Consider the following 110,710-nt stretch of genomic DNA (forward strand, 5'->3'; position numbering starts at 1 on the left):
ATTTGAGGCCCAGCAAACCATTGACAGCCTCAGAAAAGAGCTAGACTCCGTCAAAAGTAGCAAAACCCCTAAGGCTCGTGCCCGGAACGTGGTTCCTAAAATTCTTGATCTCGACGATTCCGAAGCCAGTGAAGACGAGGACGGGGCAGCCAGGACTGACGATGATGCAGAAGAAGCTGACCCCGCTGCTAGGAAAATGGCGCTCCTGGAGTCTCAAAACAGGAAGATACTTCGCATGCTGGCGAAGTTACCTGGAGCACCAACTCCTGTGGCCGAAGAATCTCCTGATGGCTACGCTCAATCCCCCTTTGTGGAAGAAATCGCAAGAGCCAGGATTCCCAAAAAGATCAAGTGACCCAGCCTCACAAGCTTATGATGGAGCTGCGGATCCCTATGACCATGTGCTCAATATAAACAGAAGATGTGGACTCTGTCCATTCCTGAGCACTGCTGAAGCCACCATGTGCAAGTCCTTCGGGCCACCCTATCTGGCCGCTTTACAATGGCTGATAAGTCTTAAGCCAGGTAGCATTCAAAATTTTGCTGCTTTAATTAACAAGTTTTATATGCAGTTTGCAAGCAGCAGAGTCCTAGAGAAGCACACCGGCGACTTGTACCGCATCACCCAGAAAGCCAATGAAGCTGTGAGGCAGTACCTAGATCGATTCAACAAGGAAATGATCTCTGTCAAGAACCTGGATGTTCCCACAGCTATCGAAGCATTCAGGAGAGGACTAACCTATAAATCTAGATTGTATTATGAATTGACCAGGTACCCATGTGGCACATTCGAAGAGGTCAGGGCCAGAGCTATGGCTGAGATACGTGTCGAGGAGGACGAGGCGTCCAGGTACGTGAGCGAGCCTAGCTAGATCGGAAATCCCAGAACCAGAAGAAGATGATTGGCGCCATCAGCCATATCAGAAGCGCGAAAGTAATAACGTAGCCAGCAAGGCCACAGGTAAATCATCTAACAACATTACCCTTCCATTGCTTCCTACTGTTTTAACGTGGATGCAGGAGGCGTAGTAAACGCACTAGAAAAGCTGGGAACCACAGTTAGGTGGCCTCGCAAAAGCGACAGACCAGACAGCGAGAAGGACACCACCAAGTGGTGAGCTACCATGGCGACCATGGCCATCGAACAGAAGAATGCAATGCTCTCAAAAAGGAGGTGGCTGGCTGCTCAAGAAGGGCTATCTCGAGCACTTGATGGGGAAAGAAGGGGCAGCAAGAAGATAAAGCTGGCCCCAGCCAGCAACAGCCTCTCCGCCACCTGAGCCCCTACAGATAAGGTAATCAATTCTATCTCTGGAGGTTCAGAAATATGTGGACTAACATACTCTGCAGCCAAGAGATTTGCTCGAGAAGGTTCCAAAACTGCACCTAGCCCGCTGAGGAGTGCTGAAGAGAAAAAGCTCAGAAGCATGACCATCAGCTTCGACGAAGAAGATGGAGATGAAGAAGCTGATAATCATGACGGCCTCGTCGATCTCTCACCGTCAGCAATTGCCTCATGAAGCGAGTCTTGATAGACAATGGCAGCTCAGCTAATATCATTTTCAAAATGCTCTAGAAAGCATGGGGCTGCAGGAAGCTGATATCCTCAGGAAAGCAACCGTTCTGTTCGGGTTCAATGGCGAGCCAGCTACAACGCTCGGGAAATCGTATTGCCCACTATGCAAAAGGAGTCAACCTCCAAACCAGGTTCAATGTGGTAGATTGTCCCTCAGCATACAACATCATAATGGGGACACCATGGATCCACAAAATGCGAGCTGTACCTTCACCTATCACCAGACTATTAATTCCCTACCAAGTGGGGAGTACAAGAAATCAGGGGCGATCGCAAGCTGGCTAGGGAATGCTATAGCATATCTCTAAAAGCAAAAAAGGAATCTATCTAGCAATTACAGCAAGGTCCAGCGCCAGCCAAGCCAACAGATCAAGATGTAGATGAAGTGGCGTTGGACCCAGCAAAGCCAGAGCAGACCGTGCAGATTGGGGCATCCCTGCCAGCTGAGGAAAGCAGCGGATTATTGAATTCTTAAAGAAAAATGTAAGCTGTTTTGCGTGGAGCCATGAAGAATGGTAGGCATTGAGCCTGACATCATCACCCATAAGCTAAACGTCGATCCAACTCAAAGCCCTGAAGCAGAAAAGAAGGAAGTTTGCTCCAGAAAGAAATATGATAGTCAACGAGGAGGTGGACAAGCTACTCAAAGCTGGCAAAATCCGAGAAGTCAAATATCCCGACTGGCTAGCTAACGTGGTGGTTGTTGGAAAGAAAAATGGCAAATGGCGGTGTGCATCGATTTTACAGATCTCAATAAGGCATGCCCCAAAGATCCATTCCCGCTGCCACATATTGATGCATTGGTGGACGCTACAGCTGGCCATGAAAGGCTAACGTTCCTAGATGCATACTCAGGTTACAATCAGATACTAATGGATCCTGCAGACCAAGAAAAGACCGCCTTCATGACTGAAAGAGGCATCTATTGCTACAAGGTAATGCCCTTTGGGCTAAAAAATGCGGGTGCCACCTACCAGCGGCTAGTCAACAAGATGTTCGAGAAGCAGCTGGGGGACACGATGGAAGTCTATATAGATGACATGCTGGTCAAAACAAAGAAAGCAGAGGATCATGTGGACCACCTGCAGGAAACCTTTGAAGTCTTAAAGAAGTATGGGATGAAACTCAATCCTAGCAAGTGTTCCTTCGGTCCCAGCAGGCAAGTTTTTGGGCTACATAGTCACCCAGCGAGGAATAGAAGCCAATCCCAGCCAAGTGCAAGCACTAATCAATATCAGTCACCACGAACCTGAAAGAGGTCCAGAAGCTGACAGGAAGGGTAGCTGCGAACAGATTCATATCCAGATCATCCGACAAGTGCCACTTTTTACAACGTGCTAAAAAAGAATAAAGGATTCAACTGGACAGATGAGCATGAAGCTGCATTGCAGGATCTGAAGGCCTACCTGGCTCAACCTCCCCTATTCAAAGCCATCACAGGAGAGACTCTCCAGCTGTATCTAGCTGTTAGCAGCAAAGCGGTAAGTGCGGTACTAGCCAGGGAAGCTGAAAATCAACAACTCCCAGTTTATTACGTTAGCAAATCCTTGCTGATGCTGAAACCAGGTACACATCACTTGAAAAGTTAGTGTTAGCTTTATATATGGCATCTCGTAAGTTGAGGCACTATTTTGAGTCTCACCCCATTCATGTTATGACTAATTACCCCATCAAAGCAGTATTACGAAAACCTGAGCATTCAGGGAGAATGGCCAAATGGGCCATATCCCTGAGTGCACATGACATTAGGTATCTACCCAGGACAGCTATAAAATCGCAAGCCCTAGCTGACTTTGTGGCAGACTTTAGCCCTGACTTAGCAGCTACCGCTGAGGAAGAAGTGCGCCACATTAACAAAGTAGGTAAATCAGGCTCCTGGCAGCTGTATGTGATGGATCTTCAAACTTCAGAGGGCTGGTCTAGGTATAGTGCTAAAGTCGCCACAAGGGGACATGATAGTACGCGCTATCTGCTGCGATTTTAAAGCTACCAACAATGAAGCTGAATATGAGGCCTTAATAGCAGGTATGACACTAGCACATGATTTAAAAGCTAACAGTTTGCGTGTCTTCAGTGATTCGTTGCTAATAGTAAGCCAGGTAAATGGAGAGTACGCAGCTAAAGATTCTAAAATGGCCTCTTACCTAGAGCTAGCCAAAGACAAAGCCAAGTTATTCGAAGAGTTCAGCATAAAACAGATCCCAAGGGACCAGAATACCAAGGCAGACGCCCTAGCTAACCTCGGATCAGCACTCAGAAAATGCGATTTCAAATCAATACCTATAGCCCACCTAGCTGAGCCAGCTATCAGCAAAGAGGTAAACATGGTGCAATCAGATGACAACCAGGCAGGAAGCACAGCTGGACCCAGCCAATCATCGATTTTCTGGAGAGGGGCATCTTGCCAGAAGATAAGCTGGAAGCTAGGAAGCTGCGAATGAAAGCCACAAGATATCATGTTATTTCTGGCACTCTATTCAAAAGAGCTTGCGCCAGCTACGATCTATTACAAAGGTGCTTAGACAAAGACCAATGGGAGCCCACCCTAAGGAGTTCCATGAAGGTGAATGCGGCTCATGCAGCTGGAAGAAGCTTATCAAACAAAATCCTAGCATACGGGTATTATTGGCCAACCATGCGTGCTGATGCTAAGAAGTATGTGCAAAAATGCGAAAGCTGCCAAAAACACGCAGGCATGACACATCAGCCAGCTGAGATATTGCACCCCACCTTAACACCCTGGCCTTTCATGAGGTGGGGCATGGACATTGTGGGGAAATTCCTGTAGCTCCAGGGCAAAAAGTTTTCATGCTAGCACTCACGGACTACTTCTCAAATGGATCGAAGCTGGGGCATTCCAGCAGGTGAGAGATAAAGAAGTAATATCCTTTTTGCATACTAACATTATCTGCAGATTCGGGTACCAGCGAAATCATTTGTGATAACGGATCACAATTCATAAGTGACAAGACAAGGCAATTCTGTCACGAATGGAACATCAGCTTGATAACTTCCACACCTAGATATCCGCAAGCTAACGGACAAGCTGAGTCCAGCAATAAAGTAATTATCAATGGCATTAAGAGGCGCCTAAAAGCTAAGAAGGGAAGATGGGTAGAAGAGCTACCTAAGGTGCTGTGGGCAAACAGAACAACACCAAGAGGCGCCACAGGAAGAACTCCTTTTTCACTTGTGTATGGATGCGAGGCGGTGCTACCTGCGGAAGTAGCTGTCCCTACAGCTAGATATGGATTGATGACTCCTGAAGCCAACGACAAAGAGCTTAGCTACGACCTAGATTCCATCGAAGAATTGAGAGATAATGCATTAGTACGAATGGCTGCACAACAGCAAATAGTGGCTCGTAGCTTCAACAAGAATGTCAAAGCTAAAGTATTCAAGGTAGGAGATTGGGTTCTAAGGAAAGTTTTCCAGAATACCCAAGAGGTCAATGCAGGTAAGTTAGGGATCAGCTGGGAAGGCCCCTATCTAATCGATCAAGTAGTTGGAAAAGGAGCTTATCGTCTAACTACTAAGGATGGAAAAGCAGTACCTAGAAGCTGGAACGCTTCTCACCTTAAGCTATATCATTTCTAACCTGGGGCACCTACCAGGTTACTATCGGGCCAAAGACGCCAGAATCTTTAAAGGCAACCACTGCTTTGCACAAAGCATTGGTCCACCAGGTAAACAACCACTTAATTTGTCTAACACTTAAGTATTTTATGCTCGTAGCAGCAAGCCATCTAAAGTCCACTTCATACGCAGGTAAACGCAAGGGGTTGCACACCCAGGTGGGTAGCTGGAATTTCGAGATCCAGCTACAAGGTCGTAGCACCAGCATCAAGCAGCTAAGGGTTAGTCACCCAAACTTAGCTGAGCGGTCGTAGCACCAAGGAAACGGGCCCAACCTAAGTTGAACAACGCTTACCCCAGGTAAATATGTTGTTCTAATATCTAAGAACAAAGAGCATGCATGTAACTTAAGTACTCATCAAAGTATCAATAGCTAAGATCAAAAGGCAAAGACATAAGTTCAAACGACTAAATTGCTGAAAGAAAATATGTTCTTACAAAACACATTGCCCCCATAGGCAATGGTAAAAGTATCCAAGATAATCAAAACTAAATTGTTCCAAGAGAAAAGCTGATAAAAGTACTGAAGAAATTAAGAAATCACGCTGGCGTCATCGCCAGCAACCTTGTCCTTGTCACCAGGAGCAACGCCTTCTGGCTGGTTGAGAGAAGGAGGGGATTCAGCTGTAGATTTCTCCGAGTCATTTGCTTTGCCACCAGTAGCTAAAGCTTCCAAAGCAGTCATAGAATCCAGCTTGAGGAATCTGTCAATATAGAAATTGACACCCTTGTCATCTAGCTTCTTGAACTTAATCAGGAAAGCTAGCTTCGCAGTTTCGATAATTTTTGCTTCAGCTTGGATGTCTAAAGCCCTCTCCTCAGCTTCTCTTACAGCTGCAGCCAGGCGCGCATTTTCTCTCTCGGCCTCAGCTATCTTCTCATCTTTTTCAGCCTCTCTTTCTCCATCAATTTTTGCTCAGCAGCTAACTTGCTCTCAGCATCCAGCCGGGACTGTTTCTCCCTCTCCAGCTTAGCTTGGTGGCTCAAATTGTCCTTTTGCAGACGAGCCACCTTATCCTGAAGGGTAGCAACAGTCCGCAAGCTGTCCCTGGCAGCTATGCAACTCTGGGAAAGCTGGCGAAGCAATAAAAATCATAAGTATAAGCGATTAATCATTTTCTTGATTTAAAGTAGGTCAAAAGATGTTACTAACCTGTAGGGATAGCTGGACAGCATGGTTCAGGATGACCTCAGGGTCCTGTCCCTTTAACCTCTTTTGTGCAGCTGGGAATACGAGCTTGTCAGCTGCAGGCCAGATCCCACCTTCTAGACCTTCTTCAGCTAGAAAGTCAGCAGGAAAGCTCACAAGGACCTCATCCCTAGGAGAATCAGTCGTGATGTCAATGGTAGCTGGGATGGAGGATGAGCGAGGTTCTTGCGAGGAACTCTTTCAATCTGAGACTGCCCAGAAGAAGCAGCTGATCTCTTCCTATTCTTGAGCCTGTCCATTGCATCCTCGTCGGACAAGTTACTGGATCTTGCTGGGGCTGTATGAATGAGAAAAATTAGTTGGCCTAATATCGAAGAGTTGTGAGCAAAGTAAAATCCGCACCAAAAATCAAAATTACCTGTTGACATCGAGTTAGTGCGAGAAGATGCTCTGGAATCTAAGGGTAGAACCTCGGTAGGAGCTGTGAAGGTGCGTTCCTCAACAGGAAACTTGAGAAGTTCAGGTAATCTCTCAGCTTGTTCAGGGATCTGGGAGATAACGGGGCCAAGACCTACGAGAAAAACAAGGTAAGAACCTAGTTAATTCATTTTTAGAAGCAAAACGCAAATTGAACAGATAAGTACCTTTATTAGACCAACCCCCAACTAGATAATTCCCAGCTTCGCCCAACGAATCCTTCACTACGAAAAAGTACCTAGTCTTCCATACAGAGTCAGAAGCGATTGTACCTTCTATCAATGGGGGAAGGGGAGCCTTAGCCCTAAAAGTTATGAAACCCTTGTATGATTTTCTAACACTATAGGCGGTCAAAAGCTCGTTTAAAGAGAAGGGATTGTGCCATGTTTTAGTTAGGGTCTCTAGGGTCGAGCAAGTTTTCCAAAAAGCCGGCATCAGCTGGCCAGGGGATAGGTGTAAAACCTCCATAAAAGACCTAGTGAGGGGAGAAAACTCGTAATTATACCCTAGGTAGAAAGGATGTTCATAATAGCAAATGTAGTCTTCCGGGCAGGTTTCAGGTCTGCATGTAGAAGTGGGGAGTATGATTTGAGTATTTTCAGGGAAACCCCCTAAAACTTTGAGCACCTCTATATCTCGCTCAGTGACAGATGAAGCAACATCGTCTATAGCTCTGCCCATCAGAAAAAAGTGAAAGATCTAAAAGAAAATTCTCGAGGAAACAAACGAAAGAGAAAAGGTTTACCTGAGGGGAAAAGGAGTTCGCAGAGAAGTAAAGTGAAGGTTCAAGAAGGGCTGAGAGGTCTTTAAATACTGGTAGCTCAACGGTAGCCTAAGCTAACGGATAAGTATTTAATGTTGCTTAAAATTTATCTTTCTACTGTTGATAAGTAATCAATTATCTGGTAGTTTTATCTTCTCCCAAGAAAATTATCTTTTCAAATGGCTAGATGAGTTTATCTTTTAAGTAGAAAATTTTTATCCACAAACGTTTTTCCTCGAAGAAAAAGATAAAAATCTTCTAAGATAGCATAAATTTATTTTTGAACTTTTTTGCTAACTAGTATTTTGTTTTGATTGGTAACTCGTGATTTTAACTCAGTTGCGCCTAGGTTGGCATCACAAGTTAGGGGCAATTGTTATGTCCTAAAAATTTTGCTAAGCTGAATCTGCAGGATATACATCCGTCCCAGCTAGAAGTTATCAGGTAGCAGCTACAGCAAGCAGATACTAAGGGAGTTGAATAAAGTTGATTCAAAGAGCATTGGATACTGATCAAGATCAAGTCAAATAATGTCGTTGCACCTACAAAATAGGGTTGACGAAGTCATCAAGCAGAAGTGGAGATACTCCTTGATATTAGGAGATCATGGCATCATATTAGGAGATTAGTTATGCAACGTAAACATGTAGAGCAACGTTACAATAAATGTATGGCTATAAATAGAAGTAGAAATATTGGGGGAAAGGCAGTTCATTAACATCACTTACATAAGAGCACTCCCCTTTACTTTTGCAAATATTTACAAGTGTATTTACTCCAAGCTACAAGCTGCTAGCTGCTAGCTATAAGTTGTAATCTTCCTACATAGTGGATTGGTGGACTCAATTCCACCCGCGGTTTTTACCCTCTTCCTGGGGTTTTCCGCGTCACCATTTCTTGGTGTCTTTGTTTCTTCTTTGCATCTTCTTTTAATTCTGTAGCTAGCATTTCTTGTTATTGCATCTCCATTAGCTGTAGATCCTCAGCTAAGTTCTGCCTGATCAGAATTTGGCATAAACAATTTACCAACTTAAGTTCTTCAACATGAGGAAAAAGAGGCATTGTTCTCAACTTGGCACAATTTTGTAAGTGTAGCTTAGAGAGTCGAGGAAAACATGGCAGCGCTTCATTGTGTTGAATTGATGCTGCTGTGACATCATCATGATGTCCTTGAGTTTGCCTCCACCACCCCCTTAAATTACCCATTCGATCAAGTGTTAACTCTTCAAGGGATGGGAAAAAGGGCCTGGATGATACAGATGAAGACACCCCCATCTCTTCCATGTACTCTACGCTGTGGGCATAGGTAATATGTAAACGTTTGAGACAGAGGAGTTGGCTGAAAAATGGAAGACATTGGCATCTATTGCAATTGCTTATGTAAATTTCTACTAGACTAGGTAGGCAGGAGTTTAGCTTATCCAACCCAGCCCAACTAGGAAAACTCTGACCTGCATAATATGTGACAGCTAGGATTTGTACGTTTTGATTCGGTTGGAGGCCTTCAAGCAATGATTCATGGTACATGTGGTGTGCCTCAAAAAAATCTATGACTAACTTCACAATATGCAACTTGTTACACAAATTTGCTTCCTTTGCTTCTGAAAGAGCGGCTTTCCATTTTCCCTGAAGTAAAATCTGCAAATCCCCTGAAAGATTGTTTAGTGAACTCAAATCCTTAAGCTGAGCACATTGTTTCAGATAAAAAGTATTAGTGCGACTTCCTACTATAAACTGATTAAGCTTACGGAGAGCAGTCAATCTACCCATTCCAGCTGGCATGTGAGTCAATGCATCACAATCCTCAAGCTCAAGGCACCTAAGATTGATTAACCTTTTGAAATCTGAGGGCAACTTCCTCAGCCTATAGCACTTGGAAAGTCTTAACACCTGTAAATTTTGCAATCTACTAATAGAGTTTGGAAGTGTCTTAATGTGTGAATTGAATGAGAGATCTAAGTACCTTAAATGAATTAGATCTCCTATAGAGTTTGACAGAATTTCAACCCCTAGTCCGTGTAGATCTAACACCCGCAAACGTCTAAAGTTTGTAACTAATTGGTCAGAGACCGACTTCCTAATCCTCGTTCCAAGTTTTGCTTGTTCTGGCAAAAGAAAGGTACGAAGCCGGTTCAATTCTAGCAAACAATTTGGGATTTCCCATGACGATGTCAAATTGAACCCAGAAGATATATGATGAGTATATTTATTTAAATTCCTCATATCACAGGTGAGAATAATGCTCTCCCCTCCAGCCTCTTTAAGGGCTAAATCATGCATCAAATCATGAATTCTGCAACTCTTGATAGTTCCTAGTGCATCTTTTGTTAAATTTTGAAAGAAGCATCTTTGTACCAAATCCATGAAATGCTCCTCGCCAGCGTCTTCAAGACTCTGTCTTTCACACGATGGCACGACAAAACCTTCAGCAATCCAAAGACTAATCAGTCTCTCCTTTTCTAGTTCATAGTCCTTGGGGAACAAAGCACAATAAGCAAAGCAGTGCTTAAGTGAGGACGAAAGATGGTTGTAACTGAGCTTTAAAATAGGCATTATGCTATTTCCAGTCTCTGGTAGCTTTGCTAGTTCATTATCCTTAAAAGCTAACCACCTTTTCCGATCTCTGGCGTATAAAAGGCCCCCAACAGTTCTTATAGCAAGTGGAACGTTGGCACACTTCTTCAGTATCTCCTTCCCTACTTCGACCAACTCTAAATCTTTACTCTCCTGACCAGGTTCAAAGGCCATTTTACCAAATAGAGACCATGATTCAGCTTCTGTAAGGTGCCTCAAATCATAACACAAACCCGTTGTCATGATGCTAGCTACCTGTCTAAGTCGAGTGGTTACCAAAATCTTACTTCCTGGTCCACCACTAAACAGCAAAGCTTTCAACTTAAGCCATTCTTCGCGATCCTCATTCCATACATCATCCAAAACAAGCAAATACCTCTTCCCACCAATGGCATCCCTAAGTTGCCTTTGTAGTTGCTCCATTTCTAAGTCACTAGGCTTCACACATGTAGCACAAGTCAAAATCTTCTCTACAATGACTTTAATGTCAAACATATCAGACACACAAACCCACAATCGAAGCTCGAAATGATCATCTACTTTCTCATCATTATACACCAATTGAGCTAAAGTGGTCTTCCCAAGTCCTCCAATTCCAACTATAGGAATAACAGAAACAGTCTCTTCAATATCAGAACCAAACAACATTCCCAAAATAGCAACTTTATCACTACCTCTACCTACAATATCCTCCTCACGTACAAAAGAATAACTTTGATCTCGAATTCTACCAATTACTGGCTCCTCATTAACTTGCAATCTAAACCCAAAATTCCCACCATCTTTTGCAATATCATCTAAGTTTTCCCTTATCTCATTAATTTTCCTAGACATTGTACTACCAACATGAAGCTGATTGATTTTTGAGAAGAAAAAACGTACCTCCTTGGTACATTTTCCACCATATATGACCTCATTTTGGTCAGTTAAGCTGGTAATTTCGTCGAACAGGTCATCTGCATCATACACCGCGACACGAAGCCTTTCGAGCCAACCTCGAATAGCATGGCTGTTGGGTTGTCTTTCTTCTGCATCTAAGAGCACATCTTTAATGGTGTTGATTGAATTTTTGAGTTTTGCAAGGTGGGTTTTGTAGCCCCAAGCTGATGCAACCTCTTCAATGGCTGCTGAACTCATGTTGATTATAAGCTCTTGAGCAATGTTGTATAAAACAGCTTCTGCCATGATTATGATTAGAAAGATTGATGAATAGATTAAAATTCTGGGTTTGACAATTGAGATTAAAACATGGAGATATGAAGATTGAAGAGGGTAGGGGAGGAAATAAAGAAAAGGGATAATTTTGCAGTGTGAAATGGAAGAAAGTTGTAGCAGATATTATGAGATGATACTTTATCTCTTCAAGTGTGACCACATGAAATGAAACTGGAAGTTTGACTTTGATGAGAAAGGTCAAATCTCAAATCGATATTCATCAATATCACCATATCAGTGGCAATATTGTACTTCCTCCGTTTCAAAATAGATGATACATTGTCTATTTATGGGTGTTTCAAAATAGATGATACATTGTTTTTTTTTCCTTATTGAGTAACTTTTGCCTTACACTTTTACCATTTTACTTAATTAATACATGTGGTCCCCAACTTTTTCTTTCTCCCCTCTTCACATGGGACCACTAGAATTAATCTACCTCCCTTTATACTACTTAAACATACTTATGAAATTTTGCCTAGGAGTCCGTTTTAATCACAATGTACAATCTATTTTGAAACGGAGGAAGTAGATAAATTGAAAATATATTTACAATCAACAAGGTTTTATTTATACATAAATATTTTATAGATTATAACGATTAAATATTAATAAAGATATGTAAATATTTATCTTACTTTTTTTATAAATAAGGTAATTTGTAGTTATTTGTAAATAAAGGGAAATTTGGGAATTTTTATTGCAAGCAATGAGACTCGATCTCAAAACCTCTCGAATTGAAAGTAGACGAAGACGATAACCTATTGCACGATTACCTACATATTCATCTCATCGTGATTCAAATTTACTTTCGTTGGTAAGTTGGAAACTTGGAATCCCTGGCAAAGAGGGGGTAAATTGGGAATTCTTATTATAAAGGATGAGACTCGATCGTAGGACGGGACCTCTTGAGTCGAAGATGATGTTGACGCTACTAGATTATCACTTGTCGCTCGACTTTCACAAATAATGCATATTGTATATTAACTTACAAATGTTATATTTGTTTTATAAAGGTTGTATTTAGATTTTAGATGTATAATGTACCAAAATGCGCTAATATTCATGGGACTAATGCATATACATTTGGGATTGGATAAAACTCTTGATGAGAAATGGGTTGCTAGAATTAGTTAATTTACAATAAATTTAACGGTCAAACAAGGGATATATAAGAATTCAACCTACATGGCAAATTAAATCACACGCTTGCACCAATAAGATCCTGCACACATATTAAGATGCTAAAAAATAAAAATATAATTTGTATGTCAATAAGGTGGGGCAAAATAAAATAGTAGTATAAAATTTATTAAAATGTACATTTGGTCTTAATTTTTTCATATTGTGTCTTAGGTGGAAACATACTTTACCGTGTTGATTATCATAGTATTAAATTGTGAATATACGTTTGATAATAATTTTGAATATTGCATATTTGTGTCTTACACAAATGAACATATTAATTACTTAAAAAAACAACAATTTATCAAAAACAACCTTTTATAACCTAGCATTTATCAAAAACAACCTTTTTATTCTATTTTTTTGTCAAAACAAACCTGAAACCAAATTCTTTTTGTCATAGTAAACACTTCGGCATTCACTTGGTTAATGTCTTAATGATACCAACCAACAATTTTTTTTTTCACAACTTCTATAGTTCTATCCCTAATTTGGAACTTTTCTGTCCATGTTTTCTGTATGTTGAAGTATAGGTTGTTAGTTGTTAGTTGTTAGTTGTTAGTTGTTAGTTGCTCCCTTAATTCAAGTTTAGTTTGTTATTAGTTTGTTAGATTATACTAATATGATAATTAGTATAAATAGGAGTTACTTGTAATACTTACTTACTTTTATCAAGATAATACAATGTAGTCTTTAGTTTTTCTCTCCTATTATCCTTCTCTCACCTCTTCTCCTCTCTCTACTGTTTCTTCCATTTCTTTGTCTAAACTCCATTAATGGAGTTCAACCACAAAAGTTAACATGGTATCAGAGCAGGAATAAAGATCCTTGTTCATCATTTACGCCATTTTGTTCTGTAAATTCATTTGTTCATCATTATTTCCGCAATTTTCTCCAATTCAACTAATCTTCTTGAAATTGCTGAAATCAAACCTATTGTTCAACGGTCTTCATTTTTTTGGTGAAGTTTTCTTCTATATTCTCATTTGAATTGCTCGAATAAAGAAACTCTCTGAAATTCTCACTTCAATTTTGAAGTTCTTGCTCGACTTTCATCCAAATATTACCAAGAAGTTTCTGAAAATTCTTTGTCACAGATTCTCGAATCCTGATCTGATTTTCTTGCGCAATCATCACTTGGTTTTTTTTTTTGGTACGATTATTCGGCAATCCAAGGAAAATTCGGTCCTGCTTTACTCATCTACATTCGTGGATTTCTCTGTTGATCTATGTTACTCAACTGGTTCGAAATTCGTACCCAGTTAGATCGAAAATTGTTTCCGATTCACAAATACCTTGTCAACTCGCCAAATTCTGTTCAATTGCTTGATTTTGTTTCTGTTTCTTAATTTCTTTGGCCTAATATTTCGGTTTCGCAACTTCCTTAACTTGAAATCTTCGAATTCCCTAATTCTTTGCCTAAATTTCTTCTCGTCTTGTTCATCAAGTGTCAATTAAACCTTGAACTGAACAATTCTTCGATTATTTGATTTTCCCCAATTACTAGGGCTCTCAAACGAATTGGAGTTGCAATTTGATTGATGTTTTCCGGTGGATTCATCGGTATTCTTGAAGTTTTTCCATTGCTAGTGCTTCCGCAACGTGATCGATGTTGCATCAATGGAGAATAATTCAATATTCTGGTTGCTGCGTTTACAATTGAAGTTTGGCTAGTGACTCTTGATTTTGCTACTGTACATGGTGAGTTGATGAATTTGTTAGATGATGGAGGTGAATATGTATGTTTTCTGGATTTTTCTTCTGATTTGCAGCAATAATTTGGCTGACAATGTTGTAGTGGGAGCTGAGAAGGCAGGCAACATGGCTTGAGCCAAGGCTATTTTTGTCTTAGCAGGAGTCTGGGATTTCAGTGTCAGCATGGACCGTAGGAGATTTCTCAATGTGATGAGATGGGTCTCACTAAAATTTCTGTAGGAGGATATGATCTGCTTTACATCAGCCGACTTATTGGCTTTCTGGATTTTTCTTTCTGATTCTTCAATTCTGATTTGTGAGTTAAATTCTCACACTCTTGATTCTTTCAACATTTTCTTTCCTTCTTCTAAAACACATTTCTATTCTATAATTCTTCTACTTGCTTCTCACCACAAATTTCCTACTGTTTTTCTTGAAATCAAGTTGGGATTTCATCTAGTATTCTTGATTTTTTTTTTTTTTTGTGCCCATAGAGGCATTTCTCATGATCCATTGTGATCATATTCTTCGACCCAAAGTGGTCCTTTGTTCAAGACCCATAGTTGGTCATTTGCCCATAAGAGGTTTTGAATTTTGAGACCCATAGTTGGTCATTTGCCCATAAGAGGCTTGTTATGCCCATTAGTGGCTTCTTTGTGCCCATTAGAGGCTTTGTTATGCCCATGAGTGGCTTCTTTGTGCCCATTAGAGGCTTTGTTATGCCCATGGAGGCTTTGTTGTGCCCTTTAGAGGCCTTTCTTTGTGATCCATAGAGATCAAATTTCATGACCCATAGAGGTCCTTTCTTGCCCATTGAGGCCTTTTCTCAAGATCCATAGTGATCATTTTCTTCTGTTTTTTTTTTTTAGCTTCTAAACAAACTCTTCTTTCCCTCTCATTTCCATCTGTTGATTTTCTGTAACATGTTACTCATAGAAGGTTGGATAACAGCTGAAGTTTGCATGGTTGGTTGTGATGGTGGTGGATGTTGCTGTGTTTAGGTTTGTTGTTGATACATTTTTTTGAGAATGTTGTTGTTGCAGTTGTACTACCTTAATGGACAGAAAGTTGTCATCTGCCGCATCATCTTTGAGTTGGATAAATTTCTCCCTGTCCCTGCAACTGCTGCTGTTGCTGAGGAGTTGTTGCGGCTGCTGCTGCTACATTGTTCATTATATGTTGTGTGTACAAATTGTTCAAACTGAACATGTTTTTCAAACATGTCCAGTTTGCGGGGGATGTTGAAGTATAGGTTGTTAGTTGTTAGTTGCTCCCTTAATTCAAGTTTAGTTTGTTATTAGTTTGTTAGATTATACTAATATGATAATTAGTATAAATAGGAGTTACTTGTAATACTTACTTACTTTTATCAAGATAATACAATGTAGTCTTTAGTTTTCTCTCCTATTATCCTTCTCTCACCTCTTCTCCTCTCTCTACTGTTTCTTCCATTTCTTTGTCTAAACTCCATTAATGGAGTTCAACCACAAAAGTTAACACTGTATGCGTACTTGCGTAGGTTGCTTTGGCTAGATATAACATAATGAGAGCCAATGCCTCAGATAGACTGATTTCAGGTATAGATGTATACTTGTATCAGTTGTATGTAGTTTGACCTTATCTTAGTGTTCCTCCTGTAGCTTCTTGTACTTGTGCCTTGTTTGTTGTATCTCCTTTCCCATATACCTACACCTGCTATCATTAATAGCAAGCTCTTATCTCAAAGATAGAGGTCATATATACAATGCTTATTATGTAAAGTGCTGTTGCAATGAGCCTTCTGAATTATACTGGTAACCTGTCAGTCCTGAATTTACTCATATGCTGCACAAAGTTTTTTTATCAGTTACTATGAGTTGTTAATCTTGATGAATGCAGACTACTCAAGGGATGGATATCGAACTTCTTGTTTGTGCGATGTTATGTGTTTGTTTCTGATTGATTCATTATGTGGGTATTCTGAAGACAATGTGAAAATTATCTTAGAAGTCAACTTTTGCTTTACTTTCTTGCAAACAATTTCATGAAATCCTTGTGTTAGCTGGAAACATTTGCAACTCCTTGAAATCTAATAAGACTCCCCATGTTTTCTTTATTCAGCTTGTCAATCATTTTTACATCTCTCCTGATGGACTATGGATAGGAAGTGCTTCATTTGATAAATCAGCTAAATTGTTGCTGTTTTTCGAGGTCACGTTGGGCCAGTTTAACAGAACAGGTTTGGGATATCTCATTGTTATATTTTCCTATGTTGTTAAAGTATTGGACACTGCTTGCACAATCCTAATATGTTAAAGCTGCTTGAGCTGATGATCTATGTTCTAGTGCAGTTGGTTAGCAGATAGTAGGCTTCTTTTGAGTGGTAGCAAGGACTCCACAGTCCACACGAAAGGTAGGCTAAATCATTATATCTTCAGAAATAAAAGATCCTAACAATAGTGAGAATTCGAGGAACCATGATATAACATTCATGCTTTCGTTTGGTCACGAAAGCTTAATGTCGCATTTACGTTTTCCTTGATTACCATGCGAACTACAAATGAATTCCAAATCCTTCATAACCCCCCCTGCAGAACTGCAGAAAACATAAGGATTAGAAGTTCTGAAGTGCTCTTTAGGTTATGTTATAGCACCTTTTGAACTTATCAAGAGGTTCCAACTTTCAATAAAACAAGAAGGGACCATTTATTTAAACTTGGGCTCTATTTGGGTTGACAGAAAACTTCCCTTCTTATGTCTGGGATATATTAGGCTGTTCCTGATGAGTGGGCTGCTGATAGATTTCCAGCCTGAGCTTAAATATGTGTTTGTGTACGTGTTTAGGGGCGTTTGGTTCAAATAGAGGAATGGAAAGGAAATGGAATCAAATAGAGGGGAGGAATGGTAACAATAATTGTTATTTTTATAGGGTGTTTGGTTCAACAATGGAAAGGAATCACTTGTAAGGAATGGAAAGGATTTTGTTACTCCTCTAATTTGGAGGGTGTAAGGATAATGGTTAACCCACTACCCAAACCAACCAAGGAGTAACGGATTCAAATTACTGATGATATTTTCAAACGAAGATGCAATGATGATTTCAAACGAAGCTGCAATGATGATTTTAAAAGGTAAATTCATTTACGAAATTTCTTGTTCAAGGGTTGCCCATTAAATTTAGGAGATGAACATTTCATAACACTTTCTGAAGTTGTATATTCGATCACAATTTTTGTAGATTGAACAACATTGTATATTAAAAAAAACCAAGTATTATTGTTATAATGGAGCTAATGGATGGTCCACAGATTTTCATATTCAATACACAACATTTATGATTATCAAATAAATAAATAATCAATCGGAAGATGTTGAGGAAAAAAACAGGTTCATATCGATTATGAATTGGTAGTTTCAGGGTTCAATACTGCTATATTAAATTAGGGAACTTAAACAAACAAAAAAAAACTTTGAACAGTAAACTTAACAATTAACACTGTATTACAGAAGGAAAAAACTTCGCTCTTGATGAAAAATCTTCAATTAACTTAACGTCGAAAGCTGATGCATCCAAAACACTGTAGTGGCTAAAGTAAGGCCTCGAAGATGATATATGCCTATATCGATTATGAAAAAATGCATCCTGCGCGAAACTTCCTTCCATTTTTCGTACTTGCATGATTGCCATCATTTCGTAATTTGGCAATGGGTTCTCTCTATCTCTCAGCTACACCAAGGGTTCTACTTTTTATCTATCTCCTCTTTATATACGCTCCTATAAACCATGTCCAAGCTACATGATGCAAGTGTAAAAAAAGGGAAGAAGTATTAACAGATCAATTATAACTTATAAGAGAAGGAAATACACCTCTATTGAAGATCATAACTTGCTGTATAGAGTATAGTCTTATGATGGGAACTGGGATAAAGATGTGATTCTCACCCATCAGAGTTTACGGATTGACTGCCTTCTGCCTTCTGATATTCACATCCACATGAATGGTAGGATCTTCTGAATGGACTACAACATTTTCACCCGCGTTTTTGGGATTCTGGAAAAAGCAGCGAGAAAAATTAAAGGTAACGGAAAGGTAGGGGGATCGTAGAGGAAAGACAACGGTGAATACCTGTCGTAATTCTGCTCCTGACATAAGTGCATAACGCCAGGACTTGTGACATAAAACTCGTGCGTGCTTAATCTTGTGCCAGTCTTCACCGCCTTCTCTACATCGTTCCATTAGTTTGGGACATTCTATAATGTCAACTTTTACTAATGAATGGAGACCTTTTAGCCCCTCAGGCAGCATCGTTAGTGCCAAACAACCCTCAAGTATGAGATATTGGAGTGAGGTGATTTGACTCATCGACTCAGGCAAGACACTCAAATTGTTACATGTTGATATGCATAACACTTTGAGTGTTGAGATGTAGCTCAGCCCAAGAGGAAGACTCACTAGCTTTGGCAGATCCCTTATAGTTAAACGATTAAGATTTGAAAGAAATTTCCATGATAAACTGCACTGATCGCATTCACCACAGCTACCCTGGCATTCGCCTGACAGATCAAGATTTTTACAGCTAGCAATCTCAAGCTCCTCAAGAGAGGTCAGATGTTTCAGATCTGCAGTCAAGGAACACAGCATCTCTAATCTTTCAAGCACCAGTTTTTTAAGTAGCTTTGAGTAATTTCCAAGTGCTAAGGTCTTTGAATTGGGACAGCCCTTAATGTGCAAAGTCTCAAGCTGCTTGAGGTTTTGAGTAAGTCCAAATGGCATATCTTGTCGAATCTCCGAGTTAGATGATGACGGTAGCATTGACATTTGGAGCTCTGACTCACTCGTACATATATTGGAAACTTCAAGTAACTTCTTGTTGATGTTTTGCAGATCCAGAACTTTAACATTTGGAAACAGAGGCATGGATGTCAACTTTGGGCAGCTCCATATATTCAGTTTCTGAAGACGACTAAATGACAGTGATGACACTCTTTCTTCATCCCTCCATCTTTCTAAGCTGTAGAAACTGTGAAGTGTGAGCTCTTGAAGGGATGGGAAAAATGGAGATGTTGATGGTGATTGATTGTCAGAGTTCTCAAAAAATTGTACGCTACCCATAAATCGCAGAGTGAGGTGTCTGAGGAACTTGAGCCGACTAAAAGAAGGGAGGGTTTTACACTGTCCACAACCATCAATGCTGACAATGATCAAATTCGGGAGTGCAGTGACCAGAGTATCAGCTCTTGCCCAGCTCGGGAAATCGTTCCCTATATACCCTTCTATCTGCAGCATTTTCAGACTAGGAGGGGGCTGGAGGTCATCTAACAGCAGCTGGTGCTGAAGCCGATCAGTTTTGCTGGTACATCTCGTAGGTCCCCATTTAATTTCCAGCTCTGTAAGCCTGGTTTTATTGCTCAAGTTTGATTTTGCAGCTTCATTTACTTCAGTAGTCCAATTTTTGGAAAGCTCAATCATCAATCTTCCCTGTAAGCAGTTGAGGTTGCCAAGCGACTTGAATCCACTAGCAGACTGAAAACGAGGTCTTCCAATCACATAACGAGAAACCAACCGAAGAGAAGTCAAGTTTTCAAAGCCAGGAGGCATAAAAGTCAATTTCTCACACCTGTCAATTTCAAGGCGCCTAAGGCAGACCAATGATCTGGTACTAGTGGGTAATTCTTTAAGATCGCAGCAGTCATTGAGTTTAAGCGTTTGTAAGTTGTACAGATTAGCGATTGAGTTTGGCAACTTCACTAGAAATTCATTGTCAGAGAGATCAAGATACCTCAAGTGAATAAGATTGCCAACAGAGTCTGGTAGAGTATGAATGCCAAAAGCATGCAAATCCAACACCCGGAGGCTCTTGAAGTGTGACATTAAAATGATGTCACTTAGTCCAATCATTGTACCAGCATCTTCTGGTGCACGTCGTCCAGAAAACGTTCTTAATTTATGGTCATGCACCTTCAAGATCTCTTGGAGTAGTTTCGTGTCGCTTACATGAATGAGTGACACATGCATTTTCTCCCATTCTTTAGCTAGAGGCAGTGCCATATCATATATAAGATCATGCATCTGAAAAGTTGCAGTGTGATAATTTAGCTCAATTAGTGAACGACTGGCCAAATAAAGACAATATTGCTCGCCCAAATTCTCCAGCTGGTGGTCTTCATTTAGTCTGGTGCTGCTGGCTGAAGGAAACCTTGAGCCTGCCAAAGACTAGCTACATCAAGAATATCGAATATAAAGCCTCTAGGAAATAGGGACAAGTAAGCAAAGCAAGGTTTCAATGGTGACGGGAGATGATTATAGCTAATCTTTAAGACGGCAAGTATATTAGTATTTTCATCAACAGCTGGCAGCAGGTGATCCTCCAATGATGTGCAGATGTCTTCCAACTCGTCTTCATTCTTCAAATGAAATAAAGATGCAACACTTCTGATGACTAAAGGTATACCTCTACAATACTCACAGATCTTTCTGGCTCTATAAACAAGGTGTTCTGGGAGTTCTCTCCAGCCAAATGCAATGCTTTTGAATAGGGACCAAGAATTACCTGAAGTTAGAGCAGGCAAATTTTCTGTGTAGATAGCTTGCATTATCTTGGCAACTTCAGCAGAGCGTGTTGTGACCAGAATTCTACTCCCCCTTGCCCCTACGGTCAATGATCTTTTGAGAGACAACCATATTTCAAGGTCTTCATTCCAAACATCATCAAGCACAAGCAAGAATAATTTCTTCCCAAGTCCGCTTTTAAGTAAACTCATTAATTGGTCCAATCCAAGACCATCTATTGTTTGTATTGTTGATGCTGAGCAACTTATGATTATACTGCTTATAATTTCCCTGACATCAAAAGCATCGCCAACATGAATCCACAATATTAGGTCAAAATGATACTGTACTCCGTCATCATTATACACCAACTTAGCTACTGTAGTTTTGCCTAATCCTTCCCGCCCAACGATGGCAACAACTGAGATATCATCTTTCAGATTACTCGTATCGAGTAAAGCATTTACTACCCTATGTCTATCACCCTCCCTCCCGAAAATGACATCTCCCCAATCAGAAATTTCCACATTCAGAAAAGGTTTCTGCTCAGGAAGTGGATTTGATTGGTTATTGAGATCAGAAATAATCGAGGATATTTCTGTTGGTAATTCTGGAAATTGATTTAATTTCTCGCAAATCATATTGATTTCAGATCGCATTCTCCAACCAACAGTAATTCCCTTCCCACATATAGAACCACAGCGTACCTTTGAAGCTGCTACATCAGTAGCTGCTTCATCCACCAAGTCATCCGCTTCAAAGATGGCATCAAACATTTTCATCATCAAATCCGTAAGCTCAACGTCCCCAGAATCTATCTTCTGCTCAACAGCTTCAAGCATCTGGTATATCCTGGCTACTGGGTTTTTGAGCTTTTGAACTTGATGTGAAGCAAGAGCTTCAGATTCCAACATTTCAAGGATTGACTTTGCTACAGTATAAATCTGAGCTTTCGCCATCTTAATTTTCAACAATAGCAAACAAGAAATGGTAGGAAAGATTCAACTTTCAAGGAAAAATTAAATGGTGGGAAAGGTTGTCCTCTTAAAATCAGCTAAAACTTCGGATTAACTTACAATAATCAAGCTTTATACTTAAACTTTAAATGAGTTTTACTGATAACGGTTGATTCCATCTTTTTCTTACCTTTGACTTCTTTTTTCCCCCCTTTTTCAACTACCCACCCATTTTTTTAATAATGACCCACCATTATTTTACTAGTTCTACCTTGTCAACATTGACCCACCACAATATTATTTTAATACCCCTTCCAAACTACACCACTCAAACTCTCATAAGCATTGGTCTCATAACAAACGAATTTTCTTGCTTGTTGAACACCAAGTTTGCTAGTGAAATTAGAGCTGCATTCGCTTCACACTTGTCTAATCAGGCTTACCTGTTCAAAGAAAATTATGATGCATGGGATATTATATACAATGTGAAGAGTTTATTATCAGCACCGGATGTAATATTTGGGGTAAAAGATGATAAATTTTTTCCCTTTATTTTAGTAAGGAAAATTAAAGTATTAGCCACCCACCTAATCTTATGGCATTTCATGTGTGGCTTTCTCTCTCACACACTCTTCCATTTTTCTTCCCTTCTGGTCTTCATCTTCAAGAATAGACATTTACTCCCATTTTCACCTTTCATCTTCAACATTAAGTTTCAATTCCCAAATCAACTTTTACCCATGTACACCAAATTTAAACTTCCTTAATTATCTCTCCTAAAATTCCCATAAAACCAAAAAGATGAAAAAAAACCTAATCTCCTTTTCTAAATTTTAACACTAATACTTCGTATACATATTTCAACTGTGTTTAATTTGCGAACAACATCAAAAAAATACATGCAACAGTAGATTTTGAAATCAACATCAAAGAACAACATCAAAAAATCAGGCATTTCAAATCTTGAGCAGCAGTAGATCTAATTGGGTCGATTTTCTAACAAAGAAAGGTAATTTCTTAAATCATATATTTCAGTATTTTCTCCATGATCCCAAAATTATAACCGGAAAATATAAACTAATTTCATTTTTTTTTTCTTGTCTAACTTCTAAATTCTGTTTTCTCACATTGACATTTAAAATTTTCATCATTTTAAATTTTGTCCTTTTCTAAATTTTACCACTTTGAGCTTCAATTATATTTGAAATGAAATTTTAATTTTTTCATACACAATTTGATATTGGAATTTTTTTTAGAAAAACAAAAATCGTTACTTTTCGCCAATGAATGTAGTTTTTTTTCTGAAAATGAATTTTTGCAAAAGTTGTTCGCAAAAAGTTTGATATTGTTTTGTTTTTCAAAATTTATTTCTAAACATGGATTTTTTTGCAAAAGTTTTGGACAAAAATTTTAATATTGGCATTTTTTTAGAAAAAACTAAATTTGTTTTATATGAAAATGAATTAAATTTAAGTCTAATGGTATAAAAGCCTTTTGAACTCGTTGCTATTATTTCCATTTTTTTAACTACATAACAGTCGACTAAGAGCCTGTTCTCCCCAACTTATTTTCAGTTCAGTTCAATTCAGTTCAGTTCAATTCAGTTCAGTTCAATTCAGTTCAGTTCAGATCAGTTCAATTCAGTTCAGTTCAGTTCAGTTCAGTTCAATTCAGTTAAGTTCAGTTCAGTTCAGCTCTTGACAATACTTTTACTCTCACATATCACTATTCATTTCAGTTCAATTCAGTTCAATTCAGTTCAGTTCAGTTCAGTTCAGATCAGTTCAGATCAGTTCAGTTCAGATCAGTTCAGTTCAGATCGGTTCAGTTCAGCTGTTTTATGCCAAAGAGAACAGGCCCTAAGTTGCTATTTGTTTATTTCAACGAATGTGAAATAATTTTTGAAGGTTAAAAGAATTATGTACCTTTTTTGGAAGTTCGCGAATTGCCGATGGATGAATGTGTGATATTGCCGTCAAAATCTTATGTTTTTCTCAGATTTGTGTTTATAGGTAACTTTTGTGAGTATGTAATTGTGAATGATTCTTGAGAATAGTGATTTTTAAGTAAATTGTAAATGTTTTTGTTTGTATTGATGTACTAGGTTATTAGTTTTAGTTTGTATGTTAATTTTAAGTTTTGATAAAGTTTCCTGATTATTTGAGTGATTTGCGTGATTTTTACAACGTGATTTTCTCAATTGTATGAGTGATTTGTAAAGTTTCTTCTTTTAAGTGATTTGTGATGAGTGATTCGTGAGTGAGTGTTGTAAATTAATTTTCGATAGTTTTCTTTGAGTGCCGATTTTGATTTTGACATTCCTTTTGTACTTTAGAAAGGAAATGGGTAAAATAGGCATTTCAAAAGATGACATCGTTGCTCCCCTTCCCTTATATAATAGAGATTAATCTAAAGTTTGCCTTATTTAAACAAAACAGTCCAAAAATTAACTAATTCTTGACAATTTTTCCTTAAAAAAATAAGAAGTTGGAAAATTGTGGATCTCCTATATTGCAGCGCTTGGAGAATTAGTGATATAATTTGACAATGAAGTGAATATATAGTTAGGATTAGGGGTGTGGACCGGAAGTTGGATATTTTTGAACCGGAACCAGACCATAATATTTCAGTTCGGTTTTGTACTGGTTGAACCGAAATTTGTATTTTTTAAAAAAATTCTTAGATTTAAACATATTTATCAATTCGATAAATTAAAATATAATAATTCTAAAAGCAATAATCTTAAAGACAATAAAGATGAGATTTTAACTTTCTAAATTTCAAACTCTTTTTTAACCCTTAAACCTATTTATACAAAAAAAATAGAAATTCCTAAAAATTTTGGATTTGAACCGGACCGAAAACCCAAAATCCCAAATTTTCATGGACTAAGGACAAGACCAAAAATTCCGATTCCGATCCGAATTTCGATCTAGTTCCAAAACTGCACACCTCTAGTTAAGATCATATGAACATTAATAAGTTCAAATATTTGGGATTTACAAGGTTTCAAATGAGTATTTGTGTTGTAATATATCATGGCAAGGGTAAGGGTAAGGGATATAGAGTAAGACACTCTTAATTTATACTTCCTCTGTTTTTTTTTATCTTTCTCACTTTCCTATACACATCTCCCAACGCACATTTTTGAACTTAAATATCTTTCATTATATATTAGTAAAAATTATAACGATTGAATATTAATAATGTACTAATTGAGACGAATCAAACAAGATTCCACATGACTATTTTTTCTTATAAATTGAAAAAAATTGAGAAAATTCTCTCTAAGTATAAATAGTGCCAAGATTCTAGGTGAGAACAATAAAAAAAACAAAGGGAGTAAATAATAAGGGTTTTTTGTCCCCGAAAAGTGGAGATAATATGAAAAAGTTCCCCCCCCCCCCCCCCCCCCCCCTCCTCTCTTACATGCGAGTTGCAAGGGAATGATTGATATGTTATGGGCATTTCTCATGAAGTACAGAGCAAGTCCTTCAAATCGATAATTCATTCACCAGCTATGCTTGTCCATACAAGGCTAGAAGCAGACATTTTCCAACAATGAACTTTTCTAATGAAGCATACGGTTACCCTTTTTCTGAAAAATTCCTCGTCCATAAGTAGCAAGCATTATCTCAAGAAGAAGTGGAAATTGTAAAAAGATGAACAATGTCACTGGCAAACTTGCTAGTGCGCCAACCAAAAGCAATCTCCATGGCTTGTTTTGACCTAAAACAAGGTAAAGCGCAGAACTAAAAGCAACCATAAGCGATGTTATTGAGATCAACAACATGCTAAGGCCAATGATTAACCTCTTCGGTAGAGCATACAGAAAATCAGCCTCCGCATAACGTGAAGTGAGGATTGACAAAAACATCAAGATGGAAGTCACTGATGAAAACAAAGAGATGGCATCGAAAACACCAAATACTGCAAAAGCTCTCTGCTGGTGTTGTTCTGGCATAACATATAAAGGGGTCCCACTGTTTTGGTCATTGCCACCCGGTACCGTTATAGCAGCAGCAAATACTACAGTGGCAATAAGGGCTGCCGCAACAGTGCATGAAGTTGCCGTGTCTTTCATCCACTTTTCTCCTTCTTTAACCAAATTTTGATGTGCCTCACTAAATACAAACGATGGAGTTTTCCCTTTCGCGTTCTTCCAAGCTTTGTATGCAGGTTGAACAAACTTTTCAACTTCCTGAAGAGACAGATAATATGATGTTATTAAATCTATGTAACAACTAGCTCAATCACATCACCAATGACTACTAGATTTGTTAGACAAACCAAACTGTTTAAGAAGATGCACCTTAAACCATTGTAGCTCACGTTGCATCTGTAAAGCTGCGCCAGATACAAGATTAAGGCGGTCTGGAGGCGGTAATCTACCAGCCAGATGCAATATATTGTTCCCATGTGGATCTATATACCTTGTTACTAAATGTCTATACTCGCTCATTTGATATATGAGGTTAAAAACATTTTCTCGACGATACGTAACTGCTAGCTGAAATACATTGTGATTTTCTTCATTAACAGACCAAATAGCAGGCGGAAATGCCCCAACAATCTCTTCTATAAACTCATCAATGCCTAACTTGGCTGCTAGATGGAGTGGCTCTTGAAGCATTGAAAATGCTTTGGCATCATCCAACTCCATGATTTCCAGGCACAAGCATTTGACAAGTAGGATAGCTTGATGATGCATCAATTTTGTGTCTCTAACATACTTCAAGTATGAAACTGCGATTGAAATGTCCTTTGTGATAAGAAACATACAGAACACACCTTTAAAAGGAATCAGTCATCAAAGATATTTGGAGCTGACTTTATTTTAGTCACAAGGTAACTGCAATCCTTCAAAACTACACTCATTTCAATGATCCCCATAAAGCATCATGTAAAGCTCAACTTCCACTTAAACCTTTAGACAAATTCTATGGGCTATCTGTATTAGTATACTCCTAATGCTTTCTAGCAAAGTATAACAGAAGAAGAAAGAAGCATACATAATTTGCGGATAGCAGCCCCTTTGTGTAAATTTTATGTAATTTGCGGTTGACAAACTGCCGTTTTGTTCTTTTTCTTTTAGTAAATTTTAAAAATATAGTACTAGTTACTTACCTCTCCTTTTTTTTCTTTCCTTTTTTTCCCGTTATTTTTTGGTGTCCCCCGCCCTTTGCCATATATAATAGAGATCGGTACTCGGTGTAGTATATTCAACAATAAGTACACGTCTAAAAGCTTATTTTCTCCTTAATGATCATTGCTAGAATATGGAAACGTTCCCCAGTCAAAACAAAAGGAGTGCACACGTTGAGACTGGAGCCAAATGTCAAGCATCAGCCTATCCCCCCATTCGTTTCACATATGCAAGGCGCACCAACGGGAAGGGCGGTATTGGAAGAATTCCACCTGAAGTCAGCTAGAGAAAGATTAAGGAGCAAATGTGACGTGGTAGATGGTGACATGGAGAATAACCTTGGGAAATTTGTTAGAGGTCAGAGGGCAGCAGGAATTTAGCTGGAATGTCAGAAGAGGTAGTGTGAGAAAATATCTAGGTAGTCCTATAAATAGAGGAGAGGAAATCAGTGTAGAATCTATCTTGAAAATTGAGTAATCATTTGTAATCAGTAGCTACTCGAAAAGCTGTAGACCTTTGTGCCTTTATTTTGCTGAAATACAAAGTTGCAACCTTTCCTCTCTTATTCTCTCTTAATCTCTCTGTTCTTCCTTATTCTCTGTTTACCCAGGAGACTAGCACCAGTCTATAACACCAAATTCCAAAAAGAATGCCTTCAATGAAGGCACATGTAGAACATGGACGTGCCAAGGACAACCTTTTCCCCAACACAATGTATGTCCGTCTCAACACGTTCAGAAAGTTGGTATTGAACTGGATTAGAGGACAGGAGCACAGCACTATTGTTATAATAGACAAAAATGGCTTTGCGGAGGAGATAATGAAGCTGAAGCAATAAGTTCCAAAGAAGCTGTCAAAAAACTGTATGTCCATCTCAAAATCTTTAGAAAGTTAAAATTGGAACTGGATTAGAGGAGAGGTGCAACGCACTAATGTGGTTGACTTTTTTATCAGGAATAGTCGACCTGTTTCAATGACAGTGAGATCCTCTGGACTTGTGTCATAGGTTCCAAGAGAGGGCGAGGACGTCCAATTGCTTACACTTTGGAGGAGTTTTGGTAGGTTAGTCAATGCGATCCATTATATTGTGAGCCCATGCAACAACTTGAGATAGCTAAACCCCTGCATCGTGTTGCACAAGTTGAAGATCTAGAATTCTAGAGTGAGGGGAGGCGGAGGGAGGAAAGACCAACTGTGGTGTATGGTTCTAGGGAGGCTGGTTGTTGAAGAGAAAAAAATCTTAGCCTCTCAGTTTAGGAGCTTAGTCTCTTGATACCATACTAGAATATAGAACTCTAAAAGTCCCCCCCCCCAATGTAATCGGAATTTATATTGATAGTGTTGCGCAAGAATATTGAATATAAGAACCCAAAACACAATTAAGGTGAATACCACATAAATAATAAAATCCTAGGTATACAAGGAAAGAATAATAAAGATACTTATATATACAAACTTCGGAAACTTCATCCAATAAATTAGGTACATAATATATCTATAATTAATAACAAATATGCACAAGCAAGCAATTTCAAAATCCCTCCAAGGTAACCACATGAGATATCAGGATGCACAGTGACAAAGAACTTACAAGGATTTAAAACTTGTGGCCAAAACTTCCAGTGGCATCCACTTGGAAAAGCATTAGGCTTCTCAGCTAGCACACTTAAAGGAGAGCCAAGACCGTTAAGTTCCATGGTTGCCAAGTCTGGGTACAAATTAACCAGTTTGAGAGCTATATCTGTGCAAAGATAGATTTTAGACCATAGAACAGAGTGACGAGCATAAAAGTCAGTAATCAGAAATAGTATATGCAAACTGGTTGTGATAATGTACTAGACTATGGTACATTGAGAACTTGCTGACCTGAACTACAATCTATTCTTGTACATGAGTGAAAACCTCTCGGAGGAGCGGGAGATGGAGAGAACCCAAGGGATAAAATCAACTCCACCTCTCCACCAGGGAGAAAACAAACCATCCTGCCATCTCCTGGTTCTCATCAGGTTATATTATTTACTATCATACTTAACAACAAAAACGAAGCTTGAACATGTAAAAGGCATTTTTTTGTTTTGGCTTGATGATTAAGGTACTAGAACAATGATAGTTTCCTTGACTATTGATCGATGTTTACATGCTGCATATACTTTAATAAATGCATATTAATAGGTTTGATACTGGTTGATCTTGAAAGGTAAGATATGATATAGAATTATAAATTTTGTGATAGAGGCATAAAGACATCTCACATGATCAGATACCGAGCTAAATACATGGTATCAGCCATAAGCAAGCAAGAATTGCGAATATATGATACAAACATAGTAAGGTCTAATGAGATATCAAGCTAACCAGATAAGGTCTTTTTTTGTCAAAGAGCAAGGGTCTAACACAACCTGCAATTATTGATCAATCATGCCAAAAAAAGCATCATCTATGAGATAATCTCTTGTTTCTATGAAAACACAAAGTTGTTTGATATCTCACCGTAGAATTCCGCAGTAATGATTGAAATGAGGAGCTTAACCCCAGATTCACCAGAGAATGGACTAGGATCCATGTCTTTTCTAGTAATATCCAATAAATATAGTAACATCGGCTTCTGGCCATATTGAGCCGCCCAATGGAGGGGAAAACCTGATTTACTCGCGATATTAGGCAAGTCGGGATTTTTGCTCACCAACAGCTCGGCAGCCTCAGTGTTTCCCACTATTGCAGCCATAGAAAGAGCAGTCTCACCATTTTGGTCAGTAAGTGCCAACTCTTCTGGTGACATTCTCCTTACTAGCTTTTCCACAAAGTCAAGGTTTTTTCCAGTGCTAACTGCAATGTGGAGTGCAGTCTCTGATGCTATAGTGATCTTAGCAATTAAGGATTTTGGATCATCAGCTATGAATTTTCTAGCTACCTTCCATTGCCCTCCAAGTGCAGCTTTGTACAATGGCAAGTACCCACCAAGTTCCTTAAACTTGTTATCCATCCTCCATCTTGTCCTTTGGGACACTGAAAGTACATAGATGCCATAGGCCCATAATCACCTTAGTAAAAACTATAATCAATTTTTTTGACTTTTTGAAGGTACATGGATAATACTAAAGGTTTCCCTTTCTCCATCTCAAGAAGAACAATAGTAAAACTAAAGTACAAGGGAAACAAATGAAAAGCTAGATCTAGCTTCCCAAAGAAGCCAATACAAACAAGCTTCTTTGAATGAAGAGGAAACCTTTGTTTTGTCAAAGGAGCAACTCGACCAAAAGCTTAAACGAATGGTTGGAGTCCCACGAATAAGGAGCGATGGATGAGATTTGAACTCGTGACCTTTATTTCACGCTGGCTCCGATACCATGTCAAAAGACCAACTGCGGAATAGATGCTACATATGAAACTCTAAAAGTCATCAATTATGTGAAAGCTCACAACCTATAGGGCCTGGAACGTCAATTATCCGGCCTTCTAGTAAGTAGTACTACACGGGTAGGTTCATATGGAAGATTTTCCAGCATAAATCCAGTAGTTTAGACCTTGATCTCATAATTCTTTTCACTATCCAATATGATTAAAACAAGGAAATAAATATAAAGCAGAAATTTGTCAGAGTAATAGAAAATGCCTTTAAAATTCTACAAAAATAATTTGCATATTAATTTCACAAAGAAATAAAATTTGCAAAGAAGAGCAGCTCGAACTTACCAGATTTACCCTTATTGTCGGTTTTGCCATTAGATTTAGATAGCGATGAAATCACTCCTCCCATTTTCTAAAGTCTTTTTGAATAACTTCTCGGTTGTTAATTGGTACTCCTGTGGTAGTAATAAGAATTCAGCAAGATTAACATCAACCAATCATTGGGATTGTGCGCTCTCTCTCTCCACTTGTTATGGAAGCTCGAAATTACCTGCTGTTTTCAGTGTCTCATGGTGTCTTCCCCCTATATCTCTCCTTATTGGAGGAAGTTTTTGTTTGGAAACTTCATTGACTACTAATTTTAATTTTAAAAATACAAATACAAATATAAATACTTCTTGCGTTTTTTTAGATGTTACACTTTCTATTTTAGAAAGTTTTAAATTAGATGTTACACTTTTATTTTGGATAATAACTTCTCTCTATCTCTCTCCCATCACATGTTCACATGGGACCCTTTTGTTTTTCATTCTCTCTATCTCTCTCCTCTCCAAAAATTACCTAGAAGTCTGTGATTTAAAAAGTGTAATATCTAATAAAAAACGGAGGAAGTATAAATAAAGCTACCTTTACTCCTTTAGAGTTTAGTGACTGTGACACCCCTCAACTCCAAGGTTGAAATGTCACAATAATCATCTATCACTCCAATCTTAATTTGAAACCAAAAATCACGGTCATGAACTCCTCCGTTCTTTTTCTACTAGCTTCTTTAGCGTGCGTGAATTATTTTGACGATCATTATTAAATTTTATCTTAATATAATTTTAAATAATATAATTTACAATCATCATTAGTTCTAATTAAACATTATGTGGTGTAAATACAAAATATAAAAATTACTTGATGAAAAAGTTGTTTTCTGAGTATTTTTATTACTTGTTAATGGATGTTGGTATTGTTATTGTATTTCAAAATTTAGGTAAAATTAAAATTTTATGTCTTTGGTTTTGTAATTGATTTGAAAACTGCTTTAGTTATGTTAATTTATTCTTTAATCATAAAATTTTTTTTCACTATACATATTTTTATGAAAGTTTATTTTAACTACTTTGAACTTCCTTTGATATGTATATATTTTAAATTAGGAAGGGTTATGATTAAGGAAAATTTTGAAATCTTAATAGGTAATTTTTTTATTGAATGAAGGGTTAAAAAGTCTTTTCAGAGGGGACATCATAGCTCCCTTGGCTTATATAATAGAAATTACAGCAATAGGGACACAATATGTAACACCCGATAATTTTCCATTTTTAAGTATTTTTTAATATATAACTTAGAGAATCATCAGAGCACTATCGCCCGTGTAATAACGTATCGCATTATTCAGAATTTTGCAGCGGAAAACATAATATATAAACTTTATAAATAAAACTTAATCAACCAAAAAGTCAATTCTAAAAGTCAAACCAACAAATTTAAAGTCAATGACAATAGTCAATGTCAATTATAAAAATATAAAATCAACTATTTTTTCACCAAATACTCCTGAAAAAAAATTCAGTAGATACCCCAACTTTTTTTCAAAATTCACCAAATACCCATGACCTTTGAGAAAAGTACCCAAAAAGCCCTTTTGGCTAACAAACGTTAGTGCTCTGTTAGTGTTCATTTACAAGTTTTCTCTAAGTCAACCTAATTAGTCCTACGTCAACCTAATTAACCCCAAGTCAACATAACTCTCTCCTTAACCCAACCCCAACAGCCCCACCACCACCCCCTAACAACCCCAGCCCCCCTCCCCTACAGCCGCGCCTCCCCCTCCACACCACCCCATCCGAATCCCCCCTCCTCCCCCACCCCTTCGAACTCGTTGTTCCCCTTCCCCCACTGCAAAATCGCGGCCAACTAAACAAGCCCTTAATAGTGAAATGTGGGATACCCATCACGGCCACTCGACCATCAGTCGATGTCAAACACATGTTCTCAAATAGGTTATGGGTATGCCCAGGGTGAACCAGGTCAAACCCGAACCGGTCAGGATTATGTCGGTCAATGTCCCAGGTCGTGATTGGTCAGGTTTTTGGTCAACTGGGTCGGTCACACTTGAATCATGGGATTGTCAGGTGCCGAACAGGTCTGACCGTTCCATTTACAAGTCGGCCCATTATCGTGTATGATCGCTTGTGAACAATTTTTAACCGGGTTTGCGCAAGTCGTATTTGGGTTTCATGGATGGTTGGGTATAGTCAAGTGTATCCGGGTTGAATCACTAATGACCTTAGTTCGATCATTATGAAGCATCGGGTCCATTCGCTATTGAACGTTAATTTAACTTCAGTCGACTCCTTGTCGGGTCATTTTGATTTTGTAAACGAATCATATTATTAAAAGCATTAATAGCGACATATATATACATATGTAAGTGTGCGATAAATATATGGATGATAACAAAAAACTAATTTCGACTAATCAATTGCGTAAAATCACTCTAATGAGTAAAGGAATAGAACAATTCTTCATATGTTTAATATTATATATTATAACCAACAACAATAATAACGAGTAGACGATCAATTATAAGGTTTATATAAATGATTTATTATTATAAGCATTGTGATTAATATATAAATTTGTAAATAGTCATGATGATAATAATAATAATAATAATAATAATAATAATAATAATAATAATAATAATAAAGTGATGATGATGATAATAATAATACAAATAATAACAGTAATAGTAACAATGCTAACAATAACAATAATAATACAAATAAGAATAGGAATACTAACAATAATAACAATATAGATACTAATAGTAATAGTAGCAACAATGCTAATAATAGAAATAACAATAACAAACATAACACGGTAAATGTATATTATGTTGTGACTATATATGATAAAGTATAAACAGGCTATTTTATCAATATGTTTAATCATTTTAGTAGTACATTGGTATTAATATAATTGTAAAACCATTGTAATATTATATTGATTATAAATTATATAGTACACGACTCTTGATATGTTTTGATATTATAACAAATGACAATCATATATTTACAACAATTATTCATATGAGGCCTAACCAACTAAGTGATTATAGCGAGAGTTAATATGTTGTACAATAATAACAATAAACATAACAATAGTTTATATAAATGATGGTAAACATAACAACCATAAGTCAATAAGTTAACAAGTACTTACTAGTTAGTAACGTGTTAACAACCATATGTTAACTTAACATTTTCGTCAAAAAAAAAAACTTACCATTTAGTCAGTTACTCTTACTCACTTAGAATTATACCAACTCAGTAACTCACTAACTTGTTCTACGATAATTGAAAAAAAGTTGTTACCAGATAAGATTAATGAATGTATCAATATAGATTATAAGCTAATTCAAGAACAATACAATATTTTATCTAATAATCTTCATGTGAAAATGCATTTCGAAACAAAAAACATGTAATTGGATTGAAACAAGTTGTTATTGGACGAGATCAATAAATGTATCATTGTAAGTCGATAATCTATGTCAATGTAACACTACATATAAGTTTACTTAAGTAACTATAATTATACTATTACTTAATTGAGTAATAGACTGATAGTTGTATAAGTAACGTCATAAAGAGTCTAATTTAAATTTAAAAACTCAATTCATAACTCTAATTAAGTAATACTTAAACACTAATCATAATAATTTCAATAAAAATAACCAAAATTTCAAATTAATAAAATAATTGACTAATTATTAAAGTTGAAGTTAGTAGACCCAGACAAGAATTAATAAGATTATAAAAAAAATATAAAATTATCAATCATGTGACAAGTCATCAATCCATGTGTTAGATCAATCTCTTTTCCTATTAGGCAAAAATTAATATCATGAATCATGAATTAGAACCCTTGATGATCAAAATCCAAACATCAATCTCTAAAAAACTCAAACCCGTCTCCTATTTATGATTTTCCTTCTCTGTTCCCTATATCCTCTCTAAAACCCTAATCCCCATTCCTCTCTCATCCACCCACATCCTTTTCCTTCTGTCATTCTCTCTCCTCTCAAAAATCTTGCATTCTTGCTTCAACATTTTGGAGAATATTTTAACCCAAATGGTTGCAGATATACAGTAAGATAATTTTTCAGTAAAAAATAATCATGCATATACTTATACGTGCCAAATTTCAACGAATTACTTTGTATTTAATTACCTGGTTTCTTGGTGTTAATTTATATTTAATTACAATTGCTAAATTTCAATGACTTACTTATACAATGAATTTGATGGATTATCTTCATAGAGTCCCAACTATTGCTACTTACGACTTACGAGGTCCCCACAAATTTTAAGTACAGTATGTTGTTTGATTAAATCTTTCTTTATTACAGGTTGTATCGCACCAATAAATTCGTGCTACTTACTGCAGATTTGTGATTGGGATGCATAATAAATAGATTTAATACAAGTGATATACAACAACAAAGAATTGCATTAATTTATACGGAGTTATTTATACTCACTCCGTCCCAAAATATAATTCTCATTTTATTTTAAGGATCAAACCCCTGACCTCAGGGGTTAAAGGGGGAACGCTCTATCCACTTGAGCTAACTCCTATCCTTGTACGGATACCTGTTTGAGTTGTTTTAGAAGCCATAGAAGAAAAGATGATATTTTAATATTATTTTCAACATGATATTTTACGTTTAACTCTTAATTAAATGTAATTTGTTTTTTATTTTATTTAATTATTAAATGTAAGAAAATTTATAAATTTGTATATTTAAATGATTTTATAGATATAAAAAAATAATTGAATTTTAATTATACATGATTGAGTACGGTCAGATTTGAATTTGAATGCAGGTCTGTTTGGTTAGGTCAACATATAATTTTGCAAGGTGCCGATTAAATCTGGGTAATCCCATGTAAGATTTCAATCAGATGTGTAACTTGACCCAATGATTAGATCTGTTTCTGACACCACATGGGGTCTAGGCAAGTCTCAATGTCTATGGTCTCATGACTCATGACTCATGACTCATGAGTCATGACTTCATGAGCAGCCAAACGAAATATTTAAACCATGTATTAATAATTGAATGGTTACAATTGCCTCCCCCGCCAAAATCATATCGCATATTTGTCTTCATCTTCTCCAACACTTCCCGCCACCATTAACGTCCAAATATGGTAGGCCCCCCTGCGCTGCCATTTTTTACCAACAAACCAATCACCAAGATATTTCATAGCTTACAAACTTCAACTCAATCAAACTCCATATTATATTTCTTCCCTTTTTTCAATCCGAAGAAGAAAACCAAAATAATCAAATGAATTTTGCACTGATTCCATCAGCTTCTAAATTCCCTAATTTTTCATCACCCATCATCAAAAAAACGCTTCATCCATCTAAAATTGTGAAACGTTTCGTCTTCCGGCGATCTCGAATCGTTTCTTTGAGCTCAACATCTCCAGATTCGATACCAACGATTTCTACCCCCGATTCCCAAAACCCTAATTTCAGTAATGATCCCCTCGCTAGCCCTAACGGAAAGCCTCTTTCTAAATTTGTTCAATCAGCTGAGTCTTCAATCGAAAGGGTAAATCTTTTCGCGTTATTTTTGGGTTTTCTAAAGTACTCCCTCCGTCCTTTATTAGTTTACCCGCTTTGACTTTTTACATTTATCAATGTAAAACTTTGATTAATAATACCTCTAATTGTGTATTTGTAAAAATTATAAAAAATTGATATTCCGAAACTACATATTGAGACGAATCAAACAATATCCCACATGATTATATTTTTCCTTACATATAAAGCACAAATGATGGTCAAAGTAACAATGGTGAATAGTGTTAGAAGTCAAAGTGGGTAAACTAATAAAGGAAGGGAGTACATAGTTTAGGTTAATTTCATTGTTCAGAATATAAATCTATTCCTGACCTCAACCACTCGCTTAAACTTTTGGTTGAGTTGGTCCTTGACATGTTATCAGGAGCCACAGTTGGTGTTAAATAACTATTAAGTTATACCTCCGTTTTTTATTAGATGACTCATTTTGACTTTGACATTATTCCTTATATACACAACTTTGATATCTTGTGATTTGTATTCGTACTTAGAAATAGAATTACGTGGGATCTTGTTAGATTCATCTCAATGTATACTTGCAAAATATCAACTTTTTGTAGTTTTTTTCTTATTAATAGTTAGAGATATTAAGGTTCAAATTAGAGCATTGGCGAGTGTACCTAAAGAAGAAATGAGTCTAAGTAATAAGTAACATGGGAAGTATTTGATTAGGACTTGCTCTATAATGAAACTACCTTATGTTTACAATTTTTTTTTTTTTTTGGTAAACATAGTATGTTTACAATTGAGTAGACCTGATTAGTCGTAAAGCCTTTTTTTGGTTTTAGGGAGAGTACACTCCCTTTATTTGGTTATGTTATGTATAATACCACTGGTTCATAAATTGAATCTACACTCAGTAGCATGATGCACAACATACTCCGGATCATATGTTCTTTTTATTGCACCTACATCTTCGTTCCATCATAAATCCATATTTATCTTATCAAAGCGCTTCTGCACTTGCATCTTTTTTTTGGATATGTGTTGGTTCATTTTATGATACTTAATACGTTTATTCTCTTAGAACATACTTTAGTGAATAGTGCATTGAAAGTAATATGAAAAAATTAATAATAAGAACATGTAATTTGGAGCATGATATTGTGGGATCTAAGCATTGTTCTCTCACATGACACCTAAATACAACGTACTACACCCTCACTTCCTGTCCCTAAGGAGCTTCAAACTTAAGACCTCGAGTTTGGGAAGCGAAGCTCTTTCAATTTGAACTTTCCCCACTTGCTAAATTGCTATACCAATCATGCTTAGATGGTGTAAGTTATGCCTGCACAAGCAAGTGAGCAACATACCTTGACATGTTCTTCATTTCCTGCTGATTTGTTGATAATATGAAGTATCTTTGCACCACCTTTCATCATTTTTTGGGATGATCATCTTTGTAATAAAAATCCTTGCTCTTGTCTGCGCAGATAATATTTGACTTCCGCTTCTTGGCACTTCTTGCTATTGGAGGGTCGCTGGCTGGCTCAGTGATATGTTTCATGAATGTAACTTTCTTTCCCCCCTTTCAATATTTTGCAGTTTTTTTTGACAAGAATGTAAAACAGTGCTATAACTTTAATATCTAGATGGAGTTCTTTTTACTTGCTGCCATGCTAAGATAAAAGCTCAGGAATTATGCAAAATATCATACTGTAACATACTTCTATCATTCTATGTGGCCATGTTTTCCAGGAGATTCGAAACTTTTGATGTTTGATCTCAGTGTTCATGTTAATCATGCTCATCTTCAGCTATGGCTTCCAGGGTTGTTTAGTACTGACTCTGTTTCTTAATAATTATGCACTTCACTTTATGCTTTAACCAAGGTAAAAGTAAAAGTGTAGAAGAATGAACTAGTGTTACCTAATTCCCCGCGAATTGCGAATTAAGAAAAACGAATTATGGTTGGTTTTGGTACATATTTGGCCCATTTTGGGCGAATTAGCAAATTCAAAAGGTGAATTAGATAGCAAATTAGGTAACACGGAATGAACTATGAAGAGCAAAAGGAGGAGATATTGTTGCCAAAAATAAGTAGGAGATACTCCACTTGGGACATTGATAGTTAAAAAGAGGAGGATTCCACACCCTAGAAAAGTAAAAAAAAAAAAAAAAAATCCTCAATGAGGAAAAAGTGTGGACTATAAACAGAAAAGGATCCACTCCATAGAGTGGCTTCTGCACTGCTCATATTTTAAGAGTTATGTAACAGTTTCCCTTTTTCTCTTCTTTTGATTTTGTGGTATATGTCAGGGAGTTTGTGTTTTTTCATGGATGTAGATGACCTCATACTATAAGATGAATTCTGAGATATAGGGTGCATTTGATTTCTGCAGGGTTGTGTTTATGTTTTTGATGCATATAAGATTTATTGGACATCCTGTCTCAAAGGAGTTCACAGTGGACAGATGGTTCTTCGATTAGTTGAAGCTATTGGTGAGATTTTATTCCCTGTTTATCCAATACCCCTTGTTTATTATGTAAATGCAAAATTTTGACTTCTCTAATCAAACTTCACAAAGTTGGACAGTAATTTTTTTACTAAAACAGTATTAGTTATTATTGGAAGATATCATCAGTGAAAGTTAAGAGTGTTGCATTTATTAAAATGAAGACAGTATATGTATCTTCCTTATTAGATAGAGTAGAAGACTTCATTTTGGACTCTATACTGTTTTCTTATCACTTGCTGTTTATTTATTTGAATCCAAAGGCATATTTTCAATGAGTTACCGTTCTATAAGAAGGGGCATGAATTTTCAACTGTCACTCTTTCATCTCATATCTCCATGCTGTTTTGCTTGATGTTTAAAGTTACACGAACAACTGAATTATATTGTTCTCTCTGTGGATTCCTCTTTTTCTTATGTTACTCGGAATCTTCTTTTAACCACAAGTACCCATGTTAAATCCTCACTCTAGCAGAGGTATGGTCTATGGACACTTCAACACCTAATCTCGGGTCAAAATCATGGAAATTTTCATTAAATAGATTCCATGTCGGAGAAGAGTATCAAAAGTAACATACGGTTTATATCTTCGTTTCTTTTGATCTCCTCTTTTCTCCCCCAAGTTTTGACTTCTGAGGGGCATAGCTAGATGACAGGCAGGTATAGCTAGCCTTTGGATCATATCTGTGATTTGATAAAGGAAATATTCTTGTATGCAGATATATATCTTGCTGGAACAGTTATGCTGGTATTTGCTATGGGTTTGTATGGTCTATTCATTACTAATACCTCTGCCAATGTGAATCCAAGTGATGATCGGGCCATAAAAGGTTCATCCTTATTTGGAATGTTTGCTCTGAAGGTAATTGCAAATCACATACTTGTAATTCTCTTATTTTTCCCTTCAAAAGATTTCAGAGTATTATTTCTCATTGCATTTGACATCACCCAGATGTACTGAAGCAGGTTGAGATGGACGAGGGAAGAAACATAGGGATAGAGTTCAACATTAGATATACCTTTTCGTCTTTAGTTGCAACACTTCCCATTTATAGAAGTTCAATATTAATTAACTACAAAATTTAGCAAATTTGGCTTAAAGCTCTTGTATCACCTGTGACATAGAGTCCTTATTATCTCTCTCCACTTCACATAAATTTCTTAAGAAGTGTGCCCAAGTTCAGTGTTGCAATGAAAACAATTCGGATGAAGTATATCAGAGCATATCTATCCCCAATAATAACTAAATATCTTACCAAAAGTCCTTTTTGCAGAATAATTAGGAAAAGCATGTGCCAATATATTAGGTTTTGTTCTTGTCTATAAAAGATAATTGCAGTTTGCAGGAAAATTTAGATCAAACAAGTTAAAGACTAGACTGTAGAAGCCAGTAAATTCTAAAAAAGTAGTAATAGTTTTGATTGAGAGCCAACAAGTTCATATAAGGGGTATTGGCATTCATTTAATAGCTTAAATTGGTTCAGATTTGGTTAATAAGTTTTGTTAAGGTGGATTTAAGTGTAAAGAACAAAGCCATACACATTGAATCCAGCTCCAGAGTTATCTACATACCAAGTGAGGAAAAGACAGGAATGCCCTTATAAAGAGAACAAACTACTTATTCACTAATGTAAGTTGAATAGTTTTTTGTTATTGATAATGGTTAGATAAATACTACTATTTATATTTGATTCCTCTAATTTTTCATGTGATAGGTTTACTTTTCCTGCATATCTCAGTGTTGGTATGTACATAAACACTCATGACATTACCATGTTTTTTTACAATTTTTTCAGGAAAGGCCTAGGTGGATGAAAATTAGCTCCCTTGATGAACTAAAAACGAAAGTGGGGCACGTTATTGTGATGATTCTCATAGTAAAGATGTTTGAGAGGAGCAAGATGGTGACAATAGCCACAGGGTTGGATTTGTTGAGCTATGCTGTCTGTATTTTCTTGTCGTCTGCTTCGTTATATATCCTTAATTTACTGCACAAATCAGATGAAAATGGTCATGATGTTACTGCTTAGCAGATGAACTTGTTCAAGGCACTGATTGTAAATGAATTTGTAAGAGCAGTCATTGTTTTTTGTGTATAAGAAATGCTAACTCAGTACTAATGCAGCGGATGAGATCTGGATATGCATTTGATCAGTGCGTTCCTACTTCATCATTGATGATTCTCCAGTGTAAGGAACTAAGGATATTGCTTTCAGAAAGTAGAACTTCAGTGTCCTGTTTAGAACTTTAGATTGTTGTTGCAAATTGCAAGCCGGGGGATAGATGAGGGAGTGCAAGGAACCGAACAACACAGGGTCCCAAACAAATTTACTTCATATTTGAGAAAATCACCTTTGTATTCTACCCTTAATAAATTTGCAATGATCAATCTTTAAATTTTCAACCTTCCATCTTTATTTTTTATAAATTTGAAGGCCTAATTTTCATGTTCGAATAGGGGATCGCAAATTTTGAAGACGGCTTGCAAGGCTTGAACTCGAGAACTCAAAATGCAAGATAAGTATATAAGATTCATGATGTCTCCTTTCGGCTTTCGTCACATACTTCTCTCAACTGGGGATTCATAATAATTAATGCCAAAAAAAAAAAAACTACTCTTTAGAGAAGAAAAAGATTTTGCGTCTGCCGGGAGTCGAACCCGGGTCTATTGCTTGGAAGGCAATTATCCTAACCGTTGGACTACAAACGCTTGTTGCAATACTTAGGCTCCGTTTGGTAGGGCGTAAAACATTTTCAGTGTAAAATGATTTTCATGGAAAACAATTTACAATGGAAAACACAATTTCAAAATTAGTTTTCCGTTGTTTGGTTCGATGTAAGAAAAATGATGAAATGAAAGGAAAATGAAAGGGAAAGTAAGGAGGTAGTGAGAGGAGTGTACAAGAGAGATAAGGAAAATAGTTTTCCCTTCATTTTGAAAGGAAAATGGTTTTCCATCATTGGGTGAGTAATTTTACCCCAAGGGAAAATGATTTTACACTCTTTTGCCAACCAAACAATGTAAAACTGAAAATAGAGGAAAATAGTTTTCCGAGAAAACATTTTACACCCTACCAAACGGAGCCCTAGCAGCTGAAATATTTAACAATCTATTGTCAGTTTTTGCTTTAATCGAGGTAATAAATGTATTTGTTCATTTTCAGCAAACTGAGCAAAGATAAAAAGAATCATCAATTCATCAGTCATGAAGAAACAGTTTACCAACTTCAAATTACACTTATTTACACTACTATTCTTAATGTTTTTTTTTCTTTTAAGGGGATATTCTTAATGTTTTCTGAAAGACATATATTTTACCAATAATAAGATAATCAGTACTTATAATAGTTTGACAAAATACTCCTACTAACTTGTTTGACTTTGCCACATAAATCCAATAATTAGCCGATGCGAAACTGAAATTGAAGTGGATGAGAGTGTCATGAAGCTAGACCATGACCAATGATAAATTAAACCCCAAGCGGTACGCCTAAAAGAGAAGTAGAGAACTTATGTTCATTGTTCAAGTATTCAGAATTTTGGCTTTCAAAAACATCAGAGCTCCAATTATTCACACTAACATTTGCTCTTATCCGTGCACAATTAGATGACATTAATAGTCCTTCAACAAAAAAAGGGGTCCAAAACGCGTCAATAAGCGCCACTTTAGTGTATTTGCACTCCATCTTAAAAAGCACTTCGTCTTATATTATAGATTGTCTTCAGAATTCGATTTTTTTAGGGTTTTTTTGTGGAGTATATTTTAGGGTTTCTTGTGTGAGGTTCCTTATGTTATAAAAGAACCTCATTGGTATTCATAATGTTGTGAGCTAAGAAAAGTAGAGTGATAAGATAAAGATAATAATAAATAATTGGTGGACCATTTCAAAAAAAAGAAGTGGGTGAACTAATAAGGGACAACCAAAAAGAAACTTCGGTAAACTAATAAAAGCCAAACGGAGTATAATGATTAAAAATTATCGAGCATCTTACGAGTTTATAGAGTCGAGTTTAAGCAAGCTCAACTCGACCCGTTAATGTATCAAGTTGAGTTCGAACTCTAGTAGAGTGTTAACCAAGTCGAGCTGGTATTGCTCTCGCTGCTCAGCCTTAGATAGCACCCCTATGGCATACCATAAGTATTAGTACACGACCATGGCCAATATAAAATGATCATGTAGCAATTGAGCCAATAGAATTGTGTTTTATGACCATGAAGATGATCCATGTGTATTTCAAACACTACCCCATTAGTTAATGTCTAAATTTATATAGTAGAGCTAACAACTGGAGAAACCTATCAAAAGATATCTAAGATGTACAATGACTGTATATTATGAGAAGTGGATCAAATAAGTCAAGGTTAGGTTGACTCGAGCTTGTGTCATTTTGGTTCGAGTGTTTCTCAATCAATTCACTTCAAGGTTCAGCATTTTGGTTACTTTTGTAGGCTACATAAAATAGATAAGGGAGAGAAGCCCAATTATATCAACACCTCTCGCAGATATGTCCAGACGACTTTGCAATTTAGACTCTTTGGAAGTGAGGGGAAATGATGAGGGACATCTTACCGCCCAAAGAACCCATAGTTCGATTTAATCCCATGACTTAAAGTCAAGGCCAAACATTTACCACTAGTGCAAGTCTTATTTGGTACAAAAGGCTTATAACTATGCTGAAGGTTCAAAACAGATGAACAAGTTTAGCATCCATGACTCCACGAGTATGCATTAAAAAAGTTTGTTGTGCCCTGAGAGATGTAAATTGATTGCAGTACTTTACAAGGAAATCAGCAGCAACCAAATGTTACAATTATTCTTTAGCTAACCTATGAAAGGCCAACATAGAACAGGGTCAAACTGGAAAACTGTCAAGAAAAGTAAAGGTATATGTCACTCAACTAGCTCAAGTTTGTCCCAAAATTGGCACCAAATTGAGGCTTGCATAAGTTGAAAGAGCCTTTTTAATTTTACCTCGAAAACACTTTCCTGATCTTTTGGGGTCCTTCCTGAGTTTTATCCATCATCTTCCCCTTCACCAGATAGCTGCATCACCGAGCCCTCGGTTATGAATCCCATAAATTCAATTACTCTTTTGCAGATGGTGTTACGAGTTTGAGCTTCAGGCCATCATCAACACCATTTTCAGTATTTGGCTATCTGCCATTACTTTGCATGAGCACTTGAGCTGCAAGCATCCATTGGCATCATATAGATATCCATATGGAAAAATGAATGGAACATGATTCCTCTTGAGACTAAATTTGACATCCAGTCTTAAGCATTGATGGCTGCAACACATGAGCATATGAGGAATTGCATATTCGAGCCATTTCATCCACCAAATTGGCTGTCTCTGTTGCACACCGCATCTTATCGCCTAATCTAAAATTGTGAACAATTTCTATCAAGTCTACAAGGCTACAACCATGTAATTTCCCAGCTACTCTTTCTTTCATCAGCTCCTTCACCTCAGCAGCATCCTCCCTCCTACCAGCAGCAGCATAAATATTTAAGAGTAGTGCATAGCACAACGAGTTATGTGGCTCTATTTCAATTAAGGCCTTTGCAACTTGTTCTGCAGTAGATAGATCACCTTGGAATCGGCATGAGCCAAGTAAACTAGCCCACAACAATGATTCTGATGGCGTATCGACAACAAACTCCTCCACTTTCCTGACAGTTTCTAGTGCTTCTTGCACAAGCCCCTTGCTGGCCAGTAGATTTGCCATGCACCAATAATGAGCAAAATTGGGCTTTACGTCGAACAAACTGGCCATCTGAGAAAAATAGGCTCTCCCTTCTTCCAACAGCCCTGAACGTGTACAGGCACATAGAACACCAATGTAAGTGATTTCATCTGGGAACATCTGTTGTGTTCCACCTACATTCACATAGCTTTGAGCTTTTGCTTCACTATCTAGTTTCATCCGAAGTATCATGTCTTCAAATAAATGAAGTCCATCTTCAGGATTGCCATGAAGACCATGCCCTAAGATCATTGAATTCCAACACACCAAATTCCTTTCATGAAGGCCATCAAAAATCCTACGAGCCACTCGCACTTTTAAGCATTTACTATACATATCAATGAGGGCCGTGTTCATTATCAAGCTCAAATTCCATAACCTTCTCACAAGAAAACCATGTACAGATGCTCCTTCTTTCCACCTAGCAGATCTCCCACAAGCAACAACCACACTAACTATAGTAGTACTGTTCCCTGATATTCCACTTCCCATCATCTGCCTAAAAAGTTTCAACACACACCCAGGGTTGTGCCCTTCTAGGTACCCCGTCATCATAATATTCCAAGACACCACATTTCTCTCCGGCATTGCATCGAACATGTTGTGCGCAGTTTTCAAATCACTCACTTTCACAAACCCATCAAGTACTGAATTCCAGGATACTAAATCCCTCACAAGCATAACCTCAAACACCTTCAATGCAACCTCAATCACCCCACAACAAGCATACATATGAATCAAAGAATTCTGAATTTGTATCACTCCATCAAACCCATTCTTAATTACTTGACCATGACACATCTCACCTACCCTAAAACTCCCCACTTTAGCACAACAACCAAACAATGGAGGAAAAGTATAAGAATTGGGGAAAATCCCAGATTTCAGCATCTCAAAATAAAAGCTGACACCTTTCAATGGCAACAAACTAGCAGAGTAAGCCTTAATCAAAGTGTTAAAACAAACTAAATCTGGAAAATCAATGCTATCAAAAACACTCAAATTATAACACAAATCATCAACTTGGGATGAAAGTCTAAGTAACTTACTTCCAAAAAATGGGATTTTTAGACGACCCGATATTAATAACTGGGCATGAATTTGTTTGACTTGCGTCTTCTCAAAACATCGAGAATTAAGATATGTTAAAATTTTATGAGAGAGAGAGAAATTATTTGAGGTGAAAGAAGAGTAGTAACGTTGAAATGGAGGAAGAGATAGATGAAAAACACATCGAATTAAAGCTTTTGCCATTCATCTGCAACTGGGTTTCGATGGGATTTTAAATTCAATCTGGTTTCCGCCATGAACGTTCATCTTTCTCTCTCTCTAGAACCATGGCTCCATGAGAGATGGAGGCGTTTGTAAGCTGCCAAAAACGACGCCGTTTATATCAGCAGAAGGTATTTTTTTTATTGCTACATTGTTCTGTCTACAACAATTTTTAAGCTTTTTGGATGATACTGTTGACACATTTAATACTAGAATTTTTTGCACGCGATGCGTGCTTGATTTTTTTTCAAAACAGAAACTCGATTTTCTTTGGCATAAGAGTCAAAATTTGAATATTAGACATACGAAGTATAATTGTTTTTAGTTGCAAATTTTGATTGGTTTAGTTTCTGTCACTTAAGTCTCTCACCATTCTTTTTGTTTTGTTTTTTTTTTACTTTTCAAAGTTAATTCTATGAACAAAATAGAAATTTTATTGAATTTATTTATGATTTCTAATATTATAAGTTTTTAGTTGATTTTTTACTTCATAAATTGTAAAGAAAGTAGACACTTTTTCATAGGTTGTAGTTTGTAAGTGAATTTTTAAGTTTTTGTAAAGTTTCCTCATTTTAGTGATTTGCATAACGTAAATTATGCAATTTTATGATTTTAGTTGACTTGTGAGTGATTTTTTTTTTGGTACATAAGTGAAGTTAGGACACCCTTCTCTTAAGGGAGTACCCTAACGAATCAAGTAGAACAATTTTTTGAAGATTATGATCCGTGGATGGATCGATGTCAACTGTGTTAGCAGAACTGATGTGACATTTTTTTGATAGGAGATCTGGACTTGTGAGTGATTGTTATAATTATATTTTTGATATTTTTGTTTGAAACCCCTTTGATTTTGTAAGTGAATTTGTAATTTAGAATGGGAAGAAGGTAATATAGTTTCTTCATTCGGGGACTCCATAGCTTTCCCATTCCCTTATATAATAGAGATATGTTGTACTTTAATTCTTGAATGATATTTTACATAAATCTTTTTACCTTGATAATTAATCGCTATTATATAATAGAAAAAAATAGGTCAAAATATATGTAAAAGTTTCATTATACTACCTCCGTTCTCTTTTAGTTGCAACTTTTGACAAATTGCACTATTAATGTTCTCTTATTTGACCACATTTATTGATTTATATGTTAAACAAAATATAGTCATGTGGGGTCTTGTTTGATTCGTTTCGATGTAAGCTTTCATAATATCAAATTTTTATAATTTTTACTTACATACAATTAGAGATAAAACGATTTGAAATTGTACATTGGCAAGCGTGAAAGTCAAAACGTTGCAACTAAATAAAAACAGAGGTAGTATATAAGAAACACTATAAAAAAGTAAATAATTTGTTTCCTTGTCTAACTTCTAAATTATGATTTCACTACAAATACACCTATATTTTTTTATTATGACCCACCATTAATTGTGAATGGTTCTTGAAAATAGTGATTAATGATTTTGTATGTATTGACGTTCTAGGTTATTAGCTAGTTTTAGTTTGTATGTTAATTTTAAGTTTAAATAAAATTTCTTGATTATTTAAGTGATTTGCGTGATTTTTATAACGTGATTTTGTCAATTGTATGGGTGATTTGTAAAGTTTCTTCTTTTAATTGATTTGTGAGTGAGTGTTGTAAATTTATTTTCGGTAGTTTTCTTTGAGTGGCGATTTTGATTTTGACACTCCTTTTGTAATTTAGAAAGGGAAGGGGGCAAAATAGGCGTTTCAAAAGAGGACACCGTTGCTCCCCCCTTCCCTTATATAATAGAGATATTTCCTCCGTTTCTTTTTACTCGCTACACTTCTTATTTCACGGACTCCTAGGCAATTTTTGGATAAGAGAGAGGTAGAGAGTAAAAAGAAAAGGGACATGCCATGTGGGAGGAGAGAGATAGAGAGTGTTTATTGCCCAAAAAAGAAGTGTAGCAAGTAATGTGAAACTTCCCATAATGGAAAGTGTAGCGAGTAAAAAGAAACGGATGAAGTAAAATAAATAGAAAAAGGTCAAAAAGTAATACTTTTGAGTAAAAAATAGAAAAATAAATATAATATTATTACTTCTTGATGTGCCAACTGCCAAGTATCCCAAATATCTAAAATTTAAACAATATAGCAATTTAAAAGAAAACACCATATAAGGAATATGTAACAATTAAAAAGACAGATGGAATAATTACTTTAAATAAAAATTGGGAATGTGTTAAAAAGAACGATTTTTTCACAATATGCCCCTAACAACAAAAAATTGCATCATATACCCCCTACGTTTCAAAAAAGTGAAAGTATTGGGTCAGACCGTCTGACCTAATATTCTCGTCAGACGGGCTGAGCCCAGTACTATAACATACAGCAAAGGAGAAAATAAACCTTCTTCTTCGTAACCTTCTCAAAATCCGCCAAGGAAAGAATGTTAGCCAAGAAATATTATGTCCACAAAGACTCTAAAATAATAAGCAAAACCAAAGAATATAACCTGTCGTAGTACTGAGTAAGATTAATATGGCTACGACAGCAGGACAAATGATAATTTACTAAGCCGCCATGAAGTAATGCTGTTGTTGGGTCTTGCTGCATTTGGATGCTCATTATTTCTGCTTCCGCAAAAATCGCCGTCTATTTCAAAACTGAAACCGGTATTATTACAACAATTAGATAGTAACATGGTTAAGCAAATTCACCAACAATAATAACGCGTCCTTCAAGTGGAGATGGTGATAATTCTGGTGAACCATGAAGAAGAAGGAGAAAGTGAGAGAAAGTAGAGGTTAGTGTTTTGTTTTCTTTTCAGTTGGACTTTGTTTTCTTTCAGTTGGACTTTCTTTTCTTTCAGTTAGACTTTATTTTCTTTCAGTTGGACTTTCTTTTCTTTCAGTTGGACTTTGTTTTCTTTCAGTTGGACTTTCTTTTCTTTCAGTTGGACTTTATAATGGACTAACTGAAACAAAATGAAGACTACCTGAAGAAAAATGTAGACTACTTGAAAAATATTAAAGACCAACTGAAACCCAAGTAAGTCTAACTGAAGCACAAAAACCCACTGAAAAAAAGAAGACTAACTGAAAACAAAATGAAGACTACCTGAAAAAAAATTGGAACCACCTGAAAAAAAATGAAGACTACCTGAAAAAAAATTGGAACCACCTGAAAGTCGTCCGACAAAGATTATGGTCGGACGAGTCCGACACAATACGTTCTCTTCAAAAAATATATTTACTTGCCTTTAATGACTAACGGCGTTAACATCCATTAGTCATTAACCCCTAATCCCCCTCTAACTCTAATTAACTATTTTAAATCCTAACTCCCTCTAGTGTTAACCATAACGGCTAACCCCTAATCTAATATATTAGTTTCGTTCTTGTCCAAAATAGATAATTGCAATTTATAGGAAAGTTTAGATCAAATTAAACAAGTTCAAGAATAGAAGCCAATAAATTCTAAAAAGTACTAATAAATTTAATTGAGAGCCAACCAGTTCATATAAGGAGTATTTGGATTCATTTAATAGCTTAAATTGGTTCAAATTTGGGTTTATAACTTCATATAAGGACTAATAAGCTTTGTTAAGGTGGATTTAAGTGTAAAAAACAAAGCCATACATATTGAACCAGCTAAATGCCTAAATCCACGGAGTTAATCTACTTATCAAGTGAGAAATAGACAGCAATGCCCTTATAAAGTGAACAAAATACCTATTCACTAAGAGCATTTATGTCCATTTCGCATATATGTAATGTTAGTTAAATAGTTTGTTTGTTATTGATAATGGTTAGCTAAATACTACTAGTTAATAATAAGACTTATTTATTTATATTTGATTCCTCTAATTTTTCATGTGATAGGTTTAGTTTTCCTGCATATCCCAGTGTTGATATGTACATAAACACTCATGACATTACCATGTATTTTACAATTTTTCAGGACAGGTCTAAGTGGATGAAAATTAGCTCTCTTGATGAACTAAAAACGAAAGTGGGACACGTTATTGTGATGATTCTCATAGTATAGATGTTTGAGAGGAGCAAGATGGTGACAATAGCCACAGCGTTGGATTTGTTGAGCTAATTTGTATGTATTTTTTATCGTCTGCTTCGTTATATATCCTTAATTTACTGCACGAATCAAATGAAAATGTGTTTTTTGTGTACAATAAAATGCAAACTCAGTACTAATGCAAAGGATGAGATCTGGATGTTCATTTGATCATTATATTCCTACTTCATCATTGATGATTTCTTCAGTGTAAGGATATTGCTTTCAAAAAGTAGAACGTCAGTGTCCTGTTTAGAACTTTAGATTGTTGTTGCAACTTGCGAGCACAACAATTGTAAAATATATTATTTTAAACAAATTTACTTCATATTTGAGAAAATTAGTTTTGTTTTCTACCTTAAATAAATTTTACAAAGATCTATTTTTGAAATTTTCAACTTTCTACATAATAGATAATGCAAACAAAAATGAAAAACTACAACTTCTAGAAAAAAGATATTATGCGTCTGCCGGGAGTCGAACCCGGGTCTATTGCTTGGAAGGCAATTATCCTAACCGTTGGACTACAGACGCTTGTTGTGATATTTAAAAGCCAATTTTTTCTCAATTTCACAACCATCAGTATCAATAGGCAGTTTATCAACTTCAATTACACTACTATTCTTAATGTTTTCTTAAAGTCATACGAGTCATATATTTTTCCAATAATAAGATAATTAGTATAATAGTTTGACAAAATACTCCTACTAACTTGTTTGACTTTGCCACATTAATCAAATAATTGATTGATGTATCATAAAGTACTACAGAGCAAGAAGCTCAATGAGGAACTGCAACTGAAGTGAACGAGAGAGTGTCGTGAAGCTAGGGCCTTCTGCCTTCACCAATGATAAATTAAACCCAAGATATACAAATTCGTACCTCTCAAGTCTCAACCAGTCAACCACCAATCTTATATACTATCACTTCATGTGAGATTTCGAGATACCACCACAACCATCCGCGTATCAACCATAATTATATAAGATACCACAATGATAATTTCCTTTTTCCACACTCTAGTAATAGAGAAACTCTCGATTGTTACGTATGATATGTAAATAGTGCGTATCACATTGCATTTGGCTAATTTGGGGAAATTAACTTCCAGAACACCACTATTGTATGACAATTCCTAAATTCCCATTAGTTTACGCAAAATAGTGCATAATACTATATCACTTTTACAAGGAAAGCCACCTAGAAATATGTCTCTTATTAGAGTCATTAGGAATAAGGTCAGCCATGGTTGTAGGCAAATACATATAGGTGGAGATTATACCGCAGTAGTATAAGCATAAGGTGAACTTGGTCAATCTCAAGTCTCATACCGATGATAAATATATATCATGAAAAACCATGAAAAAATCCACATTCTACCATGGTACCATTATTTACCAATTAGCTTTTATGATCTACTACATTCCCCCTACATAATTAAGCCACTTTTTTCTCATTTCTTAGCACCTTCATGTTAAGTGTTGTTTCTGAGGTCTACAAGCAACTTGATAACCACCTTGGAGGGTTGTATCAGCAATTCAGCATATTCAATCCTCAGAATAGTCGAAAAGCTCCTCGTCAGAATCTGTAATTGTTGCATTTTCTCTGTGCTTTCGATAATTTTCAGCTAGGTTCCGATTCTTTTCAGCATGAAGTTTCAAACGTGCAGCAATGTCAGCTACATGTTTCTTCCTCTTAAGCAGTAGCTCGACAACTCCTTGAAGGGCCATATCAGTATCTTCGCTTCTCATAAGCTCCTCGGCTACATCTGCAGGAGTTACATTTACAGTTTCCAAAAGAGTTTTGATCTCACCAAAGAGGTGATGGTTGGTAGAAACTTGGAAATACTTATAGGCTAAGATTTTGAACCCCTCCATAGTAAGGTAGGACATGTGGATGTGCATATCCATACGACCAGGGCGCAACAATGCTGGTTCGAGCATCTCCTTGTGATTGGTTGTAAAAATGAACAACCTTTCATCTCCACAAGAAGACCATAGTCCATCAACAAAGTTAAGAAATGCAGCTGGTGACACCTACAGTATGAAATGACAGTTTGATCATGTGATAAAATACATCCACTCTAGTAAAACTAAGCAGTATGAGCTAAATTTGCTAAGAAAAATGAGAAAAAATAATAATTGTTAGTAATACAATCCTTGAATCCTACAACCTGTTCAATGAAGAAGCAAAAACAAAAAAAAATACACGAACCTGAGACTGATTCGTGTGGTGACTCCGGGAATATTGTCCTGGAAGCCCACTGGTGCAATCAATATCCTCAACAACTATGATAGTCCGACTTGGAACCCAAAGCAACAAGGATCTCAAGGAAAATTCACACATATTCCGCAATTGCAAATCATATATGTCAAATTTGAGATAATTAGCAATAGCAGCAATCAAACTCGACTTCCCAGTACCTGGAGGACCATATAGTAAGTAACCTCGTTTCCAAGGCTTACCTACGCTCCTATAAAACTCCTTCCTCCTCAAAAAACGGTCCAAATCATCCTTTATCCCCTTCTTTGCCTCAGGATCCATAGCCAAATTCTCAAACGTAAAAGGATGAGTCAAATTAACTGAACGCGTGGAACTACTTGCGTACATGTTATCATTGTAACTTCTTGATGTACAATCATATAATTTCAAGTATTTCGCTTCACGTATAATATCCTTTGAGGTCTCCACAACATAAGGCAAGTAAGAAATGCAAACCTTCTTTTTATGCTCTTTGTCAAATACCAATGAGAGGTAGGATTTCTCCGTAGCTTCTTGTTGTTGTTGACGATGATAAACCTTCGAGGGAGGAGCTGTGGAAATAGAGTGAACATAATGGAAAGTCCATTCAAGATTTATCCCTTCAAAATTATCAGAGAAATTGACCCCTTCAGCAAGCTTAAAGCTCATGTTCTCCTCATTGGGTGCTCTAGTTACCTGGAGTAGGCAAATTTTAAGTTCAAGATATTTTAAGATAAAACAACATTAACAGATTAACTAACCTGCTTAAGGATTTGAGAAACACAAATAAGAAAATATGCAACTTAGGAGAAATCCAACATGTAAACATGTCAAGATTTGGTCAAGTACTATTTCTCTTTCATTAATATGAGAAGTAATATACAACATAAAGGATAGTCTTTCCAATTTAATCTCTATCAAATTTGATATATTAGAATAGCGGCTATAGTCACGATTCAATAGGTCAAGTCCACTTACTTTTTCATTTGTTGATTTCGAATCTTTCCATTACTAGGATGTAGTTATAGTTGCTGATTCGAGAAATGACTTATCTTATCATTATAATATAATGAATATTAGCCCAAATTTCAATCTAACAAGATAAATAATATACACCTATAATTCTATCTCCTAAAAAAAAGTCACAAAGTATAAACACTGAAATATAACTTTATTTGTCATCATACAATTGGAATGATAACTTAAGTATCTAAGGAATCACCTCAAAAACTTTAGTCACTAACCATATATTCACTTATAAAGGTGAAGCTCAACGAACACATGCACAAGGCCTAGTCCCCACCCCACACATTGTTCACTGACAAGTGCAACACCTTTCAAATTTTGGTAAACAAACTTACTAACTTTAAACACATATACATTCCCCTCAAAAAAACATATTTACATTCAAAAAATATATACACATTTATCACTCATATAATCCCTTTGTTTATTTTAATAAAGCTGAATTTTGATCATCAATTTCTCTTTTTCTATATTAATAAATAAAAAATTGTCCAAAATTACCTTTTTCCAAACTTTTTTTTTTGTCAAAAAGTACCTCTTACAAGTTTATTTTGCAAAACCTAATTACTTTTTTCCTAATTGTTGGTCATATTCATATATGGATATTTTTAATAGATAAGAATAAATTTTTCGGACTGATCTTGTATAGAGCCACACCAATAGGCTTATAAGTCACAACAACCAAACACCCTCAACACCCTCGGATCCTTGAGTACTCTCTCGGTAACAAAATAAATATTACACTTTTTTAACATGATTGTTATAAATAGATGTTACGCTTTTTTTTAGGTAACAATTTCTCTCCTATCACATGAGTCTTCTTTTTTCTTTCTCTCTATGTCTCTCCTCTCAAAAAAAAAAATTACCTACAAAAGTGTATTTTAAAAAGTGTAACATTTTTTGTTACAAAAGGAATATATGCTTCGGATAAACGCAAATTGAACTCTAGACTTTGCCTAAGAAAAATGGGAAAGGCACCAAACCCTAATTCCTCTCATATATAAATTATGGGATATGGAAAGAAATCAAGATAAAATGCACTTTTTGTACTATCTCTCGTAACTTCTGTTGTCCTAATAACTTAATACTAAATTTAAGTTCGTCCAACTCCAAATGGATACATGGTTTAAGAGTGGGTACTTTTTACCATTTGTATAATATTTTGCAAATGTAGCAACTAAATTGGGACACATTTAAATCGCAAAATGTAGCAATTAAATTGAGACAGAGGGAGTACATGAAACATGATTGAAGATATTAATAGTCAAAAATCAAAATGATGTACTTATAAAACAACAAGTAATGCACTTCTTTAAGAAGTGAAAAAAAGAATAGAAGAGCAAGTAGGTGTACCATTTGTATATTTAAACTCTAACAAAGTTGCATAGATCTACTTACTTACTTACCTTAAGTACATTGGAAGAATCACTAAGCTTGTTGCACAGGTAAATTTGACAAGCATCAAAGATTTGATTAGTACATAATCCACTTCCTTCTTCAATTATGAGCTTATATTTGTTTGGAGGTATAAAAGAAGAGGGTTTGTGAGTGAACCATTGTTTGAAAAGGTCATAAATGTAGTGTCGAACACTTGTTGGAACAAACTGGTAAATAGCTTGTTGAACCAAAGTGATGGAAGCACTCAAAGAAGCATAAGCTGAAAACAATGTTGCACTACTTGGAATTCTTCTTCCCTTTCCTACAAACTCCATATTTACTACTGTTCAAATTCTAGCTTCGAGTGTTCACTATTTATGCTGCTTGTAGAGTATAGAGTGTAGAGTGTAAAGTGTAGACTCTGTAGAGTGTAGAGTTGGACGTTGCGGAAAAATAATTACTCCTTGCAAGTTATATTTTCCTTTCGAGTTCTTTACTGCGGTAAAAGTAAAACTTGTGCAATTTTTTTGGATTGTCAGAAACGCGATGCATGACATACGGGAAGTCGGGAAGTACACGCAACAGTCTAAACATGTGTTTTTACTCTTACGTGTTCGAGTGATATATTTTATGGTTATTTCACCAAATATTTTTACTATTTTCAAAATTCACGAGGAATTATAATCACTTCAAAAGGGTACATAAAGGGTTCCAACCATTAGAGAGTCATTCCAAGGATTAGGGTTATGTTCAGTTCACCTTATTTTTGCATATTTCAGATCTAATCAGATCAGATCAGATTACATCATATCAGAAAAAATAAATTCAGATTAGATCAATTCAGATCATGCTTATAAACTAAATATTACTTTTATATTCAGATTCCACCATTTTTTCTTTCTCATCCATTTCCTTTCTTGCTCCTCTTTTTCTTGGTCCATCATGAAGAGTTGGGCATCAATTTTTTGGCCAATTTTTTTTTCTCTCTTAATAAACTAAATATTACTTTTATATGTCTTGTTTGGTTGTATATGAGAAGTCATACTTATTTTTTCCATGTATTTGAAATTCCTAGAAAGTGTAAAATTGTGTTTGGTTGATAGTGGGAAGTAGAACTTCCTATGGAAAGCTCTACTTACCTAGGTCCCCCTATGAGAGTAACTTCCTCCATTTTGGAGGAAGTAGATTTTCCTAAGAAGTGCAAATTCCAATGATTTTGCCAACCAAACAACTTCATATACTTCTACTTCCTAGGAATTTGCACTTCCAATGATTTGTTTTGTCAACCAAACAAAGCCATACTATCTCTCCTCGTAACCCACAAGGAGGGCAACCATTGGGAGCACTCTATTAGAGATCCCGTGATGGTCCTACGACTAAAATATTGTTGAGCTTGAAAAAATCTACAAATAATCCAAAATAGCTAAATTTGAATGTTCTAATCCCTCATTTTTTTCAAATTGCTACATGTTCATTTTAGGAAATCAAACTACCAATTTTGACCAATTGTTGTGATTTTTTTAAGCAAAGAATATAGTCATATGTGATTTTGTTAGATTCGTCTTCGTGTGTAGATTCGTGATAACAACATTTTATAAATTTTACTTAAAGAAAATAAGAGATATTAAGAGTTTAGAAACATCTTGAAAAACGTGCCTAAACGATGTAGCTATTAAAAAGATGGGGTAATATTGCACAATTTCGGACGTTCTTGAAGCCTGACAACAAACCTCATGGGATGCATTATAGCGTGTGAATCAATCTCCCCAACCAAATTTGGGTAAATTATTGTCCTTTTAGCAAGATTCGTTAGTTAAGACAATAACTAATTGTTGTAAATCATACTGCATACTAATAATCTATATATATTTAAAATCCGAGGAAAAAACATGTCTATTGTCACGTGTATTCCTTATTCCCTACACAATCAATTGAAACACATTGAACAAAAGTGTGAGTTTTAATATTCGAACTCATTACCTCTAATTTGAGATACAAATGCACCGACCAATTACAATCTCATATTGTTGATTGTGGGAAAATTTTTTAAAGACAATATAACATTTATATTTTTAAAACAATAAAAAACAATATATATATATAAGTTTCTTAAAATGAGCAAAATATATGTAAAATGAAAAATTTTTGAAAATATGAGCAGAAATGTATAATGAGCAAAAATTATAAAACGTTCAAAAATTTGTAAAATGAGCAAAAAATTGTAAAATGAGCAAAAAATTGTAAAATGAGCAAAAAATTGTGAAATGAGCGAGAATTTGAAATGAGCAAAAATTTGTAAAATGAGCAAAGATTTGTAAAATGAGCAAAAATTTGTAAAATGAGCAAGTTTTCAGTTTTCAACTTAACACTGGTTTTTAGCGGATCCTACCTATATATATATATATATACACACAAATACTTAGTAAGTTAATGCTAATTATAACGTGTAATACTTTTTATTACTCTTATATTGAAAAAAGGTCTTCGATTTTTTATAACCTCCGGAATTAATACTACTACACCATTTAATTACGTCGTTTACATTCTCACATTACCTAAATTTGAAAAACAATATTGTTTATATTCTTCGTAAGTAAATTATACATCTATATATATACATGTGTACTCTATTGAAGTTGAGAATTATATTGATGAATAATTCATATTATGAACTGGACAATACTTCCATAGGTACAATCCAATACATATAACTCTTTTTTCCCCCCACTTTTCTCAATTGTTTGATTAGGACTTCAAATTCACATTAATAGATGATAATGGTCATCGTCAGCCCCAAACAACTAGTTATAAATACTTACAAACATTTCTATTTTTCGGCTCATTAAATTGTAGAATCATAAACAATTTTATCAGGATCGGGAACCTCATTTGGATCGTAGGAGTTGGTAGGATCTATCGAATAGGTGGGATCGTATCGTAGACTCGTAAGATCCTATAATTTCGTAAAATAAAGATAATTATACTACAATGTGGTGGTGAACTCATGTTAAAAATTTACACAAGTTAATAATGACTTATTTCATTAACAAATGATGATAGTTTTTCAATACTATATATAAAATTGAAGTAATATAATATAATAGGAGAAATATAATATGTTAAACTATTTAAAATCCTACCATATAGTTTTTTATGATTGGATAGGATCGAAAGATCCTATAAAATTAAGATCTTATGTAGGATCGAGATCGATGAATTTCTTCCAAATCGTAAAATCATAAAATCCAGATCGAAATATTAACAACAATGATCATAATTCATAACCATAATCGAACGGTTTAGGCAATAAGCACTAGTGCACCACACCGGTAAACGGTCGTACGTACGCAATAACACAAGTGACTGAGTCAGTAGTGTTTCCTTTGACCATTTCATTTTGGCGCCAATTCCATAGTTCCCCTGCAAACTGGGGACTCTCTTTCTCGTTTCTCACACTTTACCCAAGAAAAACCCTAATTTTATATCCGATGTTGTTGAATTCTACTAATTAATTCCCTTTAGGGTTAATATTTCGAGTTCAAAGACTTCAAATTACCGTCTTCAATGGCTGAAAGGCGTGCTAAACGCCCTAAAACCAGCAGGTATGGACTCTTACTACTATCAATTTCAGCTTCCTTGCTTTAGATTTTTTGATTTCGCATAATTCTAGGGTTTCGTAACTTCTCAAGTACAAATTTCCCTTTTTTCTTCCTCCTTTTGTTATTTTAAGAATTTGTGTATTGATTGATCATCTGTACTCGTATTAAATTGTTGACTGGAGAGTGAGGCATTATTTTGATGGTTTTATTTTTATGCTTCAGAGGGGAAGATGATTATTTGCCTGGAAATATAATTGAGATCGAGCTGCATAATTTTATGACCTTTAATCATATAAAATGCAAGCCTGGCTCGCGTTTAAACCTTGTAATTGGTCCGAATGGGTCCGGAAAGAGTTCGATTGTATGCGCTATTGCACTTGGTCTTGGTGGTGATCCTCAGGTTTGTACATCGCAACCATATTTTAAGTCTATAAGCATATATGCGTAGCTCTCTTTACGACTCCGTCCCTATATAAAAGTAGTCTACATTTGTCTAGCAGTTTGATTGGAAAATTTCAAATTATCTTAACCAAACAAGCTATAGACTTTTGTTGTACCTTTTATAGTTTCGGTGGGGGTTTGATGATGATGATGATGATGATGATGATGATGATGATGTTTGGAGAGGATTTAAACCCTTTATGTCAACTTGGATGCTGTATATGGTTTTGTAGATACTTGGGAGAGCGGGAAGTATTGGAGCATATGTAAAGCGGGGAGAGGAGTCGGGGTACACCAAGATCACCTTGAGAGGTGACTCTGGGGAGGAGCAGATTTGCATTACTCGTAAAATTGACACAAGCAACAAGTCAGAGTGGCAGTTGAATGGTAAGGCAACATCATATTGCATGAGATGAGGAGAATTGGCTTAGTGTGTTAGCTTAAATTTTGGTTCAAGGGATTCCTTCGAATTCTAGTTTCTATTTTTGTACCAATGATTTTCTTGCGACCCCTTTGAAAATGATTTCTCTTGTGGCACATATGCCGCATACTGCTAAGGCGCTGGTATAACTAGACTTACTTAAGCCCTACCTTTGAGTTCTGACAAGATTTAGATTGGGCTGGAAAGACGCTATCATGGTTGGAAAATAACATGCTGTAAAGAGAATATAATTCACTAAAGACTGCATAACATATAGAACTATTTGTTTTATTTTGCCAAGAGAAAAGACAATATTTTGACAACAAAGAAATAGTAGAAACTAGGCAGGACAAACTATCATTTAACAATAACGACTAAATATTCACCCAGTTTCTTTGAATCTCTAGAATTGTGTTCCAATCACACACCGTATGAAGTATCTATCTAATGTTGCCCTCACACTTTTTTTTATATTTTATAATATGCTACTTATTTTTGATTTTTAGTAACAACTCGGTTTGATTAAGATATAAAAGAAGCACCATGTTTGAGTACCTTGCCATCAATGATCAACCATACCTCACTTGCAGGTTTCTAAAAAGTAGGCGTTGTCACTTCTTAAGTGCATCCATCTTCTCATAGGAGTGACATGGCAATGAGCTGTTGCATATGCAGAATGGTTGTACTCACCTACTGTAGTTTACCTGTAAGAAATGAGGAAAATTTACTTAACACTCATCATGTGATGAAAGAAGATATGATTGTTACTACTAAGGGGGTGTTTGGTATGGGGTCTTTAGGGAAGGGTAAGGAAATTAAGTAAGTTGATTCTTCTAGTTGTTGTTCGATAGGTGTATTAAATCATTCTCTTCACCCCATGGTTACCCCCTAACTCCTCTACATTGATTCCCCACCCCTACCCAAGGTATCACTTACCCTTTCTCTCCTCTACTCCATGGTCACCTTGATAACCATCACATTGCCACCACAACCACTACCCCTCCACCGAAATTACCATTGTCAACCCGAAACCCCCAGGCACCAAAATTCTCGGCCAGCACCCGAAACCACCGCTTCTCCACTGTAAACCCTAGCCTAGCCACCACAAACGCTGCCCCAGTCACCGTAAACCCTGTCCCAGCCACCCCAACCCTAGCCCAACAACCGCAAATCCTGTCGCAGCCAACCCAAATCAGACGCAGCAACCTGGCTGAAACAACCGCCACAACCCACCAAGACCACCGCACAACTTACGCAACCCCATCACAAAACCCGAAAATACCATCAGATCAACTGGAAACACCACTCATCACCCGAAAACACCACCCCTCCCACCGGATTCAAAAAGAACAAAGGACTTGAGGGGAAATTGGGGGTTAGTGGCGGCGGGGAAAGGGGATGCAGCAGCAGCAGAGGAGGGGGAAGGGACAATGACGGAGAAATGATAAATTCTAAGAGAAAGGGTGGCATTGGTGGTTGTGGAAGGAATAATGTGTGGTGATGGAACTTTAGGGTTTCCCTTTGATACTTCTAAACAAACAATTTATGAAATCTAAGGGTAAACCTTTCCATTCTCCTAGTAACCCTTTCTCTAACCCTTTCCCTTTCCTTTTAACAAATCCAAACAGCCCCTAATAATGTAAATCTTGTAGATTATAGATGTGCCTTAGTATGCTAGTATGGCCACAGAAAATCATATTTGTCTTCCCTCTCTTCTTCAGGAACACAAGTTTCTCTCTCCCTCTTAGTATTAGGGCCTTCATCTTAATGATAATCGATAGTCTTTTCTTCCTCCATATATATCGACATATATATAGGTGATGATTAAATGCACTCAATTCGCTTTAGGTAATCAGGCTTTTAGATAATTAGGTCCAATAATTATCTAATGATTCAACTTGCTTGGTGAATGGACTTATGGGTTCATTGAACATTACTAGCAAGACCAATTTTTAAAAGCTCACAAGTCATAATAGGTTTAGTCAAAACATCATAACCACCTAATACTAAATGAATGTCAAATATCCAACACTACATATGAGCTCACACTATCCGAGTATTGAATGATTATTATAGGACATAATTTTAACACTTCTTGCACTTTGTTAGATTTGACTTTTTAAAGGAAATGTAGCTGTTTCTGCAATTTACCTTTGCAAGACGAATGTCTCCATGGTGATGGGCTTGATGACATTGAATTTCGCTATCCTAAAGTTGGGTTCTGCTGATTTTGACATTAGAGATCTTTTAAAAGCTGCAAATTTTCAAGATCCCACACCCACCCCCCTTCTTTTTCTAGGTCTGTCTTCAGGTTTCCAAAGTTGTGTTATCTGTTTTAGCAAATTTAGTTTCTCCATGCATTTGAATGCATGTAAGAGATGTGAGTAGAAAGCCTTGGTAAGTTTCTGTTTGACAGAAATCTGTGTAGATGTTGATTGTCTGTGTATTGTGTTGTTGAGATGCATGACTTCTCTTTCATTGTTTTTTTAAAAAAGAAAAAAGATAATAGTCAAATTCATCTCATATCTTTTTCATTCTTTGAGAATGTTTGTAATCTAGGCTTCTGAAATTAGGAGATTCAATCAAAGAAGCTTTTTGTAGAAATATAATCCACTTGTTCCTTATTCCTTCTTCCCTACAACAACAATGTTAAAGCCTTAATCCCAAAAGAATGGGGTTAGCTACATGGACACCACATATTAAAAACATCATTGTTTGAAATACTATTCTTTTATGTCCACTTTATCTTCCTTTGCAGGGAACAAGTGGAATGAGTGATTTGTTCCCTACAACGTGATGTTTACTAATTTTGAATGCTGATGCAATTTGTTTTGGTTGTAGGCAAGATGGTTGCAAAGAAAGATGTTATTGAAGTAGTTCAAAAATTCAATATCCAAGTTAACAATTTGACTCAGGTTTGTCTATATTTCAAAGTAACTTAAATGCCTAGTGTTGATGCTTTTGGTGCATGGAATCTAGTAATGGTGGATAAGTTGTTCAATCTTCGAAGGACTGTTTAGGTGACATTGTCTAGCTCTAACTCTGGAAGCAACAAAAATAATTGAACTTGATGATGATTCATTTCTATGTTCATGAGAATGGATCCTTTCCCTTTCACCACTTGATAAGTGATTCCTTAAAATGTGTTACTACTAACTAACAAAGAAACAGAATCAAGGACTTATTTTTAGAGATTTGAAGTTTCTATTGAGTTCAGGACCCTTTTTCTAGTCCTGAAAAGACTATAGGCATTGAAGTTATATATGGCAAAAGGATTGAAATGTTCGTTGTGGATTCACCCTGAACTGAATATGGAGCAAATAGGAATCTTCTGTTGGCTTGAATTTGCTGGCTACTTGGGTCCGCCTTCATCACCTGCAGGTTGCATTAGCATCACCAAGTATGGATCTTGCTATGTGTGGGGATGGAAACGCGAGGATTTTTTTCTCAACTCTTTTGTCCAATAGTTGAAGGTTGGTAGGGATGCTTTCTAGTATTAAGTCCAATAGTGAACTAACCATTATTGGGGCTCAGACATAGTACTAGAATGTACTAACATAGTTAACATGATCATTAATCCTTTTCTCTCATCTATTTGTACTGAGTCCATGTGAGAATGCCTCGAGTAATTTATAAGTTGTTGGCTGATTGATGTGTTATTTCCAAAATTGTTTCTATGTAGATAGTGGAGTGGAGGAAGGAGAAAAGAAAGCAGTCCTTATGAACGAGAAAGTTGGGGGAAGAGGGGATACATTGATAGATGTAGGGGATGTTCATAGATAATATCGTGGTGTCAATTTAAGAAAGAAAGACAGAATGTTATCACCGTTCAGTCCCAACCAATCTTAAAGAGGTTTGAATGAGCTTTACCCTCTGAACAATATTGGCGACGTGGCGTACCGCGCACATGGTCTTTTTTCCTCCATTCAACATTATTAATGCTATTTTTCTAAACATTCAAGCAAACAAGTTCATCCATAGGCATTTTCCTTCAACTTTTGTAGCCTCTCTTCTCCCCTTCTCTCTCTAGCACTAGTGTGAGCTCAGGTCCACACGACGCTTCTTCAGGTGACTGCACTGGCCGCTCTTTGTTTCACATGGCTTACCAAATGTTTGGACCGAAGTCAAGGCTTTGGTGTACATCGAAGGAGAGGAGCTGGGTTATATTTGAGGAAAAAAGCCCTGTCTCTTCGCATTAATTTCTTTCTTTTGACGATCTTGGATAGAAGTCAAACTCTAGTTACTCTACAATAATCAGTTGCCATTCCCTTGATTTTGTAATTTGTAAAGACGTGGGTGTGACATGCATGATTCTGAAGATTCTGGGCTAGACTTTTTCTGGAGTTCCTTTTTTTTTGGGTTTGGGTGACTTGTAGTTGCAAGATTGACCCTAGCTCGTCATGTCTATATGGGTGACACCTCCTTGCTATTGATGGAAAAATTGACATTATGGTAGGAGTATCATCCTTTCTTGTTTCCAAAAATGTTTGATGTTTTTTAGTGGCCACATTGGTTAGGATTGGGGCCACATTTGTTGTAACTCCTCAAACCTCTCCAACAATGGGATTTATGTCTGGTGGTTGTTTTTTATTAACTGAAAAATGGCTGTATCAGAATTTCTTTCCTTTAGTTTAGGCCATTCTTAATGGATTCTTTGCTGAGTTAACCATTGAGTTTCTGTTGACCATTGTCTTTACTTGGGATCAATATGCGATTTATCTCTTCTTGCTTTCTTGCCTTATGCTGTGTATATTATATTGGAAAAATTGATAAGAATGGTCTCACTTATGACCCATCTTTAGAATGTCCCAATCATATGCAGTGTGTGGCTTCCCAAAACAGTCATCATAAAAAGTGACCTGCTAAAATGGCTTAAATACCCTCACAGCAGGTTTCCTTGAGCTTTATTCTAGATATTGCTTTGGCTTTTTACCTCCTTATGACCTCCCACTTTGGCTAGGCTGCTACTAGTATTACCACTCTCCCTCTATCACTCTGAAGAACCCAGTGACTCTCTTCTCTTCCCTCTCCTACATTGTCTCCGACAACAACCCCAAATGGCTAATGCGGAAAGATAGCTAGCCATTCAGCCACTTCCTCAAATTTTTTTGATTGATTTCAATCACCTTATATTATTTTATCTTTAGAAGCTTTCAATCGTGAGTGTGAGTTTTTTTTTTTTTTTTTTTTGAGAAATGTTTTTGTCAGAGTTGAGCAAATTAGAAACTCAATTAAACAGAATTTCAGTATTATTATCATCATAAGATACTAGGAGTGTTGGAGCATTGAAATTTTGGAACTGCAAAGGGAATTAGAGAATTTTTCTGGGAGGGCTGAGAAGAGAAAAGGCTGAGAGAGGGAGAGGGCTACTCCTAGTTAATCCATAGTTGGGACCTTTTAAAAATGACTAGTCATAGTTAGGGTTGCCGTTGTCAAGTTTCCCTATTATATTTTATTTTGTTTTCTACTTCTTTGTTTCTCTACTTGCCTGTTTGTATTTTCATTGTTACTGCTAAACCTTCTTTATCTTTTGTTGTTGGTGGTGATGGGTTCTCAACAGTTTCTACCGCAAGACAAAGTGTGTGAGTTCGCCAAGTTAAGTCCTGTCGACCTGTTACGTGCAACAGAAAACGCTATTGGTGATCCTCAACTTCCAATGCAACATGACACTCTTATAGAAAAAAGCAGCCAGCTCGGCAGACTCCAAAGAGTAAGTTATTTGTTTAATGTCTCCCACTAGAGATAAAACTTCCTTTCTTTGTACATGTTATATTGTTGTCGTTTTTTGATGTACTATGTATTGTATTTTAGGCTGTTGATGGGAATAAAGTGACATTAAACCAGCTGAAGGATCAACATGCTGAACAAGAACGAGATGTTGAACGAGTTCGTCAAAGAGAAGACCTTCTTGCTCAGGTTCACATTTTGTGATATTTAAGCAGGGATGGGAATACATAATTTACCTTTTTATAATATCATTGGTTTCTTCCTTTAATTATCTGTAGGTTGATCTAATGAAGAAAAAATTGCCTTGGTTGAAGTATGATATGAACAAGGCTGAATATTTGGAAGCCAAGAAGTTGCACGATGATGCAAAGAGGAAATTTGATGAAGTTGCAAAAATCTTGAATGATCTCAAACAACCTATTATGTAAGTTTTTTAGTCAGTGTAGTGTTATTCGTCATTTGCCGTTTCGATTGTCATTGTTATTTCATGTAGAACATATAAAAGTTGGTATTCTTTACTCTTATGTGCTCACTGGGTTCATTTCGTGCCAATCCAGGCCAGATTTTGACCTAGGCACATGGCCTAGTTCGTTTCCTAGTGGTCCATGCTCGTGTCAGTGCACATGCTATTCATGCCATTGGGTAGTCTCTTTCTAGTATTTGCAAAAGCAAAATAGTTCATTTGATCTTAGTGACTTTGACTACAATTTAATGGTTTAATAAAATTATCTTCTAATATACTCTCTCCGTGCGCAAGTTTTTCCAGTTAGGTTCGGGCACCACCTAGAGCTCAATAAGGGTAATGTAGGCTGTTTTGATAAATAATGTAAAAGTAAACTGATAGTATTGCTAAGAGATTGAATGAGGAGTGTTGACAAAGTTAGTGGGGTTTCCACATCACGTGGTAGGGTGGCTGGGTGGGTAAACTTCTTTCTTGAAGTAACATGAAAGTTTGATGTGGAAATATCAAATAGGAATATTAAATGGGTAGTTTAGAAGTAAATAAGACAAGATTGTTTGTATTGGTTTTAAATTATTATCGTCATTTTGTATTAATGACTAAATTCTAACATTACTATGTTAGTGAAAGTTGGTAGTTTGTAATAAAAGTATTGAAGGCTTTGGGTTACGAGTCAATTTTTTGCTGTAAACTGTATCTCGTTGTGTGCATTACCATCTATTCCTAAATCCTTTGTCCAGGGATAGTTTGCACCTTTGTACTTTGTTTTGAGCCATGCTACCTATAGCCTAAAAGTTACATATTTTCACTTTTCTATACTACCTCTACGGCTCTACCTCTAAAACTTACTCAAAAGTCAAACAACTACTTCATGGAACATTGTTCTTCACCTGGTAGAACTCTAAAGCTACTTGGAAAGCTAAGTGTATTCGATTAAATTGTCATTTGTTCTTCACTCATTTTTCTTACGGTTTCACCAATCGGTCTATTTTCAGAGGAACTCTGTGAGCTTTAGTTATACTCCCTTCCTCCCTCAAATCCCTCTGCATTTTTATGGGCACTAGCTTTAGGAGAGGATTTTGTGGTGGGCCTTTGTTGAGTGAAGTGTGAGAAAAAAAAGGTAGGCAACAAGTAATTTATTCTTTTCTATTGGTTAGAGGTATGGAAAATAAGATTATATTTGGTGGCAGAGTTCCAAAAAGGAAATGGTGATTGTAATTGGGAGAAACAAAAAGGGAAAGGGTTTGAGGGAAAGGGAGTATTAGTTGCTGGATAACATTTCAAATTAGATGTTACCCTCTTATATTAACTTCAAATATTCGCACCGTCAAAATTATATGAAACGTTTGGGAAAACCCACTGATTTAACCAAAGCATGAAACTCTGCCAAGTTTGCCTTGTTATGTGGTATTATGTAACACAATTTAAAGATCTACATTTTTACAACCACGGAAAGAAAGCTGTCAAGCAAGCTACCAAATTGTAAGTTTCGTATAGCCTAAAATTTTAGAGTGCCTTTGTCGACCCATTCAATCTGATTGTACCATTTCCAGAAAGCAGAAGGAAGAAAAAGCACTGCAGGAATCAAAGTGCAAAAAAGTGCAGAATACTCTGAATATGAATGGCCAAAGGTGCAAGCAACTTCAGGACAATGAAAATCGATGGGTTGTGCTTCCTACCTATCTTTCTTGCTGCTCAATACTTCAATTATGTGCTGTCGTTCTCAATTACAATGTTGGACAATTTTAGGTAGTCAATGTAGCTGGAAAGTACAAGGACATGGAAGAAATGAAGAGACAAGAAGAATCTCGTCGACAAAGAATTTTGAAAGCTCAGGAGGATCTTGCAGCTGCTGAATTGGAACTGGCAAACTTGCCGCCTTATGAACCTCCAAGGGATGAATTTGTATGATATGTAGTTCCTTTCGTCGGCTGTTTCTTACATGCAATAAGTCTTAAATTATATCATGCAGGCTTACACAAAGCCTTTTCTATGGAAGTTCTAATTTTACTGTCTTTTAACTATCATTATATGGTAGGTCACTTCTCTTGAGATGACATTCATGACTATTTTGTAGCTGTCATTGTATATTTGTACGGACAGATTTAACTTTAGTTTTGTGATTCATTGTTTATTCTTCTGTAAAGTCTTTTCCTAGGAACCTCTTTGAAGTTAGTTGACCATTTCTTTCAACTTGTATCTTTTGCTATTATCATCTGTACTTGGATGCTTTGTGATTGCTTAGTTCTTGCTAAATGTCTTTAATTCAGGAAAGGTTGGAGGCCAAAATTGTAGAATTTGAGGACAATGCGAGAGAGATTAGACAGCAAAAGTCGGATAACGGTAAAATTTTGTCTGAAAACAGAATGAAACTGACACAGTTATCCCACAGGTATATTTAGCTGCACATGTGGTTTTGGGATTTGTTTATGGTGCATTCATTCTCAAATACAGAATCCTTGCAGATTAAAAGACATGGAAAATAGAAATTACAAGCTCCTGCATGAGCTGCAAAAAACTGGGGCGGACAAGATAAATGAAGCTTATCATTGGTTGCAAGAACACCGTGATCAACTGAAGAGAGAGGTTTTCGGACCTGTTCTGCTTGAGGTACATATGCATTACTGGGCCTATTGCAAGATTACGAATATTCCTTTGAGCAGTGAAGATCTCGAGAATTGTTTTGCAATCTACATAATGAACTTGTGGGATTTATTTTATACTTTTAGCCCTATTTGGTCGCCGGAACTTATCGCCTTGTGGGAAATGTGAAAGTTTACTTTCAGAGCCTTAGACTGTTAGACCTCTCATTGTGATCCAGGACAGCTTTGTTTCCCTGTGTTGTAACTTGTAAGTATTAGACCTTTATTTATGAAACAACACAGTTCATGAGTTATAGTTGTGACAAGTATGGTACTGCCCAGTAGTTTGGCCTGCATCTTAATTATTAAGTTGAATATGTCATGCAGTTACACGTAAAAGACAAAGTTGATCATGTGACATGCATTTGAGGATAAATCAGTTGAGGATACATGTCCGTTTTGCTCTATCCTTAACATTTGGTCTTATTCATATTTTTGGATTTTGTGGTGATTTCAAGAGAGAGCTGGTGTTAAAGCATTATGTTTATAAGAAGTTGAGCTTCTGATTATGCATTATGCATTCTCAACATGAATTTGAGTGAGCTTTAACATTGGTGTGATTTTTCTTTGTTTATCAATCTAGATTTCTTTTCCTTTCAGTATATGAGTCTGAGGACATTCCACATTGACTGTATTGGAGAACTTGGCTCTCAAGTCTCACCCATTGATACCTGTGTTATTGTTATAGTTTTTTCGTGTGTATATTGTTGTATTCATGGCAAATATCTGAAATAATGCAATGAAAAGATGCTTAAGTCATATGAAAAGCTTAGAGACTCTGATGGTGCCTTTGTATTCGGATGACACATTTTATAAGCTAACAATTTATGCTGTGCGAATGTAGGTTACTGTCAAGGACCAATCTCATGCTGACTACTTGGGGGGCCAAGTTCCATTTTACATATGGAGGGTATGTCAAGTTTCATCAGTCTTCTCTCACAGCTTGCATGGTACAATGTTTTTAGGATTGTCGGAATAGCTCTTATTGTTGATTTGATTTGTAGTATAGATGTCCACACTGTAGCATAGCCTTTTGGTTTCTTTTTCTTTTGTGAAGCTTTTTGTTTGGGATGTATGAGTTTGTACTATGGAGAGAGGAGGGGTTGGGGTAAGGAAGCTTTAATTATGTTGGTGTTGCAGCGATTTGTGTATGTTTGAGTGTTGTCATTGTGATTTTGAAACCAAAAATTGGGGTCAAGAAGAGATGTCGTATGCGTTTATCTTCGAGGTAAATGAGCACTGCTAAGAGAAGGCTCCAGCAATGAGATGGATATCGATTGTTTACTGATTAATAGATGCTGAAACATTTAAAGTGGTTTTTATGCCGACTTCCTCTTAGGGATTGTGATAATAAGCCCATTTTATTTTGGTCTTGATGTAAGACAGAAAGATTAGCGTGATCATTTCTGTCTATTCCTCTGGTTGGAAGATGCACTGCCCTCCTGTCAGCATTTCTGTCCATATTTTATCGTATCACTTTCTTTTTCATTAGATAGGCTTCTAGGTCTTCTATTGGCATGTACGAAATAATTCAGTGATCTTTCATCATTCTGCTGTAATTTGTATTTTCTTGATATGTATTGTCCTCCTTTCTGTAATCTTTCCTCACTTAAGCACAAGCTATGATACTAGGACGATACACTTCATTTTGGAGCCAAAATCACAGAATCTTTCATACAATAGCTGAGTTGGACTCTTGGACACACACCTCGTGTCCGACATGAGTACTTGAGTTCAAGTAACATAGAGCACAAGTGTATATGTGGTGAGCTTGTATTTTTTTCTGTCAGTTGAATTTCTCGCACTTCCAACAGTGGGATCCATACTGAGTTTGTTGCTGTTATTGTTTATTCGTGCAAGCTCCCATATATATTTTCTTATCTAGATCTAGGCAGTGCTGATTTTGGTGGATAGGTAAGATGTGAAGTTCATTTATATTTGTCTGCTTCAGCAAATTTGTAAGCTTGCCTGTCACCTTCTCCCCCAGAAAAAAATCAAAACTATCTTATCCTTTTGTTTTCTTGCTTTGACATTGTAGTCCTTCATCACTCAAGATCCTGGCGATCGGGACTTTTTGGTGAAAAACATGAAATCATTTGACGTCCCGATTCTCAATTATGTGCAAAATGAAGAACGGAGTAGAGATTCACCTCGAATATCTGAAGAGGTATGTGCTTTCAAGGCTTTTCTTTATTCTGCATTGAGATGGCTAGAGTTTCTGCCCGGGGTCATGGTTGCTATATTATCTGGCAGATGCGCAAGCTTGGAATACATGCTAGGCTTGATCAAGTATTTGATGCTCCAGCTGCTGTCAAGGAGGTTCTGATTAGTCAGTCCGGTCTGGACCATTCTGTATGCTCCCCTCCCTGCTCCTTGTGCTTGAGTGTTCTACATTTTATGGCCTTAAAATACTTTGTTAAAAAATTTAAATTTATGTTCTCTTTCAATTTTTTTTGCCATTTTATTGCTACTTCCAAATTTATTTCATTAACATCCTTTCTAATGTGTACAGTACATTGGTACTGAGGAAACTGATCGGAGGGCAGATGAGGTTGAAAATTTGGGAATACTTGATTTTTGGACTCCAGCTAACCACTATAATTGGTCTAGATCTAGATATGGTCATCATGTGTCCGCTAGTGTGGTGCCAGTTTCTAGGTTTAAACTTCTTTCATGTGGTATGTTTACGCTTTTGTATGCCCACTTCATATTTCTTTACAGATGTGCATGTTCAGATGGTATCTTAAAGTATGTTGAATCATGCTTGCAGGTTCAGATAATTCAGAGATTGAGAGTCTCAGGTCCAGGAAAATTGAGCTTGAACAGACAATTGATGAACTTGACAGAATTCTGAAAACTCTGCAGTTTGAGCTAACCCAGATTGAAAATGAAGCTGCTAAATATCGCAAACAGCGTGTATGCTAGAATTGAGGAAAAGTCATCTAGTTCGTTTGCTGGTTTTTAGATATTGAAGTTATATTGATTAGCTGATCTTTACAGGAGGAAGTATTCACCAAGTCGCAGAATGAGAGGAATAAGCGGAAGGAAATGGCAAACCGCTTGAGTAAGCCTCTTTAAATATGTTTCCTTATATGATCTTGTCTGAAATTCAACATGTATGATAGCTTTGGCATGATCACTTGTGGTCTAGACCAGAAGAGATCAAGATTGAAATCCATTGAAGAGGAGGGGGATGTTGATGGTCAGATTGCGAGCCTTGCTGATCAAGCTGTAAATTTGAATGTCCAGCGGCTTAATAATGCAATCGAGATTAAGGTGAAGCTCTCTTTTGTTGTTTATGTGTGGTTGATTTTGATTGAAGATGTTTAATTTCGTAATCCTCAAAGATTTTATGAATCCATATGAAGTTCTAAAATGTTTTATCTACTCCTTCCCCTTGCCACTTTTCAGAATTTACTTGTGGAGGCTCTTTCACATAAATGGAGTTTTGCTGAAAAACGCCTGTCTGCTATAGAAATCGATGCAAAGGTAGTTATTCCTGTCATCATATGGAATTCAGCATGTCGTATTTGCTGTCTAAATAGCCTAGGAGAGTAAAAAACCTAATAGTTTTTGTTTGCAGAGAATGTCGGAGAAAATAAGTCTTAAATTGTGGATTTCTGGATCAAAGATATCTTCGAAACATGAGTACTTGAGTAGGCGATCTGTTCAGCTTTCCGCTGATTCTCATGTTGCCTTAAAGTGATTTGACAAGTTTTACTTCCAATGCTGAGTTACAGCCTAAATAAACGATTTCCATACCTTTTGAATTTAATGAATTAATATTTTATTTGTTTTTCATCCTGGGTGTCTCTTTTAGGACTTAATTTTTTGTTGGTCATCTGCTGTTCTGGTTTTTGTGTATTATCTCTCATATATCATCTCCTCTGTGTTTGTATTTCTGAAAATCTACTTATTAAATCTACTATGTGAGAAATGGACATGTCTGATACATATGTACTCATGCATATGATGCCTCTGATATGAGAGTGTGCCCCTTTCTATCAAAGCTTAAAAGTTAGTGCATTGAGGGCTAGATCTAGTAATCTGATAAGAGAGTTCAGTCTGGTCAATATTTGTAATAAGCTTGATCAACAGGTATTATTTTTACTGAAAAAGAGGTATAGGCAAAAAGTTTGTGGCCTCGCAGAAAAACCAAAACAATCACTTTTCCTATTGATCTTTTGATAAATTTCATTGCCACTAACATAACTGTAATGTTTTAACTTTTGACAAATAGTTTCATAAAATTTCGATTATCTTCAGTGCTTATTTAGTTGTGCAGTAGTCTAAAAAAACTGCTAAGAAAGAAAAATGTATCCGTTCGGATAGATTGTTGAATCAGTGAAGCTTTTATTCTGGAAGGCTGGCTTCTGAAATCTGTTGGTCAGAACTGATTTAAGGAAAACAATTCCATAAGGAGCATGAGTGTAACCCCTTTGTTTATTGTTCTGTGCAACTTTTTATCTTTAGGTGGCATTAAGATTTTGCTGTTCTAGTGGATCTTTTCAACACTATTCAACAATAGATTGTCTTTCTTTCTTTTTTACCTAATCTTGTAAGTAAGGAGTGGTTTATAATAGGATTATGTGGTATGCAGTTTGTTAAAAGCTATGAGTATACTTGAACTTCCCGAATATGTCTAGGCGTGCTTTTCCTCAGACCTGGCTGTTTCATGCTTCTTTTTTCCCACATTCATCTACTATGCAAGGTAGAGAAGATCCATGTAGAGGACCACCAGAGACAAAATCTTGACTCATGTAGGCGACCTCATTTTACTGGGATTAAGGCTCCGATATTGTTGCTTTTGTAGTAGTAACATCTTATTCATGATATTCTTTTTCAGATACGAGAGTCTGAAATGGAAATGAAGCAGCAAGAGACTTGTGCTATGCAAGCAACTGTGGAAGTGCAGCAATGTAAGTATGATTAGCCATTCCAATCAGTCTGATCTTTCATGGAAAGCTTGTGAATCCTCTGTCTTCTTGGATGTCTCTAAGAGTGCCAAGTCACTCTCTTTTAAACAGATCTTGTTGGTATAACTATTCCAAACCTGCACTTTGGTACTCTTATAGCCATGTCTTTTATTTTCTGATTAAGTTGGAACATGTTATTCTTATTTCTTGTTTTTTTATTTTGTTTACAGTACCTTTTTCAATGCAATGAGATTGTGAATTAGGATGGAGAAATCTTTCTATTCCCCTCCATATGTGTTTATTTTTATGGATGTTTTAGAAAGCAGAAACTGTTTTCCAGCTGGTGCTTGCTTTATGGATTTTATGTAGACTAGATAAAATGCAAAGTGCTTATGCATTTTCAATGGACCTGAAAATTTACTATTTGGTTCTGGATCATGATACACCAAATCAAAAATTCAAATGGCTTGTTAATATTTAGGGAAAATTTGAAGGAACTACCTTTTATAAGTTTCAAGAAACGACCTTTTAATGTTGTTTTTCAATAAACTACCTTTTACAACAAATTTCTTTCAAGATGTTACTAGATAACGGTCACGCTAAGTTTGGTTGTTTGTTCTGCCATTGACTTGCATATGGTAGTCACTTAACCTTCTTCAACCTTCTCCCCACCATTTGTGACACCAATAATGATGCTTTTCTACAGTTGGTTCATGGGCCCATTGGACATATCCCTCCAATTCGAGCTTCAGATGGTGTTGAAGAAGGTGAATTGATTACCACGCTTAAGTCAACAGCTGAACTAAAGGGTTAAACTTAACTGAAATCGTTATCTCATAGTATTTTGAAAGGGATTTGTTTTAAAAGGTAGGTTTTTGATTTTTTTTAAATGTCAATTTTTTGAAAAAATTTTCTTAGAAATGGTTGTTCCTTCAAATTTTTCCTAAAATTAATACACTTCTTGTTTGTTGTGAGCCAGCAAACAACTACTGTACTTAGAAGCAAGGGTGTAATGGAATTCTGTTTGTAAACTTGACCCCTTTTAGACTACCCAGGTACCTCGGTTTGGATCTTCTTTATAGACTTTGGGGTCTTATAGATAGTGATGTAGAAAAAAGTAGTGTGAATTTTTCTTGTTTGTTTCCCATCTATATTATTAGCTAAACACCAATCTGAACGGTTATCTCAAGGACCGCGGACCTCTATAAGCTGTGTCACTTGTAAATACAGTTCTGTAATTGAGAAAAATGATCGCATTAGCCTGACTTTAGAAGGACATTTATGATGCGGCACAAACATTCAAATTATGTGGTGGAGGAGGTGCTTTGGTAGAAAATTTAATTTTTTGGCATAAACATTGGCCCAACAACCCCCTATTTGTTTGGCAGATGGTCTGCAAAATTCATGTCCTGGCTTTTGGTTATTCAGACGCGATATTTTCAAGGCTGTTAATTCTGTTTCCAATTCTATTTCTTCTTCACCTTGTTTTCCACATTCATGCCATTTTTTTTAATCTTTTGGTTTTAGTTCGACGGTCTTGCTCAAAAGAGTCTTTTTGATGAAACTAATCTATATATGTCTGACTGTCTGTTATTATCTTTTGTAATGTTCTTGAGTAATTGAGATTATAGCCGTGTAGAACTGGCTTTTATATTTCTTTACTCTTCGCTAATCAGGTAGCAAAGAAGTGGAACGTCGAAAGGAGCGGCTTGCAAATGCCAAGAAATATGCAGAATCCATTGTAAAGTTCACTCCTGAAATTAAGGAGGCCTTTCTTAAGGTCAGTTTTTCATATTTTAATGATTTCTTCTTACACATTCTTACTAAATATACACCATTTATTTCAACTATTACTGCTGACTTGATATGTGTGTTTACTTTATTTTTGTTATTCACTGGGATTTTTCGAAAAATATTCATCAGAGTCTTTATAGCACGATTCCATGAAGTTCCTTAGCTGACTTGTCAAAAATAGTGATGGCACTTTATATGAGTGGCCAACTTAGTGTAACTTCCATAACCTGGGATATTAGAAGACGTATTTAATTCATGCACTGCTTGCTTTTTCTGCCACTTTTGCCATTGACCTTTCTAACATAAGTTTGCGCACAAGATCCTCCAGAGTCCACACAGGTGTAACAGAATGAGAGAGGCCCCCAGGGTCACTTATGCTAGGCGCAAGAGGACACCTGGGCAGCCAAACAAAAACAGAGGTACACGTGGGTAGCCTTTCATTGGAACGCTCTAAAATTTCCCTTCGAGCTATGATTCGAACCTTGCTGCTTGAAGGCGAGGGATTCCTAATTACATGAGGGAGAATCAGGAGGACAGGAGGAGGGATTGAAGATTCCAGAATTTTTGACACCCATCATCACCCAATACGCACAGGTCTTCCACCTTTCCGAAGGCCTGCCACGTAAAAGAGGCAGGGAACCTGCCATCATGTTGAAGCAAGGCCATGATCCCATTTTAGTGCGGCCTTATAGATACCCGCATCACCAAAAAGATGAAATAGAAAGGCTAATTCGAGACATGCTAACAACGTGTATAATTCGGCCCTATATTAGCCCCTTTTCAAGCCCCGTTTTGTTGGTAAAGAAGAAAGACGGGTCATGGTGATTTTGCGTCGATTATTGGGCTCTCAACCGAGCTGACAAATATCCCATTCCGGTGATCGAAGAATTGTTGGACGAACTACATGGTTCAAGGGTTTTTTCCAAGCTAGATTTAAAATCCAGATATCATCAAATCCTAGTAAGGGAGGAGGACATCTCGAATACGGCTTTTCGAACCCACAAAGGCCACTACGAATTTCTCGTCATGCCTTTCAGGCTTACCCCCCCCCCCACCCCACCCCACCCCACCCCCCCCCCCCACCCCCCCACCCCCCACACACACACACACTCCAAGCACTCATGACCGAGGTATTTAAACCTTTCCTTTGTAAATTGTGTTAATCCTCTTTGATGATATCCTTGTCTACAACCAAGATGAAAAAGCACATTGTGAACACTTGGAGTTGGTGCTGCAACTTCTGGATAAACATGAACTTTATGCCAATGGGGGGGAAGTGTGAGTTGAAAAGCTAAGGTGGCGTATTTAGGCCACATAATCTCATCCAAAGGTGTAGCTATGGATTGGGACAAGGTGCGAAGTATGCTAGATTGGCCCCTACTGAAAAATCTCAGAGAGCTCCGGGGATTCTATTGATATTTCTAATGTGGCCACAGGGACACTGGTACAGTATAAGATGTTTCATCATGGAGCTTTAAATGATTTGCCCTGGAGGTGTATTTTTTTTTGTTGCCCGTAAAAATTTCTTCTGTATTGTAAACTATGCAAAATTTGCACAACATAGATACATTATTTTAAAAAAACTGTTAGGGCTACTCTTATCTCTAAGATATCTATGTAAGTGTTGTTGCTTGGAAGATGAAATTTCTCTGAGTTACATGCATTTTTCTATGCTTTCAGATGCCTTCTACAATTGAGGAACTTGAGGCTGCTATTCAAGATACTTTGGAACAAGCTGGTTCCATTCTCCTTCTCAATCAGAATGTTTTGGCAGAATATGAATTGCGACAGAGAAAGGTAAATGCCTTTTTGATTGAATTGAACATTCATTTGGTCACACTTATGTTAATTGTTTGCTATTATTACGCATGGAAGATTGAAACCCTGGCTAAAACGCTTGAAGAAGAGGAACATGGATTAGGAACTCTTTTGGCTGAAATAGATGCCTTGAAGGTGATTTGCTTCTACTGAAATTTGAAAAATTGGAACTTTCTTATCTATGCTGTTACCTTGAAACATTACTCTCTACCAAGTTTAAGTCTAGCAATGTTGGCTCTTTTTTGTCATAGGTCTATTGTTTCTGCTTGAGCTTTCTCTAGCATGAATTATTGGTTGACAACAGTGTTCTTCTGGCTTCAGGCTAGTTGGCTTCCAACATTGCGGAATCTTGTTTTACAGATCAATGGAACATTTGGTCATAATTTCCAGGAGATGGCTGTTGCTGGAGAAGTATCATTAGGTATCAATCGTGATATCCTGAATGAACCATTAGTGGTAGAGAAGATGGTTGTCTTGGTCAATAGTTTGATAAATCTTCTGTTCATTGATAGATGAGCATGATATGGACTTTTGTGCATATGGAATTGTTATAAAAGTCAAGTTCAGGTATCTTTTTTTCAATGCTGTTCTGCCTTCTGTTTGACTGTCTTTCAGTATAAGACGCCTCTAGTCAGCTGTGTTCATCTGCATTTCTTCCTTTTGTATATTTCTTGGTTTATTTAAGGGACTAAATCAGATACCAGGGAATGAGAGGATGACTTATGGGCAGTGCGATAAGTCTCTAATCTCTAGTTAAATTTTGGGTTGCTGCTTGAATGCTATGACCTTCCCTGCTCTTAAATAAGTATAGCTAAGTACACAAAAGTATCACTGGATAAAGATATTGTATTGCAGTATACTGGAGGAGACTATATCTGAAGAATAAGAGAATTTGTATAATGACAGGAGCATAATAGTGTAGGACTGGAGCACAAGGTATTCTGTAGGTTCCTTTCCTAGTGATCACCCAGTTAAATTTTGGAAGACTGTCAATCTTGAGATAGAAAATTTTGTACGAAAGAAGACGAGTACAAAGGTGTAGATAATGCATCCCCATAATGAAACAGAAGTTACAAAATTTTCCTGTTGCTTGAATTAAAAGGAACCTCACTGTCCCTCCTGCCTCGTGCCTAACTTCTTAGATTCACTCCCTGAAGGATTCATAAAAATCCCCCATCTTATGTCCTTTAAACCTACATGCTTGCACTGTAGTTACTCACTTAAATACCTGGACAAACTCATTTTCCATTTTGAATCCTGAACAGTGAACAGCCCCCTTATAGTTGCTGACCAACCAATCTACAATAAAAGAATTACCAAGTTTGCCCTCTTACTCTTATTTTTTCAGCTGCTGCATAGACTTGCTTGCCTCAGTTTGAGAGAGCTGATACTTTGTGACTTGTGTTGCTCCTATTTGAGAGAACGGTATTGTGCTTGCTAAGCCGTAGGCTGCATTTGGCCCCTGGCAATACTAATGGAGGGGGAAGTAGTACACAACACGAGGCACAAACATGGCAAAATTACTGATTTGGGCCTAAGCACGACACTGCAAGCCCGGGCACAACATCTTTATAAGATAGAGGTCCTGTTGTGAGGATTGCGAACCATGTATGTATCATGTTTGTGGTTTGAGTTTCTTTAACACCCCATATTTGCCGAGATTATTCTAACAATAATAAGACAAAAACGAATTTAATATATAATATCATCCAAGGATGAAGCACAAATAGCAAAAATTCCGTCATTTGAAATGTCACTAAAACAACCAAGGTTTAACTAGTTTAGTACAACTTAACTCTAAATAAAGTTTAACTGAACTTCCAAACTAACAATGAAACCTCAAAAATAGATAACTATCTAGATTATAGGAAACACTATATTATCTAGTCTCCTCAGAATCTCAAGCCCCAAAATCCATTATTAGCTTAACTTCTGCAATTAAAAAAACCATCATCCACGTCAGTTTGAGCAACTAGAAGTTCTTACGAGTTGAAAAAGGAAAGCATATAAAATCATGTTAGCACTATTGGGAGCTTCATTTAATTAAATGTAATAGCTTTTGCAGCATAATCAGTAAAAAAGATTAATTAAATAATGAATCACTAAAAAAGAAACAGAACATGAAAGGTAGATAAAACAAATTAATCACAGATGAAAAAACCCTATGTGAAATAACTTATATGTTACAAAACAAGCAGGGAAATCTCTCACAGTTCTAGTGTCCGTATCCACAAACAAGGGCGAAGCCAAAACTCTAATATAAGGGAGCCAAATAACTGACCAGGGGGCCGGAATAACTGGTATTAGATTTTAAAAAAATATAGCAAACGTCTAATTTCACAACAATATAATGAAACACTCGGGGGAGGAGGGTCATGGCCACCCTTGGTCCCTTCTTTGCTTCGCCCATGTCCACAAATTTGAGAATTCCTCTGTAGTCTTAGTGTGCAAAGTCTTCAATCTAGATCTCGATTGTAGCCGCAACTGAGGAAGGGATGACAAATCAAATCAATAACCTTTCACGAAAGCTCCCTAGAGGTTGGCATGTTCTTCTCCATTGATCAACTATTCCTTTGAATATTACCTGAATAGTCTTTTAACATCATAATCACAGTATTTTATACTTATTCCGTTTCATATTACTTGAAGCATTTTGACTTTTGCAATTTGCACTATTCACATCCCCCCCCCCCCCCCACCCTTTTTTATGAATTGTACGTAAGGAAAAATAGTCATGTGAGATCTTGTTAGATTCACCTCGACATGTAGTTTCAAAATCAAACTTTTATAGTTTTTACTTATAGAGAATGAGAGATAATAATGATTAAAGTTACGTATCGGCAAGCGTGCCCGAAGCAATGTTTCAAGTAATATGAAACACAGGAAGTATTTTTAACCTTTTCATTATACCTTAAGCAAGACAGGTGGTCTCATCTCACCACAGTGATAGTATTCTTGAGAAAAGCTCTCATAATACAAAATATTCCTACTCTGTTAAAGCTCGTGAAGTTCACTTCAATAACCCCATCAATTCAAATACTTCATATAAGTCAAACTCTCAACTTTTTGAAATTAGAAGCAAAAAATATGAGTAAAAGAAATCCGTTAATGGAAAAAGAAAACATTCATCTCTCCAAAATTAACAACTAGGTGAGAAAAATCAAGTGACAACTCATTCAGTACCTTTTGGATGCTCGATTTAAATTTAATATCATCCGCCAACTTTAGATTTGCGATTAGAAGACAAGCAATGATACACACATGCCCGAGTCCAGTTGCTCTTCAGTGTGCAGACAAGAGGATAGGAGCACCCCTACCTGCAACAGCCTACCAGACGCTTATTCACCATGTACGAGGATCCCCGCTAAGCATCCATGGCTGAATGGTTAAAGCGCCAAACTCATAATTGGCGAATTCGTAGGTTCAATTCCTACCGGATGCACGCCAATGGGACCCTCTAGTAAGTCTATTGGAATTGGCTCTGTATCAATGGAATCTCATCATCCATATATAAGGAATTGGTGTGGTATATTCATATTACTAAACTCTATTTTATGAATTTGAATTCTTAGTTTTGGAAGAGAATAAGGCTTCGCTTCAAGGCTCCTATTCGCAGATATATATCTTCATTTCCCTTTCACTCAGTCAAGCCACACGACAGCCTACACTAGCCCACGCACTCCCATGACACAGCACTAGTTTCTTGTCTGCTCGCATTCTACTGTGCAGAGGTACCAGCCACCTACTCCACCCTGTCTAGCTTGCTGCCCTTGAAGTAGTCCCCCAGCAAACCCCAGCACCTCACCTTGACTGCCCAGCCCACTGTACTTCCACAACACCACACCAGTACCAATCCAAGCCACCATCATGCTCCGCTAAAGTCCGGCCACACACACGCAAGCATGTAAAGGAGAAAAAAAGTTTTCTTCCAACATCCACAAAACATAAAATACCCGATAACGCTCTAAGGGAAGTAAATACATAGTAGAACACATAAATCATGATATCAATTGTTATCATTAAAATGTGCCACATACTAGTTCTGCACACTTCACATGTATCTTATTGAATTGAAATTGTTTTCATTGCTTAAAATTTATTTTTGTATGAAAACTGATTTTTACAAATTAAAATTGATTTTTGCTGATTGAAATTGTTTTTTACTAATAAGAACTGTTATTATTCGTTTTAAGCTAAGGGGACGTTTGGTTGGGAGAGGGCAATGGGAAAAGAATCTAGAAGGGGCTAGGTAAAGGTAAGGAATTCTAAACCCCACAATTCTCTTACGTGTTTGGTTATGCACTAGAAAGGGTCACAAACCCTCTTCACCCTCCATCTTTTTCTCTCTCTTTCACCCGTGACAACTACAATGCACTATTGGCGACTGAGTTTAAGACTTTAAGTTCACTGACAACATCTCTTGTCGTGTGTCCTCTCTTTCCTCATTGGCGTTTGCTTCTCTTGTGGTTCTCCTTTCTCCACTCGTTTCTTCTCTCTCATATCTTGTTTCTCCTTATCTGGTGGTTCTCCTTCTCTCACCTATCGTGTCGCCTTCTCTATGATCTTGAGGTGAGGTGTGGGGTGGGATCGCTGGTGGTGTCGGCATTGGCCCTTGAGGTAGGCTTGGCAGCAGTGTGGTGGTTTGTGGGGGTGGGTGGGGTCAATTTTCAGATGGTGATGGTGGAAGGGTGGTGGTCAAGGTTGGTTATGGTGTAGATATTGGGGAATCCAAAACCTTGCTGGGGGGTTTGGCAGTTTGCGGAATCAATGTAGAGCAATTTGGGGTAAACTCAAACAGAAATATGGGTAAAGGGAATGTCAAGACTCCTAACCGAACACCCCCCAAGTAGAATCATAACATAATAACTCAAAGTTCATGAAAGAAGAATTGCTAAGTTGAAAGGAGAATTGCTAAGCAGCAGATTCTTCTTAAAATATTCTGTGATGAATTGCTATCTTGTGAAAGTTATTGAACTGGCCGGGGAGGGTCGGAGGATTTGGTAAAAATTTAAGAATTTGATAGAGGAAGGATATCTTCTTGAATTTATTTATGTATCTCTTGTCGGACCAACTAATATTCAAGCGGGAATTCATTCTGATGCTTTACATATCTGATTGATTTGTCCTTCTGTTTATCAGGCAAGCTGGACAACTTCAAGTTCTTAGTGCGCATCATCAATCTGGAGGGGTACTTCACATAATCAAGTTGTCTTTCTGATTCCTGCATATATTTGTACCTTATGGCATCTTGTGATTGTACATGCAGGAGCGTTCAGTTTCAACGATACTGTACCTTGTTTCTCTACAAGATCTTACAAATTGCCCCTTTAGGGTGGTTGATGAAATTAATCAAGGTACTATCTGCAATATAAGCTGAAGAATCAACTATTCTGAACAAAAAAATTGTTTACTTAGTCTTTGGTGCTTCTCCAGGAATGGACCCAATCAACGAAAGAAAGATGTTTCAGCAGTTGGTGAGAGCTGCTAGTCAACTTAATACACCACAGTAAGTACTTTTGTTTTACCCAACTTTTGTTGTCTGACATTGTTTTGGTTTACTAATTTATAGTTGGATAATTTGGAAAACTTGCATCTGTTTTACGTCTTGTAATTGGTTATTTTATGTTCATCTCGAATTCAGAGTTTTGATGGGAAGTAGTCTTTTCCTGTAATTGTAATTTTATCTTGTTTAGCATAATCTATATGTTGTCGCGTACACTAATTTTTAGGCTGGACCACTTTAACTGGCTGCACAACTTGCCAACAGACTGATCTCTTTTTGGTGCATGGAAGTGGCCTTTACCTGTTTTGGCTGGTTGGTAGGAGCTGACTAGTATTATTATTTCTTCGGATTTTTTTTAATAAGGTACGAAAAATACACAGTAGGTGGCCCTCCTCACAAGGGGAACACCTAATGTGTACTTCGGAATTGGGTGATTAAATTCCCTCAGCAGACAAGATATTGCACAAACTTGCAGCTAATGGAAGTAGGGCCTTTTCAGTGAAACTAAACTCATTATCAGTCCACTTCCCATGAAATTTCGTCTCAACACCTACTCTGGTCCGAAATTCTAGCATTATGGTAAATTAAGTAGAAGTCAATTGTAGAGATCTCTGAACAAATGTATAATGCAGGATCTATTGAGATGTGTTACAATTCCTATCTTTCAAAGTAATGTAAACTTTTGCAGCCTTTACTTGTTTGATGGTCTTCTAACCTTCTCATATGATTCTTCGTGAGCTTGTGATACTTGTAATGCTGCTGCATATAGTATATTTGCACGATCAGTAAGACATTGGTGATATCGAACCATTACGGCTCCCCCCATTTGGATTGTGCCCAGTTTTTTTTTTCTTCGTTCGAACTCCGAAGTCTAAATGTATGTGGTATTCTTCACAGGTGTTTTTTGCTGACACCCAAATTGCTGCCTGACCTAGAGTATAGTGAAGCATGTAGCATCTTGAATATCATGAATGGTCCATGGATTGAGGAGCCTGCCAAAGGTTAGTGCTCAACATTAGAATCATTTCCTATTTTGATTGTCCAAGCTGACAAAGTTCTGTTTTTTTTAGTGTGGAGCAATGGAGAATGTTGGGGTACTGTCGTTGGACAACTGGGCCAAGCTCAATGCTGAAGATCTTTGTTTCCATTGTAGTAGTGATTAAATTGTACAAATTAGAATACCAACTCCTGTAATTAGGTTTGATTTTCCTTTTGGGGATAGTTTATCGTTGCTTGCGCCTTGTAATTAGTCTCACTCAATGTGTTCCAGACATGAGAGAGCTTGGACGAGTGCTCATTTTGGAGTTTTAGCAGTACATCTTATCTTAGTTCTCTAGCTGCCGTTGAATTGAGGATCCGAAAGTTAAAAACACTGGCGGCCAAACTTCTGTAATGAAGTTTCTTGTGTAAGCTTTCATTATGAAGAGAGTTCTAATTGAACCAAAATTCTAGAAGTTTATCATATACGACCAAAACATCATTGCTAGACACGATACACTTATGGTCTGTTTGGTAGTTGGTTATAAATGATGGTAATGAGAATGAATTTGTCTGTAAATTTGTGAAGTTGTCCATTCACATGATAATGCTAATTTATCCTAAAGTATTCACTTTTCTTCTTGAATTTTCATTTCCGTCCAATAGATAGTAATGAACGGTAATGAAAATTGCTTCTCCTTGAAGATAAAAACAAAAGTTTAGAGATAGGATTGCTTGCTCATGGAGAAAAAATGCCTCCCCATGGAGATTTTAAGGACACTTCTTAACAAATTACACTTAAAATTTATTTTCGTTACCGTAATTCATTAACGACTACCAAATGAGTTGCTAGAGTTATTACTCTTATCTATTTTTCTAATTTATTAACATAGGGCTACTTATTACTCTATTTCAATTTTCAATGCAATTCATTTTATAATTAGCATTCATTAATCATAACTAAAATTCTAATGCACTTTAGTAGTATTGGACAAATCATGAGAATTTTGTTATGGGCTTCTATTTCAATATAATACAGATCTTTCAAGATCAACAGCAAAGCTCTTGAACGAAGCTATACATGAGCCACAATCATACTATATTAAAATCTTCAGTCCAAAACTAAGATACAACTTTTTCACAGGTCAAGTACCAACTTCGAAAATACAATAATAATCTGTCAGCCTGCTAGAGAAGAACATCCATGTAACTGAGGGAATCTGCTTCAGAGTCTTTAAGCCCCAAACTCCTCGTGCACGACGTGCTCCAAAAGCTATTGAATGTCCCCAACAATTTTCAGGAAGCAAAAGCAAAACGTCGAACAAAATTTACAAGCAACTGACTTAAGCATTCGATGGAAGCTTGTAGTCAAGCATCTCTCTAATATTTAACTTGATAGAAGGTCCCATCGATGAGCTTATATGAGCACTTTTCCAGTATACTCCTTTAGCCCCAGTTGGTTTGTTGGCCTCCACTGATTTCTGGAACATACAGATCAGATGTTAAAAAATTGAAGGCACAAGTAAATATATGGTTTTGAGGATAAAGGAACATACAACTGTGGCAAGCAAGTTGATAAGAAGATCGTCCTCCTCAAAGTTTAATTTTCCAAAGGGAATGTGAACTATTCCAGTTTTATCCACTCTAAACTCCACTTTGCCCTTCTTGAATTCCTCCACTGCCTGAAAGATCATAAAGCACAACATTTCAGTTTTCAGTCTCCGTAATTCGATGCTTGCAAATTTTGTTTTCTGCATTGGATTTCCTCATCTCCATGCCCGTCTTCATCAGCAACAGTGCAACACCATTAAAAATCCCCTCCCTGCCTTCTTGTGTGACGAGTTCATTTTTCCCCCTTTTTAGAAATTTCTGGTACAGGGAGTGGGCTTCACGGCGTAAACAAGTCCAAAAGAAAGCAGCTAATTCCTCTGATATACATCATTAGGGCACGATTGTTTTACCTGAGCAATGTTTGGTGTGACAGTACCAGCTTTTGGAGTTGGCATGAGTCCTCGGGGCCCCAAAATCCTTCCTAGACTGGCAACCTGTGGCAAATACCAAGTAAAACTAGTTTATCGGTCCTGAAATCAAGTGAGGATCCGAGGGGCAAAAAAAATAACTTAATTTGTAAAACAGCTGATTTCTGTTTTGATCAGCCAAGTATATAATGACATCAAATTCAACAAGCATGAAGCATACGCAGACATATATTCAGCAGCCAACTTTCAAACATAAGGACAGGATTTGACAGAACAAGAGAAAACCTTAGCCATCATGTCAGAAGTTGCAATCAATTTATCAAAGTCCATGAATCCTCCCTTTATCTGTTCTATCAAGTCTTCCCCACCAACTATATCTGCTCCTGCAGCTTTGGCTTCGTCAATCTTATCACCTGCAAATTTACAATTCTGGGATCAATTACAAATCCTCGATGAACAATTAACTAGAAACACAAGGAAAGGACATAATAAGCTCACTCCAACTGAAAGCCATCCTCTAATTTTCCAGTTTATGATGGCCAGCTACTTATTTGCTTTCAATCTAATGAAGTTGATATCCTAAAACTTTTATTTGCTTTCTCTTTTTAGTGAAATTTACAAAGTATAACACTATAAGCCTACCAGCCCAAAGGACGAGGAGGATTCATATTTTCTAAGTACTGTCCTTTTTGATAGCTAAGAAAAAGGATGTGGATAGATCCAGGAAGTTGGAGATTATACAAAACAGAGGTTTTACCATGAATAAACATGCATGTAAAAATAAGGTAACACACTCACTACAAAATGTAGTGTCCTAACATATAGTTACAGAATTATAAAAAACGGTTGTAAACTTGTAGTGCCATTAGTAATACTTATACTGTCCTACATCCCATGAGTATTTTCTATAACACATTCAAACTTTTCATGATATGACCAAAATACTAGTTTAAGGACTACTTTCACTACAGCTCCACCGAGCCTGAATGCATAACTATAGCTTCACATTGCTTCCAATAAGTGCAAAAGTATAATCAGGAGAGATAGCAAGGTTCTTAAAAATAGCCTCATCCTATTTGAAAGCTTTTTTCAAATATTTTCCAATCTTTTACCATAACAATAATATTATACAGTGTAAAGAAGTAAACAAGTGCAAACCACAAGACACAGTTAGCTCTCTATGTTCCTCAAGGATGACCCAACCACAGATAGTCAAGAGAATGTGGTGCAATTGATTATTTTCACAAATGACATGTTCTCTCATGAGTGGAGATACATGTCCATCCAAGATGCCTAAAGCAACTAGCTCACCCCCAACCCAAGCTAAACGAACTTCCTTGTGAACCTCATGTCCTCATCTATGTGGACAGGTCACAAACAAATTCAGAGCCTTGACTGTGATAGTTACACTTACAACCGAATAAAGCCTCCTCTCTGAAGAAAATGAATGAAATAAATAACTACATTTAATAGTCAAGTAACTTTAGTAGAAACACTCTCCAAATGCTCCTATAAGCTAATGCTTACAATTATATACATTTGCTAAGAGCCCAACAGATAAGACTTACAAGTGTACAACATAGTATATACATTCCTGTTTCCCAGATATATATCGTCAATTTCTAAGTCATGACGAATACAAGGTACAACTGAAACATACCATAGCTCCAAGCAGGCTTCAGCTGAGCACAACTCTAACATTTGATTCTTCATTTTACCACACAACACTTTGATCAACCTTACTGGGTGAGAGGGATCATCAGCTTATAGCTCCTACTTATATCTTCTGTAGTTGACACCTATTTGCTCTTCCTTATCTCCCCTAACGTTTTGATCATTACAGACTTTCTAAGGACATCACAGTCCATTCAACCTTAGAGGTACCAAGCAAAGCAAAATAGTACAGAATGCAATCCTGCACATTACATTTGATAAACAACTGAATCCGAACAATTTGTTGAAGCACATACCTTGGGCAAGCACAGCTATCTTAACGATTGTTCCAGTTCCCTTCGGCAAACTCACCTGTATAACAATACCATCAGCATCCACACTTTCACGTTAAGTGCATGAATTTCCAAAAAATAAAAAAGAGGCCATTAATAGGGAAAGGGGAGAAATTTATATTGGAGACCTACAGTTGCTCTCAGCTGTTGATCATTGTATTTAGGATCAATATTCAAACGAAAATGGGCCTCTGCAGTTTCGACGAACTTTGTCGTCGACATTTGCTTCATCAATGATATCGCAGTCTTCAAGTCATACTCTTGCTTGATTTCTCTGAGCCTTTGAATCTCTAAGAACCTCTTGGACCTTGTCTGACAATATATCAAACAAGCATCAGAACACTGATAGTAGTAGCCCTTCCCTAAATAGTCCAAGAAACAAGCATGCTAAACATCCCTCTGGAAAATACTAAAAATTTACAGAAGTCCACAGGGCATTTAAATATTTAATACGGCTTTTCAGCACCTCACGGAACATCACATTTTGTCCGGTAAATCTTAAATCATGAATATAAGCTAATCAACAATAGCATCTTAAATTAATCAAAATGAAACAGAACTATAACATATATTGATAATGTTTTACACTCTAGATTCAAATTGTGCCTAATTATTACTCCTTCTCAAGTATCCAACCATAAAGCAGGACTTCTAACCAACAACCTCACATCATCACAACCATAAACATAATTTAATATACAACTTTTCACCACCTCATGGAACAACAATACATTTTGTCCTCTAAATCTTAATCATGAAATATAAACTAATCAACAATAGCATCTTAAATTAATCAAATGAAACAGAACTAGAACATATATTGATGATGTTTTACACTCTAGATTCAAGTTGTACCTATATATTACTCCTTCTCAAGTATCAAATATTCAAATGATCACAACTATAAATGTACTTACATAATAAAACCCAATTATAATCCACCAGTAAAGTGACAATAACAAATGCAGCAAAATTGGAGACCAACCCCCCCCCCCCAACACCCCCTCCAAAAAAAAATTACTTCCTACGTTCTTAATTGCAACATTTCCCTTATTTCGAAGTTCCGTATTAATTGGAACATTCCTTATTTGATAATATCTTCTCTCTATCTCTATATCCTATTACATGAGTCCTACTTTTTATGTCTCTCTCTTCACATGATGGGTTTCTTCAAAAAAAAATATATGTCAATAGGGTATGTTGCAATTATTATAAAACGGGGGAAGTATATGAACACACAAAATTCCAGCAATAATTTAACCATCTAATTAGTTTAGTATTTACCCTATCATTTATACCACATTACTACAATCCACAAAAACATAAATTAAGTACAACCCAGAACCAGAATCAATCAGCAACCACCAAATTGGCAAATTCCCCCAAATCAAAACTGAATATACATATAGAAGTGGTAAAAAATGAGAAAAGTGATACTCTGTCTCTCTTCAAAGGCAAAGCAGCTTTGCCAGTCTTAGGCTTAGTAGACTTAGGCAAAGTGACAACACCACCACCACCACTTTCTCTCTCCTCTTCCTCAGTCTCAGCAACCTCAGCTTCAGCAGCAACAGCAGCAACAACAACATGTAAAGAACCAAACTTTGGTTGTTTCTGGGAATTTACATCAACCCATTTCAGACATTTTCTTTCTCTTTGATTCAGAGTTAATGGGTATAAAGAAGAATTCAGAAAGAAGGGTTTATGGGTTTGAAAAGAGGGGTAAAAGGTGAGGTCTTGCTGGTAATTGAAAGATGAAGAAGAAGCATAAGAGAGGGTTAAAGATGGAGGTGCAATAGAGGCCATTTTTTTTGGTTTTGGTTAGTCTCACAGAGAGAGTGAAGTGAACGAAAAAACTGATTTTGGCTATCTATCCAAATACAACCCAAAATTAAAAAAATTGAGGAGATAAGAATAGGAAGAAACTAGTCACTATAGACTAGAGAAGGACAACAAAGGATGAGGAGAGAGAGTGACAAGGATGATCACAAATTTGCAAATGGTTGGGCCATTGTGCTTTTTTTTTTTTTTTTGTTCTTCAAGGGTTTAGGGTGTGTCATGTGTGCATGACCCATAAACTATTTTGGGCCTAATGTGGAAGAGAACTCGCATACGATGTTAGGATTTAGGGTATGTTCTCTTTATGAAAGTAAGGTGTTTTTGTTGTGAATTGGTGTTGGTGTGAGATTGTGAGTTTTTCTTGTTTGGTTTTTAATTTCTGGTTTGATTTGGGTCTAGTTGGAATCTTTTGTTTCTAGTGTGAAGAGACTTTGCGATGCTCTTATGGAAAGATTCATGTGATTGGATGGAATGTTAATACCTTATTATAGACAAAGTTATGAAGGATAAGAAATTAAACTTCATTTTTACTAATGAGGACTAGTTTATGCTCGAGTAGTTAGTTTGGTTGAAATAAATACAAAATTATGGGAAGTCTACTTTTTTAGATAGTGGAAAATAGTGGTATTGTATGGTTGACAAAAATATGGAAAGTCACACCTTATAGGATATTTCACTTCGCACAAAATGAAGAAAGTTGTTTATCTAGGTCTCCCTAGGTAAGTGGAACTTCTTATGAGATTTAACTATTCATGTTCAACCAAACAACATTTTCTACTTCCTAGGAAACACTTATACGTAGGAAAATTTTCTTCATAGGAAATTCTACTTCCTATGATCAACCAAACGACAACCAAACAAGTGTAGAATTTGAATTATGTTGGTCAACAATTCAAAATCAACCTATCTATAACACTATTAAAACAGACATGAAATAAATTTGTAGGCCCGACTCTAAATCAAATTCATTCCAAGTCTCAAAATAGTTTAATTTATTTACTTTGAGTAACAAGGATCCATATGACATATTGTGCCAGTGTCAAATTTTTTTGTTGTTGTAAAGAGCGCCACAAGGACAAATGATATATACAGGATTTGATCGCAAATCTTGAACATCCTACCCAAAACTTTAACCAACCAAGCTAGTTAATATCCACGGTGTCTAATTTTCTTAGCCAAGCGGACCACAGTCGACATTCGACAACAATATGACCCTAGCCAAGCCAGTCTGTGGCCATCTTTGACTTGATACAATCATACAAAGGATATTCCGTATTCGATTTCTCAAGAGACGTTCAAAATGAACCTAAATTTTACTACTAGTAGAGTAGAACCTTTAACAGTTTAACTAAAAAAACGACTTGTTTGCAATTTGTCCATTACATGCTAGTTGCCACACTTTGATGCTAACAGGATGGCCTTTTCACTCTTTTTTTCTTCTCATGCAACTTCATCCACACCACACCTTCTCCTTCCTTTGTCTTCATTCACTCACTCACTCACTAACTCAATCAAACACTCCACCATCCCCACTAACACAACAAACCCAATCACACAACTTGAGAGATGGCCATTGTTGCTCTCTCTCTCCTCCCTTCTTATTCTCCACCATTTCTTTCACCTCCTCTCAAAAACCACCATAACTTTTCACCCATCAAAAAACTCTCAATCACTTCCTCTCAATCACATCCTCATAAAATCTCATTAAAACGACGTCTCGCATCGACACAGATATCCTCAGGCAGCGGAGATGGTGGAGGCATCAGTGGAGGTGGTGGTGGTAGCGGTGGCGGAAATGATGGTAATGGAGATGCAGAGGAGAGAAACAGAGCAGAGGCAATTCTTGCCATTGCAGAGGTGGGAAGGTCATTGGATAGCTTGCCTAAAGACTTAGCTGTGGCTGTTGAAGCTGGCCGGATTCCGGGTTCGATTCTTCGCCGTTATCTAGACTTAGAGAAGTCTCCTATTTTCCGGTGGTTACTTCAGTTTAGTGGGTTTAAAGAGAGGTTGCTTGCTGATGATCTTTTCTTGACTAAAGTTGGAATTGAATGTGGTATTGGAATGTTCACTAAGGTTGGCATTGTTGATAACTTTTATTCTATTTCTTTGGTACATGGTACATACAAAATTACTAAGTGTGGTCTTTTGTAACAATCAGGTGAAGTGAACAAGGCGTAACGCTAATTTGATCCAATCTAAAATATAAGCAATTGAAACAATTCAAACATATATTAAGTAGCTTGAATTGGTTTTCAAAGTGATCATATACAACTCATAATGTTTAATTGTTGTTGCTGTCATGCTGTGTTACATTGACTAGTGCTCTATTAGTAATGGATTGCCAACTTGAAATTACTACGGCACCACAATTTGATTTTAGTTGTCACGTTACTAGTTCAAATTATATTATAAGTACGACAATTAATTCTGGATGGTGAGAATATTTGTTACTTTCTTATATGTTAATGATTCATCTTAAATGCTAGTTGTTCTAACTGTTGTTGTCATGTCCATTCTTTTCAATATGATAAGTTTATAACACTGACAGTAAAAAAATGTGTTTTTGACCTACAGACAGCTGCAGAGTTGGAGAAACGTAGGGAAAACTTTAAAAAGGAGCTAGACTTTGTCACAGCTGATGTGGTATGGATGCTAAAGTGATTAGTTGAGAATTCAGATCATATTCTGTTAATTTTAACCCATGTATCAAAATTTTGCTTTGCTGTTAGATAATGGCTCTGGTTGCAGATTTCTTGCTTGTCTGGCTTCCTGCACCCACCGTATCCTTGCGACCACCTCTCGCACTCAGTGTAGGACCTGTGGCGCGGTTTTTCTATGGGTGTCCTGATAACGCGTTCCAGGTTCATCTTGACCATATGCTACAGATTTTTGAGTAGCTTTCCTTAGCTCATTACAAAAGGATACAAAATGTATCAAGTTTTACTTTGACATATTGAATTATGCTGCAGATTGCTATGGCCGGAACTAAATTTTCATTGCTACAGAGAGCTGGTGCTCTAATGGTATGCTGCTTAGTCATTTCATATAAGCATAATACTTGATCAAATGTATTACAAACAGCAAAAGATTTTATGAACTTAATCATATGTTGGTTTGTTTTGCAGCGTAATGGAGCTAAACTTTTTGCTGTTGGAGCTAGCTCATCTGTGGTTAGTTCATGCTGATAAACTGATTGCTATGTTACTTCTATGTCTCTTCTAGTACACCATTTGCTTAAAGATCAATTAAACTTCACATACTTTCATGTAAAAGGAATAATCTTTTGAAGAGATGGTAGGGGTTTAGCCAACAATTTGGGTATGAAACATGTTTAATTAGTTTCGAATTCTTGTTATATAGTGGTCTAGTGGGAAAAAATGAGTTGAAGTTCATGTTTCCCTACTTTATATATAACAAGAAAATCAACTAATTAGATCTGTTTCAAACCCCTCGACAAAGTGAATCTGGAACACATAGAACAAGTCACAACAAAAATAATTAACTCAGATATGACGATAGGGGCATCATTGAGACACTTGTAAAACCACATGGATACAGTAAAGAGTTTAAAAAAGGTGACACAATTTCGATTCTAAACGAAATAAAAAATTTAAAAAAAAAAATCCAAAAACGAACAATTCCCCTCTTTGTTTTACAATGGAAATAAAGAGTTATCATTCAAGCACACTAACAAACTGAAGGTGAGCTCTATTCTATCCTTTTCAGATTGGTACAGGAGTGACAAATATGTTGATTAATGTACGAAAGGCGGTTGATAAATCCTCCTCCGCTGAAGCAGAAGACATTCCAATGGTGGCAACCAGCATTGCTTATGGTGTATATTTATCAGTGTCTGCCAACCTTAGGTACATATACATGTGGATTATGGTCAAAGTACTACTTTTCCACCCTTGATCACATCCATTACATTTTATGGAATATAATCTTTGATGTCTTGTTTTCTTATAGGTACCAGCTGATAGCAGGAGTCATTGAACAACGACTGCTCGAGCCAATGCTACATAATCGTAAGCTTCTATTGAGCGCGATCTGCTTTGCAGTTCGAACAGGGAATACATTTTTGGGGTCATTGATGTAAGATGGATATATATGCTTCTCTTTTAGTTCTTGATTTTGTAGTCTAGATATTTTCTATATAATGTGTTACATGTTGTTGTGACTACTGACTACTCACAGGTGGGTGGATTTTGCTCGTTTCATCGGAGTTCAAAGGACACGAGCTGAGGCTAATTAAACTTTAGGCCATGGATCATTTTGATCATGAGTTGAGGCTGTTTTTTGCTTATTTATTTGTTTTCAATGGCCTCATATATTGGTGAATAGTTGTTTCTTCCTCTTTGATTTCCTGTAAAATGTAGGATGCAATAGGTCATTTCAGCATTGTAGTTTTGATCTATTCTTGTGTTAGAGATTATGCAAGATATATATGATTGTAGTCTTAGGGTATTCATATTTGTTGGGCAATCCCTGAGCTCTGTTTCCTTATATTTTTGGGAAGGAAGCTTTGTAATACATACTATTGAATTTCTTCAAAAAAAAGGTATTGTAATTTGTAAAAACTCATGCATGTGATAAAAACTCATGTTTTCACATCAAATTATATTATCATAGATGTTAACATTGGAATGTATTCAGAAACTTATACTAAAAAACATTATCATTACCACAATTTAATACCACTAATCAAATATGCCATTAGAGCCATTAGAGTAATTAAGACTTAAGTACATCCTTACTATGTTTGTCAAATAACTATCCAAGAAAAGGTCATGCTTTCCTTGAGTACTTTATATCATACATGGTGTGACCACTCACACATCAACCAATCAAATAGTTTATACAAACCATTTTTATTCAATTTAATTAGTTCCAGAAAACCCCCTATTTTTCCAAAGTTGTGAAAGGTTACATCATTATGTAGTGTGACCTCTCGTTAATATACTAATGTTTTAATTAATAAGTTATGTAATATTAGATGATATTTTTAAATATGAAAACGTTATTAATTTAAGGCTTAGCTTGAGACTCAAAACTAGTAAGAAATTAAAGTGAAAAGATTGAGATACAAGTTACAAAGAAACCTTAATAGTACCGGTCTGCATGTGAATTTGTTATTTCTTATACTAATATAGCGCCATTTTCATCAAAGAAAAATATTTATGGTTCATTGTTAGTTTGGCTGCATATTTCCCAACCGAATACTTTAAAATGAAATTCTTACCATTACAAATAGGCAAAAGTTAACGGACGCCCCGGGACGCTAGATAAGAAATATATTGTTCTATTTAATTACTCTTATTTATATAAAATAATATAACTCAAATACATTTTTTAAAATAATATTAATTTAAGAATTTTTTTTTTGACGGAATATTAATTTAAGAATTTATGACATAATCATACGTCAATAAATATAGTTAATGCTTATCAATTGCTTACTATTTTCATTTCTTAACACAAAAAAAATATATAAAATGTGAAGAGATTCACTAGACTATAATAACCTCTCATGCAATTGGGAACAGGGATTATCTTTCACGCCTTATAATCTGTTTTCTCTCCCCATCAAATTGCAAAACCAAATAAAAATTGTCATCAAATTTATTTTCCCTCTCTCGATTTTCTTCCTTGCTAAGGTTATCTTCCTGATCTTTCTCCATTTCTTTTTCCTTTCATATTCTTGTAAATTGTAATAATGGCTTGAGTTTTGATGCTTGAGATGCATATTTTCGATGAAATTCTTCTTAATTGTTATTTCATTGTTCATAATTTATTCTATATTGGAACTCCTTTTTGATTTGCATATTAGAATCAAATAATCGTAATTATGATTGTTGTAAATGGTATAGAAAATGTGATTAGTCAAAGATTTGTGATTCAAATTCCTGAAAATCGAATACCTTAATTTTCAAAAACTTTAGTGATCTAAATTTCTTCGTTTTAAGATCTTATCATCCTTTATATCTTATGAGAATGCAGTTGATATACAGGTGCTATAAAGTATAAACCAAATTCATGCATTAATTTTGCAAATGTCGTAGTATTTTAAAATTTAAATCAAATGTAACACCACATCTTGCTGATTGTATAATGTAGTGAAGTCATCTTCGTATTTGTTACGTTATCGTCGTTTAATGATTAAATTAGTATTTTGGCCCGGACGATGTCACGGGTCAGATATAATTATCAAATATAGTATTATACATACATTTTATAATTGATTTTATTAACTTTTCGTAATAATTTGTCTAGTGCGAAATTGGAAAATGGACATTATGGCATGATGAGTTGTTAAAAAAATCTAAGGCGTTAGGGATGAAAATAACAATTTTAATGGAATTAGAGTAAAAGAATATTATTACTTGATAAAAGTGTTATAGATCAAAAAGTTTGTCCACGTCTTTATAATTACATATAATTTTAAGACTTCATTATGTTTTATTTAGAAACATTAAACATTAAAAATTATAGTGGATTAGTGGTTAAACACTCATATTTCTGAATGAGATTATAAACATGTTCTTTTGATGAGAACGCCTTTTAATATATTTGTATAGATGTGACAATGAAAGAATTGACGAATTACATTTGTCCTCGAAATTCAGCTTCATGTAAGCTAATGTTTAAGGTCTAATTCTAATCTCTAGTACGTAAAATATTGTGTGCAACACAAATATTTTCCAATTAGAATATGACATCAAATAACAGTATGTACTAGGTTTAATTGCAGATTGTTGGAATTAGAGGAATCAAAAATGGGGCTTTCGTTTGGCAAGCTGTTTAGCAGACTTTTCTCTAAGAAGGAGATGCGTATACTCATGGTAGGTCTCGATGCGGCCGGTAAGACTACCATATTGTACAAGCTCAAGTTGGGAGAAATTGTCACCACCATCCCAACCATCGGTAAGTGCATCTTTGGCGCATTTAAAGCTAATGATGTGGAAGCTTGATGTGGTTGTTTACTGTTGATTTAAATGTCTGTGTTAAACAAATCAGGATTTAATGTGGAAACTGTGGAGTACAAGAATATCAGCTTCACTGTTTGGGATGTTGGAGGTCAAGACAAGGTAAACATATTATTATATATATATATTCCCTCCTCTCCCGTGTTAAGCTTCTCTTCTGCTTTTTTCAAAGTCATAAGCCAATGTATTCAAATGTAGTCAGTCACGTGAGACCTTGTTAGCTTCGTCTAAATGTGTATATTCAAATGTACAATTAACTTATCATGGCATGTTTTATGGCATATTTAAATGCACATTAACTTTGATTTTAAAATTTTAAGCTACAATTGTCTTGGAGAAATACTCATACAGGTTTAGGTTTGTCTTGATCCATGGCTAGCTTGGCATGTTCGTATTAGTGAAGTTCAAAATTCGATAGAACATTATTTATGGCATTCAGAAGAAAATTCCGGGATGGGTTTTCTTTTACAAGAATATATCATCACACAAGTTACCAACTTAATTTCCTAAATTCCAGATTCGCCCATTATGGAGACACTACTTCCAGAATACACAAGGACTCATCTTTGTGGTTGACAGTAATGACCGAGACCGTGTAGTTGAAGCAAAGGATGAGCTTCACAGGATGCTGAATGAGGTAATTGAAGTATCCTCCCTACGCTAGTAATAGACAAAAGGAACTTTAGTTCTGCATTTGAAATGATTTGATGTGGCATTGCAGGATGAGTTGAGGTATGCTGTTCTGCTAGTGTTTGCTAACAAGCAAGATCTCCCTAATGCAATGAATGCTGCAGAAATTACCGACAAGCTCGGTCTCCACTCCCTCCGTCAACGACACTGGTAATGGCACTATGCTGTCTATCATCTCACTTAGAGGTGCATGTCAATAAATTGGTATTCTAAGCAAAATCCAACTCCTGGTGCAGGTATATCCAGAGTACATGTGCTACATCTGGTGAAGGGCTGTATGAAGGTCTCGACTGGCTGTCGAACAACATAGCAAGCAAGGTAAACTGCAAGACGTGCAATATGCGCTATTGCTTCTTGTCATTGTGATTAATCAAGGGTTCCAACTAACTCTCTTTAATTGTCTTCTTTTACTGGCAGGGTTAAAGGAATACTTACCTGGTTCACATTTAGAGCAAGGATAATGTATAACTCTCACCAGCATTTATGGAGCCTTTTCTTTTTATATAGCATATATAGTTAAGTGATAGATTATGTCATTTGCTTCGTGTAGTGTAAATTTACTTCGAGACATGAGATTGATTACTATCATCTATGGAGTAATACCATAATTTTGTCAGAGCCTTTTCAAATCTCTGTGACTGGCAGCAAAGTAGAGATGACTAATGTTAAGAGTCTGTTTGTTTGTAGAACAATTCTCCATCGATATGCGAGGAGGATTCACAGTCTTCAGAGGTTTAATTGAAACACTAGCTCATGCAATTTTTTTGAAATTCTATCAGACTCAAATCAAATTCTTTGAGCTTTTCAACAAATGAATTTCAATCCTAGTACAACTTTTTGATATGCAAATTGTGGTCACCCTTGTAGAGTTGTACTCATAATTAGTCAGGAGTTGTTGATAGCTTGGTACAATTGCGTCAATATATATATCACATTTTTTAAAAGGAACTACCTAATAAATGTCCACTTTTGAAAATAATAACCTTATTTTTTTTAAAAAAACACACCTTAAAAGTTCCAAAACTATAATTAGCACTACTACTTAATATAGCATGTCTAAGGGGCCTCACTCTCCCCTCTCCCTCCCCCTCCCCCTCCCCCCTCCCCTCTTATTGTACAATGACTAGAATACTACTCAGAAAGCAATAACCCTCCACCTTTCTTTTTCAAGTATGGAAAATACTACAGGAAGTTATGCAGGGGCATCCTGTATTGTTAAATAGAGCACCTACTCTGCATAGGTTAGGTATACAAGCGTTCCAACCCATTTTAGTGGAAGGGCGCGCTATTTGTTTACATCCATTAGTTTGTAAATTTCTCTCTCGTTTTCTTCCTCCTGAAAAATTCACTTTGCACTTAATGCAAATCTTCAATCCTCATCACTTTGCCTTCCCAATTTCCTCCCTCACTCAGCTCAACATAAAATGGTCATTACTATTGACTACAAGAAGGGAAAAAAGACTCGGTACAAAATGGATCATGAAAAAAGGAAAAAAAAAAAGCTTTTTGCACTCAATAAAAGAGGGGAAACTACAATAATGATTAGCAATTTTCCAAGATTTCTCGACATGAGGTTGGATGCCATATTCACATTTGGTTGTAACCTCACAAGCTGGTTGGTAACTTGAATTTGACATGATCTCAACAAATAGCAAATTAATAAGAGAGAAAAACTACAATAATGGTTAGCAAATTTTTTAGATTTCTCGATATGAGATTGGATGCCACAGTCACATTTGGTTGGAACCTCATAAGTTGGTTGGTAGCTTGTATTTGGCATGATCTCAATAAATTCCAAATTAAATTACAGTTGAACACTTTCTCCCAAAACAAACCCTAGAATTGACGCAATTGATAACACCCTAAGTTTTGAGTGCAAAACCCTAATTTTGATAACTCAATTAATCAAAGTGCATATTCGTACAAAACTCTAAATTTGATTAACTGAAGCTTTTATCCAATAATACATACTTTTCCCAGCAAGAGGGGGTTGAATTTCGTTTGAGAATGTTGTATCTATCTTCAATTTGGGTGAGAATTAAATTCGAAAAGTGAAGTTTATCTGTTCTAAGACTGCGAAAGAGTGGAGAAAAAAAAAAAAGAAAACTAGTATAAAAGATGAGAGGGAAAACAAAAAAAAGTAGAGCCGCTCAACAAATCGTCATAACCTACCTAACATTTTCCGTAAATTGATAATGTTAATCAAGATTTTGGAACTTTTAGGTTCATTTTCAAAATAGACATTTATTAGGTAGTTTATGACAAACCGATAATACCTTATGTTCGTAATGCGACTTTAGTGCTCATCCTACGAATGTGTATATGCACTAGCTCAAACTCTCAGTACTCTCTCCTTCCCTTCTTTCACAATGACAGGATAGCAAAAAATAGAGAGTGAGAAACTAAGGCTCCGTTTGGTAGGGCGTAAAACGTTTTCCCGGAAAACTGTTTTCCGCTATTTTCAGTTTTACATTGTTTGGTTGGCAAAAGAGTGTAAAATCATTTTTCCTTGGGGTAAAATTACTCTCTCAAGGATGGAAAACCATTTTCCTTTCAAAATGAGGGGAAAACTATTTTCCTTCTCTCTCTTGTACACTCCTCCCACTACCTCCTTACTTTCCCTTTCATTTTCCTTTCATTTCATCTTTTTTTTTACATCGAACCAAACAACAGAAAACTAATTTTGAAATTGTATTTTCCATTGTAAATTGTTTTCCATGAAAATCATTTTACACTGAAAATATTTTACGTCCTACCAAACGGAGCCTAAGAGAAGCAATTGTCTTGGTTGACGACAGAAGCACAAGATAACATGAGCACAAAATTATTGGGCTAATTCTTCGATGCAACGCCTAATTCCTAAAACAAAATTAGAATAGAATTGGAAAGGAATTGCAGGGATGAAACCTAAAAAAGAGAAGAAAAGCAGCTTCAACTCAGTTGATGAAGACATCCTACCTATTATCTTCTCATATCTCCATCTCTTCGACCTCGTTCGTTGCTCTTGCGTCTGCAAATCATGGTTTATGCTCCTTCCTTTAATTCATTAAGGAATTACTGTGTTTTTCTACTTTTATATGATGATCTAAGTAAAATTTTAGATATTATTATGATTGTTTGATTTATTTCTGTTTTAATCATGCATTGTACATTTGCACCAGCAGCTTTTTGCCTAATTATAAGTTTAGTATCATTATCTGACCTTGTACTGCGGAACTATCCGAAGCTTTTGATTCGGCTTCTATGAGGAGTAAGGCATGGTTCATTTGGTGTAGAATGTAGGGTGTGTTCGGTTGGACGGAAAATATTTCCAATGGAAAACCATTTTTAAGAGGAAACCTCAATGTTAGATTGATTTTCCTTTGTTTGGTTGCAAGGAAAGTAACTTTTCCTTGAACTCATTTTCCTTTGTTTGGTTGGATGGAAAGGAAAACTTGATTAGGAACCCTTATCTCATGTTATTAATTACTATTAATAAATAATAAGTCCTATAAATTTTTTTATCAGGAATTCTAATGACATATTATTAGTATCATAAGATAAAACATTATATATCCGAAAAAAGTAACAATATTTAGTAAGTCCATCAAATACACAAAAAGAGAGGGTTTCTTCCTTTCGCCACATACATCATATAAATATATAATATTGTTTTGAAGCTATGATAATGTCAAAATTAAGTATCGAAAGCAACTAACATTAGTTAGAAAGAGATAAAAGAGGGTGAGGTATATCTCAATTAAGAGATTTCACAAAATTTTGCAAGTACGGAGAGGGAAACTCTTTGTCACAAATGCCTTTGCAAGCATTTCCCGCTCAATCAAGTGATCAAACACAGCAACATAAACTGCCTCTTCAACTTCGTCCATCTTCATTATCTCCTCATAAAGCTTGTTTACATCATGCTGATTGTCCGAAAACTTCTAAATTGCACTCACAACTTAACTGAGAAGATATATGTCATTATGTTGTATCCCGGAACCTTCATCCTCAACTCGGGACCTCTTACGATGTGACCTAGGTTATGAAGAAGTGCCGCACTCACACTTTGCAGCTCCATCTTCAACAGACATACTAGGCTGCTCACTTGATGCACTGACATCAGCAAATGTCTTAGAGAAGCTTCTGGTAGCAATTTCTTTCCCAACTACTATTGCCATCTCCTCGTACATAACTTTTCGGTTCAATTATTTCGCATGAGTTGGATTATTCTATTAGAATGAGATAGCAAAAGATATCCAAATTTCGATATCAGAGCAAGGAGAAATAAAAGCAATATTACAAGAAGCATTAAACAGTACTAAAATGACAACTAGTCAACTACCTATGTGTAAATCTTGTTACTCAAAACTGCCAAAAAAATCACAAGCAACATTTCCATTCATCAATGCAACATTCACATTCTTCTTGCCTAAAAACATAATTACTCACATACTTGGATACTCCTCTTAAGACCAACATGGACACTACTAATATAATTGATTTTCGGGAAGTTAGTTGTCTATTTTACTAGTATGTGCCTAAGGTTGTGGAATGATAAGAGTTATTTGTTCTTGATTGGTTGATAATGCACCTTGCATTTTACCGTGAACGTGTTTTGGAGTTATCTTTGTGCTCTTGATTCAGTACTGACCTACCTCTTTTTCCTTTGCTTTAGGAATGTAATCATTAGTAGATCAAGATTATTGCATTCGCTGTACCTTAAGCAATGGGCTAATGAGGCCTCCAACTCGTCGTTTGATATGGGTCGACCATTGAATGTAATCATTGAGGATTTGGCAATGCAGCATCATAGGTCTGTTCTTGTTCAAGGTTCCGTCTATGTCGATCAATGGAAAGGTCATACATCCGGGTAAAGTCATCTATGTTTTCTTTGATTTTATTCCTGGTTTTTGGTCAGTTTTTATTTGGCCCCAAATATCATTAGAATTTATGTATGTTTGAGTTTGAAGCTTCCTTATCAGAAAGGGGGAGAAGTTTTTATGTCTTGCATCTCCATTAGGGTAATGAATGTTCTACTATGTCCTGTCTCTATCTCACAAGAAATTTTCTACTAAGGACAAATATTTCTGACCTTGCACTTATTTAGGGTTGGCCAATGTCGAATGAAGATGGGTTTGATTCTTACTGGTGTAGGTGACAAGGTATGTTTTTTATTCCTATTGTGCTCTGCTATCTATTTTCTATCATGGTCACAGATGTAGATCTGGTCACTGCACCACAGTCCATGATCGTTGGAATTCTTTGGAGAAGTTCTTGATATATCATCGTCTTCTAAATTTGTCCTCACCTTCACATGTTATGTACCATTTCTTTTGTGACGTCAGGTTATGCGTTTATGGTCATCAGAAAATTACAAGTGCATGGAAGAGTACTCTCTCTCTGGCCTGACTCCACTGGTTGATTTTGATTTTGATGAGAGCAAGGTAAAGAAGCACCAGAAGTGTAGGCTATTGATGAACTGTCTTGTGGTTATTAATGTCAAATCTACTATGTTTCAAAGGTTATTATGAGATCAGTTTCTCTGTTTATGAGGCCCACTGACTGTAGGAAAAGCAATGGACCTAGCACTTGGCTTCATCTTCTGTTATTCCCTAGTTCCATTTTGTGGACTCTATTGTCTAGCTGCTCAAGATTGATCTGTTGACATAATTGATCTCTCGATAGCAAGGTCATGACCCTTTGAGGCGTTGTCTAATTTCCGCAGGTTGTTGGTTTGACTGGGACCCGTATCTGTATATGGAGGCAACATGGAAAACGTAGTATATTTCCTTCACATGAAGGCACATTCACAAAGGGCTTATGTATGAGGTATATCAGTCAGTCTTCTTATTGGCATGTACTTCCTCCGTTTTTTTATAGATGCTACATTTCCCTTAAATGGAAATGTCATAATAGATGCTACATACCATAAATGGATTCCTTTTCACCATAAAAATCTTAAAATACTATTAAAAAGTTGGTGGTCCCCCACCTTCTCTTTTAAAATACTCATACTTTTTCCTTAACAAATGGTTTTTTATTCAAAAAGTGGTGGTCCCCTACTTTCTCTCTCTACCTTTCTTTAAAAACCCCCCACTTTCTCTATGTAGCAAGAATAAAAACACGGAGGAAGTACTTCTTAATGTAAAGAAAGGTGTTTCTGTTGATGAAATCATGCCTCTTTAGCTTCTTTATGATGACGTCATGCAACTAGTGATAAACTGATAACCATGTCCATATGAGTATTCTTGATAAAGCAGTGAAAGAGTTTGAGGTTCTTATCATGCATATTTGGAAGTGCATCCTTGTGAAATGACCACTGACTAATTTCCAAATGGACTATAAGTTATGAAATCACCATGCTTTCAACAGCTAATAATAGTTGATCCTTTGGATAAACTGCAAATGCTAAAATTATATTTGCTATCGTGCAACCCTTTTTACCAACACCTGCATGGCTAAAAGATCTTGAAATATTTTTTTGTTTGTTAGTATATCTCTACTTTTTGAAGCTTATTCACTCAATGCTTCTAATGTCAGCTTAAATGTTGTATACTTATCATCGACTGCTGAGAATATATCCTTCAATCTCCAATTGTCTTATAGTTGATATTATAAAATAAATCTAGGAGATAGATTCTTGCTCATATAGAGGTTCCTGTTTTCCTTCTAATACGTGTTGTCTATGCTTAGAGACAGAAGTGTATCCTGTAATTTATGTTCTTATCTGTATGTTACATGCTTGCTGGTCTTGCATTGTATAATATTTATCAAGGTCTAGAGGTATGTGAAACTGGAAAATATAACTAATGATCATGATGGTTTCATCAATGAAAAGGCACAGTTTGTAAGTGCTATGCTACCAATTCAGTGCTTGGAAGGCCATCATCTTCTGAAATGTTTCAAATGCGATGCTTTATGGTGTTCAAGTTTACGCATTGTTGAATATTTTAAAAGTTCTTGTAAATGCAAGGGGAAATATTCCTTGAAATGTCTGTTTCTTATCCAATTACGGCGACGACTAGTCCACACAATTTACCATTGTTATATATGGTGCTTACATGTGTTGTTATGCTGTGTTCGTAAAGGTACTCGGATCCAGAGGCTGTTGTTGGATGTGAAGACGGCACAGTAAGGATATTTGACATGTATAGTAAGACTTGTTCTCGAATAATTCGGTAATCTGTCCTATGCTCCCTCCCGTCTCTTTTGCAGAATCTCTCACGAGACGCTTGTATTTGATCTAAGTGACAGACATCACTATAGATTAAAAGTTTCCTACAATGATTTTGAGTGAGAACTGCCTCATTCTTTCACCTTTCCCAAGTTGTTCATGTGTCAGATTGTTCTTCTACTGGTGGTCAACTTTAGAACTTTGGTATTTTCACATCCTAGAGGGGCAAATTGGATACTAAAAAAACTCGCCCATTACTGTTCATGTGCCATGTCTTTCCCGCCTTTTTATTCTTTGGCTAGGGGCGAATTCCATTCCCCTTAAGTAAGTTTCAGGAAAATTAAATTCTAACTAATTCAGATGAGTTCAAATACGTTCCAATAAGTTAGAAAAATGAGCTCAGCATCGATTGTCACTTTTTTTTTTTGTTGGTAATTTCTGGACTCTCTTATCAAACTGATCCTGCTACTAACTATGTTCTTCATCTTGCAGGATGCACTCTTCTCATGCAACTTGTTTGGCATTGGGAGAGGACCAGCTGATACTGAGTGGTTCAGCTTATGGAGGTGTAGCTGTATCTGGCCTAGTATCTGACCAGCGAGTTGCTACATTGAAGTGTGCCAATCTTAGAGGTTCTGGGTTTTTTTCATTGTTTATGCAAATTGCTGCAATTAATTACAGAATTTACTAAATTATTAGCAAGAACTTACAAATTACATTTGGTCCTGAGGAGAAAAGGATGTTCTTGTGCTGTTGTTTCCCTGGACTTCTGGAATTGAAATTAGTAGTTATTCTTGAAATGCTATATTCTCCCTCCATCCCAAAACAAGTTAACTACTTCTCTTTTTTGATGTGCCACAAAGAAGTTAACATTACTATTTAGCAACTTTTTCCCCTCTACTCTTTCTTTAAAACTGGGCCCTTCTTTTCAACTCTTTACTCCTCCACTCCACGTTCATTAATCTCATCTACTGTTCATCAGGATCAGGCGTAAAGACTTTGTGCTATAATGCTTCTTCTCAATTGGTAACTGCTGGATCAATGAATGGTTGGGCTGCTTGTTGGGACCTTAGGTATTGTTCTCACAACTCTATCAATATTCACGGTTTTGCAACATCATGATTCCTTCTTGAACAGAGTTTAGAGTTGTTGCACTTACTCAAATTCTTTTGAATTGCAATACTTTGACTTTTTCACTTTTTATTAAAATATAATGACAAATCTTAGTTTCCGGATTCATCTCAATGTGCATCTTTAGATATAAATTATGTGTCAGAGAGCGTGAAAGTCGGAGGAAGTGTATTTCAGGCTGACAGCTGATGTACTTATCGTGTGCTTACCAATTTGTAGGACAATGGAATTGTTGTGGGGGGCACGGGTGAGCCCTAACGCTATATATTCAATGCAATATCTCCGAACTGACAAATCGACGCTAGTCATGGGTGGCGTGGATGGTGTTGTGCGTATTCTGGACCAGAATACTGGTGAGATCCTCACAAGATGTGTGATGGAACCCAGCAAGGCCGAATCAACTTCAATAAATAGCTTGTATGGTTTGGTCGAGAGAAAGAAGGTGAAGAGAATAACTGACGACGAGACCATCGGTGATATTCCTTTAACTGCTCGGCCGCCCATAAAGTGCTTAGCTGTTGGGATGGGAAAAGTCGTTTCGACTCATAACACTAAGTACATCAGAATGTGGAAATTCAACAAGTGTGAAAATTAATGGTCATGTAATCTTGTTGCTCATATTTTACCTTAATTCGATCTTCTTTCCGTTATTAAGACAGGAAATTAGGAAGAGCTTAGTAAAGAAACTCCAATCCGAATCATTATTTCATATGTATGTACATAAACTGAAGTTCAGCCTATCAAGATAGGTAAAATCCTATTTTAATTAGGGCATATCATACCCATTTTGATTCCAAGAAATATATATGTCCAAATGAGAAATAGCTGAATCTTGTTGCAATGATATTGTGTTTTTCCGTTTTAGGTATTGTTTATAGAATGAGGGTCATCTGTATAGCAAGGATAAATTATTATTTGGTTATAGGGATAGACTTCATTCTCTTTGCTCATAAGGGCCTATTGAACTCTTCTCTTCAGTGAAATCTAACATGTTTGCTATCTTAATTCTGTTAATTTAAAGCATTTGTAAGTAGAATTTTGTGAAGATCATTTAAATTTTAGAGTAGAAGTGGGAGTTGTTTTTGGAGATCTTGTCGATTAGATACAAATGGGACAATTGTGAATCTGGGTTTCTTTTTTCAATATTAAGATATTAGGTCTTTGCAATGTATCCACTTAGGCCTTCTTTTTTGTTTTCTTTATTTAATGTTATTTTAAACCTTCTCTGCTTCTTTTTGTTTATCAATTAAACGAAATATCATCAAGTAATGTTTCGTCTAGTGGTAAATATTTAGCCTAATGATTTAGGAGTGTTTGGTTCATATGATTTTGGTATGATGTATGGGTTTGGAATGAACAAAATGTATACCTAATGTTTGCTTAATTATTTGATAGATTTAAAACCCATACCTCAAACCATAAGGTATGGGGTTTATAAACCCAAGGGGGTAGGTGGGTTTGGCTCATACTAGTACCTTTAGGTATTAAATAGGAAAAAAAAAAATATTCCCAAATAAAACCAAACACATGGTATTAGATATCAAATTTCAAACTTATATTATCTTGATTTTATTCTTGATTCAAAATCCATACCATATGAACCAAACGCCTCCTAAAAATTATTGGAATCAAACTCCACTATGGGCTCTTTAAGGTTCTAGAATGTGTTTAATCTTACTTACACAAAAAAAAAAAATGTAACAAAATATAGTCACTCTTAATTTGTGTATTAGTGTCAAAATATGGCCAAGGCTAAGAAACTCTGACTACGAAAAAGCAAAAGGATAGATTAATGAAAAACGGAGGAGGTTATTGTATTAATTAATGTGATCGTGGCATAAATTCCTCAAATAATATTATTTTAGTAAATATATTTAATGCTTATCTGCAAATCTAAATACTACATGTCTGCATATTTCAATTTTCAATATCCAAAAATAAATTATTTTTATAAATAAAGAACAAGGACAATATTACAATGGTTAAAAAAAATTGTAGCTATCATAAAACTTGTGTAATTTGGACCATTTATTTTGAATCTTAGATTCACATCATTCATTAAGTTGATTTTATAATTAAACTAAAATTAAAAATTTATACATTGGTAAATTTGTACATTAAAATTTGTACTATATTATTTGACTTTATATTCCACAATTTTCTGTTAATGGTGACAAAAAAAATAAAGAAATAACCACTCCAAGAGGAAGAAAATGATTTTTTTTTCTCCATTTTTCTGTTTTGTTAAGGTTTAGTGGACAAAATTAATTTATAACAATAAAGAGTTAAGACTTTAATAGTTATAGTGGCTACAATATTATTGTAGGGATTAAATACTCATAGGTATCAAGTAAAACCAGAATATTGTAATTTTTTTGTGCGAATGAGCCACAAGAGCGGGGATAAGTCTATTATCTTCCAATTCCCAACAACACAAGACTAAAAATTAAAACGACAGTGTTTGAACTTTAGAATATATTCTTCAGCCCAAACAACAAAAATAAAGCCCACTCCACTCCACGCACAAAACTCTTCTGCAACACTCACTCATCTTCAACCTCCTCCCCAAAATCTTCCCCAATTTTACAAACCCTAACCCTAGAATCTCCGAATCCAGAATCCAAACATGGTGTGCATAAGAAAAGCAACGGTCGACGATCTTCTCCAGATGCAGGCTGCAAATCTTCTCTGTTTACCAGAAAACTACCAGATGAAATACTACCTCTACCACATTCTTTCATGGCCGCAACTTCTCTACGTCGCCGAAGATTACAACGGTAAAATCGTGGGCTATGTATTAGCAAAAATGGAGGAAGAAAGTACTGAATGTCATGGCCATATCACTTCTCTCGCTGTTCTTCGCACTCATCGTAAACTAGGGTTAGCAACGAAGCTTATGTCGGCGGCTCAAGCTGCTATGGAACATGTTTACAGTGCTGAATATGTGTCTCTTCATGTTAGGAAGAGCAATCGTGCGGCTTTTAGATTGTATACTGAAACTTTGGGTTATAAGATTCATGATATTGAAGCTAAGTATTATGCTGATGGGGAGGATGCTTATGATATGAGGAAGCAATTGAAGGCGAAATCGGGACACGGACACGGACACGGGCATGGGCATGGTCATGGTCATGGACATCATCATCATGGTGGGGAATGCTGCTCTCATGGGCATGGTAGTGTGGAGACGGGGAAGGCGGTTGCTGCATCGGAATGAGGTTGAGAGGTAAAATTGATGTTATTTTTTGTTGTTCCAAGTAGTGATATGATGATGGATGCCTAAATTATTTGGTTGTAATAATTGAAATTTTTTTAGTTATGCAACGTGATTATTGTTACTTTGATTGTGTTTTTGTACTTGAGAAATTGTGATTATGAGAGGTTAGCATGTAAGTTTTATTTGGAATATATATGTGGTGCTTGCAGAGTTGTGAGTTTTGGTTGGCGGCTTAATTAGCTATTGATTAGTAATTTAGATATTGTGAGGGATTTTGAGAGCTCAAATATGGTTCTTTTACATTTTTAGGGATGAGCTTCGGCTTGCTGATTTGATTGTGAAGAGAATTGGGAGGTAGAGCCTTGGTTGTATTGATGCAAGATTAATGTTTGTAATAGTAGAAGTTGGTGATTTTGAGAGCTCAAATATGGTTCTTTTACATTTTTAGGGACGAGCTTCGGCTTGCCGATTTGATTGTGAAGAGAATTGGGAGGTAGAGCGTTGGTTGTATTGATGCGAGATAAATGTTTGTAATAGTAGAAGTTGGTGATTTGTGATCAGAAGGATATGCTTAAGTTCTTATACAAACTACAAAGTGGCTTGGAGCAACTTTTTGGTTTGGTGAAGTTATTGATGTTCTAGAAATTCTGCTTAAAGCTTGTAGATTTTACGGAGTATTGGATGTTGATTGAGTTGGCATATCAGTTATCATATAGGTGTAGAGGCAATTTTAGTTGAATGTCTTAGTTCTTTTTGTTTCAGCTTCAATTATATGGGAGCCTGTCGTTCTTGGTGGGTTTGAGTGTAAATTGAGTTGTGACCTTTTGGATTCGATTCCTACCCCTGTCATGTATTTGAGCTTCGGATGTTGGCAACTTTGGCACTTGCTAAATGGTTGTAAAAGGTAAACTTTAGTTGTTTAGTCAATTTATGTGAATGCTTGAGGATTGGGAAGCAGAGGCTTGAATTAAGCTTTTTCTCTATGACGGATAACGACTATTTTTGTCTGTATAGGAGATTGTAACTTTTGATCAGATTGTTGTAATGTTATTTTCCCCTAACGTGGGTTATGGAGTACCTTTCATTTAGCTAATTGTCATTGAAGGCTAGCTGTTGAACGACATATTACATGTAGGTTTTGTGGCTGTCTAGTTCTTGCTTCAGGCTTCTAACTTATAGGGGGTGCTTTGTATCAGGTGGAAGGAAGGCTGATTGAGATATATCTTTAGGTTATTTGTGTTAGTAGGATAGCTGTAATTTATGACAAAAAGGATAAATGTCATTTCATGTTAACCTGAACTTACTTGCTTCTGCTTCAATTAGTAACTAGTTATTTGTGTGCTATTTATTTACCATGATTTTAAGGAAGATATCTATAGTCTATACTATATTTTAGATTTGTAGGCAAAGCTGAGGAATTATGCCCTCTTAGTTTTCCTCGTAATCAATTTCAGAGGTTTTCAAAGTCGTTCTGGAGCATCATTGGTGCTGTTTCTTTGTACAGTCGGGATGTTTTAGTCAATGCAAGTTGCAGCCTCGAGCTCAAAGGGTATAACCATTCCATGGAATTTGATATCTAAACATACTAGGCACACCTTTTTGCAAATTTGTGTTTGTAGAGTCCATATTCTTGAAAAGTACGACTGTTTTGTTTCATATGGTTTCTGGATATCGGACTGACAGTTATTATACCTTCTTCTTTTAGAGGGGGATTTTGGAAGGTGCAAAGTGGTTCTTCTGTGTGAGAAGTAATCATGTCAAAAAAGAATATGTAGTTAGGACTTAGGAGTTAGGACACAAGGAGATGCTAAGGAACAGTGGCACATCTTCAGTATGTGCCCTACTATTTTGAATCAGTCTATTTATTCTCCAGAGCATGTTTTCCCATCCTCTCTTGTCTACTGGTAATGTACTAATGTTCCAGTGAATGCTAATGCATCATTATCAATCGTAACTCAATGATCTACGTCTAAGATGATTGGATGTATTCATTAGGTCCTCATGAAACCAGAAAATGCTGCAAATTTTCTTGTGGATCGAGTTTTACTGGTAACTTTGCGCAATCGTACACTGAATCCACCTCATGCAGTCATGCCTTCTTTTGTTACGAATCATTCGTTTGGCCTTTTTTCGGATCTAATCAATTCAGGTTGTGGCTTTCCTTGCTTCCTTCTTTTTGAAGACAAGTCAGACAGTGGTTCTTCATTCTTTACTTCCTTGCTACTAGAGCGTATCTCTGTAGCATGTGAGGATCTACAGAGCCTCTAAATTAAACCACTTGACAGTTGACATAGTTGCACTAAGCATCTTTGTCTTCCTTGCTGGACTTTGACGACTACCTTTCCCGCTTTACAACTATCGTGTTGAATTTGGTACTCTAAAAAATTATCAAAGTGAATCACGTACTAGTTATAAAGATTATAGACTGAAATGTATTATCTCTTCTGCATGAAGTTACCCCTTATTCTAATGGAGAATAAATGATGAGTGCCAACTTTGAACACTTAAATATTAAGTGCAGGCAAACACAGGATTTCAGCTTTCCGGTAGTAAAATAGTAGCAATGATGATAAATATGTGTATCTTTGCAAGGGAATGTCACTTATGGCCATTTTCATTTCAAAATTCTCTTATGATTCTGCTAATTGATTATCTAATATTCAACATCAACAAACAGCATCTGATTTGATTCTCTGCTTCCATTTAATTGCAAAACTTTCAGTTTTACGCTTACCAACACACAATTTATACTACTCCCTCCGTCCCATAATATAGTACCTATTTCTTTTTTGGTGGGTTAAACTTTAAAATCTTTGACCGAATATTCTCATTTATATATATAAAAAAACATATTCATGTGAGATCTTGTTAGATTCGTCTCAATGTGTAGTTTCATAATATCAACTTTTTATATTTTTTATCAATACGAAATTGAAGATATTAAAGGTCAAAGTTACATCTTGAAGACCGTGTAAAAAAGAAACAAGCACTATATTATGGGACGGAGGGAGTATTAACTAGTATTTCGGTTCGGACAATGTCTCGATCAGTTACAATCATAAAATAAATT

General features: G+C 36.3%; 15 protein-coding genes, 1 long non-coding RNA gene and 2 other non-coding genes across 42 annotated transcripts; 6 read left to right on the forward strand and 12 right to left on the reverse strand.

The window, feature by feature from the left end:
- Window positions 1-5,539: 5,539 nt before the first annotated feature.
- On the reverse strand, window positions 5,540-8,111 carry LOC104907667 (uncharacterized). The gene is made up of 4 exons (XM_010696627.4): window positions 7,007-8,111; window positions 6,781-6,933; window positions 6,366-6,699; window positions 5,540-6,286 (listed from the first exon to the last, which is right to left on the reverse strand). The coding sequence occupies exons 1-3, from the start codon at window positions 7,518-7,520 to the stop codon at window positions 6,515-6,517; spliced, it is 852 nt and encodes a 283-aa protein (XP_010694929.2). The 5' UTR covers window positions 7,521-8,111; the 3' UTR covers window positions 5,540-6,286; window positions 6,366-6,514.
- Window positions 8,112-8,259: 148 nt separating this feature from the next.
- LOC104907673 (putative disease resistance protein RGA4) lies at window positions 8,260-11,588 on the reverse strand. Of its 4 annotated transcripts, XR_007271580.2 has the most exons (3): window positions 9,351-11,588; window positions 9,054-9,240; window positions 8,760-8,896 (listed from the first exon to the last, which is right to left on the reverse strand). XR_007271580.2 is itself a non-coding variant. In XM_019252453.3 (2 exons), exons 1-2 carry the CDS (start codon window positions 11,359-11,361, stop codon window positions 8,557-8,559), a joined length of 2,706 nt encoding a protein of 901 aa, XP_019107998.1. In that variant the 5' UTR covers window positions 11,362-11,586; the 3' UTR covers window positions 8,260-8,556. The 4 variants fall into 4 exon arrangements, 3 of the variants coding, with proteins under 3 accessions (XP_019107998.1, XP_010694946.1, XP_048495317.1); XM_019252453.3 differs by having other exon boundaries at window positions 8,260-9,251; window positions 9,351-11,586; XM_010696644.4 differs by having other exon boundaries at window positions 9,054-11,587.
- A 5,669-nt stretch (window positions 11,589-17,257) lies between these two features.
- LOC130590404 (putative disease resistance protein RGA3) lies at window positions 17,258-20,321 on the reverse strand. Of its 3 annotated transcripts, XM_057392748.1 has the most exons (3): window positions 18,378-20,321; window positions 18,194-18,302; window positions 17,258-18,043 (listed from the first exon to the last, which is right to left on the reverse strand). In XM_057392748.1, exons 1-2 carry the CDS (start codon window positions 20,319-20,321, stop codon window positions 18,204-18,206), a joined length of 2,043 nt encoding a protein of 680 aa, XP_057248731.1. In that variant the 3' UTR covers window positions 17,258-18,043; window positions 18,194-18,203. The 3 variants fall into 3 exon arrangements, with proteins under 3 accessions (XP_057248731.1, XP_057248730.1, XP_057248729.1); XM_057392747.1 differs by having other exon boundaries at window positions 17,258-18,302; XM_057392746.1 differs by having other exon boundaries at window positions 18,194-20,321.
- A 98-nt stretch (window positions 20,322-20,419) lies between these two features.
- On the reverse strand, window positions 20,420-21,760 carry LOC130590543 (putative disease resistance RPP13-like protein 1). The gene has a single exon (XM_057393041.1). The coding sequence runs from the start codon at window positions 21,758-21,760 to the stop codon at window positions 20,420-20,422; it is 1,341 nt and encodes a 446-aa protein (XP_057249024.1).
- A 3,476-nt stretch (window positions 21,761-25,236) lies between these two features.
- On the reverse strand, window positions 25,237-30,956 carry LOC104907637 (ankyrin repeat-containing protein NPR4). Of its 6 annotated transcripts, XM_057392750.1 has the most exons (6): window positions 30,802-30,956; window positions 30,597-30,706; window positions 29,394-29,909; window positions 28,495-28,644; window positions 26,070-26,548; window positions 25,237-25,958 (listed from the first exon to the last, which is right to left on the reverse strand). In XM_057392750.1, exons 2-6 carry the CDS (start codon window positions 30,658-30,660, stop codon window positions 25,329-25,331), a joined length of 1,839 nt encoding a protein of 612 aa, XP_057248733.1. In that variant the 5' UTR covers window positions 30,661-30,706; window positions 30,802-30,956; the 3' UTR covers window positions 25,237-25,328. The 6 variants fall into 6 exon arrangements, with proteins under 6 accessions (XP_057248733.1, XP_057248734.1, XP_057248732.1 ...); XM_057392751.1 differs by having other exon boundaries at window positions 28,495-28,611; window positions 30,597-30,882; XM_057392749.1 differs by having other exon boundaries at window positions 30,597-30,881.
- A 4,778-nt stretch (window positions 30,957-35,734) lies between these two features.
- LOC104907628 (uncharacterized) lies at window positions 35,735-41,276 on the forward strand. 4 transcript variants are annotated; one of them, XR_792056.4, is made up of 6 exons: window positions 35,753-36,150; window positions 37,616-37,693; window positions 38,525-38,624; window positions 39,358-39,500; window positions 39,591-40,268; window positions 40,435-40,665. XR_792056.4 is itself a non-coding variant. In XM_048639363.2 (5 exons), the coding sequence occupies exons 1-5, from the start codon at window positions 35,881-35,883 to the stop codon at window positions 40,887-40,889; spliced, it is 717 nt and encodes a 238-aa protein (XP_048495320.1). In that variant the 5' UTR covers window positions 35,735-35,880; the 3' UTR covers window positions 40,890-41,042. The 4 variants fall into 4 exon arrangements, 3 of the variants coding, with proteins under 3 accessions (XP_048495320.1, XP_048495321.1, XP_010694892.1); XM_048639363.2 differs by lacking the exons at window positions 39,591-40,268; window positions 40,435-40,665 and adding an exon at window positions 40,764-41,042 and having other exon boundaries at window positions 35,735-36,150; XM_048639364.2 differs by lacking the exons at window positions 39,591-40,268; window positions 40,435-40,665 and adding an exon at window positions 41,097-41,276 and having other exon boundaries at window positions 35,745-36,150.
- On the reverse strand, window positions 41,277-41,348 carry TRNAG-UCC (transfer RNA glycine (anticodon UCC)). The gene has a single exon. It is a non-coding gene; the product is annotated as a tRNA-Gly (tRNA).
- A 2,016-nt stretch (window positions 41,349-43,364) lies between these two features.
- LOC104907622 (pentatricopeptide repeat-containing protein At3g51320) lies at window positions 43,365-45,833 on the reverse strand. The gene has a single exon (XM_010696582.4). It carries the CDS (start codon window positions 45,639-45,641, stop codon window positions 43,896-43,898), a length of 1,746 nt encoding a protein of 581 aa, XP_010694884.1. The 5' UTR covers window positions 45,642-45,833; the 3' UTR covers window positions 43,365-43,895.
- Window positions 45,834-50,158: 4,325 nt separating this feature from the next.
- TRNAG-UCC (transfer RNA glycine (anticodon UCC)) lies at window positions 50,159-50,230 on the reverse strand. Its single transcript has one exon. It is a non-coding gene; the product is annotated as a tRNA-Gly (tRNA).
- A 781-nt stretch (window positions 50,231-51,011) lies between these two features.
- Window positions 51,012-51,639, reverse strand: LOC125495236 (AAA-ATPase At3g50940-like). Its single transcript, XM_048639889.1, has one exon. It carries the CDS (start codon window positions 51,637-51,639, stop codon window positions 51,244-51,246), a length of 396 nt encoding a protein of 131 aa, XP_048495846.1. The 3' UTR covers window positions 51,012-51,243.
- Window positions 51,012-54,675, reverse strand: LOC104884032 (AAA-ATPase At2g18190). The gene is made up of 2 exons (XM_048638840.1): window positions 54,370-54,675; window positions 51,012-52,633 (listed from the first exon to the last, which is right to left on the reverse strand). Exons 1-2 carry the CDS (start codon window positions 54,673-54,675, stop codon window positions 51,863-51,865), a joined length of 1,077 nt encoding a protein of 358 aa, XP_048494797.1. The 3' UTR covers window positions 51,012-51,862.
- A 2,971-nt stretch (window positions 54,676-57,646) lies between these two features.
- Window positions 57,647-83,107, forward strand: LOC104907608 (structural maintenance of chromosomes protein 5). Of its 3 annotated transcripts, XM_010696565.4 has the most exons (30): window positions 57,650-57,942; window positions 58,162-58,339; window positions 58,614-58,767; window positions 61,643-61,716; window positions 64,362-64,511; window positions 64,613-64,717; window positions 64,807-64,952; window positions 66,542-66,653; window positions 66,738-66,893; window positions 67,259-67,380; window positions 67,454-67,598; window positions 68,475-68,540; window positions 69,669-69,797; window positions 69,884-69,982; window positions 70,143-70,308; window positions 70,401-70,546; window positions 70,631-70,694; window positions 70,782-70,906; window positions 71,042-71,119; window positions 72,477-72,549; window positions 74,223-74,326; window positions 76,021-76,137; window positions 76,216-76,293; window positions 76,480-76,579; window positions 76,671-76,725; window positions 81,298-81,346; window positions 81,425-81,512; window positions 81,592-81,664; window positions 82,559-82,662; window positions 82,732-83,107. In XM_010696565.4, exons 1-30 carry the CDS (start codon window positions 57,905-57,907, stop codon window positions 82,791-82,793), a joined length of 3,156 nt encoding a protein of 1,051 aa, XP_010694867.1. In that variant the 5' UTR covers window positions 57,650-57,904; the 3' UTR covers window positions 82,794-83,107. The 3 variants fall into 3 exon arrangements, 2 of the variants coding, with proteins under 2 accessions (XP_010694874.1, XP_010694867.1); XM_010696572.4 differs by lacking the exons at window positions 76,671-76,725; window positions 82,732-83,107 and having other exon boundaries at window positions 57,648-57,942; window positions 82,559-82,667; XR_008968291.1 differs by lacking the exons at window positions 76,480-76,579; window positions 76,671-76,725; window positions 82,559-82,662; window positions 82,732-83,107 and having other exon boundaries at window positions 57,647-57,942; window positions 81,592-81,644.
- Window positions 77,837-81,427, reverse strand: LOC125495030 (uncharacterized). Its single transcript, XR_007271587.2, has 2 exons — window positions 79,342-81,427; window positions 77,837-78,742 (listed from the first exon to the last, which is right to left on the reverse strand). It is a non-coding gene; the product is annotated as an uncharacterized LOC125495030 (long non-coding RNA).
- A 517-nt stretch (window positions 83,108-83,624) lies between the features above and the next one.
- LOC104907602 (50S ribosomal protein L1, chloroplastic) lies at window positions 83,625-88,539 on the reverse strand. The gene is made up of 7 exons (XM_010696558.4): window positions 88,062-88,539; window positions 86,757-86,936; window positions 86,589-86,643; window positions 84,904-85,031; window positions 84,601-84,684; window positions 84,196-84,321; window positions 83,625-84,120 (listed from the first exon to the last, which is right to left on the reverse strand). The coding sequence occupies exons 1-7, from the start codon at window positions 88,425-88,427 to the stop codon at window positions 83,983-83,985; spliced, it is 1,077 nt and encodes a 358-aa protein (XP_010694860.1). The 5' UTR covers window positions 88,428-88,539; the 3' UTR covers window positions 83,625-83,982.
- A 1,392-nt stretch (window positions 88,540-89,931) lies between these two features.
- Window positions 89,932-92,927, forward strand: LOC104907593 (hypothetical protein). Its single transcript, XM_010696551.4, has 8 exons — window positions 89,932-90,533; window positions 91,035-91,103; window positions 91,190-91,321; window positions 91,430-91,483; window positions 91,586-91,630; window positions 92,187-92,326; window positions 92,430-92,555; window positions 92,658-92,927. Exons 1-8 carry the CDS (start codon window positions 90,027-90,029, stop codon window positions 92,713-92,715), a joined length of 1,131 nt encoding a protein of 376 aa, XP_010694853.1. The 5' UTR covers window positions 89,932-90,026; the 3' UTR covers window positions 92,716-92,927.
- A 943-nt stretch (window positions 92,928-93,870) lies between these two features.
- LOC104907585 (ADP-ribosylation factor 1) lies at window positions 93,871-96,752 on the forward strand. 2 transcript variants are annotated; one of them, XM_019252423.3, is made up of 7 exons: window positions 93,871-94,117; window positions 95,200-95,384; window positions 95,478-95,548; window positions 95,964-96,083; window positions 96,168-96,286; window positions 96,373-96,454; window positions 96,554-96,752. In XM_019252423.3, exons 2-7 carry the CDS (start codon window positions 95,237-95,239, stop codon window positions 96,557-96,559), a joined length of 546 nt encoding a protein of 181 aa, XP_019107968.1. In that variant the 5' UTR covers window positions 93,871-94,117; window positions 95,200-95,236; the 3' UTR covers window positions 96,560-96,752. The 2 variants fall into 2 exon arrangements, with proteins under 2 accessions (XP_019107968.1, XP_010694842.1); XM_010696540.4 differs by having other exon boundaries at window positions 93,878-94,117; window positions 95,212-95,384.
- A 2,177-nt stretch (window positions 96,753-98,929) lies between these two features.
- LOC104907565 (F-box/WD-40 repeat-containing protein At3g52030) lies at window positions 98,930-105,264 on the forward strand. 3 transcript variants are annotated; one of them, XM_010696516.4, is made up of 9 exons: window positions 98,930-99,158; window positions 100,794-100,988; window positions 101,226-101,280; window positions 101,464-101,562; window positions 101,844-101,947; window positions 103,207-103,296; window positions 103,785-103,924; window positions 104,281-104,365; window positions 104,643-105,264. In XM_010696516.4, exons 1-9 carry the CDS (start codon window positions 99,037-99,039, stop codon window positions 105,016-105,018), a joined length of 1,266 nt encoding a protein of 421 aa, XP_010694818.1. In that variant the 5' UTR covers window positions 98,930-99,036; the 3' UTR covers window positions 105,019-105,264. The 3 variants fall into 3 exon arrangements, with proteins under 3 accessions (XP_010694818.1, XP_010694821.1, XP_010694813.1); XM_010696519.4 differs by having other exon boundaries at window positions 98,932-99,158; window positions 103,207-103,266; window positions 104,275-104,365; XM_010696511.4 differs by having other exon boundaries at window positions 98,933-99,158; window positions 104,275-104,365.
- Window positions 105,265-106,902: 1,638 nt separating this feature from the next.
- LOC104907557 (N-terminal acetyltransferase A complex catalytic subunit NAA10) lies at window positions 106,903-110,501 on the forward strand. Of its 7 annotated transcripts, none has more exons than XM_057392753.1 (2): window positions 106,903-107,649; window positions 109,636-110,501. In XM_057392753.1, exon 1 carries the CDS (start codon window positions 107,050-107,052, stop codon window positions 107,638-107,640), a length of 591 nt encoding a protein of 196 aa, XP_057248736.1. In that variant the 5' UTR covers window positions 106,903-107,049; the 3' UTR covers window positions 107,641-107,649; window positions 109,636-110,501. The 7 variants fall into 7 exon arrangements, with proteins under 7 accessions (XP_057248736.1, XP_048495325.1, XP_048495322.1 ...); XM_048639368.2 differs by lacking the exon at window positions 109,636-110,501 and adding an exon at window positions 109,346-109,512; XM_048639365.2 differs by lacking the exon at window positions 109,636-110,501 and adding an exon at window positions 109,095-109,331.
- The last annotated feature ends 209 nt before the right edge of the window (window positions 110,502-110,710 follow it).

This window comes from Beta vulgaris, chromosome 2 (assembly GCF_026745355.1).
Source record: "Beta vulgaris subsp. vulgaris cultivar EL10 chromosome 2, EL10.2, whole genome shotgun sequence".
Taxonomy (NCBI): Eukaryota; Viridiplantae; Streptophyta; class Magnoliopsida; order Caryophyllales; family Amaranthaceae; genus Beta; species Beta vulgaris.

Excerpts from the sequence above, each read along its gene's own strand:
- LOC104907667 (XM_010696627.4), bottom strand. The coding sequence starts at position 7,520 with ATGGGCAGAGCTATAGACGATGTTGCTTCATCTGTCACTGAGCGAGAT. Across the intron at positions 6,934-7,006 it reads TGGGGGTTGGTCTAATAAAG|GTCTTGGCCCCGTTATCTCC; the intron begins GTACTTATCTGT and ends TTTTTCTCGTAG. Across the intron at positions 6,700-6,780 it reads CACTAACTCGATGTCAACAG|CCCCAGCAAGATCCAGTAAC; the intron begins GTAATTTTGATT and ends TCATTCATACAG.
- LOC104907673 (XM_019252453.3), bottom strand. The coding sequence starts at position 11,361 with ATGGCAGAAGCTGTTTTATACAACATTGCTCAAGAGCTTATAATCAAC. Across the intron at positions 9,252-9,350 it reads GGGTAGATTGACTGCTCTCC|GGGATTTGCAGATTTTACTT; the intron begins GTAAGCTTAATC and ends ACAATCTTTCAG.
- LOC130590404 (XM_057392746.1), bottom strand. The coding sequence starts at position 20,321 with ATGCATGATCTTATATATGATATGGCACTGCCTCTAGCTAAAGAATGG.
- LOC130590543 (XM_057393041.1), bottom strand. The coding sequence starts at position 21,760 with ATGGCGAAAGCTCAGATTTATACTGTAGCAAAGTCAATCCTTGAAATG.
- LOC104907637 (XM_057392750.1), bottom strand. The coding sequence starts at position 30,660 with ATGGGAGGAGTGATTTCATCGCTATCTAAATCTAATGGCAAAACCGAC. Across the intron at positions 29,910-30,596 it reads CGACAATAAGGGTAAATCTG|TGTCCCAAAGGACAAGATGG; the intron begins GTAAGTTCGAGC and ends ATGTACTTTCAG. Across the intron at positions 26,549-28,494 it reads GCCACAAGTTTTAAATCCTT|GTGTGTTCTGTATGTTTCTT; the intron begins GTAAGTTCTTTG and ends TTCCTTTTAAAG.
- LOC104907628 (XM_010696590.4), top strand. The coding sequence starts at position 35,881 with ATGAATTTTGCACTGATTCCATCAGCTTCTAAATTCCCTAATTTTTCA. Across the intron at positions 36,151-37,615 it reads CTGAGTCTTCAATCGAAAGG|ATAATATTTGACTTCCGCTT; the intron begins GTAAATCTTTTC and ends TTGTCTGCGCAG. Across the intron at positions 38,625-39,357 it reads TCGATTAGTTGAAGCTATTG|ATATATATCTTGCTGGAACA; the intron begins GTGAGATTTTAT and ends TCTTGTATGCAG.
- LOC104907622 (XM_010696582.4), bottom strand. The coding sequence starts at position 45,641 with ATGGCAAAAGCTTTAATTCGATGTGTTTTTCATCTATCTCTTCCTCCA.
- LOC125495236 (XM_048639889.1), bottom strand. The coding sequence starts at position 51,639 with ATGCTCGAACCAGCATTGTTGCGCCCTGGTCGTATGGATATGCACATC.
- LOC104884032 (XM_048638840.1), bottom strand. The coding sequence starts at position 54,675 with ATGGAGTTTGTAGGAAAGGGAAGAAGAATTCCAAGTAGTGCAACATTG. Across the intron at positions 52,634-54,369 it reads ATTCTTCCAATGTACTTAAG|GTAACTAGAGCACCCAATGA; the intron begins GTAAGTAAGTAA and ends TGCCTACTCCAG.
- LOC104907608 (XM_010696565.4), top strand. The coding sequence starts at position 57,905 with ATGGCTGAAAGGCGTGCTAAACGCCCTAAAACCAGCAG. Across the intron at positions 61,717-64,361 it reads AAGTTAACAATTTGACTCAG|TTTCTACCGCAAGACAAAGT; the intron begins GTTTGTCTATAT and ends GGTTCTCAACAG. Across the intron at positions 71,120-72,476 it reads CTATAGAAATCGATGCAAAG|ATACGAGAGTCTGAAATGGA; the intron begins GTAGTTATTCCT and ends ATTCTTTTTCAG.
- LOC104907602 (XM_010696558.4), bottom strand. The coding sequence starts at position 88,427 with ATGGCCTCTATTGCACCTCCATCTTTAACCCTCTCTTATGCTTCTTCT. Across the intron at positions 85,032-86,588 it reads GATAGCTGTGCTTGCCCAAG|GTGATAAGATTGACGAAGCC; the intron begins GTATGTGCTTCA and ends GTAAATTTGCAG. Across the intron at positions 84,121-84,195 it reads TCAACTTGCTTGCCACAGTT|AAATCAGTGGAGGCCAACAA; the intron begins GTATGTTCCTTT and ends TGTATGTTCCAG.
- LOC104907593 (XM_010696551.4), top strand. The coding sequence starts at position 90,027 with ATGGCCATTGTTGCTCTCTCTCTCCTCCCTTCTTATTCTCCACCATTT. Across the intron at positions 90,534-91,034 it reads GTATTGGAATGTTCACTAAG|ACAGCTGCAGAGTTGGAGAA; the intron begins GTTGGCATTGTT and ends TTTGACCTACAG. Across the intron at positions 91,322-91,429 it reads GTCCTGATAACGCGTTCCAG|ATTGCTATGGCCGGAACTAA; the intron begins GTTCATCTTGAC and ends ATTATGCTGCAG.
- LOC104907585 (XM_019252423.3), top strand. The coding sequence starts at position 95,237 with ATGGGGCTTTCGTTTGGCAAGCTGTTTAGCAGACTTTTCTCTAAGAAG. Across the intron at positions 95,385-95,477 it reads CACCACCATCCCAACCATCG|GATTTAATGTGGAAACTGTG; the intron begins GTAAGTGCATCT and ends TAAACAAATCAG. Across the intron at positions 95,549-95,963 it reads ATGTTGGAGGTCAAGACAAG|ATTCGCCCATTATGGAGACA; the intron begins GTAAACATATTA and ends CCTAAATTCCAG.
- LOC104907565 (XM_010696511.4), top strand. The coding sequence starts at position 99,037 with ATGAAACCTAAAAAAGAGAAGAAAAGCAGCTTCAACTCAGTTGATGAA. Across the intron at positions 103,297-103,784 it reads ACTTGTTCTCGAATAATTCG|GATGCACTCTTCTCATGCAA; the intron begins GTAATCTGTCCT and ends TTCATCTTGCAG. Across the intron at positions 104,366-104,642 it reads GCTGCTTGTTGGGACCTTAG|GACAATGGAATTGTTGTGGG; the intron begins GTATTGTTCTCA and ends ACCAATTTGTAG.
- LOC104907557 (XM_057392753.1), top strand. The coding sequence starts at position 107,050 with ATGGTGTGCATAAGAAAAGCAACGGTCGACGATCTTCTCCAGATGCAG.